The sequence below is a fragment of the Heterocephalus glaber genome, unplaced genomic scaffold (genome assembly GCF_053883595.1).
Source record: "Heterocephalus glaber isolate CG9 unplaced genomic scaffold, H.glaber_assembly_v1.0 deba00001550, whole genome shotgun sequence".
NCBI lineage: Eukaryota > Metazoa > Chordata > Mammalia > Rodentia > Bathyergidae > Heterocephalus > Heterocephalus glaber.
Genome location: NW_028258343.1, coordinates 12656128 through 12798720, shown reverse-complemented (window position 1 = coordinate 12798720; position 142593 = coordinate 12656128). Strand labels below are relative to the sequence as shown.

Sequence of the window (142593 nt, the reverse complement as noted above, 5' to 3'; positions counted from 1 at the left end):
TGGGCAGAATATTGCTCTTCCACCTGGGTTGGGTTGGGCTCCAAGAGGAGGCAATAATCTCCCTAACTACTTTGCCATCAGGAGTGTAGGTCAAGGTTGATTTTCTTTTAAAATTCTTTTTTCCTTTTTTTCTTTTTAAATTTATTAGTACATGTTTGCAGTACATAACGATTACATTCATTTGGGGGAGTTGGTACACGTACATAACACATCTTTTAATTCTTTTTTGTCACCCCCCCCACCATGATATTTCAAGTTCTAGACTTGTGTTTGTCAAGAGTAGGTTTTGTTTAGTTTTTGCCTGTACCTTTCAACAAATCACTCCTGGCTTCAGATTGCTCCATATTCAGTAAGACTTCCTTCTGTATATACACTTTGCATGTTTCAAAAAAGAAGTTCTCAGGCGGCTCACAAAATGCAAAATAGAAAAACAAATGAGAGGCAATCTGATGAAAAATACGGATAAGAAGTCTACAAATCTGTACTACTTTCTCTGAATTAGAGGCTCCACACAACCTACTCCCACTTCTTATTCACTGTCCTCAAGTTCTATTACTGATTGTGTTTTCTTGCACTTGATTTCTATTCCCATAACCTTCCCAAAGTGTGTGTGTTGTTGTTTTTTTTGGTACCGGGGATGGAACTCAGGACCTTGCGCTTGCGAGGCAGGCGCCAGAACCACTGAGCTAAATCCCTGGCCCATCCTTCCCAAAGTTACCAGCATGCATCTGAACTCTCTTCTCCTGGGGATTCAAACACTTGGCCATGCCTGGAAAACAACTTGCATGGACATGCATCTGCCCACTAGGGGATTCAGGGAGTTACCTAGGACAGGATTTGCCCCAAGGAGAAAAGGGGTCAAGGTCCACAGTGACAACTGGCGAACCTCAGAGGAGAATGTTGCTGAAATATTGGAACCAGTTGAGAAATAAAAGGGCCCCTGACACCTTCAAAGTACCAAAGCATGGAGAATATGAAATGGCAGCTGCCAGGCGCCTGGGCTCCCTCTGGACCCCCTGGGCAGATGCCAGGGGCAGCAACATCCATGAAGCAGCCTTAGCACTGGGTTTCTCCAGGCCGAAAGAGCTTGTCTGCTGCTACTTACTTCAGCCATGCAGAAAGGAAGGCTAGAGAGAGAGGGAAAGGAACAAAATGGTGGACTCCAGTCCAAGAGGAGTGTGGTGCCACATGAAGTGCACTCTCTGCTACACTGAGCAGCCTTTTGCTCTCTTGGGCAGAGCCTGGACATTTAGACTATTACAGTGCTAGAAGGCGAATCTGACTGGTGAGCTTTCTTTTATTCCTAGTTTGGGGGAGCTTGGAACCAACCCATCCCTATTATCTGCTTCCTGAGATTCCTTATATAAATCCCCAATTCACAGCCACCAGGACATTTTCTATCTCCTTATGAAAATGAAATGATGCCAGCCCTTCTTAGCAGGCATTTGCTGCTCTGGCTTCACCTTCCATCACACTGGTCTTCCTCCGGGGGACCTCTAATGCATTAAACACTGGCAGGACCCTCAATGGAGAGCACTGCTTCCCTCCCATCAGGGTGTCTTTCCGCCACCGTGCTGGCTGGGCTGCACTGCCTGCATTTGCCTTTTCTTCTCTTTGTCCTTTGAAGGATTTTCTGGTCTTCCTTCCACACTTCACATCAGATGGTACCAGCCCTCCACGGTGGTGCCCCAGTGCCGAGAATGTTCATTCTGACCAATGAGTGGTGCCCAGGACACTTCAGTGCACTTGTGTCTTGTCTGCCTGTTTCCCTCCAGTAGCTTCTTTAGCTCAGCAACTGCATGGCAATCCTTGTCTTCCACCCACGGCCTAGAATATGGCCGGACACCTGACAGGCGCTTAATAAATATTTGTTGGAAGACCAAATAAATGGCATCCTGATCCTCCCGGATGCTCCTCTTCACAGAACTGGCGTGCAGAGGAAAGCTTGAGCCGCAGATATGACCTAGTGCTCTGCTGTGCTTTGGTATTGAGGCAAAATAGAAAAGATCACACATGGCTACGCAAAAGAGCAAGTCTTAAACTGTTTTTCATTATTTCATTGAGTGAGACCTTTGAGTGTGAACTTATTTCTTTTGTTGTGACTGGCATCGCTTCTAAAATCTCGGAGCGCTCAAGAAACATTAATACTAATGTATTCATCTTCAGATTAGATCGACAAACCGAACATTATTAGCAGAATTCTTACTCAAGACACCCATTCTCTTTGACTTCACCCAGAAATCTGAGACAAAACAGAAAATGAATGTTGTCTATGTGCACTTTGTAAGCTGTTTGAGTTCCCGGGATCAAAACTAACCCTATGGCTTCAACTGCAGGCAGGACTGAGGTACCCTGTTTGGAAACCAGGAATCCTTTCACTCCTTGCCTTAAATTCCTAAGGGGAGCAGGAAGGGGGCTAGGAACATGGCTCAAGGGTTCAGTGTCTACTTAGCACAGAGACACCCTGGGTTGGATCCCCAGAGCTGCCCCAAAAAGTGGAGGGAGGGAAGGAGGAAGCAGGGAAAGAGCACAGGCCCATGAACAACTCAGGGTACATGGCAGAGAGAAGAAGGCGATCAATGGGAAGAACTTCCAGAATTATTTTTGTAACTGTTTTTGTAAAATGAAACTGACTTATTTAAAGGAAAAAAGCCAGGAAGTGCAGAAAAGTATGAATAAGAAAGTGAACTAAAAAAAAATTTCACCTGAAAATCCACTATCCCAAAATAACCCTTGCATGCATTCCCGGAACATCATTCCAGAAGCTAGTTCCACTGAAGTGTTGGAGGAATAGCTGTTGGGCGGGAATTTGTAAAGAAACAAGTGAATTACTTTTCTAAGACTCCACTTGAGATAAACAGAGTGACTCTAAACATGCTGGTCACAATCACATCTTTCAGGCTTCTTTTCTTATTACGTGTCCTTGGGACATGTGAATAGACAAAAGAAATTTAAAAAAAAATACTAGAGATTCAGTGTGACTGTAAGTTCAAGACATTTCTCTGAATTACTCATTCCTAAAGTGAATCATTTTCTCATACTTTTCAATGAGGGATTTTAAATGTCACATTTATTTTGATTCCAGCTTGCAATCAGCCAGTGTGACTACATCCAAGCGGAGTTTTCTACCTCCAGTCCTCTATTGTTCAGGGTTATTTATATTTCTACAGTAGTCAACTGTCAGAGGCTCGGACAAGGAATGAGAGAATGAAGCCAAGGCAGAGTCTATAGCTTGCCATGAGGTAGAGATGGTCTCAAATAGGTGATTTCTCCTTGAGAGTATCACAATTTTTCTGCCTACTTGTCCCTAAGGTGTAAGAGAAATATTAATATTTATAAAGTTCCTGTCTTCTAGGGAGCTCAAAGAAAAATATTTATGTAAGTGTTCTCAGCAGTTCTGCAGCATTCAAATAGGGAAGCTGCAGCATTTTCTCACTTTAGTCCGTGAACTAAGCCACTTGTGTGGAGTTCACACTGAGTCAGTGCAGAAAAGCCAAAAATAGAACTTTGGTTCCTCTTTCTACCTTTCTTTCAAGCTACTTACTTTCTCTGACTATCACCTCATTTCTAATAAAAAGTAATAATTTTTAAAGCCACCATGACATCAGTAAGAAACATTTTTTTGGCTAGGCTAGGATTTTTTGAGTGAGCAAGATGCTGTGATCTATTAAAGAATGCTATTCTCCCCATTTTAATAGTGGATGCAACTATTAATGACAGTGGTGTGGATGGAGAGAGTGAGGGTATAGGGTCTTTGCTTTTATTATCAGAAAACTGTGATGCTCTTAATTGGTTCTTGAGGTTATTTTGAAACTGAATGCCATTTGGCACCGAAAATTACACTTAGGCCTTCTTTTAAGCAATCACTGCAAGCAAACCACTTTGTCCAAAACCCACACTTCAGTATTATCCGTAAACTACTCTCTGAGGTAAAACCGAGTCCACTGAAAAAAAGTCTGTGAAAGAAAAGAGCAAGTTCATCGCTAATGACATCTGCCGGGATTTTCCTTTACAGGCAAGCATGATGTGTATCTGTAATGTGATAGGGAAGAAACTGATTTAGGCTATGTACTCAGCCTGTGCTACTTGAAAGCTGTGCTCTGAAAAGTTGCCTGGGGGCTTGGCGAGAGTGATGCGCCTTGGAATCTAGCTCCTTATCAGAGTGATATTTAGCATAAAAAAAATCCATGTCCTCACATCTTGGAAAATCTCACTTCTAAGGGGAGCAGGCAACTGATGCTGGTAGTGACAGTAGGAGGAGAAATGAGGGGTGGAGAAATGTGCCCAGGCAGTCATAGGCCCATCAGCCTTCCACAGAATCTGACAGACTCTTTCCTTGATACCCATACCTTGCATAGAAGCTGGTGAGTCCTGAAGTGATCATTCAGTGAGACAAATTTTAAAATCAGTACTAGCAGTAAGGTCAGTTACTTCACACAGAGCAATGCCTGACTTCTCCACTCCTTTCCCTCAAAGGAAATTCCCTTGGGTGTCTCAAGTTTGTTATGGACATTGGTTTTGTCAAGTTTGAGCAGATACGTCGCAAGAAAGAGTAGCAAGCAAGAGAACATGTGAAAGTGGGCTTTTCTCCCCAAAGATCACGCTTCTAATCAGGTGATGGATCTGGCACTTAAATATTTCAGCGCTGTTATACTTCTAAGTCCATGCTTAGTCGGAATCAGCAACCAGTATCAATCCAAACTGAACACAAATTTACCTTCATATGGAGAATGAGAAGTTTCATTACAACTCTGTTCCAAAATTCCCCATGTGTTTTGGAAAATTTAAAGATATCTGTACAATAATGACAGAATATAAAACTAAAAATATAAATTTTAACATTTAGTTGCTAAAACCTTAATTGAAGTCATTACAGTCATTTCCAGGAATAATAAACAATGAGCACAATTTCCCTTAATAAAGGGAAAAAAACTAATAAACAACTGTTTTCATATGAAAATTGATAAACATAAGATGTACTCTGGGAATGAGAAGTAAGGCTATTTCCTATGCTGAGCGATTTTATGTCCTCTCATCTCTAAATCTAAGCTCTAGTCTTAATTCTTTGGAAATTTCCACATTTCAAGATCCAGATTAAATAATTAGCTTTATGAAAATACAATTTGGTTTTCAAAAAGAAACTTTTCCCTTATGTATCTAATTGAATAAAGACTAAATTTGAAACCAAATAATTAAATTGAGCATCACCTTTGTTATGGACCAGATAAGAACTTTTCTTGCTTAGTGTTTGCCCAGAAGGGCTCTATCTAAACCCCAGACTCTAACAGGATTGGCCTTAGGAGCACAATCATCGATGCTAACGACAGCACAGGGCAAAATCAGCAGGAAAACTCCCAAGGAGTCCTCGGCTGAGAAGAAAAGGCCCTGTGCCTCCCTAGTCCTTCTCCCTCTGACATGTTTATGAAAATTAATACTCGGTAAAAACCAATCCACCAGTGAGCTTGAGATGCCAGAAGAATAGAGTAAAAACTGTCAAGAAGATGTGGAGGAGACGGGCATTATTAGGGTTAGGAGTAAAACCGTCAGCACCATGGGCTACTGATACAGTACCCAAATTTCTCACTTAAACTTCACAGAAACTTTAGAGGCCAGTATTGTTCTTCTCCTCACTTGGAGGAAACTAAGGAAGAAACTGTCTTTCAAATTCTATCAGAGCAAAGGCAACAGAATCATATCTTACTTGTGAAAGAAAAAAATTTTTTATAACATTAAATAACTCACCAATACCATAAACTACTACATATTTTTAAAAGTCTTTCTATCGCTTCTTATCAAATAGTTCTACTGGTAGTACTTTTGTTAGATACAAGTAAATAAACAACAGAGGGTCAATTTACTGTAGATGCTTGGAGCTTTTCTTGACACAAGTTTCTAAAACCTCATGTGGTGACTGAGTTCCCAGAGTAGTGGCGATGTATCAAAATGGATTCTATGGCAATGGAATGTATCAAATTGTAATGCTGCAAAGGTCATTGTGGGGGTGCAGTTCAGAAAGAGGAAATGAGTTTGAAAGTTTGTCATCACTTTATTCTGTCTCTCCCTACCTGCTACACGTGTGCACTTGTACACACAGGCGTGCGCACGCACACACACACGCTCAAGTAGTAAATGTTCAGTTACTCTTGCTAGGGGGGCATGGCAATTTTCAAGTCCAATTTTCTCCTTTTTTCAAATGTTAGGAGATGGAGAGCTAGCTACACTGAAATTTTAAACTTTGTTCAACACAAAATGAGGGAGGATGTCTTGTAACAAACAACTTAAAAATAAGTAATCTAGCTCTTTTTCCGGTTTATAATCAGTGCTTAGAATTCACAGCAGCAAAAAGTTATGATGGAGGAAATTGCCATGATCATATTTTTAAATTGTGGGGTCTATCTTGTGACCCCTAGTGACATCGGAGAGTAAAGGCATTTAGATAATTCAGATCTTGACTGCAGATAGAGCATTTATCCATCAGTGAGTACAAAATATTTTGAAAACCTAATTTTAAAAAGAAAACTTGTCTTCTTTGTTTTTTTAAAAAAACTGATCGTAATTTTTTATTATTAATATTTATGTTGCAAAACTGTTATATCAGAAAAGATCAAACAAAGCAGTCAAAAGATAACCATCATTTGGATATAAAGATTATCCCTATGTCTCCAATACTGTACAAAAGCTTTCTTGATTAGCAGAAATAATGTTTTAATTTGAAAAACTATACTACTGTGAAGTAATTTCATCCATGTAGAGAATATTTAGGAGCCTAAATATTCAAGGACAGGGGCTTGACCTGACTTGGGGGAATGTTTTGATTTGCTTGCCTCAAAGAGAAAGCCAAATGACCAGCCCCAAAAGACCATCCCTTCAACCTTTTGCTAAAAAGTGAAAGTTAGTTCCACCTTTCAGAACCCCCTAGATCAATCCAGTTCCTAGGGAAACAACTAGTAATATAGACTAGTAAGGTTGACTCTAACTGTCCACCTCACGGTGAGCAAGAGAAAATAAATGGTGGGTGAGCAGGTGACTCGAAGACAACAAAACTAGACAAACTGACTAATCACATGGGAATCATTCATGAAGCGTATTCATTGTTGATTCTGCATTATCTGATGGAGAAAATGACTCCTTTAATATAAAGACATCTGAAACCACAGAAATAAGCAGCAGACTGAATGTCTCTGGACCAATCAGAGGGATGGGATGTGTAAAAATGGAAGAGACAACGGTGACAAAGGAATTCAAGAGTCCTACAGAATTCTGTGAATCTGGCTGCCTCAGCTCACATGAACTTCATCTCCCTCCGGGATCGGTATCCCATTTTGAGGTAATTCTTCTTCAGCAGTGCCCTCTACCCCAACTTGGCTAGTGGCATGTCATCATAAAGCTTGCGAATCAGGGGGGCAGGGGCTTGAGTTGTTCCAACAAAAAACAGAACTTACCTTAATTAGGTCACCCAATCAGCTCTGCCCAACCATCACCAATAGAGGAGCAGGAAGACAAGTTGGTACAAAGTGATGACCGTAGGGGTGGAGTGTATAGAAAGGAGCTAGCCTGAAAGGGAAAATTCAAGGTTAAAGTAACAATTCTATCTCATGTGTGATTATCTACATGGATGTATTATGTGACACGTTATATGAAGTATAAGCCCTATTCCAATACATTAATGTATTCTATTATATATTTATGTAAGAGAAAGGCTACATTTGTGTGGAATCTTTTTTGTTGTTTTGATCAGAAGATCTCCATCTAGAGGATAAATTTCGGGTCGGGGAGCTCCTGAATATTAAAATCAGAAACTCTAACAAAGCTGTGATTATTATGGAATGAATACTATAAAATTAAGAGATTACTAAATGTTTAATCAAAGAAAACATTCACAGTAAATATTCTCCGATGGAAAAGATTTTCTAACTAGCCTTTTGTGGACAGTTACCAAGTTTTACAAATCTCCATATTTTTGAATAGCCAAATTTCACCTAGCTAGAGAACTTCTAAATAAGCAAACATGAATTTGAGTGTATTGTAAACAAAACCTTTTAAAGAAATCATCTTTTTTATACATCTCTGTTAAAAAAAACCCATTCCTTAATTCATTGGAATTAATCCTTTTATATGCTTTGGTTGTTTGAAATTCATGGAATTTCCATTAGATATTCCTTTATTCACAAATACATTTGAGAATCTGTTGCGTACTTACAGGGTTCCAGAAATTGGTGGTATAGTGCTGAACAAAACTCATTTTGTCCCCTTCTGGACCTTGCATTCTAGTGATTTAAATGACTCAGTTAGCATTAGAGGAAGAAGCAAAATATAGGTAGTCACAGACCTGACAGGATTTCCCCTCTTTTGAATGGGATCTAGAATACACCTTTTTTTTTTTCCACATAAAGTCATTTTTGAAATATTACCACTTTTTTTTTTTTGGTACCAGGGATTGAACTCGGGTCCTTGCGCTTGCACAGCAGGCAGTGAAACCACTGAACTAAATCCCTGGCCCTACCATTTTCTTATTTTGATTTCCACCAAAAGAAAGTACAACATGAGGGCCTCCATTCCCCTAAATAAAAAAGTGTTGAAGTGTTTTCTCCATGTGGTAAGAATTATCGGAACATAGACAGTAACTAAAACAAAGCAAAAATTTGGGGAAGAGTATTTACATAAGAGAGAACTGCATCAAGATAGTCTTTGTGGGGCCAAGAAACAAAGTTTAAACCAGCATGAAGAAATAATGTACCCAAGCACTAAAAAAGCACACGGAGCTGAGCCATGCTGAGCAGGTCTTGACCACAGCACTCACTGGGTCTGAAGTGCTGGTGTGTTTTGTTACGTGCTTCCGCAAAGCAGAGCTGTTTAACCCTCCCACCTTCATTTATTTGGAAGCAAAGGCAGTCGAATGCATGCTTGGGTCTGTATGAGACACACGGAATCCTTTGCTTTACTGCACGGATACGGATATTCTGAGCCTCCCCCGTTGCCTGTACTCCAGTGGATACACGTGTTCACAATCTTTCAGTCTCACTCTTCTAGCTTCTCTTCCCAGCCTCATTTCCCCCGCAGCCTAACATCACTCTACAGCCCATGAACCAAGAAAGTCAAAATGCTTCTAGAATTCTGTGATATATTTTATAACTGCATATCTTGGGGTAGGTGTATTTGCCTAGGACATATACATGCATGTAAAGCACTGCTCTAATATCTATTTAACCTCTTTTTGCAAAAGTTAAAACTCAGTCACTGAGTTTGCATTTTAAAACAGAATACAATTTTTAGGAGTAGAGCAGAAAGAAACTTTTCTTTCGATATGCGTATTTTCATTGGTTATTTATGTAAAAGCTTCTGAAAATCTTTAAGAATATGATAAAAAAACATTTCTTCTCTTACAATCATAGTCTGTCTACTCAACAAATGAAAATGTTTGATTTGAAGCAGAGTCAGATGTTAATGAATCATTTCACTGCTTTCAAGGGCAGGCGTATTTTCCTTTACAACAAATATAAGATGTCATTGGAACTATTTTCCAATAGAACCTATTTTAAATGTATGCTGGTGAAATTTTAAAAATGCAGCTTGGAGGATGGTGATGACAATGACTGATTATTGTCATTTAGGGTATTTCTGCTCCTTCTTCTGGTCTCCCCTCCTCTGGTCTTCTCTTTCTTCTTTTTTTTTTTTTTTCTTGGTTCCGGGGATTGAACTTGGGACCTTGCGCTTGTGAGGCAGGTGGCAGAACCACTGAGCTAAATCCCCGGCCCCAATTCTCTTTCGTTTTTAGTTTCCCCAGGTGCAGTCTACCTGTAGGTAACAAGATAGGGGCTCAATTTCAATTTTTAAAAACGGGAAAGCCTGAACTCTAGCACAGGGGACTGCCTGGAATCAAATCTCAGCTCTGCCATTTATAGCTCTGCCAAGTTAGTTGCTTAACTTAGTCGACTTCTGTGTCTCATTTTTATCACTTATAAAATGAAGATAAAATTAATAAATGTGTCATAAGGCTGTTAGAATTAAATGAACTCATATTTGTAAAGTTCTTAGAGCCTGGCCCTATATAAGTACATGGTAAATAAAATAAATATGCCAGCCTAAAGACAAAACTCTGCCACAGTCCTAGAAATAATTTCTTTAGAGCAAAATCTGGAAAGTTAGGGGCGCCATCTAACTTTCTGTTTACCTCCATATTGCTCCTTTTCTTACATAACGATTAGAGTCTATTCCAAACAGTTGAAATGATTCCTTTAATAAATAAAATTCCTATAGTAAATACAAATTCTTTTTGTAAATAAAAGTTGCAGAAGATGCCCATTGTTTCCAATCCGTAGGTCATAACAGAAAGGCAAGATTTCTTCCGAAATTAGACCATAGTGAGAAATAGAGTAAAGAAATGAATATGCCAGAAATGACTAAAAGTGAAATACAGGCAAGCAGAAGAAAACATTTACAAACCCAGTGATTAAGAGCATACAAAGAGTTCTGTTAACCTTGGCTTAAGGGTCCACTCCTGCTTGACATTAGCCATAAATACAGAGGTGACGTGTTCCAGGGCAAATAACATCAAAGGCTAAGGGAAAGGGTGATGATGCAGAGGAGTCCACCCAGTCTCCCTGGAAGAGCAGGGTTTAACACCATTTTCCAGCACACTAACCAAACCAGCAGCTTTAATGCTAAGTGTAAAATTTTTACTAACTCTGACACAAAAGCCTGCAAAAGGCATTGTAAACAGTTGCTCCTGTGGACAAAGGAGCCCAATAAAATTAGAAGCGGACTTTATCCTAGTGTCTCTGCGGTGGTGACTGCTTAGGACCTTTGCATTTGACTTGGATGAATAAAGCCCCTCGTACTTACAGATCCCCTGAAGGGTCTGACATCACTCACAAAGCACTCACCCTTTAAGAGTCTCATCACATTGACCTCTGACCAAATAGAAAGATCTGGTTCCTGAGGGAGCTCTGAGCTAGCTATTCATTAGTAAGGAAGTTGAAGCACAAGTCTGGGGCCCAGGAAATCATTTGGATTTAGTAATTAGTTCTTGGAATTTAAAATGTGACTGTGTATTTTTTTCTCCATAATTGCTAAGTTTTAATAAATCACTATTCAATATCTACTCTCCTAAAACTAAATAGAAGTAGTAAAGATGTTAAAATGCACAGTCAGGTAAAAGTCCAAGAAGTATTTTTCTTTACATTTATCAAGAAAATAGCAGTCTTTTTGTTTTTGAGATCAGAATTGTAATTTCTCTATATGGTAGGAGAAATATAGCTATGCTAAGAATGTGATGGCATTTTTGGGTTAAGTAGCTCTCCTTACCAAAAACTAACCACTATCCATCTTCACCCAGAATGTGCCTATTTCTAAGTATAGCTATTTCCAGTAAATTAATTTAGATTTCAAAAACTTCCTGATGCATAACAAGAAATAAGGAATACTATAGCACACTTTTGAAGAAAGGATATGGATTAGATTTGGATTAGATCTGCCTGGACTAGATTTGCCCCAACCCCACTAACACAAGTTTTCAGAGCCCACAACCACAAAAGAAAAGTGAGTGAACAATGAGAAACAGCAGCAAGCTTTGGGGAACTACAGTGCAACTGGATGAATGATAACTAACTTGCCAAACCTCAGGAAACGAAATCCTAACCTCTCAGTAGGCAAAATTCAGGAGAAAGGATTTAAGTCACAGAATCTCCCGGTGATACAGCAGCACAGGCACCTCTCGGAGAGAAGGTGATGAAGTGGGGAGGACCCTGGAGATAGGAAGTGTCGGAAACAGAAACCAGGCAACAAATCCCCCTCACTCCACTCCAGCACTCCCACAGACCCTCTCTATTTTAGTCGAAAACTGAAGAATTCTGCAGAAAAGGTAATCAAGCAACTCTAATTGGAGGAGAAAGAGATCAGGCCACAAGGGTAGGAGGCCTATAAGCAAAGAAGGGCAGTAAGTGAGGTGCTGAGTGTCCACTCCCAGCCCCTCCTTCCAGCTCCTAGCGCTGTGGGAGCTGACAGCCCTCCAGACAGCAGGTAGAAGATCACTCACTGGAGAATCTGCTCCGCCTACAGATGGCGATGTTGGGCTCCTTGGTGAAACTGCCCCGCCAGATCCCCCGGCAGGAAGAGAAGTGATGGGTCCCACCAGGCCCTTAAGCATCCAGTTTCACCCCCCAGCTTTCAGAATAAAGGAACTGAAAAAACCACAAGGTAATTGGGGAAATCGTCTACTCTTCTAAAATGAGAATCAGAGACCAAAACAACAAAAAAGTAAGAAAAGGAAAACAAGTGATAAAAAAAAGGAATTTGGAGACCTGGAAACTACCTTGAGAAAACAAAATACAACAAAACTCTCTCAATAATATGCTCAGAGAGCTAAGAAATAATACAGCATCTATAAAATAAGACTGGGATGCTACAAGAAATGATCCAATAATAAAAGGAGTCTTGGAGACTAAAAATGAAATATTGTCAGTGAAAAACACAAAGAGATAGGAAGGCATTGCTAGGAAAAAAAAGGTCTCTAGAGAGTAAATCCAAAATCAGAAAATGAGATGCAAAATAACTAATGTTAATAGTACCAAAGTACTCAAGTAGTTCCTATCCAAATAATATTAGTTCCAGAAAAAAAGAAAGCAAGAAAGCTGAGTACCTTAATTGGGAAGGAGAGGAGAGGAACAAATAGTTCAAGAAAATATCCCAGAGTTGTGGAATAGAGTTACTGGGCTCAGGATGAAAATAAAACAAAAAACCATAATCATGAAATCACTGCACATGGATGAAAAATAATCTGAAAAATTTCCAGAGAAAGGAAGCATAAACAAGTGAGAACCAGTCTGGCTTGGACTTCTTAATAGCTCACTGGAAAATTTATACACAGCTACATTAGCAATTAAGGAAGGATGAAGGTAAAAATATAGAATTTCAGATTTTCAAAATCTCAAAAACATATTCCCTATGAATCTATTCATAGGAATATGCCAGAATAAGAAAGAGGATGATTACAAAGCCATAAATTGGGATCTCAGACAAGAAAGAAATAAAGGGAGAGCTTCCCATAGCTTGACGGAGGGAGCTCCAAAGGTGACAGCTCAGTACAAGAAAGAAACCAGTCCACACTAGCACAGAGCAGATGGCTCAAGGACAACATCCAAGACACTGAAATGGACAGAGTACCTGATGTGTCCGTAGCACTTTACACATCTGGGAGGGCTGAAGGATAGACATATGCCAGATACATAGAAAACTAAGCAAACAATACAGTTAGGGCAAAATTTAAGAATTTTAGCTCTTAAATTTGGTCTATGATATATTTTCATTACTTTTCTCTGTGGTATCAGATAAGGCTCTAAATTCCTCTTTTTATTTGAGAAAACCATTTGTTCCAGCATTGGTTTTTGGAAGGGCTATCCGTTCTCCCCAAAGAATTGCCTTGGTACTTTTGCTGAAAAGTCACTTGACTACAAATGTAAGGGCGCATATCAAGACTTTATATTCTACTTCATTGATCTGCAGACCTATTCTTAGCCAATACTACACTGTCTTGGTGGTTGTGGTTTTGTTTTTAAAATTTGATTTGCAATCTGAAGCCAGGAATTCAAAGTTTCTCAACATCTCCTTCTTCAAAATTTTTTCCCCACAATAAAAGACATATTATCATTAATTCCCCTCAAGATATTTTCTCTCATTTTTAGCACACTTATGCCATCATTCATGTCACTTTCTGAAACAGCTCCAAAAGTCCTACCAACTAAAGAAGGTGTGATAAAAATATAGTGAATGCTGCTGTTGAGTGGCTTCCCTGATGGAAAGATGTGCTCATAAAATACCCTTACAGTGTGTCCTCACCTTATTCACACTATAAGGCACTGTATGACTTCTGGTTATTTCCCCAAGTGACTTTGAAAGGTAAGCATTTTGAATTGACTGAGGACATCCAAGGCATCCACAACAGCACAACTAAAGACACTCATGAAAGAGGACATCCAGAGCTGCTTCAGAAGGTGGGAAGAACAATGGGACAAGTGTGTTGTAAGTGATGGGGAGGATTTTAAAGGGGATTAACGGTACTGTGTCTTTGGCTGTATTTTTTTTAAACATTCGTCCTATATTTCAGTTACATCTCATGTGCTTTAGACCCAGGGAATGGAGACTGGTAAATCACAGTGCTTGTTTAGCACTGAAGTTTTTAGCTGTGATTTCTTTTTCCTTATTTCTTGAGTGTACAAGTGTATTTATGTAGCAGTGTTGCATCTAGTTTCAATGATCATTACGTATCCACATCTTCCTGTAGTGCCCTTCACACTGAATCATGGTTTACCCATATGACCATTTGGATAATGTGGAAAAAACAGTTTGCCTTCCAAAGTTAGGTCATTTTTACAGGTTTAGTCTCTGCCACTGTCATGGATCACGTGCTCTAAGAGAAGCCAGCTTTTGTTTTACGGACATTCGCACAGCCTGTAGAGAGGTGCACATGGGGGTGAATTCAGATTTCCACCAATAATTACCACCTCTCTAGCCCTGTGAGTGAACCACCTTGGAAGTAGACCCTAGCTATGCTGCTCCTGAATTCCTGACTCACAATAACTAAGGAATAGAACTAATGTTTTTTGTTGTTTTAAGTCACTAACTTTGAGGAAATTTGTTTTACAACAATGGCAATCTAATACAGGTGGCATTTATTGCATTATATCTAGCATTTAAAGAGGCTTCTCAATGCTTCACAGTTTTTAGTCCATCATATTCTCAGAAACAGAATCATTGAGTGTGAAGGACACACATCTGATGTCCTCTTACCTCAAGGTTTTTTCATTGGCACTACAGTCCCTTCCCTGGCCACCCTACCTAGAATTTCAGTCTGCTGTTTTATACTTTCTATCCTCCTTTCTGACTTTATTCCTCCCTTACTATTTATCACTATTGAACACACTAATAATTTTATTTTTAATTGTTGTTATGGTTTATATCTAGATGTCCTCCCAAAGCCTCTTGTACTTACTTGGTTTGGGGTGGGGAGTGACTGGATCATGGGTGTGTGACCCTGGATTAGTCCCCTAATTGGTTTAGCATAGTTCTGGGTGTGGGTAATAGACTTACTAAAGAGAGAAGCCTCACCTCTGGTGTGGGTAGAACCAACCAGTAGGCTTCCAGCCTGGATGGAATGAAAAGAGACAGAAGAAGGAAGTCCCAGTGACTCCTGCCTCCGATGCCATGGACTGTTTCTCCTCTGTCATGCACCTCTGCTATACTGACTTGCCATGGAGCCAAGTGACTATGGAGTGAACCCTCTAAAAACTGTGAGCTGAAATAAACCTTTCCTCATTTAACTTGTGAATATTGGGTATTTTGTCCCATCGACAAGAAAGCAACTAGGGCAATTGTCTATATTGCAGGTAGAACATACATGTTATAAATGCAAAGATTTGGGTTTTATTATTTTCTGCTATGTCCTACAGCAAATGAACATTGTGTGGCAAATAGTAGCGACCAATAAATATGTGGAGAATGAGTGGGACCGGGGATTTAGCTCAGGGGTGCCACCGCCTGCCTTGCAAGCTCAAGGTCCTGAGTTTGATCCCCAGAACCAAAAAAAAAAAAAGAGTAAAAGATCAGGTGAAATTTTAGCACGAGCCTCAGTCAGATTACCATGGTAAAACCCTGTCCTATGATACCCTGATATAATCCCAATTCTTTCATGATTCCCCAAAACATCAAAGGGAGGCCCAGCTGTCCAGATTCAGGGTGGGGTGTACCATGCTTTCACCAATTCTTTTCTATTTCTTTGATGCCTACAGCACTTATTAGGCTCCTAATAATTGAAAACTTTGGGTTATTTAAATTCCATTAGTTTCCAATTTTTCTAGAACAGGATTTTCTTTGGTTCAAGTTTGATATCTCCTTTGCTTCTTTTTTGGTACCGGGGATCAAACTCGGGACCTTGCATTTGAGAGGCAGGTGGCAGCACCACTGAGCTAAATTCCCAGCCCTCTCCTTTGCTTCTTAAGTCTTGTTTAGATACAACAATTGCTCCACATTAAATCTAACCTTTTTCAGATCTCTGAAATGGGAAAAGTGGTTCAATTTCACAACTTCACCTATTTATCTGAGCTCAGCTTCTTTTCTCACCTTACTTAATTTTTAAACTTAGACAATATAAACTTTGTTCTTCATAATATTCAATTTTAAAAATCAGACATCCATACAAAGTACGGTTGGAAAACTTCAGGAAGGAAAATGAATACAAAAACTTTCAACAATTTTATTCTTCTTTGCATACTGAGCCAAAATAGCCTTTTTATCTTAGTTTAATTGTCACAAAAGGCATATGTTTGATTGTTCTTCACTAAAGAAAAGGAAAAGTTGTGTTTGTTATTATAAATACTAAAGTAGAGAAGAATGCTGGTTTCCAAATAACAAGAATGTGACCTGATTAAACTTATTCCTTCTGTAAGAGGAGACTCTTACAGATTTTTGTGGGCCTGCAGAACACTGATCAAAGGATGGGAATTTATTGTACTATAAGGAATACAAAGGAACAGTTGTTTTAACTTAAGCAATATTGTCCTTAGAAATATTACTAGTGAATATATAGTTACAAACAATATGGAAGGGAAATTATTTCTGGTTCTTAGAGCATATGGGTGTTTTAAATATGCCAGGAGACCATCATTTGGCTGACTAAAGTCAGATCTCCACAAGGCAAATGAACCAAGTCAATTAGACAGAAAATGTTCATTGTTTTGAGGCTAATTCAGCTGTCATGGTGACGGAGCTCTGCAACTGACTCAAAAAGCAAATGAAATCAACAGTCTACCAACCAAATAAGATGTTCTTTTAGTTCTTGAGGAGTTTTATCATGATCATACTGAAATTTAAGAAGAAAATATGGACCAATTTCCCATAGTGTATTCTGAGGAGGCTACTATCATCATTACTGTCGAGTTAAGTGGAAGTTACTAATACATTTTTATGATTCATAATTACATATAAAATATCCTAAATTCTCCTTTCTTTGAGATAGACCTAATGTTGTTTTATTGAGACCAACTCTACCTGAATTTAGACTGTTCCCTGCAGAAATGTTTCCAGCTGTGCATACAGGAGCAAACAGAAAGGTGCATATGAATGTGCTTGGGATGGGGCCACGCAGATGGACACAGCAGCCCTGAGAGGGAGCCATTTGATGCCTATCTTTTCAGCACACGGTACAGTGTTTGCTGAGTTTGTGAAAATCCCGTGTGTATATGTAATCTTCCTGGAGAAAAATTCCAATGCACCTGCCCCCTGTATGCTATTCCAGTGGGTATTCAGGCTATTGTCTTCTGGAAAATCTAAACTAGATTAATTAATATGAGCTAATGCAAAAAATATACTTATAGATTCCAGGATAATCACTGTTAGTTTTGGGTTGTAGGGCTACAGGCACTGAGAAGACAAACTGACAGGTCTCAGTGGAGGGTGAGGAAGGGAAGATTATGTTAATCATTAGAGAATCCCTAAACTTGAGACTTCAGGGAGGAAGATAAACTTGGGCTATTTCTTTCACTCTCCTCTCTCTCTGTCTCTCTTTTTCTCTGTCTCTGTCTCTCTCTCTCTCCCTCTCTCTCTCTCTTTCTCTCTCTCTCTCATCTACATCATTAGAGATAGCAAAGTTTTGGAAGGGGTAGAGGACTATAATGAAAAGAGAAAGACTGGGAGACAGGACCAAGGACATGGGTAGAATCCCAGCTCTTACATGGAAATACTTGAGTATTTAGGTCTCTGAGCTCTTGCTTCCACCAAACAAAAGCCTGGGAGGAGCTCAGGGTATGTTTTCTTAGGATGTCTTTTGAAGTGCAGGATAGAATTGATTTCCCACCCCAAAGGTGGAAGTCTCTTATGCCTTTTCCTATTTGTATCCAATAAACATTGACTCCTAGCTCTGTCTCCATTGCAAAAAGGATATTCCTGGAATATGAGTACCTGAGACAGCTCATTAATTACACTTACTCAACCGCTCTTTCAAAACTGAAAATGATAAATATGCATCAACTGGCTACATATTACTCACTCAACAAATACTGGGTAGGGGGTAAAAAATAAAAGGTGGAGGGTAGAAATATAAGAACAACACTGAGTCTCTCTCTGACAAACACATTGTTACAAATTTTTAAATTTCAAAATAAGTCTAGTAAAACATCTATATCCATAATGTATTGTTTTATACAAGATTTAACACCATATTTCATATGAGAACTTTAATAGATTAACTGAGTAAAATATGTTATATGTTTTATTTCTTTGAATATTTTGGATATAAATCCATGATTTGTTACTTCATAACTTGTCTCCTAATTATGGACCTATGAACTATTCACCATTTTGTTAGCTTTTAAAATCATTGTTAACTGAGGGAAATGTTTTGAGTTTCAGTAAAATGTAAATGAGAGTTGTGATCATTGCCTGTAAGACAGATGGCTTCATTTATAGTGTTTACAGTAACTGAATTTTAAGAAATATATATATAACTGACAGGAAGTAATATGAACTCAGAATACAGTTTACTTAAGTGCTGGTCAATCTCTTTCAATTCATTGAAAAATAACAGAGAATTTTGTAAATGTAAACAATATTGATTTTCAAAGGTCAAAAGTTGCCTTCTCAATCATCTTACTCAGACAAATGGTGAATTGATCACCACTGTACGTAATTACTTTAAACAAAGTCTGAGGCTACAAACAGAAAATGTCTCATTTCTTACTCTTCTGTTAAAGTTAAATGTTAAGAAGTTTAGAAAATAAAACTGACATTTACACACCTTCTGTTATAGTCTAGATATCCCATATCTCTTTCCTCTATCACTTAAAACATGTTTAAAACATGTTTTGCATTATTTAGATGTCATGTGCTTGGTGCCGCATGTTGTGTTGTGGTTTGGACCTTGAATGCCCTCTTGAAAATCTCATGTACTCAGAAGTGGGGCTTTTGGGAAGTGATTGCTCATGAGGGTGCTATGCTCATTAGTGGTTTCATCCACTAATAAGTTCCATAGCTGAGTCCACTGTTGGGAGGTGGGCCTGGTAGAAGTGGGTCCCTGGGGGCGAAGCCTGGAAGGGTTTATCTCCATCCCTGGCTCCTTCCTTCTCTCTGTTCTCTGGCCATGAGGAAAGTAAGCAGTTTTCCTCACTCAGGCCCTTCTGCTATACCATTCTGGCAGAGTTTGGACTGAACCCTATGCCAACTGTGATCCAAATAAATCTTTCCTCCTTTAAGCTCTGGGGGTTGTGTGTTTTGTCGCAGCAGCAAGAAAGTGACAATGGGTAACTGCAACTGCAAAGACATTTAATGAAGGGTTTTTTTCCCTATAGATAAACAAATAAGCATGCCTTTCAACGTTTCAAACTCCATCTGAGGGGATAAATCATGGTATTATATTTGAAAGTGAAATGTGTATGAATTCTGTGTCAGGCTTACTTCATTCATCCTGCATGAGCTTGATTCTTTAAGTATAAACGTGTTTAAGAATTATAATACCACACAATACCAGAAACAAGTTTCCTGATCTACTGATGCTGAGATAACAAATGAATCTTTATAAGCATAGTTAAGTGTATCCACAGTCATGTCCCTCCACAGGACCCAAAAAGTATACTATAAGAAATTAAAACAAAGGAGCCCCAGTATGACAAACAGCCCATTCAACTGACATGACCAGGCAGGTCTTTAGACTGAAAGAGGTCATTCTACTCAATGACAATTTCCATTGAACTGACAACCTGTTTAATCTCTGGGAGATCCTCTATTGATGCTCAGAAGAGGGACTAACTCTTGTCTCTGACAAACACACTGGTGTCTTTTCTCAAGTGGGAAAACTTGTTCCACAGAAGAAATGCCTACTTGGAAGTCAATGGAGCCAAGTACTCTATTCAGATCAAAGGTGTCTGATAAATCTTTTGTGTGACTCTTTTTTTTTTTTTTTTTTTTGGCACCGGGGATTGAACTTGGGACCTTGCGCTTGTGAGGCAGGTGCCAGAACCACTGAGCTAAATCCCTGGCCCTAGATCTTTTAAAAAGTTGTTCCAACATCATGAGCAGAGACATGATAGATTCATGTGCCCCAAGAAGACTTAAAAACTACCAAGAGCCAGCAAACAATGGCAATGTCACAGGACAATGCATGTTCTTAAAATGTATAGATCGAGGACTTCAAGTCATTAGATCCAAGTGAATCCCTCTCTTCCTCTGTAGGACAGGGCAATTGGAGTAGTTTAATCTCAAGCACATAGACTACAAAGGATTCCCAGGAATACAGTTTAAGGAAAAGACAAAAATCTCAATCTCATTTCAGTTATCAAGTTAGAAGCTTCTCTAAATATATTAATAGATGGAGATAAGGAAATTCAATCTCTAACTGGTTTCTTGAGTCTTGATTTGACTTTTAGTGGAAGTAGGCAAAAGTTGTGCCCATATTGTATGCCAGGGTTTGTATTTGGGTTTGGAATTTGTACTCATCAGAATACTCTCATTACGCAAATATGTTCTTCCATGCTCAGGTAAGTGGGGTTTTCTTGCTTTTTATTTTCAACGCCTCATAATGCAGAGGATAAATGTAGAAAATCAGTAATAAGATTTTCTATCTTTTTTGCTTTGTTTTAAACAGAAAAGCTAATTAATGATAAGTTTTCTTGGAGATATTGAACATAAGACCAATTTGGATTAATGAAATATAATTGACATTGTCTTCCAAATCAATATAACTGTGGTACAGAAGGAAGGCTTTCTTTGCTGTAGGTTATACAAGTCTTTCTAATATTTTTGATAAATTAAATTTAAAACAGAAGATAACTTTGACATGTAATATGTTTGTTCTTGGGTCTCAAGACTGGAGACCAGAGTCATGTCAGGAAAGAAATGTGAATTAGACAATGGTGACACTTTGGCAAGAAGGTACTGGAGAATACTACTGATCCTCTCAGCCCCCAATGCCTCCTCCAATGGTGTGTGGGCTGAGGGCAAGAGTGGAGAGTATTAGAGAGACAGATGAGGTGAGGTCAAGTTGCTAAACCGAAGAAGAGTGTTTCTTAACAGAATTAGAAAAAACCAAACCAAAACAAAAAAACGTCACACTCTGCTGGGACACATGTGGAAAAGCAGAAGTTCAAAACCCAGAAGTTCTAGGGATCCTAGTGAGCATGGGCTTCAGAGATCAACGCTGAGATGCAGGACTGGGGATGCAGGACCGGGGGGTAGGAGCGGCCCTGCAGTGATGCAGAGCTGGCAAGAAGAGAATGGGGTAGTCTGTGGCACTTCAAGGGGTGGTTAAGATTCAACTCCTTGGCCACAAACTCACAGATTTCTGGTGCTGTAGGTTAGCCCAGGCTCAGGAACCTACATTTTAGTCTACATTTAATCAACACAATTTTTAAATTTGTTCCAATTTAGGTTCCATTAACTTCAAGAAATTCTAGCTGAAGGAATCAAAATGGCTTTGGTGTGTTGGCCACAACACATGGGGTTGGATTTTTTTTTCATGAAGGGGAATAAGTTTCTGTCCTAGTCCCTCTGCTTGGTCAATTTCTGTGTCTTTGGAGAGGTAAGCGGGTCTATTTTTGTTGTTGTTGGTACCAGGGATCAAACTCAGGACCTTGCACTTGCCAGGCAGGCACAGCGCCGCTGAGCTAAATCCCAGGCCCCTGAGTGGGTCTACATACTGCAGAAGTTGTAACCCTAACACCATGGGCTCTTATTTAGCTCTGACCTTTTCTCACTATCCAGGCGATGACCGTGGGACAGGAACTCAAGGCAATGCAACAAGGTGGGACAAAGAACAGGAGTTGGAGAACAATCTTGTCATGTAGATCTGTTCCTCTTTCCTGGACCTATAAGTACATAATATCAATATAAGTTTGTGTGTTTTTTACTTACAGTATGCCATCAACATCATTCCATACTTCTGTAAAATTTTTATATTTAGTATAATATAGAATCAAGTAGACATTCAACAATTTAAATAATGATTCTACATGGGCATAACTTCTAAGTTTTTCTCGTTACATTGCATTTAACTTATTTGGTGATATAGCATCTTTTCTTACTACATCAGATAAATTCATACGAGTTTCAAGATATAGGTTGAGATGATGGTCAAATGTCATATGTGTTTTTAGTTTTATTCCTAAACTGTGATAGTTGTTTTCTAAAAAATGCAGCACAATCTTTTTGTCAAGATGATTCTATTTGCAGTCAAAGAAAGAGTGTCACAAAATCTTCGGAAGATAGGTCGTATAATTGTAAGTCGAGGAACTTATTTTCAAAGCATCTGTGGCAATAGAACAGATTTCTCAAGAAATACTACAAGTATCTGGGATGGGGTGGAGAGAAGCTAATATCACTCCATCTGGACCCACACACATTTTATTAATTCACTCAATGTTAGAGATTTTTTATGCCTTTTGGGAGAGAGAGAGAAAAAGAACAAATAGTAATGGCTAGATTGGCTGCACGTGTCCATTACATTTGATTACTGCATCTTTGCCAACATGTTATGTGCATTTGTAAAAACAAGGGTCTTGTAACAAAGCTCTGAGGCATCCACATTCATGGTGAAGGACTATACTTACCAAGCTCCTTGTTCATGGACGGACCTTCCAACAATACCTGGAATATTAAATGTAAAACCTCCCACTTGGCATTCCTGTAATTAAGGGATTTCCCTTGTTTTGTAGGACTGATTTCTAGAGTTATCCAACAGACTGCTGTTATAGAAGGAAAAGTTTTTGGCCCAAGAAGACATGCAAAAAGAGATAATAGAAAATTAACAGAGCTAAAGAAGTTTTGCATATCTACTGATTTATCTTAATGATGAGGTGATTTTTTTTAAATTAAATTCTTTTATTGGTACATTGTAGGTATACAACACAATTACATTTCTCACTGGGAATTGTACCTTTACATAATGCATCTTGGTTCTTATTTTTTCCCCATTCCTAGCCCTCCCTTCACACCCTCCACCCTTCCCTATTTACAAAGACTTTATTTCCATTTTTTCCATTTCTCATCATTTTTCCTTTCCCTTCTTTCCTTTCCCATGCCCCTCCCACTACCCCTACCCCTTTGGACCTTTTATTCCTATTTTACATTATCGATTATTCATTCTAATCATTGGTACATTTTAGGTATACAATATGATGACATTCATCATTGGAAATGTGCACCTTTACATAGTCTCTCTTGGTTCTTATTTTTCACCCTTGCCCAGCCCTCCCTTCAACCCCTCCAGTCCTCCCTATTTACAAAGATTTTGTTCCTATTTTTCCATTTTCTCATATTAATCCCATTCCCTTCTATCCTTTCCCCTAGCCCTCCCACTTCCTTCTCCTTTGCCCCTTTTCTACCTATTTCACATGACCTATTATACATTTAGTCCTTATTTACACTTTCAGTTTCTCACACCAGAGAAACTATTCGGTATTTACACATGTGTGTCCTATTTATTTCACTTAAGAGTATCACCTCAATGTGCATCCACTTAGCTATAAATGTCTCTAATTTCTGATTTTTTATGGCTGAGTAGTACTCCACTTTATAAAAAAAACACATTTTCTTTATCCAGTCTCCAGTTGATGGGCATTTGGGCTGTTTCCAAGTTTTAGCTATTACAAACTGTGCTGCTATGAACATGGGCGCACATATATCACTGTGGTATGATTCTTTTAATTCTTTGGAGAAGATCCCCAGCAGTGGAATAGCGGGGTCAAATGGGACTTCCAGTCCTAGTTCTTGGAGGTATCTCCATACTGATTTCCACAGTGGTTGCACCAGTCTACACTCCCACCAGCAGTGGAGCAGGGTTCTCCTTTCCCCACAGCCCCGCCAGCATTTGTTATTGGTTGATTTCATGATAGCAGCCATTCTTTCTGGAGTGAAGTGGAATCTCAGTGTTGTTTTCATTTGCATCTCTCAAATGACCAGTGATGTTGAACATTTTTTCGTGTATTTATTTGCTATTTCTACTTCTCTGTCTGAGAGATGTCTGTTCATTTCAGATGCCCATTTTTGGATTGGGTCTTTAAATTTGGGAGGTCTGATCTTTTTAAGTTCTTTATAGATTCGAGATAGTAGGCCTTTGCCTGAGGAAGAGCAGGTGAAGATTTTTTCCCACATTGTGGGTTGTCTCTTCACACTGCTGGTGGTTTCTCTTGCTGTGCAGAAGCCTTTTAATAAGAAGAGATCCCACTTGTTGATTGTTTGTGCTAGTTCACGGGCAACTGAGGTTTTGTTCAAAATCTTTTTGTTAAAATCTTTTCCTACACCGATGTCTTCAAGGGTTCTACCTAACCTCTGTTCCAACTGATTCAGAGTTTCTATTTTAAAATTTATATCTTTAATCCATTTTAATTTTAGTTTACTGCATGGTGAGAGATATAACTCTAGTTTTAGTCTTTGGCAAGTTGAAACCCAATTTTTCTAGGATCATTTATTAAAGAGGCTATCTTTCCTCCAGTGAGGGTGTTTGGCTCCTTTATCGAAGATGAGATGGCTGAGTGTGTCTGGCATTGTTTCTGCATCTTCTAATCTGTTCCACTGGTCCCCAAGTCTGTTTCTTTGCCAGTACCATGCTGTTTTTTATCACAGTAGCTTTGCAGTATAATTGCAGGTTGGGGATTGTGATACCCCCTGCCATGTCTCTGTTACCTAGAATTGCTTTTGCTATTCTAGGTCTCTTCTTGTTCCAAATGAATTTTTGGATTGTTTTTTCAAGGTCTATGAAGTATGCTCCTGGGATCTCAATTGGAATTGCATTAAATCTATATAGCAGTTTTGGGAGTATAGCCATTTTCACTATATTAACCCTTCCTACCCAGGAGCAGGGGATGTCTGTCCATTTTCTGATATCATCTTCAATCTCTCTCTTCAGAGTGCTATAGTTTTCAGAGAAGAGATCTTTGATTTCTTTCGTTAGGTTGATTCCTAGGTATTTCAGTTTTTTGGATGCTATTGTGAAAGGAATTATTTGCCCTATTTCTCTCTCAGTAAGTCTGTCATTGGTGTAGAGGAAAGCTATTGATTTTTGTGTGTTGACTTTGTAACCAGCTACTTGACTGAATTTGGTGATTAAGTCTAGAAGACTTTTGGTGGAGTTCTTGGGGTCTTCTATATAGAGTATGTCATCTGCAAATAATGACAATTTGACTTCTTCATTTCCTATCTTTCTTCCTTTTATTTCTTTCTCTTGTCTAATTGCCATGGCTAATGTTTCCAGAACTATATTGAACAAGAGTGGTGATAGTGGACATCCTTGTCTTGTTCCTGATTTTAGTGTGAAGGATTTCAGTTTTTGACCACTTAGTATGATATTGGCTGTTGGCTTTTCATAGATGGCTTCTATCAGTTTGAGGTAGAGACCATCTATTCCAATTTCTTGTAGGGTTTTTTTTTTTATCATAAATGCATGTTGGATTTTGTCAAATGTTTTTTCTGCATCTATGGAGATAATCATATGGTTTTTGTCCTTGGCTCTATTGATATAGTGTATTACATTGATTGATTTGCGTATGTTGAATCATCCCTGCAACCCTGGGATGAATCCCACTTGGTCAGGGTGTATGATCTTCTTGATGATCTTCTGCATTCTGTTTGCCATTATCTTATTAAGGATTTTTGTATCTATGTTCATTAGTGAGATTGGCCTATAGTTCTCTTTTTCAGTTGGGTCTTTCTCTGCTTTGGGGATCAAGGTGATGCTTGCTTCCAGGAAGGAATTTGGGAGTATTGCTTCCCTTTCAATTTCATTGAAGAGTTTAAACAGTAGTGGCAGCAGTTCCTCTCTAAATGTCTTATAGAATTCAGCAGTGAAGCCATCAGGGCCCGGGCTTTTCTTAGTTGATAAATTTTTAATTACATTTTCAATTTCCTTGTTTGATATTGGGTTGTTTAGAATTTTTAGGTCTTCTTCATTCAACTTTGGTAATTCATATGTATCTAGGAATCTGTCCATTTCTTCTGTGTTGTCCATTTTATTGGCATATAGGTTCTGGAAGTAGGTATTGATCATCCTCTGGATTTCTGCTGGGTCTGTTGTCATTTCACCCTTTTCATTCCTAATTGCATGGATTTGGGCCTTTTCTTTCCTTTTTCTGACAAGGTTGGCTAAAGGTTTGTCAATTTTGTTGATTCTTTTGAAGAACCAACTCTTGGCTTCATTGATTTTTTGTATCGTTCTCTTAGTCTCCATTGCATTGATTTCTCCTCTGATCTTTATAATTTCCTCCCTTGTATGAGCTTTGGGGTTGTCCTGCTCTTCTTTTTCTAGAAGCTTGAGGTTCAGCATCAGGTTGTTTAATTGGGCTCGTTCTGTTTTCCTAATATGCATATTCACTGCTATGAATTTCCCTTGTAAGACTGCTTTCATTGTGTCCCATAGATTCCAATATGTTGTATTGCCGTTGTCATTTAATTGAAGGAACTGTCTGATTTCTTCTTTAATTTCCTCTGTGACCCATTGGTTATTCATAAGTGTGTTGTTCAATTTCCACATGTTTATGAAATTTTCTGAGTTTCTTTTGCTATGGATCTCCAATTTCATCGCACTATGGCCTGATAATATGCAGGGGATAACTTCAATTCCTTTGCACGTAGTTAAACATGTCCTATGTGTGAGTATGTGGTCTATTTTGGAGAATGACCCATGTGCAGCTGAGAAGAATATGTATTCTGATTTTGTGGGGTGGAAGACTCTGTAAACATCTGTTAAGTTCATTTGTTCAAGAGTTCGATTGAGTTCTAGTATTTCATTACTTATTTTTAGTCTAGTTGATCTATCTATTTGTGAAAGTGGGGTGTTGAGGTCCCCCACTACAATTTTATTAGTGTATATATGACTTTTCATGTCTGTTAGTATTTGTTTTATATAGTTGGGCTCACTAGTGTTTGGTGCATAGATATTTATGATTGTCATCTCTTCCTCTTGGATTCTTCCCTTTACAAGGAGGTAGTGTCCTTCTTCATCTCTCTTAATCAGTGTTGCTTTGAAATCTACTTGATCTGCCAAGAGGATAGCTACTCCTGCTTTTTTTCGGGTTCCTCTTGCATGGAGTATTGTTTTCCACCCTTTAACTTTCAGTCTATGAGTTTCCTTTTGAATTAAGTGTATTTCTTGTATGCAGCATATTGTTGGATTTTGCTTCTTGACCCATTCTGCCAGTCTATTTCTTTTGATTAGTGAATTGAAACCATTAACATTGGTGGTTATAACTGAAACATATTGACTTGTCATTGCCTTGAGTTTTTCTTTTTGTTGGGTTGTCTCCCTTTACATTTAATTTCTTGTCATGCCAGATGAAGCCAGCAGTCATTCTGCTTTGCTTCCTGGGGTTGTGATCCTCAATGTCTGTTCCCAGGATATTGTGTAAAATTCTCTGGAGTGCTGGTTTGGTATTCACGAAGTTCCTAAGGTGCTCTTTGTCATGAAAGTATCTTTCTCCATCAATTTTGAAAGATAGTTTTGCAGGGTGCATCAATCTGTGTTTGAGGCTGTTTTCTTTTAGGGCTTGGAATATGTCACTCCAAGCTCTTCTTGCCTTCATGGTTTGTGTTGAGAAGTCTGCTGTGATTCTGATGGGCTTTCCTCTGTATGTGATTTGTTTCTTTTCTCTAACTGCTTGTAGAACTTTGTTTTTATGTTGAGTTTCTGGAATCTTAACAATTATATGCCTATGTGTAGATTTTTTTTTGATCAAGGCTATTTGGAGTCCTATATGCCTCACTTATCTGTATGTCAAGCTCTTTTCTCCTGCTAGGGAAGTTTTCTGCCATTATTTCTGTGAAGAGATTTTTTATGTCATCTCCACTCTCTCCTGTTTTTTCATTGAGCCCAATCAGTCTTATGTTATTCTTCTTTGCATCATCTAGCAGGTGCTGGATTGATTTCTCATGTTCCCTTATAATTTTGAAGCAATTTTTCTTTTCCTGGTCACTAATTGCAATCTTATCTTTTATATCTAAAATTCTGTCCTCACATTGGCTCATTCTGCTGTGAAGACTTTCAATGGAGTTTTTCATGTCCTAGAAATCTATTTGCATCTGTTGTATGGATTCCATTTGTTTCTTATGTTGGGATTCCATCATGTTCCTGAGCTCCTCTCTAGATTTATTAATCATGTCTTGCACTAGGGGCACAATTTCTCCTGTTATCTGAGAAATTATTTCTGATTTCATTTTTTCCAGATCCCCTTTTATTGCCAGTTCACTGGGTCCAGGTGGTTGAGTATCAGAGTATTCCATCTCATTTCCCTTTGGGGTTGCTGTAGGTGATCTGGAAGTCTGGTTTTGAGACTAATTTACATGTTTTCTCATTTCGACTGGGGCAGGAGGTTGTTAGCACCTGCACGGGTCACCTCCTCTGAGCTTGGAGAGGTGGGACAGGGGCCGGGAGCAGTGGTGGAGATGGTGGCCCAAAAGCCCTTTCCTGTGGGCTGGGAGCAGCGGGAGGGATGGTGGCCGGGAAGCCCCTTCCTCTGGACCAGGAGCAGTGGGATGGTGGCTCAGAAGCCCCTACCTCTGGGCTGGGAGCGGTGGGAGGGATGGTGGCCTGGAAGCCCCTTCCTCTGGGCCAGGAGCAGCGGGTCAGCAGGTGGCCCAAAAGCCCTTTCCTCTGGGCTGGGAGCAGCGGGAGGGATGGTGATTGGGAAGCCCCTACCTCTGGGCCGGGAGCAGCGGGACTCAGTACCTTGGTCTGGTGGTCTGGTGTCCTCTGCGTCTTTGTAGTGTGGAACCAGGTGGCTGTCTGTCTGCAGCGGGGTGATTCAGCATCTTCCGAGTGAACAGGGACTCAGGTAGGGCGTGGATGAGGTGATTTGTACAGCAAAATTAAGGGGATCAGGCTCATTCAAGATTATCAAGGCTAGAATAGCCACTGGGGGAAAAGGGGAGTTGGTTTGGAGGGACATTTGACAAATAAGACAAAAGAGATATTTCAAATATGAATGACTTGGACCATTTCTGTTGTATAAAAGAACACCAGAGACTGGGTATTTTATAAAAACAGACATTTACATCTTATAGCTCTGGAGGCTGGGCCAGCCCAAGATCAAGTGCTGGGAGGCTCATTGTCTAGACAGGGCCTGATCTCTTCTTCCAAAATATCACTGTGCTGCTGCCTGCTCTCAAGGAGAACAACACCGTGTCCTCAAAGGGCTGAAGGCCAGGAGGGCATAAGAACACTCCCTTCAACCTGGGCCCCTTATCGGGGTGCTAATCCTGTTTACGAGGGCTCTGCCTCCCAAAGCTGCCTCTCAAAGGGCACATCTCTTAATACTTTTTCATTAAGGATAAAGTTCCAACCTGAACTTTGGAGGGAACACCTTCATTGAAATCATAACAATGGAGATACGGCTCATAGTAAAGCCTGGAAATGCCAGATAAGTGGTGAAGTGGGACTGATTTTTGTGAAATACAGTAATAATCACTAGAATGAACAGTATTTGTAATAATTATGAAGGTATGTGGCAGAATGGATATGGATATGTATGCCTGTAGAGAAAACAATTCTTGAAGGACATAAACTAAACTCTTAATGTTTATTGGGAGTGGGATAACTAGACATCTTAAATTTTCTACTTCCTTTTAAAATGAGAATGGACTCTCTTTACAAACATGAAAATCAGTGAAGATATATTCATGGTCATGATTAGATGTGTAGGTATACAATGGTCACCAAGGGGTAATTTGCTTGATGGTGTTATATAGAAGGTGTCTTAGTCAATTTTTCATTGCTGGGACAAAATACCTGACAACTTAAAGGAGGAGGGCTTTACTTTGGCTCCTGGTTTCAGTCCAGCCTGCTCCAAGGCAGAAACAGAATGGTAGAGAGGCCTGGATGAGAAATTGCTCAACCCATGGCAGCAGGAAGCACAGAGAACCGAGGACAAGAATACACACTTTGAGGTGACATCCCCAGTGACCCACCTTTAACCAGGCCCCACCCCCTAATGGAACATTCAGCAATGAACTCAACAGTGGACTAATCCAGCAATGAGTATAGCATCCCCAGAGCCAATCACCTTCCACACACAAGAATTTGGGGAGCCAATTTAGATCTAACCTACAACAAAAGGTATAATCTTTGATCGTCTCACTCCCTTTACTGGCCTGTCAACAGGAGCTAGAAAGCATCATCCTTCATTCCTGCCAAGTTGTAGGAGACAACTTGTCAGGAACAGAGTAACAGCCAAAGTGGTGTCAGGGGTGGTCAGAGGCAGACTGGTAGATTTACTAGGGTGTTGAAGCTTAGTTTTTAGGCCTTTCTCTTGCACTAGTCTATCCTAAGACTTGGTGTGTTCTCTGGGTAGCCAGAGAAGAAGCATTAGTCCTAGATGTGTAGAGACAAAAAGTACTACTGGCCTGTCTGGGGATTATTCCGTACAACCTTGGGGTCCCCAATAGCTCTGACTTTTCTCCATATGCCTTTTATCAAACTGAAGAAGTTATGTTTCCTCCTCGTTTGTTGAAAGTTCTATTATGAATTAATGTTAGAGTTTGTCAAATGTATTTCTGGATCATGTGTGGGTTTGCTTATTGTATTAAAATGGTATATTACATTACTCTTGAAATATCAAATCAACCTTCCATTCTAACATTACATTGGCTACACCTAATCTTTCTGCATTTTTTAGTAGAATTATTCTTTGTATGCAAGTATAGAGCTAGATAAATTGGGTTTCTCCAAAATTGAGATAAGAGCCGTGTTATTATATTTATAGGTATATCTCAGAGTGTAGATAGAAAAATACTGTATTGCCAAAGTGAAAAAGGTATTCCTCCCAAGATGGCATGATGATAGCAAATCTTTTGTAGATATCACCTCTAGAAGTATTTGGCAATGAGTCTGCAACTTCTCTGCAGATCCAATAGAAATACAGATGAAGTCAGGTGGTATCTTTGGGTTAAATAAATCCTTTGAGTCTTAGATGCTCTATCTGTAAATCCCTCTGTAAAATAAAGCAGTGATACAATTTTCCTGAAAGGGCGATTGGAAAGACTGCCAATAAATATAAATGCCAATAAATGTAAAGACCACTTGCATCTGGCTTTGCACAGCTCAACAGTAGTAATTGGTAAGTCAGGCTTTTTGTTCTTCTCAGTTTGACTAAACCTTAAACAAGTGTCTTTCTTTTTTTTTGCTTAAATTCTTTTATTGGTACATTTTAGGTATACAATACATTTACATTTATCATTGGGTGCATGTACCTGTACATGATGTATCTTGGTTTTTATTTTTTCCCCATTCCCTGTCCTCCCTTCAGCTCCTCCACCCTTCCCTATTTACAGAGACTTTATTTCCATTTTTTCCTTTTCTCTTAATTTTTCCTTTCCCCTACCCTTACCCTTTTGGACCTTTTCTTCCTATTTCAAATTATCAATTATTCATTTTAATCATTTTAATCCTTATTTACACTTTCAATTTCTCACACTAGAGAACCTACTCGGTATTTACCCATGCGTGTCCTGTTTATTTCACTTAAGAGTATGGCCTCAATATGCATCCATTTAGCTATAAATGTCTCTAGTTTCTCATTCTTTATGGCTGAGTAGTACTCCATTTTATAAAAAAAAAAAAATTTTCTTTATCCAGTTTCCAGTTGATGGGCATTTGGGCTGTTTCCAAGCTTTAGCTATTACAAACTGTACCACTATAAACATGGGTGCACATATATCGCTGTGGTATGGTTCTTTTAATTCTTTGGGGAAGATACCCAGTAGGGGAATAGCTGGGTCAAATGGGACTTCCAGCCCTAGTTCTTTGAGGAATCTCCACACCGATTTCCACAGTGGTTGCACCAGTCTACACTCCCACCAAGAATGGAGAAGGGTTCCTTTCTCCCCACAACCCCGCCAGCATTTGTCGTTGGTTGATTTCTTGATAGCAGCCACTCTTTAAACCTTAAACAAGTGTCTTCTTGACTGTAGGTTCATTCCTTACATCATTTAACTTTGCAAATTTGCAACTGTAAAGTCTTTTTCTATCCCTTTGAAAAGTAAATTAAGTGATGTAAATTAAAGAACAATGCTTTCCAAATAATTTTATAATAAAAAGCAATTATGCTATGAAATTTAGATAATTTGAAAATAGTCTTGAGGAAACAAAAATTAGATAAAAATAGTAAAGCATAAGGCAAGGAATGATTATTTTTTGTTCCCCTACTGAGGGTAATATTTATATTTACTTTAAGATCTTGATATGACAAATGTTTTCCAGTTAACCGTTCATCTAAGAAAATTCAATTTATTTGTCCTGTTTCTGAGAACTCCAGCAGGCTGTAAAATAAAAAAAAATAATGAACACATCATACTAGAATCATTAAGCACGAGCTGTTGGTCTTTTAATTTGCTCTTTTAAAAAGCTTTTAAAAATCATAAAGCGCTCTGAAGATAAGGAAAGAACAGACCTTCAAGCACTCTTTTTTCAGTCATAAGTGATGCTTCAACTTTGCCCTCCTCCTCTGAGGCACATTCCAACCAAGTCTTAGAAATTAAACCCTAACCCAACAAGAGGCATAACCTGGTCTTTGGAACTGCAGCAAATCAATGACTCTTTTTCACTTATCCATCTAAGTGTTTTCTCCAGTTAGGTAAATAAAACATTCTACAAGGTGAATTAAGATCTGCTGTTATGGCTTCCAACTTAAACGTCCCCCAGAAGTTGACCTGTTCAGGCTTGGGCCCCAGTTCATGGCACTATTTGGAGATGGGCACTTTTAGGTGGTGTGGATGCATTGGAGGAAGCAGGTCACTGGGCACATGCCCTGGAAGGGCATAGTCGGACCCTGGCCCACTTCTCTTTTTGCTTTTTACTTCTGGCCACTTTGGTGTGAGTGTATTTGCTTCACCATTCCCACGGTTTTACTCTCCACCATGTTTGGCCTCACTTCAAGCCCAAAGTATCACTCCCAAGTGATCATGTACTGCCTCTAAAACTGTGAGCCAAAAATGAATCTTTTCTCCTTTAAGTTGATTTATCTTAGGTATTTTGTCACAGCAATGGAAAACTGACTAAAACACCTGCATTATTTTTCTAAAACCCATATTACTTTGTCATTGTGTATGAGAACAATGTATTTAGGATTGAAGAGTGGTCCTTATTAAACCTATTCAAGAAAAAAACAAGTCTAAAGGACCCCAAATCAAAGCATACTGTTTGCATAAGTGATCAAAGTTCTCTCTAACATTCTTCCTCTCCATGTACATTTTGGAAAATTACAGAAAGATTAGTAGACACTTGTAATGCAATCAATGCTGAATTAGGCTTACTTAGTCAACATGCTAAGTAAGCATTGAGGGCACCCGCAAAACAGACAAATCAGAAATGACTAAGAAAAGCTTAACTTTGATGGATTTATTCAGCATTTTGAAATACGCAAACAGAAAAAAAGCCATTTCAGTATTCATGTGAGTTTCACAACATTTTGAAAAAATTTTGTTTTGAATTATACATGGGGTCATTTTCACAATCTTTTCAGCATTCAGGACTTCTAAAATTCGCAATCCAGCCCTGGACACAAAAACTCTAAACACAGAGGGTAAAGGCATCTTAGATGAAAGCTAGTACCCTTACAACTATTTATATTGCAAAAGCTTTGCCCTTCTGCAAGAACATGCAGTTCCCCAAACACTAACCTCTCTTTACAAGGTTGTGCTTATTAGCTGGGATTTGTAGCTCAATGGCAACACTGTTCATCCTTGGTTCAATTCAGATTGTAATTTCTTTTTAAACTACCTGACCCTTATAATCATATGGTGAGTAGGTCTGATCATTCATCTTCACAAGGCCAAGTACTTGGTCTGAACACAGAGTCGTTTGTGTTTCTAAAGCCACTCAGCATCACGATGATCAGGATGAAAAAAGCTGAAGATTGAAAGAAACCCTTTATACAATGTTTTCATTGTCTTACTCGTTTTCTGGGACTAAAATTTCTGATTGGGGAAACAAAAGTCTTCCTAGAAACCAGGATGAGATTTTAAGAGATAATCTTTGTTTCTAATTAATGGTGGAAGCATCGACTACTCGAGTGTTTCCAGTGTTAGACTTTGCTGAATAAGATTTGCTTTTTCTCAGGGCCCAACACTTACCGAGCGCACAGCAAATGCTTATGGAATGAATGAATGACTCTTCCCACTACTGTGTTTTTGGCCCGAAGCTGTAAATATTTCACTGGTGTCTGCGTTCACTTCTATGGGATCACATGCCATACGTTGCCCTAACTGGATTACAGGTTGAAGGAAAGTCATAAACTGATTGCTTTCTGTCCATCTGTGAACCAATCCCTGAGGCAAAAGTAGTATGACTGACTTGACTGATTTATGTAAAAAGCAGTGCCCATCACCTCTGAGATAAGGAGGGAATCAATTTCATCTCTAAAGCATAGGTCTGCTAATCAAGAGAAGAGAGATACTATTCTAAAGAGAAGACAAGGGAATGTCTATTGGTCATGAATTCTTATTTTGAAAAAAAAAATCTGCTTGCCTTTATTTGACCTTCATTCTTGAAAGACAATGTCACTGAACTCTCTGTTGACAGTTGCTCTTTGTACTTTGAAGAAGGCATTCTGGTGGCGTTTGGCTTCCATTTTTCTTGACACTGAAAAGTCTCTGGTCAGTTTGTAATTTCTTTATAGAATATTTAATTATTCTGGCTGCTTTAAGATCTCTTTGCCTTTACTCTGAAGATTCATAACAATGGGTTGGTTACCTTTTATGTTTCTTGTTTGATGTATATTTTGTTTCTTGTGCATTTGTGTTTTTGGCTAATTCTGGATATTTCTCAACAATCATCTCCCTCCAAATTTTCTATTCTCTACTTTTGGGACTCTATTTAATCCATATAAGAACTTCTCATTCTATCCTTTAGGTCTCAATCTTTTGTTCATAATTTTTTATCTCCTTGTTTGTCTTTGTTGCACTAATGTTCCTTCCTGTCAAATAGTTAACAATTCCTTTAATTGTGATAAATCTGTTCTCAAACCAGAATTAAATATTTAATGACATTTCACATTTCATTAAGTTCTCTTTGGTTCTTTTAAATTTCTGCCTTTTAAATTATATACTTTATTACGTATTCATTTTCATTACTATATTATTCCTTTAAGCATTTTTATAATATTTTATTTCTATTAAGTACAGCACAACATTTAAACTTGAGTATTTAAATCTGCTGTTCCTCAGTTAAAGTGGCTTATTCTCCTGTGTGTTTGATTATTTAATCTACAAGCAGTAACTAGGGAAACTTTCCTTCAGAGGATTTTCATTCGCTTCTTGGAGCAGCCATCAGAGCCCACTGACTTGGCACTACTTTCATACTTTAAAGGATACTTGGTTCTAGCCAGGAGTCTTCAGTTTAGCTTCTTTACCTTGCCTGGTGTTCATGGCTTAGTCTGTCTTTTTTTGTTTCCTTACTACTTTGGTTTTAGCTCTATCATTTGTAACAGCTCTTAGCAATGATCTTGCTTTCTAATGAGCCAGAAAATCAACTAAGTATGTGTTTTATTTTATCCAAGAATTAATTGTATTCAGCAGGATTATTGAACATTTTAGCCAACCATACTGCCAGAAGCAGAAACCATCTATTTATTTTTTTAGCCAATTTTGGAAATTTGTAGTTTTCATGAGTTACTGTAATGTTTTTAATGTATTGATATTGTTTGTTTAGCCTTATTTTTTACATCTTTGCTGTATTTATGTCTTTATTCATATTTTCATTCATAATATGTCTCTTACTTTTCTTCCTAATTAGCTTTACCAAATTATGTACCTTTATTTAAAATAAGCCAACTTTTGTTTAAATTGATCCTCTCTACTGTAGCATTGTTTTATATTCTGGAGTCATAAACATTTTCTGTAAAGGGCCATAAACTTTTGAGATGAAAACTGCAGCAAACAAAATGAAAACATTCAACTGATGGCTTCGATAGCAGAATAGAAGGTAACAAACCCACACACGAAATCAGTCAAACTGAAGATTAAAAACAATAGGAATTACCCAATCTAAATAACAGACAGAAAATAAGCAGAACAAAGACAGCCAAAAACTTACCAGATATATTTCAGCAGGTGAAGTCAGTTTGTGGTACAACCACACCATGTAACAGTACTCAAACCAAAAAGGAAATACTGATGGATTTAATACAACTGGGATGAGTTGCCAAAGAGTTATGTGAATGACAAAGTCAAGCCCAAAGGCTACCTACAATTATGATTCCAATTATACAATATTGCTGAAATGAAAATAAAGTAAAAACCTAGACGAGATGATGGTTGCCAAAGATTAAGGAAGGAGTGGGGGGAGGAATGAAGTTGATATGAGTATAAAAGGCAATGTGAGGGATCTCTGCACTGGAAAATATTCTGTATGGAACTGTTCTCCACTGGATACATCAATGTCAATACCCTGGTTGTATGACAGTGTACTATAGTTTTCCAAAATATTCATTTTGGAGGAAAGTGGGTGAAAAAGTATAGAAGAGAGATCTCTGTATTATTTGTTACAACTGTATGTAAACCTACTTACTCAAATTAAAAATGTTAGCATTAAACACATTTTACACATTAGAGAAAAATGAATTGTATTTCAAATGTCAGTGCCCTTTCAAAGTATAGTATTGGTGATTTCCAAGACGGAACTAATATAAACAATATGACAAAAGTTATCTTAATAATTTTTGTATATGTTCCATTGCAAAATATGAAGTAACTATTAAAACCATAGTAACCTATAGGGAGGTTAAAACATTAAATTTGCCACTGGAAAGAGGTCAGATGTGGTTAGGCATACTGAAAACACCTTGAAATGAACGCAAAGGACCACAGCACCTAGGTTTGGAAAAAAATGCAATAAAATGTAATATATTCTCCAATAAAATTTGGCTTTGTGTTTTCAGAATCATTTGTAACAGAAAGATCAGTTTTGATCTGACAGCTTTTCACCAGCAAATCTTTAGTGATAGAAATTAAAAAATCAAGATTGCATCTTACTCAAGTTAAACTAATCTCTAATTTCTGGAAAATTACTTTTCTTTTTTCTTGTCTGGGTTACGTATTTCAGAACTACCATTAAACTGGTCGTATGAAATTTCCAGTATTAAAAAGTGAAACTAGATATCAGTAAGTCTTAGTTGAAGATAATTTCTATTTACTCATTAATGCTAATAGGTTTTGGAGTTAGCAACTACTATCTAACAGTACTTACAGTAAACACTTACAAATTTGTACTTTGGGTTGGCCAAAGTGAGGATTATTGCCCTTTCAAGTTTATTTAAAGACTGAGTGCAGTTCTAGAAGACTCCCTCCAAAACAAGCAGAGGTGTTATGCACGTAACAACTGCACAGGAAATCTGGTTTTGCCATCCACCACTTATATTTTAGGTGAAATGCCATCATTACACAAAACCTACAGGAATCCCTCTCAGAGTAATTATGTGACCAACCTCTTAAAAACCTGCCAGAAGAAAGAGTGTCTATAAAAACCTATTTAGTGTGACAGTTATTTAGTTCTATTTCTGTATTTAAATTCAGATTACTGGGAGAAAAATAAAATATTATTACTTTTCATGTTCACCAAATGAATCCAAAACAAACGTTTAAAATTGGCATGTTGATGCAGAATTTGAATTGTGAGAAATTAGCATAAGCCATCAAGTAGGCTTTCTTCTATAGCGCTTTTTCACTAAAAATATTTGCCAAGAAATAGGGCAAGGGTAAACTTAAAACATTTTAGGGTATATTTGAAAAGTGCTCTTAATGTGTTGGGTTCATTCTGATGAAATAGTAAAGTCAAACTCTTCTTTGCTCTTTCCCTTCCTTCTAACGGTCGGCCCTCTCTTGGGGGCCCAAGACACTCCAGCTCTGAACCCAACTACTGCCACCAGAACTGTTCCTTCTGGAGACTAACTATACACAGACCGTCACACAATTAGTTGGTTCTGTTTAGAAAACCATTGAACTCTACTTGAGACAAGAAAATAAAATTTAATTACTTAAGGGAAAATGGATAAACAAAAGCCTGGTCCTTAAAAGTATATGGTGCCAGGGCTGGGGATTTAGCTCAGTGGTTCTGGTGCCTGCCTCACAAGTGCAAGGTCCGAGTTCAATCCCCGGTACCAAAAAAGAAAAAGAAAAGTATATGGTGCCGATTGCAAGTTTTCCCAAGGGTGATAAATTCATCTTCATACATTCTTATTTGTATCTTCTTTCCCACACACCATTTTCTTTCTTTTTATAAAGCCAAGTGCCAAAATATAAGCTCCTTGAGGTTAAGGACTACATTCTTTGGGTTCGCTGTTTTGTGGTTTTGCAGTAATGGAGATTGAACTTGGAGTCTTTGTACTGAGTTACATTCCTAGTCTTTTTTTTTCAGTTTTTATTTGGACACTTGTTAAGTTGTCCAGATAAGACTGGAACTTGTGGTCCTTCTGCCTCAGCCTCCAAGCGCTGAGATTACAGGCATGTGCCACCATACTTGGCTGGTTAACTCTTAAACTCCATGTCCATGTGTGGAGCAGCCATGAAAAAACTAGCCCAAAATAAGTGCCAAATCAAGCATTTTTTAAGCAACTACTATGAGAGGGAAAGAAGGGTGGGTGGGTGGGGGCTGGTGAAAATTGCTAGGTGCTGGGCCCTGAATCTTGATAAATATAGATCTTGTGGCTGAAAACTTGACTCACTCGCCAACAGAACTGTGCTTCAAAGTTGTTTTTTTAAATAAAAGGACCTCTTAATTGAAGAAAATTGTTTCATGTGGTTTGTCCTCTGTACACGAGTGCTTCATCATTGCACTAGTCTGTCACCTCAATATCACCACCCTCTTCTTTTGCAGTTCTTCTGCACTACCGGAAAAGCAGAAACTCCATTTTCTAAAATCTGCTTTGCTTTCCGTTTCTAAGTTAAAGTTGGCCAACGAGAGGCATTTCCATGAGATCTGGAAGGCTAAGGACGAGAGAGGCCCTCCTTCCTCAAGGCTGTTGCAGGTCAAGCAGTGCACATGGGCTTCATAGCGGCTTCCAAATTTCTTGCAAGTCACCTACTTTGGAGCTATTAGCGGCAGACAGCTGGTGACAGCTCCTTGAGAGTGCCACCTCAGTGCTGCAGGCAGAGCGTGCTTCTGGAACTCTGAACACTCAGCGGCTCCTGGGCCAGCGCCTGGCACTCTCTCACTTCTGCACGGCAGTGCCGCTCTCTCCCACATTTCTCACACAAGCGGCTTCTAATTCCCCAATTAAAACTTGTACATTTACAATTCATGGAGTGGTTCCTGTTTTCCTGATTGGAATGTAAAAATATTTAAGAGCCAGACATAGTAACAAATGTGTGTAACTCCAGCACTTGGGGAAGTTTAGGCAGAATTGCCCAGCCTGGGCAATTTAGCGACTTAGTGAGACCCTGCTTCTAACTAACTAAAGATACTCGGGGATGCCACTCAGGGCAAAGGCCCTGGGTTCAATCTCCAGTAGGGTAAAATAAATAAATAAAAAAAAGCACTGAGGGGGAAAACACATTTTCTACCTCTCTGGTTAAGATAGAGAATGAGATGCTACTTCATGGAGTCTACTGACTTTTGGAGAATACAACTGAAGGAAATTAACCCTGTGTGTTTAGCATTTAGGCAGTTTCCTTCCTATCTTCTTTGCCACCGTATTCTGAGGACACATATTCCTACATACGTGGGGAAAATGATCTTCAGTGACTGATGAGCTATATTAGGGGAGCTAAGCAGAGATACCACAAATGTTGTCGAACTGGGACACTGTCACGCGTCTGGGTTGCTGCTGCTGTCAATTCAGTAAGTGTATTTTCTCCCCAGGAGGATAAGCTGCTATCACGGGCAGAAGAGGACTGGAATTTACAGGTTAGCTTTTGTTTTTATTAACTGAAATTGTGAAAACATATAATACTTTTTTTATTCGGGAAAGGAAGATGCCTGATGTTCTTTACCAGTAATGAGGAATTTTCATTAAAATGAACTGAAATGTCGGTCACCTCCCACCTTCCCCAATCAACTTGCTTCATTCAACTTTGAAATTGTAGTTATATTGCAGCAATCTGCCCATGTAAGAAATACATTCAGTTTTGGTTTTCATGAAATAAATGCTGAATAAATCACCCTTGTACTTGTTCTTAGCTATTAAGGTGGACAATGATTATTTTCTTTACACAGGTTTTATTTTTATTATGACATTAATTTCTCCACATTAACAAATAAAAATTACACCAACTACAAAAACTACTGTGCCTATCCCCTGCTAAGCCACAGACCTTTTTCATGGAATAGGAAGCCTTCAAAGTCACTTTTATTTTCATTATAGATTTGTCTAAAAAGACTAGTGTTCAAACACAACATCTTGCACACAAGATTTTACCATTTTTAACAAAAGCAGTGAAGACACTGAATGGTCCAGTGGCAGGCTGCTCCAGGCACAGTGTTGCTGGTCCCCAGTGCAGACGGTGACACACACGCCGTGTTGGTGGGCCCAACTCCAGAGGCTGCGTCCATGGTCTGTCTGTGGCGAGGCTCCATCTGTGTCCGTACACATACTTATTTTATAGAGCATCCCAGGCCGAATGAAGAATGTCACCCTCTATCAAAATGGCACCAGTTATTTTTTTTACTGTCCATCAAGGTGCAAAGCTGAAACACTTTCAAAATATTTAATAACCAGCACAACAGCCAGATAATCTCACTTGTCCTAGCTAATCTTCATCTGTGTTGTTCAAGGACCTCTTTTGAGCATAATGAAGTAAACATGTGATGGGAAAGTTCTTCAATTTGAATCAAACAAATTCAGACACACTGTCCAGTCATGAAAAATCTACATTTTATCTCCCATAGTGAGAACTGCATGTTTCAAAGCAATTCTAAAAATGACCTAAAGGAAAACTTCAGTATTTAAAAAAATTTGGCTATTCTTTTTCATTCAAAACTATTCATTTTGTGTTCCAAATATTTTGTGTGCATTTTTGTCTCGAAATTAATGCTGCTCAAAAGAATGCAAACCATTAAAGTTCCTCTTTAAGTCATCAATTGGTATCCCAGTTAATTTATAAATGTTTGTATTTCCAATAAAGGCACTTAAATGCCAAAGGTATTCTTTCCAGTGCTTTTGTTGTTAGCGGGAATTCACTGTGAAATAAACAGAACTAAATGCACTCGGCCTGTATGAGACTAAACATTTTATGAAGTAGAGCTGTGGGGGAAAAACTGAACTGATTTGTGGATACCACTGGTACCTGGTATGAAGCCAGAAGATGCCAGCAAGTTGCATTAAAAACTCACAAGGAAAGACTATGTCTGAGCAGGCCTGCTGGGCCAGGCGGTATTTGTATGAATTCTCTGCGCACCGCCCCTTCTGTTTTCTACAGCTGCCTTGCTCTGGCAACACAGTTTCGACTCACAAAAAATGTTTTTTAATGTCCATTTTGGAAAAAAAAAAGTTTTGTTGGCAAACAAAGCAGTTTCTACTTGTTAATGACAAAACTGTTAAAGATTCCCAAAATAAAGACTTTGAGCAGCCTGGTGATTCAAATGGATGCACAATGTACAACCATAGTGCACACAGCGACATTTAGCTCAGCACTGAAAAGGTGAAGTGAGCACTGGTGCCAGGACCCCCTCGTTCTCAGGAAACAGACCTATCCAGACACCTTTTAAAGCTTCTTTACTTTGGGTGCAAGGATACAATTTATTTACTTAATATTTCATTTGTTCCCATTTGAAGTCTCAGAGCTTCAACCATGCCTTCACTACCAAACTGCTGTATAAGAACATTATAAAATACAAACTACAAACTAAGATAATTCCCTTTACAGTATTCAGATTAGTGCATTAAAACAACTGTGATTTAAAAAGGCAAGTGAGTTAATTGGCAAACATCCAGTTTCTTTTCTAATGAAGGATGGTACAGAATGGCATCAAATGTAAACAATACATTTTAAGTATTAGGTGCTCAAAAACAATAATTGTGGGAAAGTTACTTCCTAAAAGTAAATCTGACCAAAGATACATACGTAGTCATTATTTTTTAAGCATAAGGGAAAGTCAATAATGGCCCACAAAACCAGATGGTACTGTTAAGATAGTTCAGTGGAATAGCAAGTTGGACTCTAGAATCCAAACAGAATAGAAATCAGTATGGAGTTTTTATATTCTTCCTCCAAATTACATTAAAACATTTATAGTATCTACACTTCTCCTAGTAAATATCAGACTTCAATGGCCCATACATAAGAACAATCTAGCCTTACTATTTTTACTCGGCAATCGACTACAAATGCTTAATATATACACATCAGAAGCACATGATATGCCCAGAAATTATTCATTGATTTTATTCAGAGAAAACAAGGGTCTTAAAAGAAATGCAACAATAAAAATGAAACAGATAATTTGTGCTACTGTGAGCTGAAAAATAAATACAGACAGATATGCTAATTTTTTAAATTACTGAAAATATTTTTTCTGCTGGCCCTAATCAAAATTAGATTTTAACTGACATAACATAAATCTGGTGCACGTTATACGGTGACAGAGAGATGTGCACAGAACAAGCATATCTTTAAGTTTACTAATTTCCAAAGTCAAACAAGTAAATAAATTCTAGATGAAAGGCATGTGCAATGTGGGCAGAAACCCTACAGTTATTAAATTAAAAAGCTTGACAGTTATGTTAGCAATGATACTTAGAAAAACTTTCAGTATTAGAAAATACCAAATTTAATCCAAAGGAACCCCAGATAATAATAACAACATGATTACAGGCATCTTTCTACATAACCTAGACAACGGAGTGCAGCGGTGTGGTCCTCTGTAACTTTAGCCTTTTAGTCCCCATATGATGAGAACGACAATCACAACAGCAATGACAAGGACAAAAATGATGATGCAGAGGGTTTTCCTGGATTTGCGCTGCAGATGCAGAAACAAAACACATGTTTACAGATTTAGTGAGGTGTCTCCATAGCAAATGAACAGAATCTGGTTCATCTCAAGAGCAAAATCAGTAATAGTTTATTGCCCTCAAATTTTTGGCTGTACTTATTGCTTCTCAAAAATCTCTACCACATATGGGGTACTATTCTTTCAAAAAATATTCTTGAAGTAATGCTGTAATTCAGTGGCCAATTTTAAAATATCGTTGGTAAGTTTTCTGGGGGTGTAGTTATGCTTCAGAGAAAAGACAAAGAAAAATAAACTTTATTGACTTAACAGACCGAGGTTACCTATGAGTGAAAAAAAGAACAGCTAAAAAGTTGATATATTTTTAAACATTTATCCAAAAGTTGCTCTTAAAAATGAGTCCTTTTAAAGGATCAGCAAGTAAAAATATTTGGCATCATTTACTGAAGTAAAATAGTTTAAAAATCATTCCTATTTTCTGGAAGCTGTTCAAGAATATCAACATACAATAAAAAACCAAAGAGTTAACAAATTTATAAAGCTATCATTCAAAACATAAAGGTTGCGTTTTGTTCCATTCTTCATTTCTTTAGTGGCTTGTGTATCTCACACCAACATGCAGGAATCCTTTTTCTTACAAAATAGAAAAATGTGTGAATTTACTTTGTGTCAAAAAGAAGTACTATACATTTTACAAAAAGATAGATGTATGACTCCGAAATTACCCTGAAAAATATGAATACTTTTAGTATTCCACATATTAATATTAATTTTAATTAATATTTAGTTAATATTGATTTTAATTAATATTTAGTTAATATTAATTTTAATTTTTCAAGTGGAAATTCCTCAAGTATTAAACACAATTTTGGGGGTTCAATATCAGCATGCACACATATTTCTCCCACAATCCACATGATTGCCAGAGAATGATGTATCATCCCTTTCTCAGGCACCGTGGGCACCCCACCATGATGTATCTGTAGCTCAGGGAGCACTTTCCCTAGGGTGAGGTAATGAAGTCTTTGGGTGCTACAGTAATAGCAGTATTGTTTTAATCACCTTTATTTGTACTCTCAATTCACCAAACTATTCAGAAACATCATGATTTTCAGGGCATAAATTTAATAGCAATCTTTCAAGTAGAATCACTTGGAAGGGTGCTTCCTTTCTTAGCACTTGTGTGGCCTTGTACTCATCTCTCAGGGCCTGTAGAAGTAAGTCTGGAGGCAGCTCCAGACCTACTTGGGAAGGTAGGTACCTTTTCCCCAGGGACAAGCCTAAAGGCTTGTCCTTCCACAAGGAAGAAGAAAAATCCAAAAGCAAAACAAAAAACCTGTAAACCCAATCACTGGTGAATCCTCTTACACACTAAGTTTTAGCAATTATATGCTAACAGTCCATACGTCTCTTGGCATTTATAGATTATCATGTATGTGCACAAATACATTGTGTGTGTTTTCAGCTATTCATGAGAGACATCTACAGTCCACGACATGGCAATAAAAATCCTGCTAAGCTGCATCTCTGACTTATATGCATGAAGCTGGGAAACGGGAGTCATTCTGTCAGTGAACATGTACCACTGAATATGCAGTGATGTGTCTGGTGAAAAAACAGCAGTGACATGAAAGGCAACCTCACGGGTTAACGAGAAAAGTGAAAAGCAACTGAAGATGTCAACTGCAGATGTTGACAGTATCTTAGCTTAGAAAAACGTAATGAGGTAGAGAAAACAATAATTATGAATGACAAGAAAAAAATTAAGCTTTAAAAGGAAAATCAAATGCTATGAGCCTGGTTTTATTCCAGTTGAACATCAAAGGTCTAAAATATTGTACGATACACGTTCATGTCCCTAATATCTGTATAGTGTTGGAAACACAACTTGTATTTGACATTATATAAGGACTCATTATTTCACACAAGTCACTTAAGAAACAGTCATTTCTGAAGAAGAGTCTGCAGAATGCTGACAGACTATCCATTAATGACACTCCAAGTTAATATCGTTTCCACAGGACCTGAAGAGATCTTTCTAGAACAAGGATCTCTGCCCCTTTAGTTAATAGTGGCATTGACAAAAGAAAGAAAAGATAAAAATGAAGGGTAAAAGATGGAGGGAAAAGGCTATCAAAGAGGATTCTGGGTTGGAATGTCACAAGGACATCCGGCCACCATCAGAAAAGCCTGGAATCGTCCACTGCAACCCTCAGGTCTCTTAACACTATCACACGCACTGACCTTCCAACCCGTGGGCCGCTAACTGCTTCATCCCAGAGAATTTCCCAGCTAAAATCACTTTTAAACTGGCTGCATATTTCTAACCTCTCCCTCTTCCATGAGACTGTAAAATTACCACCTGCAGCCACTTTAAACCTGACAATAGCCCAGCCAGTCTCACAACTCACACACACTGTAGGTTCAAACGCTTAAGTTTCAAGAAAACGTGTTACAGTTAACATTACCTGGTAATTTGCGGCCCTGGACAGCTGCTGATTTGCCTGCTGAACGTGGACTTCTGCACTTTCTACGTTGGCTTCTATGCTGTCTTTAAAATAAAACACACACACACACACACACACACACACACACAAACTGGTTAACACAGACTGATGCTCCAGGAACAAATGGCTAAATGTCATTCAAGATGGGACCACTGTGCTCACTATTCAAAGATTAATAATACTGCATCACAAAGGTGAATGTTTGAAGGTGGCTGTAATTCTTTATACTACTTCTCAGGAAATCCAAGCAACACAACTCAACTCCAGTTCTACCCCAAACAGTATCATCACCCTACAAATAGCAAATCGGGGTCAGCGCGAGAGCTTGTCTCCATCTCAACACAGTTTGTTTTAAATCAAGATCAGTGAGCATGAAGGGAGGTCAATCCCCTTCTTCCCATTACCCAGAATTCCCATCACATGACAACAAATGGTACCTTGAGATTCTTCAAAAAATATCATCCCTCTAGAGGGAAATAAAAAATGATCCAAATGCTAAAACTTGGATGGATATGTTTATAGCTAGTATTTCCCAATTTATTATTCCTTTGTCTTTGTAAACTCAATCTACTTTAAAACCATTAGAGTGTAATACCTATGTTCAACCAGTTTGCATTCTATGAAGGCCTAAGCCTCTGTTCAGTTCTAAGCATGTGATAACTTGGTAACTGTAGGGTAAAGGTGGAGACCGAAGACTGGCGCTTGTTCTGCAGCCATCAGCAAGCCCCCTCGGTACTGAAGCCCAGGCCCCACCATGGACGCACACAGCTTCTCCGGTGGCTGCTTTCCTTGCCATTCTCCTCTAACCTGGAGGTGGGGTAGGGGTCACTCTGTAGCATGAAAGACTTGTGTCTCTTCCTCCTCCCTCCCAACTCTCAGTTTTAAAGTTCATTCTATCAAATTCATCCTCCCCTCCAGGTTGCAGACATTCCTGGATCTCACGGTTGGTCTTTAATTCCTTGAGTATCTTAGCTCCAACTCACTGATGCTATGGTCAGCACTTCTCCTGTGATACATACTGGATTCCATTATCCCCTGGCTGAACTTTCTCACACTCTGGTCTCTACTCCTCCATCACATTTTCTTCAGACTCTCCATTACCCCAGCCGCTCTTGTCTATGGTCACAACCCAATGCCTGCAGCTGCTCCCTGATCACACTTCCAAGAGTCTCACTCTCTGATCACCATCTGCTATCATCACAGCTCAGTCTTTCTAATACCTGGTCTCCAACGATGATCCTATCACATTTTTACTTTGCCTCGCACACTCTGATTCTCCCTTCCTTCTTTTCCTAGACTCTGTGGGCGATCATTTAACATCACTGTCTTGATGCATCTTCAGTTCCCTTGCCCCTGTAGTTACATTTACATGACAAAAATCCATGCAGCTGAACACAGACGTGAAAAGAATAATCTTATACTGACTTATTTCACTTCAACACCTGATTGCTAAGAGCAAGTCTACCTCATTTCCCTAAAGAATGCAAGATTGTCATACTCTCCTCCTTTCCCCTCCAACTTCTTATTCCTCCTGTTCAGTCAGAAACTTTGACTTTGAGCTCACTGAGACCACAGGAATAATCAGAAGACATTTCTCCCTCTCCCATGACCTGATCTACCAAGCATTGCAGGGTCTGAGTGTTCTGGCCTCTGTCCTGCTATTAGGAACTGCACACACACCTAGCAAGAGCCTACTCTCCATCTGCACACTTTATCCCATTCCTTATCGTGTAACTCAAGAACTTCAGTCTAGTTGTCATCTCCTCTCTCTCATCATCAAAACTTACTGGCTTATATCCTCTCTAAAACTTCTCCAGGTACAGATTTCCCCACCTAACAAAAACGACTTAATACACCAGGTCAAAACCTAGTGCCACTCTTGAATTAACTATTTCTCTCACACTCACACAAAGCCTGGCAGTAAATCTTTTGGCTCCACATTTTTTAAATATGCAGAATTCCATCACTTCTCACGACCTCTGGGCTTCCACTGTGATCCAAGCCAACACAACTGCTCATCTAGATTACCCTTTCCAGTGCTCTCCTTGATTTTGGTCTTGTTGCTTTACAGTGTGTCCTAAACCCAGCAGCCAAGGGAGTATTCAAAACCAATGCCAGTTCATAACACTCTGTTCAAATTCTACTGTGATTTCACATTTGTCAATAATAAAAGTTCTTGCAGTGACTCAGGCTCCTATATGATACCATCCCCTGTAACCTCGTACAGGACTACCACCTTCCTCATGCTTGTATCACTCAACGAAAGTGCCGGGTGTGCTTCTCCCACAAGGCCTTTATACTGCTGGTCCTCTACGTGGAACATCTTATCTTCTTTGCTTTTGTGCTTCTAGGAAGGTATCACCAAAATCCCACCTTGTCAGTAACACCTGGCCTTTACTCCATGTAAAGCAGTAATGTTCTCTACTCCCAGCAGTCCCTCTGGCCTTATTTTCCACATAGCACTTATTATTATTTACATACTTTTATTTTTTTAAAACTGTCTCTTTCCCCCAATTATAAGAGACACGAAAGCAGAGTCTTTCATCTGTTAATTAGAGTTGAATCCTCAATGTCTAGATTTTATGCCTGGACATACTTAGCACTCAATAAACATTTGCTGGACATGTGAATGAACTGGTTTTTCAAAAAACATCTTACTCTGTGATCTATGGGGGCTACATATGGGGGTGAAAATGAACAAGTAACAGTTATTTTAAACTAAAGATGCAAGGATTTCAATTTAATCAAATTCAGAATACATACTGAATGTATTTCAGACATATAAATGAACAACTATATCCTTCATATTTTAAAATGGTAAAAATAATCAAAATCTTGATCAATGCTGAGTTACATCTTAATTGAAGGACTATTATATTTAAACTTACAAGGACGTTTCATAACTTTTTTGTTTTTTTGTTGTGTTTCTTTTTGGTTTTTTTTGGTACTGGGGATCGAACTCGGGTCCTTGTGCTTGCGCAGCAGGTGGCGAAACCACTGAGCTAAATCCCCGGCCCCCATAACTCTTTTTTTAAAAAAACAATTCCTTAAAAGATTCCTAGCATCTCAATTAACCTACCAAAATTTTATTAGCATAAACAATCAGGTAAATGGCTACCTACTCCATAACCCAAAGGCGAGATAGTATGCTCAATTACAAATACCACAAGTTTCCTTAAAAAGCCTTCGTGGAGGGGAACAGGGGTTGAAGAGAGGGTAGGGGAATGGGCAAAAAGAATTAAGATATAACATGAACAGGTACAGATTCTCTATGATGAATGTTATCATTATATATATCTCAAATGTACCGATTTTTAAAAAAAACAAGTCCTTAGCATGATAAAAATTAAATTGGGAGAAGACTGAAAGTGAAGGCCTTAGAGATTCGCTGGAATGATGGTACTTTACGTCTTTCATAGCCTCGGCAGCAGTAGGTTGATTTGGGACTTCTGAAATGAACGAAGCTGGTTGTTTTAACCACTAACATTAAAAACAAGGTCTGTCTTAGATAACGCCAGTGAGGACTCTTTACTGCACAGACTATGGCTTTGATTCCAGAGGAACGCAGAGACAGAAAGGAAGCAGCTACTCTTGCTCAGGAAAACTACAGCAGGTAAACCACATGTAACTTCCTCCTGCCCCAAGAAATCTAATTTAGTGGACTTACCTATCACATCTCCTTGTTCATGAATCATCGTTCCTAAATGTTTAAATATTTCATTAATATCCATAATATCAGCCTAAGACAAAAAGACATGTATTATTATATATTATTAGAAATTTAGTCCCCACACAACAAAAGGGGAAAATTAAAAAAACCCCAACCCACGCCTGCCTGGCAAGTGCAAGGTCCTGAGTTCAATCCCCAGTAGGGCAAAAAAACCACAAAACCAAAAAACAAACAAAAAAACCCCAAACTGTCTCTCGTATGATGCATTTAGATTTAATATGCAAATTTTGGAACTATCAGGAAAAGAATTCACTATAAGCAATCCTGACTAAAGAGATTTTGAACAATAGCCATCAGTTCTCTAAAATAAGTATATGCTATTAAAAATACAGGTGAGGCAGGATGGAAATGATCAAGCAGTATAGAAGAGTCATGGATTTCTGATTTAAACAAATCCTTTTGGTCTCTCTGAGTGTGTCTGCTACAATCTACTAGTTTTGTTACCGAAAGAATATTTGCTTACAAGAGTATAAATATTCTAATGACTTATTTCTAGCAAAAATTCATATATTGATAATTTAAAATGGTAAAGCATAAGGTACAAATTTAAAGTTTCACATTATTAAATTTGAATTTGCAATGCATTAGTGAATTTATAATTTTCACTACTGGATAAAGAATTTATAACTTTACTGAGTAAGGAAGTTATAAATTTACTTTTCTTCAATATACAACTATTATTTTGTCCAATTAAAAAGTAACATTGAAACATTCTATTCATGTGGGTGGGACAATCTACATATTTGTCACAGGCCTTCATTTCCCCATCTGTAAAGTGGCCATGATAATGACAAAGTTAAGAAGTCACAGAGCTTCTATGACGGCTGAGGTAATTAATAAAGAATCTATCCCTTGGGGCCTGGCACTTGGAAGGCTCCCAGTGCACTGCAGGCATTGTTAGCTATTATTAGCCCACTTTCTAAGAGCAAGGCAGTTTCCACAAAAACTATGAGTTAACAAATCCTTTAGGTCTCTCTGATATTATAAACATACTAAAAAGAAATAAAATACCTTTAAAGCCATTTACAAAGTCTTACTCATGCAGGCATGATGTGCGTGTACTATATGACATGGGAAGCAACCCAGTCTCTGGACAGACACTGATCTCCAGACTGATATTTTCTAATACTAAAGCGACTTAACAGAATTACAAAAAAAAAAAAACAGCTCAGGCAGGGAAAACATATTCTTTTATCCTAACACAGACACTAAAGATATTATTATTGTTCCAATTTATACATTAGAAATGCCGATAAACTCATAGTTTTCTTTCTTTCCCATCATTATCCAAGCTTGCGAGCATAAATACACTAAGATAGCAGCAGCCCCATTCTACAGGAGAGGCTTACTTCAAGCTGCCTGATAGAAGACTCTCTCTCGTGAATAAGGCGGAGGTCATCTTCTGTAATCTCATCATCCTGCACTTGCACTTGAGACTGTGTTTGGCTAAAAAAGGGAAAGAATATTGAGAAAAAAGCTGATATTCAAAACAATGGGAATTAATCCATATTTAAGAAATTCTAAATAGGATATACTGTTCTTCAAACTTAAGAGAATTGCTCACTTTAAAAAATGTGAAGAATTCAAAATTTACTCATTTTTATTCTCACATTATTTTATCTTATATAGGTTTAAATTATTATTTATTGAAAATTATATTTGGCAAGTGAGTTTCTTCTTAGCCGACTTAACTCTCACAAGGAAATAATCCATATTAAAAATTAAGTCAATAAATATTTGGATAATTTATTTTACATATCTTATAATAAAGTTAAACATTTTTCAAATTTATTACTTTTAAATTTATAAGTAATATAGGATATTTATGCTATGATATACTGAAAGCTTTATTTCTACTCCAGAAGCTATAATATCTAAAACTTGAAAAATTATTTTTGGCAAAGCGTAGTGGTGCATGCCTCTCAACACCAGCACTCAGGAGGCTGACAAGGAACTATTGCAAGTTCAAGGCCAAAGCTGCTTCTATACGGAGTCCCAGGCCAGCCTGGACTACAAAGCAAGACACTTCTCAAAACCAAACAGAACAACAGCAAAATACTATCTTCTGATAGATGAAATATTTATATTTCTCACCTTTCCCAGGATACAAGATTCCTTTCCTTTGAGTTGTCCTCAGGAAAACCGCCCTGAATAATTTAGTAACAGGATGGTTTAAGAGAGAGCAAAGAAAGCAAGGATAAGTAAAAATAAACAACATTCACATTTTACCTTAAAATGATCTAAATTTATTTATTTATTTGGGATGTACACATATGTGTGTATCTATGTTGTATGTGTAGACAAGAAGAGAAACTCTTGTTCTAATTTTCTAGGCTAACTGCTTCAAGTAATAATAAAATTATAGGGCCGGGGATTTAGCTCAGTGGCACTGCGTCTGCCTCGTAAGCACAAGGTCCTGAGTTTGATTCCCGGTACCAAAAAATAATAATAATAATAAAATTATTTTCTGAGTCGACAAGGAATGAATTCATTAAGTATTGTCAAGGGCCAAATAATAAATATTTTTATTTGGTTAAAATGTAATGTAGTTGTGGAACTTCTACATTAAAGAGTAAGAAAAGAACTTATGATGGTTTCTGAGGGAATTTAACATTAGATTATGTCAAAATTCCACTTTCAATCATCCTCTTATTTTCTCCAGGCCCATATTCAATACTCCTATCATATACACCGTGTACTCTGCTCAGCCCCACCGCATCTCCTCCACATCCAGCAGGAGGCGCTGTGTGCCTACAGTGGAGCCCCTTAGCGCCCACTCACTGTGAAAAACCAAGGTGATTTCACTGAGTTTTTGACAGGTTTCTATATTATACCTGTTGGTTCATGACATAGGCAAAATAACAATATATAAACCATTATCCATCTTAAAAATTGAGCAGAAAAGCCTGAAAATAAACATTCAAATACAGATTTCCGAAATATTCACATATCTATGGTTTAAAAAATCACGAGAGTAGATTTCTCTGGGACTCTGAGAGACTCTCAAGTTTGCTTTTACAGTGCTGTTGAAAGTACTTACAGACACTCTGGAACTGGCTCTTACTCGAGCAACAAATTCTTTCTCTCTCTCAGCAGCTTGCCTCTGGACCTTCTGAAAGTTCGTCAGTGCTGTTGTGAATTCGGCCACTAAGCGATCCTTCTGTATTTTCCTTTGTCGCTAGAGGAAAGCGGGGAGGAGTCTACTAGAATCAAGCTGGCTGGCTCTTTAATTCTAAAACTTTTACTAAATCCCCAATGTATTGATTCACTCTCAGTAACATTCTATGTGCTCAAACATTGTGTGCATGTACCTTGAGGCAAAGGGCTCATCTGGCTGGGTTTCTCCCCTCAAATTTCTGAAGCTTCTAGAAACTGGTTCATGATTATGAAGTTATTTTAAAGTAGTTCTTTTTGGGGGAAAGTAAAACCTTATACTCTTAGCTAAGTCATAACTTACTTCCATTACATAGTACACAAACAAATATATGTCCCTAGGCAGCTTTCCATGTTGAATGAGTGAGTGTGTGTGTTGTACGGAACCAGACCTGGAAAGCCAGGAAGCAATTACTAAGGAAGCATTTTCTGAGCACACACTTAATTGCACTTAATCAGAGGTGAAGGCAACTGCATGGAAATAAGTTTTGCTTTATTGAACCACAAGATACTACCTAAGTAAAATAGGATTTTTGTGTTCCTCAACTTCCTTTTCTAGCATCAGAGTTCAGTGCATCTGATTTCTTTCACATTCAATACGTCACCACGTGTCTTAAAGCTTGATACCTGGTCACTGGGGGTGGTGGGCAGAGATCCAAACTCTTTAATGTACTTATCTGTTTCTTTGGCAAGTTGGTTAGTATACTGCTGCTTCTGCTGCCTAAAGAGAGAAAACACACATTACAGTCAAACAACTGATAATTTTCTTTATGCTACAACTTTGTCATGTGCACCTCCCTGATGAACAGCCTCAGAAAAATTACTTTTTAGTTTTAAAGTATAAACCATAAAACTGCTTATATTATAAACTGGCTCTAAATTTCCTGTATCAAAACCTGATTTTCATACGCTATTTTTTTTTTTTTTTTGGTACCCGGGGATTGAACTTGGGTCCTTGCGCTTGCAAGGCAGGCGGCAGAGCCACTGAGCTAAATCCCCGGCCCTTCATATGCTATTTTTGATAAATATTATATAAAAAATTTTTCATTCAGACAGGGTAAATAAGCTTATAAATATATCAGTAGCCATCCAGAAAAGAGGATAACTGAAGTCAGTAGGGGATTTAATTGAGAGATGTTGGCTGTCTGGACTTTGAAGTCTGAGATACTGGAGATGTGGGGGCCTTTTATCTGTGTCCCACACTGAGGAGGTCAGTTGAGCAAGTAAGCTTTGTTGTCTTCCACTTGGCCCAGTTCCTCGGTCTTGGGCACATATGTCTTATTTCTTTATACGGACATTTATATCTTATGCATACTTTAAAACACAGAAGAAGTAATCATAGTACAAACTTACCATTATTTAAGCATGAGGCAGAAAAAATTAATAGCATTTCCTTGTAAGGGGATGTAAATTACATCCATACCTACATCTTATTAATATAAAAAGCAAAAAATATTTTTAACTTAAAAAATCTAATGCTGAAAAAAGTAAGCTTGCATCAAGCTGATGCTTTATAAATTACAACAGTGCCTCTCATGTATATCAGCTCTCTCGTTTTAATCATGTACTGGCCACACTAAAGAGATACTATACAAGAACATGCTTAAGTATCTCTATGGAACTACTAACAAAGACATATAAGCTATTTATACCTTTATTTACCAAACATCTTATCTTTGATGTACTTATTTAAATCTTTGGAAATGGTACTACAGTCAAAGTTCTAAAGGAGACCATAAAGTTCATGAATTGCTATTATATATTTCTTCTTTGCAATTTTCCTTCAATATACAGAAAAGTATAGTTACTGTTTTAACAGCATATTGATTTACTAGAATATGTACTGTACCATTTCATTATACCTGTTTTTTAACAAAAGCTAATGCTTTTTGAAATTCAAAGATGTGGGATTTAGGAGGATAGTTTATAGAGCTGGATACAGACCTAAACCTAATAAAAATCTGATACTGAAGAGAAGCATGAGTCCAATTTTTAAAAAGCTGTAAAACAACCAATTTAAAAAGCACAAGAAAGGCCAACTCAAGAAGTTTGTTTTGATAGAGTAAGCTAAAAACATCTGCTTACTTTGGGCAGGGTAAAAACTACATAAACACATGGTACAAATGTCTAGATGAGGTAGTTTAAAAATCTTACTAATTTTCCATTGTTTTCTCTACTAAGCACATACTACTACTAAAGCACCATAACAGTAACTTTTCTTTTTGTTGTTGTTAAGTACTTACAGCTGTTGCCTCAATTCAGGTGAATCCTGCGGTGTTCCAAGTTGATTCAGTGTCCTTTGTATTTCCACAGCTATAATAATAGAAATTAATGTGTAATTTTTACAAATGTTAGGGCTGTAGAGATAATTAAGTTAGAAACAACTAGGTAATTAGGCAGTTAAAAAAGAAAAACAAAGGGATAAGGATAAACAACACTAATTGAAAAAAACAAATGGTTTATTTAAATCTAGTAAAAAAATGGGTTATCAAAAAAATTATGTGAAACACTGTCATCTTCCTTATTTCATCAGGGTAGCAAATAAAAATAATGGCATAAAGAATTTTACCTAACTCTATTGCCATAAAATTTGAGAGGACATTAAGACAAATTATATATTTCATTATAATATAAAGTGAAACATTTCTAGTTAGTATATGTGGAAAATTTTAAAAATCATTTTCAATTATCTACAAAATAGTTGATCATTGAAAGCAAGATCATTAAAGGATGCTAAAACCAGAGACCATTCACATAACTTCAAATTATTACCACACAGATGACATTTAGGAGATGACTATATCACAGATGTATCTGTTGTTTAAAAAATGATCAAATTTAGCACTAACAATGAGACAAACTAATATGAATCTTCTCATAGGATGGGACGAGAAAAGTCATAATAGGGCTTATGTATTTTTTCCTTATTTAAATGTTTGGCCTGAATTAATTATGAGGAAAAGAAATCAGACTAATCTAGACCGGAATAATCTACAAGATAACCGGCCTGAACTTTTAAAAATACCAATATCACAAAAGAAAAAAAAATTCAACAAAGAGGGAGTGCTTCATTTTTCACTTTTTGTATTACTGAAGATCTAACTCAGGGTCTCGAGCATGCTAGGCAAGGGTTCCACCACTAAGACACAAGCCCAGCTCCAGGGCAGCTTTGCAAATTAAAGAACTGAAGCACTCAAAATGTTAAAACATCCAAAAGGTCCAGTGTGATTTTTTTTTTGTACTGGAGTCTGAATTTGGAAAAAGTATAAAATATGTTGGGGACAACTAGAGAAATGTGAATATATAAAAAAATGTATTAAACAAAAGTTGAAAAATGTCTGTAATTGTTGTACCCAGTGGGGTCACTGTACTATGTAATTTTACTTTTGTGTAGATTTCGAATATTTAAAGAATTTAAATCAAGAGTTCTCAATTCACGTTAAACTCGAAATCCAGCTGTCTATGTCCACTGCAGTGGACCCAAAGGAAGGCCTATAGTTTTACGCATGTATGGACATAAAATGCCAAGTAGAAATAAGAATGTAACCCATCTCAAAGAACTTGCACATTTCCAAGAACTAAAGAAGAGTATTCTCTTTATTTAGCTCAGTGGTGCCGGTGCCTGCCTCACAAGCACAGATCCCAAGTTCAATCCCCAGTACCAAAAAAACCCCCAGGTTTATTTATGTATCTTAAATGCCTTTTAGGTAGTCATTATTTATGGAATCAAGAGAATGATAAAATATTCCAAACCACAAGACCACTTTTGTCCACTGAGGATGAAGTAATAAACACTGCTTTTAAGTGAAAGCTAAAAAATACAAATACTGAAGAATCATACTGAAACAGTTAGTTTTGAAAAAATTTCTTCTTGCTGTTTTGAGGGTCAATTTTGCTTCTGTAGGATGGAGAGATTTTGTTTGTTGTTTTTTGGGGTTTTTTTTGCTATTGGGGATTGAACTCAGGTCCTTGCGCTTGTGCAGCAGGCAGCGAAACCACTAATCCCTGGCCCTGTTTGTTGCTTTTAATGATGGCTGTTCACAATTAGTTAAAAATTTTCTTTTTCAATCTCAATAGATTTCCCTGGACTGCCTTACAGAGGCTTAAAGCTTTTTTTTTTTTAAGAGAGCATGTTGATAATATGAAACATAGTGTGGCCCTCTGTAGAATAAAGGCAGGTGTTTATTTCAACTCTAAAGGATTTTTTTTTAAAGAAAGCCACATTATATGATGAAAACAGATTAATAAATGACAAGGAAAGCTGACTAGCCAGGGATGTAGCTCAGTGGCACAGAGCCTACCTGGCAAGCTTTAGGTCCTGAGTTCAATTACTGGTACCAAAAAAAAAACCAAAAAAAAAAACTGACTAAACATTTTTGGGGAAAAACAGAACCCTACCTCACATCATATAGCAAAATAAATTTGTAGTAAATTATTTATTTAAATATTAAAATTGAGGATTACTAATGGTGGAATACAGACTGATAGCAAAACTCGCTCTCTGGGAAGTGAAAGGAACAGACCTGGAAAACAAGTCAGCAAACAGCAAAAGGAGAGCTCCGGGAATCAAGAAAGAACTGACAGGAAATCTAGAAACCATAAGAAACTACAAAAATGGAAGACAAAGATGACCACTACATACTGGAAAAGGGAATGAATGATTCAACAGGAAGAGCTAAGAATTGTAAAAATCTATGCACTGGATATTGGTACACACAACCTCATGAAACAAAATCTACTAGACTTAAGACAGATACCAAAACAATCAGGGTGGGGAAATTCAAAACCCTTCTTTTACCATTAGGTCAATGAGACAAAAAGTCAACAAAGAAATATTAAAGTTAAATCATATCCTTGAACAAATGAACTTAACAGATATCTACAGAATGTTTCTCCTCCAACAGCAAAGGAATATACATTTTTCTCAATAGCACAAGGAACTTTTTTCAAAATAGACCATGTGTTAGGTAGTTGAATAAAGATAGAAATCAATAGCAAAAGAAGCCACAGAAACTATGCAAATACACAGAGATTTAAACAATACATTATTGAACAATCAATGGATTCCTGATTCAGAAGAAACCAAAGAAGAAAAGTTCCTAGAATCAAATGATAATGGAAGCACAATATACCAATACCTATGGGATACAATGAAAGCAGTTCTAAGAGGGAAGGTTGTAGCTGTAAATGCACAGATAAAAAGGATAGATCAATCTCAAATAAATAACCTACTGATGTATTTCCAGGTCCTAGACAGACAAAAACAATGCAAATCTGAAACTAATACAGGAAAGGAAATTATACAGATTAGAGAATGAAATTCAGACTAAAAGAAAACAATACAAAGGATCAATGAATTACAGAGTTGGTTCTCTGAACCAACTGAAGGATGGGAAGGGAATCTGTGGATGAGGGAAGATGGGAGGGCGGTAGAGAAGGGTAACTAAAAAAGGATCAAGATGCACTGTGTATGTATACAAATTCCCCCAAAATGAATGTGTATCACAAATATATACTAATAAAAAATGAGAAAAACTTGAAAACAAATGACTACATGGAAATATAAACACATACTTTATTATGTGATCTAATATATAATCTTAGAGTGAAGGATAAAATATTAGCTAAGCATAATACAAAACTAAAATCACAGAGGGAAAAACTGGTCAATTTGGCTTCATACGTTGTTTAATGTTATATGCAAAGCATGTACATATATTACAAATATAAATATATATTGAATATACACATGGAAGAACATGACGAGGAAAGAAATTAATATCCATAAAATTTAAAAATCTCCTATAAATTGGTAATATAAACAACTCAATAAAAAGTGCCAAAGGTTATAATCTTAAAATTTACAAGAGTAAGGGGCAGGGGATTTAGCTCAGTGGTTCTACCGCCTGCCTCGCAAGTGCAAGGTCCTGAGTTTGATTCCTGGTACCAAAAAAAAAAAAAAAAATTTACAAGAGTAAATAAACATATGAGAATTTCAATTTCATTAGTAATCAGCTTTTCACATATGAGACTGGTAAAAAGTAATGAAAAGTAAATGGGTGTGGCTGTTATTACAATCAAATGTTTAAAAACAAAGGTAGAGACTACATAATTTATAAGACAGAGGCAATATTCATAACATAGGAAGAACTAGGATAACTGAAAATGTCAGAAACTCCAGTAGAAAACAGGCCAAGCACAGGAACTTTAACAATATTCATGAATAAATTGCCAGCCAAAAAAAGACTAAAGGCTTATCTTGGAAAGAATAAATAATTATAATTTGTAAACATGGCCTAAAATTATCCAGCCTTTAGGAATTAAGGAGAACTGCTTCTGCCATGGCCAGTGGTGTCTAAGTCCACCACATGGTAGCGTCCTTATCTTTTGGGCAGGTACACTCAGCACACCCTACCCAGATGGTGACTCCAATTGTAGTGCTTCTCAGCACATGATCATTTTACTAGGTCAGGTCATCACAATCTCTGGGACCTTATAGACTTAAAGTGGCAAATACTTTTTGTTCTGTCATTTAAAAAATAGAGAAAATGAGAAGGGATTTGCTATCAACTGGGTGAGGCAGTCATGAGACTTCACAGGTATATATCACTCATTCTCTGCAGTGTAATTCAGTTTCAAGGATATTAACCATCTCTTAGAGATGCTTATGATGCATTTGAATTAGCATAACTTCAATATTAAAGAAAACATTCATGAAACATTAAAATTAGGAAGTAATTTTCAAATTATAAAAGTATTTATTTGGGCCGGGGATTTAGCTCAGTGGTTCCACCGCCTGTTTTGTGAGCACAAGGCCCCGTGTTCGATCCCCCGTACCAAAAAAAAATTTATTTAATCCTATTTCTATGTAGTAAACAGTTTCTTAAAGAAAAAGTTATCTAATATATAGAACTAGGATTAAATCAAAACGACGAACCTCTACAAGAATACACTGAACATGCTATTTTCACACTGCCCACAATTTTGACCTATTCACACCACACTTTACTTCCAGAAAGGTGACTTTAAAGATTGGATTACATTTTCCAAATCAGAAAGAAAACACTAATTCTAACAAATCAAAAAAAAAAGAAAAAGACTGCATTATTGTTTCATCAAAAGCAAAACAGTACCACTTGTGCCACTTCTGGAAACCCATTCTGCTCCACGTGGGTCTGCTGCCATCTAGTGGATTAGCACTTAAGAAAACGCCATGTTCCATTCTGTGGGAGAAGGGCGGGGAGAGGTGGGGCTCTGCAAGGTCACCACTGTGAGAACTCACTGGGAGCTAGGGAGTCCAGGATGCTGACAGGTGAGGGGGCAGGCTGCATGGCACCACAGCACCACAGTTCAAACAACTGTCTCTATACAGCCACAGGAAACACAGCTACCTTTTCTTTTATGAGAAAATACTGTTCCTCACAGAAAAAACATGGTTAGTAAAACCCTCAGATGGGTGATGTTGAGATTCCAGCTCAATCTCACCCTTATCACTCTGAGGAAGAAGAGTGTGATGCTGACCAGCAAGTAGATGGAGGTCAGATTACCTCATCTGGGAAACTTTCTCTCACTTCTTCCTGTGATCCACTGAAGATCTTCCAGCTGTTATTCTTCAACAGACAGATACAGAGAAACCACCTACTTCTCAGCTGGCATGAACTTTAACTGAGAACACAGGGAAGCAGCTGTACTGGATATAGTAAGAGCTCAGTAAACAAGGTCTAATGTACAAAGTAGTTTCTGTCTTTCTCTTGAAAGTCAGAAACGAACAACTATACTTATTAATATATTTTACTATCGTGCACCACGCTTGAGAGGACTATAATAATCCATGATGCCTATGAGAACTGTACAGCTAATGATCAAATAGTATCAACTAGCACAAGAGAGTTATATGCCATAATTAGGAGGGAAGAGTCAGTTATGTCTTGATAATTACATGTATCTAGCGGTTGCCTACAAGTGATATAATAGAAAAAGCACTAAAAAACTCTAAATGTTAAAAGAAACAAACTGTTTTAAACTCAAATCTTTTCTCATCAAACTCTCATAGTGTTCAAGGCCAGCTTGAGCTTTACAGTGAGTTCAAAGCCAGCCTAAACTGCACAGTGAGACCCTTTCTCAAAAAAAACCCCACACCAAAACCAACAAAAAATAACCTAAAATGATATATGAGAAACATTTTGGAAATGGCATAGATGTCCATCAGAATACAAGATGCTATATTACTCATGTTAGAAAGGTTCATTATAAAGCACAAGGTACTAAAGAAAATATATCATTTAAAAATATCTTTATCAGTTGAAAATATGTCAATTACCAATATAAAATGTTTTTAAAAATAAAGGTAGCCTATCTATTCCACTTACCAAGAAAAAATAAGAAAGGTGTATCATATTTCTAAAAAGCAGATCACAAGTGAAAAACTTCCTGAAGAACTGAAAGATGGCTACTAAAGTAACTGCGGCTGTCTTCAAGGTGCTCTCTACCTCCTCTCTGTCTTGTGACCGGAACAGGAAGGAGCCTATCCCCATGGGCTGCAAAAGCATGCTGCAAACTGAGGAGCCAGATCTAACCTTCTACAGGATGAGTCAGTCAGGCTGGCTCACTGGGGGCTCTGCCTCCAGGGCCAAAGTCCTTGCTACGCTGTTCTTGCTGCTAGTACAGAGCTTCTGCAGCCACAGTCTGCTTCTGCAAGGCAATCTCAAAATTACAATATGCTTAAGGTTCCCACTGGTTTTTCTTCCCAGAAACCTCAGGGGTAGGAAGGAATACAGGTCAACAAAGAAATTTAGGGCAGTGTGACACTAGGGTAGATTATTTAACAAAAGGTTAAATCTGAAGACATGGCTCTTAACAATAAAGTACAAAACGAGTCATCCAAAAACTGTGTATAAACAATAATTTAGATTTTTAGATGGCCAGTACATTACAAGCTATGTCTCTGAGCAAAGAAGTTCAATGCCCGTGCTTTATCACATGGACCCGCTCAGTTTACCTACTCTGATATGCAGACTTGCAGTAGAAGAAACAGGGCCTTTGGAGAATGTGACTGTTTAAGAAGCAAACAGATAACGGGGCACGGTGATACACACCCCTGTGTGATCCCAGCACTTTGGGAAGGTGAGACAGGAGGATCACAAGTCTGAGCCCAGCTTGGACAACTTAGCAAGAACCTGTTTCAAAATCAACAACAGAAAAATGGCTGGGAATGTAGCTCAGTAAAAAGGCCCTGGGTTCAATTCCCAGTGCCATCAAAAAACCAGAAAAAAAAAAAAAAAGCAAACAGGCAAGGCAGTGGTGAAGTCCTGCACCTTGCAGGACTTTCTAATGCTTCCATTTGTCCATGACCTCCACAGTCCCCACCACCACCACCACCACCACCACCACGGGGGACTGAAGCCAGGGCCTCTGCATTGAGCTACATCCCCACCTCTTTTTTATTCTGACACAAGGTATCACTAAGTCACTACATTGTCTAGGCTGGACTTGTAATCCTCCTGCTGCAGCTGAAATCGCAGGCACGCCCTACCTACTGTGCCAGGTTTATGGGCTTCCTTCTTCTCACCCACCAGATGACCCAACAATTCTGCTCATAAAGAAGCTGAGGGTTAGCCACGTCTCCCTCCTTGTCACCAGGGTATAAGGCAGGCTGAGCCCTAATTTCTGGTCAGTTCTCATTGCCAACATGCTACTACCCAGTTGGTTCTAAAGTGGATTTCTGCTTCCTGGAGGAACATAGCAGAAGCTTGTTCTCCTCTTCAACCAATATGAACAGATGCAGAAAAGGAGAGAAAAACTGTAAAGATCGCATTTTCATAAAAATTAATGGGGGAGGCAGAGCTCCAAATTGTCACCAGCAAATATTCATTACAGGGTGAACACCCCTAATCTGAAAGTGCTCCGAAATCCAAAACTTTTTGAGTGCCAACAAGATGCCCAAAGTAAAAAAATTCCGTACCATGAAACTTTTGTTTCATGTACAAAATTACTAAAAGTATTGTATAAAATTACCTGAGGGTTATGTGCATAAGGTATACTATATGAAATGTAATGAATTTATGTGTAGACTTGGGCCCCATCCCAACCAAAGTTGCACTATATATAAACAAATACTTCAAAATACAAACTCTGAAATGGGAACACTTGTGGTCCCGCGCCCTTTAGATAAGGAACACTCAATGTGTACCAGACAGAGATGACCCAGCCTGAGTGGAAGGGAACAAGCAGTCTGCCAGGGTAGGTGAGGAAGGAAGCTGACAGGCTGCTGACCAGACCTTTCCCTAAACGGCCTGGAAAGAAGTGCTTGTGCATGCTGGGACGTGTGAGGTGCCCCAGGACTGAAGCGGAAGCCCTCATGGCAAAAGCTAGGTTCTGGGCAGCACAGGAGGAGGAGGAGAGACAGTCCCTGGGACAGTGGAGGAGAAAAAGGAGTCCCTGAGCAGAGAACCAGGGCACTCTCTTTCCTGTGAAGGACTCTCTTGCCAGGAAAATCAGGCTCATTCCACAGAACAGCAAAGGGTAGACAGCTGTGGAAAACAGTGAAACTCCGTACAAAAGATATGGAGCAGGAAAAAAAATGTTGCTACAAAGTGGACAAAGTAGAAATTATAACTCAAAACAACCACAAAAAATTTATTTAAAAAAAACTCAATGAGGCAACTGCAGTTTTAAAGGGAGATTACAAAAAGAGCTCCTAGAGGACATGGCTATAAACCATAACAGTTATTTTCCAGGCAAGGATTGTTGAATAAAGTGGGCAATACCACACAACTAAAATCACAATATGTATGTGGCCCACTCTGTCCTGCTTTCCACCCAGGCCCAGCAGCAAGGCAGTGCTCAGTGTTCACAAATAAGCAGGGCTCCCTTGGCCTTTAGTTGAAGACCTACACACTCCAAATAGGAGAATAATAGCCCACAAGTTAGAAACAGATGCTGATGATGTCTATGGGCATCCTCTTTGACTGCATATGAAATCTGGACCAAACCCTCCCAGAGAAGTAGGTCCGTCCCATTCAGTACCACTCACATGTTACTGCATCAATGGTATCTTTAAACAGTGATTATGATAACACTAGGACAAAAAGAAAACTGGGAAAAATAAATGTCCCAAGACTTACAGAATACTATTTTGTATGATACCTGGGTTCTTTCAAAGCAATTAATAAAATAACTGACAACTGCTTTAAGATAAATCCTGCATGGAAGAGGTACAAAAAAGGCAATTACTCTTTAATCAAAAATAATCCTCAGGAATTGGTAAAAACAACACAAAGATCAAAGAGTGATGAGGACAAGAATGGTTAAAATCTTTCAGGAAACCAAAATTAACTGCCTCAGCCTAACTTCTGTTATCTGACTCCCTCAGAAGCACTGAGCCAAACAAAACAGGCAAGTGGAAGACTCACAGGGCAAGTGAATGGCCATTACACAAGGAACCACTACTGGATTTTAGTAAAAGAGAAGATACCCTCCAATACAGTTACTGAGCACAGATTATAAAAATGGTGAAAAAAGCTAATAAAAATTAAGACAATTTTTAAATAACTGTAGTGTACAAATACACATCAGCATCACACATTTTTATGCACACAGAACTCAGAGGATTAACACGTGGAGACAGCATAGATGGCGAGCTCTCCAATTTTGAAACACATATTCTTAGGGTAAAATGTCCATTAGTGAAGGATTGATTAAATGATGAGTGGCGCATCCATATAATGAAAAATATGTAGTCAACACAGAGGAGAAAAAAAGCATGCAGAAAAACCCACACAAACAAAACCAATGACAAAAAACCCCACAGATAATATGACCTCGCTGTCATAAAAAACACTGTCATTCTTTATGAAACATTAAAACTTTTTTCTCAAACACATATTTTAGTAAGAACACAGGAAAAAAGTAAACAGTAATAGTACTTTAGTTTACTGAGACAAAAGCATTATAAAGATAGGTTAATGGGAAAAAGAATGACTAGAGGAAACAAAACAGTAGGTCAGGCAAGACACTTCCAAGGAAGTGACTTTTGTACTGAGGCCTGAGCACTAAGAGTCAGTTACAGGCCGACCTAGAAGACGTGTGTAGCACAGACAGAACAAGTGCAAAGGCACTGAGGTAAGAGTGAATCAGTTTACTCGAGAAGCGGAAGGAAGGTCTATGTGGCTGGAGTGCGGTGGTGGCAAGGAGGAATGGCAGGGTGCACAGGTGGGGAAGGAGCAGATCCCAGAGGGTACTGTAGGGCTTGGTAGGTTCCACACTGATCCTAATGTGCCACGGAAGTCATGGCTCGATTTTCAGCTGTAGGATCACAGGATCTGATCTACAATTTTAAACTTGTCTTGGTTACTATGTGGAGGACACCAGGGCTAGGCAGGAACAACAATCTGCAGGATGCAGAAATTGAAATAGCAGCAGCCTGGCCCTGGGTGGTGACAGTGGAGATGCAGAGAAATGGACAGATCTGGAATTCAGAGTCTACAGGATGTGTACTGAGACTGAATATATGGAGGGAGGGCACCCCCGCCAGGGTGTGGGGTTTGAATCAAGAGTAGGAAAGTTTGGGCCAGGAATTTAGCTCAGTGGCACCATGTCTGCCTCGCAGGTGCAAGGTCCTGTGTTCGATTCCTGGTACTGCAAAGGAAGGGAGGGAGGGAGGGAGGGAGGAAGGGAGGGAGGAAGGAAGGAAGGAAGAAGGAAGGAAAGAAAGAAAAGAAAAGAAAAGAACAGTAAAAGTTCTTATTCAAGGCAGAAGCACGGAGATGGTTCAAAATAGGAGCAATCAGAGATAAAATTTCCTGAAGCTCCATAGAGCCATCTCTTACAGATTTACTTCACAAAATGAGTTCAGTCAGGTTCAATCATCAATAGCACTCGTGCTCAGTCATGTAGGGAAAGTCACTGGAGAGAAAAGTGGTCACTTTCTGTTAAAATCCACTTGGATAGGATACTAATTGTAACCATGTCTGTACTTTATTATATTACACCTTAGGCACAAGAAAATTACAACACTGAAATCAAAACAACTAAGTTTTTCTCCTCAAATATTTTCAGATGTGTGACTTCAGAAACAGATATAACAGACAACATTTTAGGAGGGGAGGGGCAAGTTTTCAACTCTTCTTTTCTGCTATATACTGCTTACTCATCCCACCAATGAGAAACCAGCCTGCACTGCTGACTATGGTCCAGTAAATTCACTAATGTCTCAGGCCTGGAGCTTAAAAAAAAAAAAAGGAAGAAAGAAAGAAAAGAGAAAAAGAAAAAGAAAAGAAAAGAAAAGCTTACCTGGGCACCAAAGAGGGAAGTAGATCATACTAGCTTTCTTTTTTGTGCAGTCATGGGTTAAGATGCAAAAATAAAAACCCCTTATACCAGACCATAATTAAAAGAACTGTTCATTCTTAAGCACAACAAAAGGGACCACACTTTATAGACTTTTGATTTCATCTCAAAATCCCAAGAACATACAAGGATAGGGGCCATGTACTGAATCTTCTCAATAGACTAGCTAAGTACACACACAGTGTGCCGAGTTACTTAACAACACAGAAAAACCTACAGTATATTTTTGAACTCTAGAAAGTCTGTTTTGAATGAATATCTTTAATCTATAGGACACAAATTATAAAAAGAAAATCCACTATCACCTGCCTCACAAGCACAAGGTCCCGAGTTTGATCCCTGATACAAAAAAAAAAGAAAGAATCCAACAAAAATATTTTTCAGTCACTTCTTAACATTTGTAACATAGGGTTAAGTCCACATTTTATGCCTCCTTAGAAAGCTCTACCTTCCCAAATTTTCTGGAAAACATACACACAGAGAAGCATATGTGATAAATTATAAATACCATAGTAGAAACATCTGCATTTCTGAATTCTAACGTGAAGACTGTATATTACCAATGGATCTGTTCAGTTTATTTCCCCAGGGCTAACCTTTAGCCTTCCTCCATTTCCTTTGTTCAGATTATTCATTTAAAAAGTACTTACTCAAACGCCAGGATTCTCATTAGCACTAGTGTAAGACTTTATTATATCTACATATACATGGAATATTTTATCTCAAAAGTCTATGTTTCATGGTCATCTGTTCTCATTTTTACTTCTCAATCTCCTTTAATTCATAATTTTGTTAATTCTGACATGACTTGCACCAGAAATTTTTGTGTCCACACTCTCCCATCTCCTAATACTTAGAAGAGTACATAAATCTTGATGTAACTCTAGCTAGTCTTGTGAATGGCTGTTTCCATTATGGGATCTTATGAATATGTATTATGGATACAGATATGACAACTGGCTTCTTAATAACAAAGAAGAATAATACTGCATATTTTTGAAGAGCTTTCAGAATTCTTGCCTATTAAAATTGGAAGAGACTATAATCCAGCCCACCAAATATATACACAAGAAAATAATGTTCTGAATAATTAAGAGCTCCCTCTATTTGGATCTGATTTCAGGAAATGTACGTGAATGCCATATAGCTTCTGTGATTAGAAATTTTCCTACTGTCCAATGAATTTCCTATCTTAAGTACAGTCTCAAAAACTTGAGTCTAAATAGGGAACTGCACAGTGAGCCACAATGAAATAAATCTATAACTAAAGTGGGCAAAAATTAAAAGACTGTAAATGTTGGCAAGGACATTAAGCATTATCAACTCTGATACACTGACTGGTTGGAGCAAAACCTGGTACAACCTCTTCAGCAAGCTGTTTTGTCATATCTACTACAGCTGACCATACACATAACTTACAACCCAGCAACCCAAATCCCAGATAAATACACAGAACTGAACAACATGTAAGAATATTCAGAGAAGCACTGTTTATAATAGCAAAAAGCAAATACAAAACAAAAAATGGAAATACTACAAATATCCACCAATAATAGAATTGTGGAATGGTTGAATATGGAATACTGTTAAGTGAAAATAAATGACCCACAGCTACACAGATAATCCTGCAAACACAAGAGAATGAAGCCCAACACAAAATAAAATACACTTCAGAAGCCAGGGAAATTGTACAAAGATGTTGAAAGCCAAGAGACTGATTATCTTTGAAGGGCAAAGAAGGAGCATAAACATGAGAAGGGTTTCAGGAGGTTCATGATGTTCTATTTCTTGATGTGTGATGTTTTGGTGCATAATTCACTGATTATCCATATTTTGGGAAATAATTAATACATACATATTTCTATTTTTAAAAAGCCTTATAAAGCCCTAATTTCTATTTTAGATTTTGATACATTTTTTCTTTTAAACACATGAGTTCTCTCTGTGTTTCCTAAAGATATTTTTCTCTATTGTTTGTATTCTGGCCAAGGATGAATGTTACATGTGAAAATATCCTTCTCTGGTTTACTCACAAGAGAGGCTCAGACATTTCAACCCCCGAAGGTTTGCTCAGCCTTATGCCATACATCACTGGTAGGAGTTTGTCTCAAAGAAAATAGAGATGGTTGATAAGAGACGGGAAATGGGTGTACATCTCACTTCCGAGTATTGCTAATAAAAATGTTACTTTGGAGCATCTCAACTCAAAGCTTGAGAAATGAATCTAAGCATTTCTTAGACGCATGGGATAACAGTTTTATCTGCATGCCGCAGTCCCCCGGGGATGGGTGCCTGGAGCAGCTGGGTTACAAATGACTAGATGCCACGCGAGGCCTGTGATGGAGGGAGCATAACGTCTACTCCACAGGCACAGGATGGAGCACTGGTAGCACAAATGCCTTATCGATTCCATGACAGAGTTAGCAGTCTCACAGGATAAAAATATTTGATTAAACATTTTAATGCTTCACAGAGGAATCCATGATAAAGTTCTAGTATGCTATACAGTATCTATTTAACTTACTTAAAAGCTATATTATTTTAATACAAATATCTATAATATGTAATTATAATTTTTATTTAATTATAATCATTTATCTATGATATATACCTATTACATACAGTATACATGTAAGCATTTACAATATTTGAAGATTTGTTTAATATAAATTATAAATTAATATAAATTAATTTCTGTTTTAAATTCTTACTAATGAAGCAAATTCATAACACTATAGATTATCTTTAACAAAAAGTGGTTTAGCAACAAACCAAAAAACATTTAACTTTAAAAATATTTTCTCATTTATTCTCTCCTTTGTAAAACAGAACTGCTAAAATGTAATACTGGTAAAGAAAAACAATTTCTAATATTATTATCTTTTATTCTTGGATTTTTCTAAGATCTAAAAGCTTTCCATTTTTTTGTGAGATAAACTAGACCACACAACATAATACTTTATAATCAGTCATTTATCTGATCAAGACTAATAGGAAAATTAACTTTTCCCACTGCAGCTTTCAGGAAGCCGTTAGCTGTGACTAAACAGACACCCACATCCTACCTACCTTCCAGCACCCCCTCTGTAGATTCTGTTGTGAAATTAGATAACTGGTACTCACACAAATTCAAAAGATGCAAATGTTAGTGACGAGAAGAACTTAAGTGTGTACAAACTACTTCTTATTCCATCCCATGTACCTAGTATTATTAGCATCACCAGATGGGGGAAAAGTGAAGTGAAATTTCACACTTCCGCCTTTCACATTCATGCTGCTTTCTGCAGAACCCTTGCCAGGAAGGTATACTGGTTTCACTAAATTCGAAACCCCAAATCTCAAATGTGTACTCAGCTTGCTCTACTTCCTCTCGTATGTTCATTCTCTCAATGGTCCAAACCATAAGCAGTGCAGCCAATGTCTTCTTTCTATAAACTTCTAACTAGTGCCCATCCTGTTCTCTATCTGATGACTTTGCTTCATATTTCACATAAAAACAGACCCACTCAGAGAGAGACTTTCTGCCTTTGCCACCGTATTTCTATCTTGATCAGAGACAGCAATGCGTATTCCAGTGGACAAAAGGCAAACCACTCACTAGCAGTTTGTTCCCAATTTCCTCTAATCCACTTGAGCATGGTGGTACAAGCCAATTCTCAACAGACTTCTGTAACAACCAACTTAATACCCCTACCATATCCCTCAAGTGTATTTTCTAAGTCGCAGCCAAAGCAATCTTTTCTAAGTTCAGATCTGATTGTGGCCCCTCCCTGCTTAAAAGCTTCCTATGATTTCCACTGCTGCCTCTCACTCTGAAATTTAAAGTCCACACACAGCCTACTCAGCCCTGGGTGACTCACGCAGCTTCTTCCTGGGCTTCCTCCCCAGAGCTGGGTACTCGGACCGCTTTAGTGTTTTAACACTACCCGTCCCCTTTGTCCGGAACGCTCTTTCTCTGCTCTACTCACCAGCAGGCCTCCTCGGGCGTTTTCAGGGCCCACTGCCCCACGGGAAGCTACCATCCATTTGTTTTCATGTCACTCTCACCCTTTTTTTCCATATGAAATTGTGTTGTTTGCTAATTTTTTAAAATACCATCTATTGCTCCCAATTCCATTATAAAGAATGTGAGAGCAGAACCTCATAGATTTTGTTTACTGCTAGATTCCTATTGTCTGAAATGTTGTAAAGCAAGTAATAAATGCTCAAAGAATTACTTGTTCAATGAATCAAGACAATCTAAAAGTTAAAAGTCACTTAGTCTGAACCATCATTCCAATGTTTAAAACTCGTAATAACAGTCCTGAGATGTTCTGACCACTATTCCTGATCACTTAGCAACAGCGCTCTCACTCCTGAGGGAAACAATGCTATTCCTTAACCTGGCCTGTTCAAACCCTTCCTCCTTCTCAAGGGGAGGTCTGTCTGTAGCTTCTAATGTGTGGAGGCCCCTACAGTCCCGCAGAACATGCAGCTTCTGCATCACACATGACAGTGCTTCATTGATCTGAAGACGGTGACTGCACCTTCTCTTGGCTCAATGGCCCCAGTCTGAAGAGCTCTACACGTGGGGTAGTTAAGGGATCCTCCTGTGCATTCCAAGACCTCCCTCAATCACAGTGTTGTCTTATACTTAGTTACCAACCAGGCAATGAACATCCAACTCTGGCCCAATTTGCTACTTCTTGTCTGGTTGGATCAAAGGATCTCTCTTTTAGCAGCATGATTTGATCTAAGGCACTCTTATCTCTGTCCAGTTCAAGCTCACACACAATCTCCAAACATGTGCCTTTTATGCTACCTCCTGCTGACCACTTCCAAAAGCTTACTACAATACAATCATTTCTCATCCTCTTCTTAAAACTCCCCATACCATTCAGCATTCCCTCCCTTAACTATTCTTGGAGGAAGGCTTTTGGCTCCCTTTCTTGCACAAGGTTTTGATTTTCTCCATGTGTAAATTAAAATTGTAAGCTCTCTTAATTTTCACAAAAGTACCTACAATCACCTGAGGCAGACCTGCGATGTTTCTAACCAGCAACAAGGGAACCATGAAAACTAGAGGCTCTTCTGTGACCATCACCAGAATAGATCTGAAGCTGAAGCAGAACAGACCTCAGACAAACCAGAATAGTCTTTGGTGGACCATCCCTACATGGCCCGCTAGAAATGCCATGATACTTAATACTATTCACTTCCTTGCTGCTCTAAGACAGGGCAAAGAAAACATGAATTGCCCCATACCAAAATATGGGGTAAATTAAATGGCTGTATACAGTGACACATTTCCGGAACAATTAGTTTTTATACCTTTTCCCTCCAAAACAAACTGGCATCTCATGTAAACCATTCAGATAGGTAAAAACTGCTGGGAGCTTCATGATTAGGAAAATATAGTATGGTGTTCTGAAAACATTCTGTATCTCAACAGTACATTAACATTTTGGTAAAGAGAGTCGCCCTAAGGCTGCAAGCTAAAGAATAAAACTGTATTATATCCTCAGATTTCTGGCAATGTCCTGATGGCTAAACACTGACGGCACAATGCCTAGGATAATCTATGGTACGTGATTAGTTGTGATTTAGGCATCAAAACAAAATAAAAAATATGTAGGCTCAAATCTGCCACAGGGACATTTCTTTAATTTGTACATATATTCTGAGGAGTAACAATTTCTAATAAAATGTCACACTGGATCATCAGTTTACTGACATGTTGTTTCTGACAAGTGTAGCAAGGGATAATCTGTGGGGAATCCAAGTAATCGTCTTCTATAGCGTCTGTCTTAATAGATGAAGATGTCTCCTCTTGCTATGGTTCAAATGTAATTTGTCCCTACCACAAAAACTCACGTAAGGCTTGGTCCCCAGAGTGGTGATGTTGGGGTGTCTCTAACAGGTGGGTAGATCATTCAGAGAGATTAATGTTTTCTTGATCACTCAGGACTGGATTGGTCATTATGACAACACACAGTTGTCAAGTGTGTTTGGCTTCTTCAGCTCACTCTCTCCTGCATCCTCTCTTGCTGTGTGATCTCTTCTGCCATGATGCTCTCACCAGGAGCTGGGCATGTGCTGGTGGTGCTAGGCTTGGACCTCCAAGACTGTGAGGTAAATCACGTGTTTCCTTTATAACCTCAGCCTCAGGTATTCCGTAACAGCAACACAAAAAGGACTGAAATACCTGCTTTGTGCACCTCTGCTCCTTAACTACATGACATGCATTTGCATTTACAAAAGTAACCTCATCAGAATCCCGTAAGATATTTTAATAAACGTATGTCTCTTGAGCTCTTCATAGTGCTCCCCAGTTCCAAACCTATGGGATTGAGTCAACAAGTCTCTAATTTCATAGAGAACCAGAAGTCTTAGAGCAAATACAGGTATCTACTGTATTTACTGTATTATCCTTTTAAATCTTTATTTCATTACTGAAATAATGTATTACATGCCTCACTCTGGTACTTTACAGAAAAATACACAGTCATCTCTATTATAATTATCTCATTCATTCTAGAGTTTTGGTCTTTGAAAATCTTTTTTTAGAGAAATGCTCCTCCCTCCCTCAACTGCCAGAGCTATCTGTTCATGAATGTCCACCAAGTAATATTTGCCTTGAAAGCTATGATGAAGTTGATCTGAAACTCAACTTACAACTCTGCGTGATCTTCTGGATGTTGGAAGAGATGCGCTGGGCCAGTTGGGCAGGGTCCCCACCAATCCCTGGAGTGTAAGACATGGCTGGCTTGCCGACTCGCCAATTTCATCAGATGCTGGTAGGTTATGCAGGTTTCCAGGCAGTCACCTGAGAAACACAGAAGTCACATAATTGTTTTTAAAGTTGCTGGTTTATATTTTCTGAATTAGAGGGTTACTCACTCCTCTGCAAAACTCTTCAGCCATCAGCAAAACTCTTATTTCTATAAAAACAAAACTGGTTCCTTGAGGATAGAGTTGTGTTAAATACGCTTAACAATCAAAATAAGATTCAAGTTGCATATTTCCTTTGAAAACTTCTTTGATCTCCCTAAGGCAGATTATTAAGTCCCATTTCTATGAGTAGTTTTAATTGTTTATATATTTTCTTCCTAACAAAACTGTGAGCAACTATAAGGCAAGGCTCACATGCTATTTATCATTCTCCAACATTTAAAATAACTCAACATAAAACAGTTAAATATTAACGGAACACAGAGATCAGCCTATTCCCAGAAATTTCATTGTATCTAATATAACACACAAGAGGAGCTCAGGGTCCCTAATTTTCATGGGAAAGGTTAAATTTCAGATAACAGAGCCAAGAGAAACAGCATCCTATAAAACACCCATCAGAGTTTCTTCACAGAGCAAGGAGAACAGTGACTCTTCTCTTCCAGCAGCCAACATCTTAGGACAAAAGGCAAAGCTGGGGTACTGCTACAAGAGGTAAGAGATAAGCACTGCCTTCTTCAATCCACATCACACCACTCAGGGTTTGAGAAGAAGACTGTAAAAGGATGCTTCACCATACAGGGCTGTACACTGCAAAGAACCTCAATTAATCTTAGTCATCTCTACAATGAGCACGAGAATATTGCAGCGTTGTCAGCAATCTATTTGTAAGCCTGCTCTCTATTAAGATCCTGCCCCATGTCCACTACTAAATGAAGCACTGGGAAGATACAAGACAAAATAGAAAACTATTGTTCAAATCAAGGTTGTCAGGCCAGGGATGTAGCTCAGTGGCACTGCACTTGTCTGGCAAGTACAAGGTCCTGAGTTCAATTCCCAGCACTGGAAGAAAAAAAGCAAGCTTGTCATTTAGGAGAAAGGATAAAGTTAATAGTGTAAGCCAACAAAAAATAATACAAATCAATAAAAGTCATGCGCTAGGCAAAAGTGACAGGGACTACAAAAAATGAAAAATCACTATTGCCCCTGTCTAGAAAGCATTTATGAAACAAAAACTTAAGCTCTGGATACTTGGGGATGACTATTATGGAGAACAAAGGCCAGAACACGGACACTTAGGCAGACAGACCTAGAATACGTGAAAAGAACACACACTTTTACCAAAGTAGGGAGATTCTCAGCTGGCTCTGGATCAGATGATGCATGGCTGCGATAAGTGGGAAGCCACACCGAAAGGAAAGGAGAGTAGTAATGACCTAATATTTCGCAAATATCTGTGAAATGAGAAGTAATTCATGTTGACTGTCTAATTTTCACAATCTCTCCAACAGAGTAGGTACCATTATTACTGTTTTAATGATGGACTGTGACTTAAGATTTAAGTAAAAGGTTCAAGGTAACACAACCCACCCATTAGTGGAGGTGGGATTCAGCTCCAGGGTTCAGATTCCAAAGCTATTCATGCTTGCTACCAGGCAAAATACATGCCACAAGAGGCGGGCTCCTGGACCGGAGTTTAGTTTCAATATGTTGCAAAGAAATCACTGGAGATTTCTAATAGGGGACAGGAGGCCAAGAAAGACACCAAAGTCCAGAAATGCTTAAATAGTATGTATACACAATAACCTACACATATGCTCCATATTCTTCCATCTCTAATCCCTTATAATGCCTAACGCAATATATATGCTATGTAAATAGTTATACTTATTGCTTAGGGAATAATGATAAGTAAAAAGAGCATATACTTTTTTTCTTTGGTACTGGGGATCAAACTCGGGTCCTTGTGCTTGCGCAGCAGGAGGCGAAACAAATGAGCTAAATCCCCGGCCCCAGCATATACTTTTTATACAGATGCAATTAAAAAAATATCTTCCACAAGTAGTTGGTTAAAAGTACAGATGTAGAACCTGGAAATATGTAGGGCCAACTGCATATGTCTTTTTCCTAAGGGACTGTGCTGGCAGGAAGTACAACAGCTGAACTGCCACGACTAGACCAGTATTGGTTCCACCCCTGGAACTCAGGCCACCGAAAGTCCTGGGAGCTTCGAGATGCTATTCATTCCTCTTCCTTATTCCACAGGTTCAGTTTATCTCTTTGAAACCAAACTCTAGGTTATAGTCCCCAAATCGAAATCATTAAAGGGCAAATTCAAACCTCAACTCAGACAGCTGAATTTTTGCAGCAGTGTGGCAGGAACAAACATCCTTCCAGGAAGCCTTGGACCTGGACCTGGAGCCACCTGAAGAGCTGCGGCCCTGACAGAACAAAATCACATCTGGAGATTCAATCAGACCAACACGATTTTGAACAACCTACAAACCATCAGTTGGATCTGTCAACTCAATAAAGAGTCTTACTAAGGTGTAATTCACATAGCACACAATTCATCCATTTAAAGTATTTAATCCAATGGTTTTTAAATACAATAACAACGTTGCGTTTAATCAACACCAAATCACTTCTAGGACATTTTTATTTCTCTAAACAAGAAGCTCATACTCATTACTAGTCATTCCTCATTTCTCCTCAACCTCACCAGCCATAGGCAAATATAATCTTCATGTCTTTATAAGTTTGCCTATTCTGAACATTTTGCGTGAATGGAATCATATAATATGTGCTCCTTGTGACTGGCTTCACATATGTTTCTTTTCACGGGTCATTCTACATTGTAGTATTCCTCAGTACTTCATTCTTTTTTATTGCCAAATAATATTCTACTCTCTGGGTAGACAATTTATTCTGGGCTCAATGACATCTTCCCTCTTTTCCCTCTGTTAACTAGATCTGGCTTATAGCCAACACAAACACACTATGAATGAGAAAATAGTCTTTCTTATTAAGTATTCTCTTGGTGGGAAGGGCTCCCCACACTTTAACCATGGACAGGAATGAGTCTCACATCCAGGTCTCCAAGCCACACTCTTCACTCTCTCTTTAGTTTCTGCATGTCTTTGAAGCTATGAGAACTCACCAACTGCCTGTTCAGCTGCCAGTAAAACTGGCAACTACAAATCTCTTCTTTGGGCAAAACATTTAGCATCTGAGTCTCTGCCCAAGGACTAAGTGCTTTTCCACCTTGCACAGCAAAGGCACGATGTTCTCTTGCACCTGCAGGGCCTGCGTCAGAGCTGCACAACACATCAGCACCTGTGGCTCCTCTCTCCCTGCAGAGAGCATCCCCAGAGTCCTGCCAATTCAGGCCCGGAACTGTGGCCCTGGAGCTCATGCATGTCTGGCCCAAGTCTTCTCACTGTCTTCTTCAAGCGAACCTTCTTCCTTTCCAAAGAACCAACCAATTAGACACAAACATAACCACTTTTCTTTATACTTTTACTCAAAAAACTAAATCTGAAAAAGTTCCTGCTAGTGAGATAACGGAGCTTCATTCATCCCAAGAGCTGCTACTCTTCAACTGTCTGGAATTTCTTAGACACAGGTACAAGGCAACCATCTCAGTTCAGTCCTGAGTGAAGAGGGAAAAGCAATTTGCTAAAGGACCATTTCCTGTCATTGTACCTTTTACATTTCCTTTCTCAGTTAATTCTTACAAGGCTATGAAGTAGGTACAATTATTATTGTGATTTTTCACATGAAGAAATTAAGACATAATGAGAATAAGTAACCTGTTTAAGATGAGCAAAACAGCTAAAATTTGAAACTAAGTTTTAGGGCTTAGATTTTCTTAAACACTAAGCTACACTGCCTTCTGTATAACCAAACTAAGGACAAGAGATCTCACTTAACCAGAAAAGCCAAATTTACCACCTTTCTGCAGACCCCATAAGAAATTTTTCTATCTTGATTTCTAAAATGAGGAAACAGGTTTAGGATAACTACCATGAGCGATGAAAGTAATGCACTGAACAGGATCTTCCTTTTCTGAATTATTCTGTTAATAAATGATATCTAAAAGGCAACAATGGTTCGTTCTTTAGATGAGATATGAGAATAATAAAGGGCCCAAATGGCTAACTTTTACTGAAAACAAAACAAAACAAAACCACACACAAATGCACAGATAAATAGCTAACTCAAAGCTGATTTTAAAAATTTATGATTTTTGCATGTAGGATAAATTAATGTTACATTTTTTCAAATGTTTACTTTCTATACTATCTCCAGGAAGTAATCCAAGCTGCTATACACCAAAATACTTTTGTTGAAAGCCCATTCAGCATTCCTAATGTCACTGCTCAAAATAGCAATTACATAATTCATCATCTATACCTGCAGTGTCTGATGGAGCAGCTGCTAACTACATGGAATATAAAATAAAAATTAGGTTAAATGCAAGTCACACTAATCACTTTCCAAGTGTTCAACAATTTTATGTGTTCAGCGTCAATGGCTGGCATGTAGTCTGTTTCCACCACTGCACAAAGTCCTGTTGGTGCTCAATTCAACATCTTTCTGTGAAGACACAGAAACACCACCAAGAGATAAAAGGCAAGGGAATCGAAGCGCAACACTCACAATGAGAGTTTCTTCTTCAAGACTGCTTCTAAAGAACAATAAAGAATGAAAAGAGAATTTCAATACAGAATCTCCACTGTCAAACACTACTCTCCAGCTACTACTGGATATATTTTAGCATCCTTAAGACTTCCAGTAAACATAAACCTCATGTTTTATAAATCTAGCTCGGCCAAAGAGGTTTCACTTTCAGTCAGGAGCACAAGCATAAAATACTGGAGTTACTTGGCTATCTGTAGAATTGGTGTTGAATAAATGTTGGTAGAATGACTGAATAAATGTTCTACTTCCTGAGAAGACACACCCAGCCTGAGAGTAAATAATACCATTCCATAACACCGAATTCCAGTGCCTTCTTTCAGATCTGACTGATCCAGGCAAACCTCGGCCTTAGATCTTTCTGGGTATGATCACCCACCTCCAGAAGGCTCTTCCCATAATCTCCATGGGACAGGCTTTTTCTCCCAGCAAGGTGCCACCGCATGCTGAAGACGCCTGATCCCAAAAGGAAAGTCACCACACCTCCATTTTCTGCTACTCTAACTTATGCTTCCCAACAAACAGCACTATTGAAAATGACCTAATTAGCATATTTGTCACCTGCACCTCCCTCAGAAAGGCAAACAGGAGAGTCCATCCAGTGCCTAGCAGAGGTAGATACTCAGGGAAGGTCAGGGTGCTTGGTCCACAACATGAGTGCTCTCTACCCAAAAGACATCAAGGGCATCCTTTAGCTCAGCTACTCCAGCAGCTGAACTACTACACTACAGCATTTGGCTTTAGTTCAAAGCACCAAGGATCTTCATTTTCACTCTTGCACACATTAAACTTTCAAATTACATGGTACCATGGCGAACTTTACTCAGACTTACTACAGATGTTTTATATACTTTACTTTTCCACCACCAGCACTGGGATAAAGTCTGGGACCACAACCAAAATGAGGACAAACTTGGTTAATAAGAAGCAGCTTAAGTAACATATCTGAAGGAAAATGACAGAGATGTTAATGAGTTACTATGGTACCACATTAACTGTGACAGACACTTTCAAACTACAGCTTATTTCTTAACAAGTCACAAGTCTGAGGCCAACTTCTCCAAGAGGCCTGCAAAGCAAAGGTTCATCCACGGCACAAGACACAACATTTTTATCAGTCAGGGCTGGTGTGTGGCTCAGAGCACACCCAGGCCTAAGAAACGTCCACCTCCCACATTACCAAACAGCACAGCCTTTTATAATTACTTCCTTTCCTTCAAGGTTCTGGGCAAGTTTGAAGTTACATGTAATTAGGCAGAATCTAGTGATCTGAAGTGATTAAAACTCAAGGTATGTCCAGAAGATCCAAGCAATGTAAAAATCTGAGGGACCGAGAGATGCAGGGAAGGGACAGCAGGGTGGGGAGGGAAAGGGAAGTAACAAGAATGAAGATGTGTTGTGGACATCTACTGAAGCCCAATGATGAATGTATCATTAGGTACTGCAAACATATTCTACTAAAAATAAAAAACAGATGAAAATAAATTTAAAAAATAAGACATGCCTGCACACAAGCACAGAGAGAGAGAGGCACAGAGAGAGACAGCGAGAGAAATATATCGCATTCTCGCAGAACGGCACTCCCCTTTTAATCTGAATTTAAAGTCAGTAACCTAGAAAACAAAGGGGAAGTGGGAGTTCTAAAAATATTTTATGCATTTTGAAGGTCTTTGTGTAAAGCAACTAAGGATGTGTACGAAGAAGGTCAAAGAAAGTTGGCGTGTCCAAGCCTGCAAGCCCGAGAGAAACCCAGCCACCGGGAGCCTCGGGTCGGCGGCCACGTCCTCCGCACGACGAGCGCGGTGAGCTTTCTCCATGCAGGCGTGGAAAAGAGGAAGAGGTCGGAGGGCGGCGCGGACGGGACCAGAGCGTCCGGCGGGCTGGGGACCCGGCGACCCCGGCCCCGCGGGACGCACATGGGGACCAGGCGACCCCGGCCGCGGGCCCCGACCGCGCAGGCGCGCACAGCACCGGGTGGGTGGGGGGGCGTGGGCCTGGAGCCGCGCGGGCCGCCGCCTCGCCTCAGCCCGCAGCAGCGCGCAGGGCGGTGGCTCCCGGGCCCCGCGCATAAACGGGGAGCGACAGCGTCTCCGGAGCGCCCAGTCAGCGACGCTCCCCTCTCCGGGATCCTCTTACCCCTACCTCCTCGGTTTCCTCCTCCGTCTGCGGTCACAGACACCCACAGGCCGCTCAGCCCTGGGAGGCAATTCTCAGCTGACAGGCGGCGGCGCGATGACGCCCAGTGCGCATGCCCTGGACACAGCCCAGGGAAGGAGGCGGGCCTCTCTCCCCTCCATTGGTCCATAGGGCTGAGTGACAGCTATACTGTCCCGCCCCTCTGGTGACGCGCTAAGTAATGGAATTACCAGCAAAATTGTACAGGAGCTGTTCTTTGAAGCTTCGCGAACCGAATGGTTCGTGGCGAATGCCTGCGCGCAAAGAGAAGAGGAACTGCAGGGTAGTTATCTTCTTTATTCGATGAAGCCACCCTCTCTGGGCTTTTGTCTTCACCCCGCCTTATCAGTCATGCCTATACTGTTTCTTAGACTATACAGCCACATTTGAAAATGCAAACACAAAGACTCAACCCTAGCAGGAGCCATGAAGGAATATGAAGTCACTTCCAGGTCCTTTGGTAGACAAGTTTTTGTAGCACGTGCGAGCCATTTGAAGCATCCTTGAAACGCAAGGTAGTTTATACAGGGTTTGAAAATGAGCAGAGAACAGAGAATGTTCCAATAACCATTCAAACATAATGTAATGGTTAGACGAAAAGTGTCAATTGCTTCCGGTGATAGAAATACCTCACCAAATTAATTAGAAAATAAAGTGGCTTGTGTAAGACCAAGGGCCTTACCAAACGCTCCGAGGAGCTGACTGCAGCGACGAACACCTGGGAAGGAACACACCGGACAAGTTGGAAAATAAAACAGACCTTTATTAGTCTGGCCAGACGGCACTCCCAAAGCAAAATAGCTAAGAGAGGCAACTGGCTCAGAGTCCGAGGCTGTTTTATAGGGGGTTGAGGGGGAGGTTAACATGTAGATTTACGAAAAAAAGGAACAAAGGTTAGTGGTCCACTGTCACGTACTGATGGTCAGCAGACACATTGATGGATTGTTCTACAGGTAGTGGGCCCGGGGAACATTCGTTCTCCAGACAAACAAGGGGTTGAGTAATTTTACTTAGGAACTTTGTTTCGTTACAGATTCTATTATCCCAGAACTAACAAGCACATTTTAACCATTAATTTACAAGTACAATAGAGGCTAGGGGAATAATTGATTTTGGAATCATGCAGTCCCACAGCTTGGCCTTTGCCTATGTTAAGGCAACATTATTTTCTTAAAGGAGCATCAAGACATCATATCAGAAGTCCAGATGCATTTAAGTGGCAAAAAATACTAGAATATTTTGAATTGATACTACATGTGCAAACCGTGGATTGTTCAGTAATGTGCATGCATGCGTTCATAACTAAGGTCAGGGTTATACTCTACCTCTCCTGGAGTGAGAATGGAGAGAAGTGGTTGTTTGGGTCCAGCCGAGGACACACACCCTTCTAAAACAGTGTGACTCAAGTAGAGCCGTGGTGGACTTTTTGTTTGATTTTTTTGCTTTTGCACTACTGTGGGGTCAAATCTACGGCCTCCCCGTTCTAGGGAAGCATTGTATCGCTGAGGTACATCCCCAGCCCCTATGGTGTATTTTTAGGAATATTGGCTCAATATAGTCAAATTATCTGCTTTTTTTTTGGTTCTGTTTTGAGACAGGGTCTTGCTGTGTAGTCCAGGCTGGCCTCGAACTCACTATGTAGTTGAGGATGGCCTTCAAGTCCTAGTGATCCTCCTGCCTCAGCCTCCCAACTGCTGGGATTACAGGCATGTGCCACCACATCTGGCTTGCTTTTTTTCATGATATACTGGAATTTCATATTTTCATGTGAAAACTCTCCTTTTAAAAATATTCTTATATTTTAAAAAGTCTGTCATCAGACATAATATAAAGTTCACTTTGTAACAGGTAGAGTGTTGACCATTAAAGCTGGAGAGCTCCTGGCCAAAAATCTAGTTCAGTCTCTCACTTCACCGATTAAAGAAACTGAAATGCCAAAAATGGCTCAAAGTCAGAAAGATAATTGTAAGGAGAAGCATTAGTCCAAATATCCTAATTAGAATCTACAGTACATCCCTGTCATATCATTCATTCGGAAAATTTTATTGGGAGCCTGGTGTGTGCCGGGTACTGTGCCACACACTGCAGGAATCAAAGCGAGTGAGATGCAGTATTTCTCATCAAGGAGTGCAAGGAGCAGTATCCTTTTCAGGACACAGTAAGATGTGCCACAATAAAGGTTTGTATAAAGCACAGTGGAAGATGTGGAAGACCAGAGAGAAGGGTATCTTCTCCGGAGGCAGGAAAGATTCCGAAGAGGAAGTATAAACAGAATGTTGAAAGATACATCAGAGTTCTCTGGAAGGCAAAATGGGAAAGGATATTCCAGACAACATCAAAAGTGCGGAAGGCAAATAGGGTTCTTATAATGAAAAGTCTCTGCATCACGTGAAATGACTCGCTAATAGTGGTTGAAGCATTAAAGGATTTTAAGCAAAGGTATATGGTACCAATAATTCCATAACATGAAAAAAAGAAAACCACTGGGGAAGCGGGGGAAATGAAAGGCAAATAACACTGAGAATGAAGGCAGAAAGAAAGACCATTTAAGAGTGCATTGTGTTAATAGCATCCCTCAATAATGCCAATATCAAAGATTTTGAAGGACTGCGCTAAGGTAAATACAGTGGAGAGCACAAGGCAAAGCAACTGGATATGGAGAAAGAATGAAAGAGAAGATTCCTAATGGTGTAACTTAAACTGAACTGGACAAGACAAACCCCTCTGAGATCTCAGATTACTAATAAATCACTTGCAGTTTGAGAATAAATGTGGTAAAGTGAAGGAGCAAAATGATAATTTAGCACTGGACATGTTCTTTTTGAGATACTGGGGAATCTTAAATGTCCATGTTTGAGACATCAATATACTCCCAGTACTTCAAAATATGAGCTGAAATTCAAGATATAGGCCTGGTTGAAGCTATGGGAAGAGTTGAGCTAACTCTAAGTATGGAATGTTGTGGATTTTTTGTGCTTAAACACTGGACAGAGGAAAAAAATCCTGGAAAGAAGAAATCAGAGGAATAGGAAATAAATAAACCAGGAAAAGGTGAAGTACAAATTTTTTTTTAAAATTCAAAAAGAGTAAATGGTCCATGATGTCACTTGTCACAGAAAGTTTAATTTAAGGAGTGGAAGTCGTACATTGGATGTGAGAATTAGGAAGTGGCTGCTGAACTCAGGAAGAAGCTTTTCAGCAATTCAAGGAACTGTCATACAAGGAACTTACATTTGTGCGAGGTCTAGTGCACTTTCCAAACATGCTTTTGTGTTAACTTTACTAGAACCACAGGCAGTGGGAAGAGAAGGTCAGATGCCTTATCAAAGACCCTGAGGCCAGGTGTCCTTTTCAGGTTGTCCTGCTAGTTACTGATTATATCAGGACCAAATCTGGCTGTGCTAATCCTGCTCCTAGACTTGTTCTAATTTGTTGTATTTAAAAATGTTATAAATGGATTATTTCCCAGTCTTTTGAAGACTTAAGAATAGGATTTCACAACTTATATTTAAGAGTGTGTGTGTCTGTGTGTCTGTGTGATGGTTTAATTCTAAAAGGATTCCCCAAAGTTTCATGTGTTTGGAAGGTGACTAGAACACGTGGTACTGTACTCATCAGTGCATTCACCCATTGAAGAATTCAGTAGCTTGGGCCAGGGATTTAGCTCAGTGGTTCCGCCGCCCGCCTTGCAAGCGGGAGGATCCGAGTTCGATCCCCGGTACCAAAAAAAAAAAAATTCAGTAGCTGAGTGTGCTGTTAGGAAATGGGGCCTGGTTGGAGGTGGGGCACTTGGGCTGTCACCCGGAGAGGTATATTCTTGTCCCAGGCTCCTCTCGTCTCTCTTTGCTTCTATGATATGAGCAGATTTCCTCTATCATAACCCTCTGTCATGTATGGCTTTTGCTTTAGAGCCAAGAGAGATAAATGTCCAACTCTACTCAACTTCTTCATCCTGACCAGCTGTTACTGAGCTGTTTGAAATGTGAACCTGAAACCAGCATTCAGGCTTCATGGCGTCCATATGATTGCAGCATGGCCCAAAACACACTGCTTAGTGATCAGAGAGCTCCAGTGGGGCAGGAGTGGGAATTGTGTAGGTGGGGATAGGAATCTAGGAATTGGTCTAGGGAAAAATCTTTGAGAAACATATTTGTGAAAATTCACAGATCACATTTACAAATTAAAGGTTCTGAGAAGTAGTTCAGTTAAGAAACAAGTATTATTGTAGGCAGCTAAGTTAGATAGAAATAAATATACAGTCAGAGAAGGAAAGTCAGCACAAAAATAAAGACATCAGAATCGTGGCTTGAGGAGCATCTGAAGAAGGCCAGGCCTCAAGATGAAGATGCAATGGCCAGGCCCATGTGCTTCCCTAAGAGATAAACAGCAACTTGAAGTTGTACTGTAATTAGCACCACCTGGTCCAGTAAGTCCAGACTGATAGGCATCAGTCACCCAGGTGAATGAACTGAACATCTGGCCATCTGCATTTGTTCATTCCAAGTACACTTGCTATGTGACTCATTTCTTTATTGGGTCAGTCTTATCTAAGCAGCTATATGTTGATTGTAGTTGGACCCACTTTGTTCCCACGTTGTGACTTTGCTGTATAAATTACCCTTGATGAAGGGCCTCAGTGGCCATCCCATTCAGGACTACTCTTGGAAATCAGGAGCTATTCTTTGATCCTTATTTCCAATAAAACGCTTCTAACTTCTTCCTTTGGTTCCTGACTTCCTTCCTCAATGTTGTGGGACCACGAACTTGGCACATTTGACATTTAACAGGATGAGAATTATAGTTCTCCTATATCAGTGTAACTTTCTTTTGCTCAGTATTTTTGAATGTGTTTGGCTGTGGAAGTTATTTTACACTTAATATCTATGAAGACTGTCCATATACATTATGGAGAATACTGCTATCAAAATCAAGTCTAAATGCCTTATCATGGCAAAGGAGGGTGACCAGATGTCCACTTTGCCTATGACAGTCCCTTGTTGTTCCAGCAGCCTGTATCTAAGCACCTCATTCTTTCTCAAAAGTACTGCAGTTCAGATGATACAATACAGGGTCACTGTATGGGTAAGATCCACATAGGCCAAATCCTGACTTACTCTGCATCAAAATTATGATTTGGAGCATGCTGGCTTAAAGAACTTCTGCAGCTCTGCCTGATCTCACCTCCCACCCCAGAGCAATTTAACTACACACCATGGGTTTTATTGTTTCTGCACTTTGCTCATGTAGTTGTCTTTAATTATTATATATTCTCTATTCTTCCTCATTGTTAAGTAAGCATTTTAGTTTGGAATAACTTTAAACTTACAGAAGAGTTGTAAAGATAGTAGAATTCCCATACACCTCATTCAGATTCTGCTAATGTTAGCATCTTATATAAGCATGGTGCATTTATCAAAACTGAGAAATTAACATTGCTACAGTAGTATCAACTAACCTGAAGACTTGATTCAAATTTTATCATTCTTCCATTATGTCCCTTTTTGCTCTGGATTCCAATATAGGATACCATGTTGTATTTATACAGCACATTTCCTTTGTCTTTGCCCATCCATAAAAGTTTTCCAGTCTTTTCTTATTTTTCATGACCTTAACACCTTTTAAGTGTATTGGTCAGATATTTTACAGAATGTTCTTCAACTTAGGTTTTACTTGATTAGATTAGATTACAGATGTTTGGGAAGAATACCACAGAGATAAAATGTTTTTATATCCTGTCATGCAGAACATGATATCAACACCATCTATTCTTGATGTTAGCCTGGACCTTTGATCAAGGTGGTATCTGTGCATTTTCTCCGAAGCAAACTTACTCCTTTTCCATTTTCATACTACATTCATTAGAAAATCACCAAGTTCAGTCTACAGTCAAGGGAAGCACAATCAAGGGTAGAGAGAAACATTAAAAATTGATGGGCATGGGCCAGGAATTTAGCTCAGTGGTTTCACTGCCTGCTGCACAAGTGCAAGGACACGAGTTCAATCCCCGGTACAAAAAAAAAAAAAAAAAAAAAAAATTAATGGGCAGGCTGGGGATGTAGCTCAGTGGTAGGGTGCTTACCTAGTGTGTGCAGGATTCTGAATTCAATTCCCAGCACTGTGAAGCAAAACAAGCCAAATATATGGGTATATGTTGAAACCTCCACCGTAGTTAATCAATATTTGGGGAGAAAAATATTTTGAGTCTATGAACATATTTTTTTCTCCTCAATGTTTTGTTTTTTTGGGTTTTTTTGGTATGGGGGATTGAACTCAGGATCTTGCGCTTGTGAGGCAGGTGGTGGTACCGCTGAGCTAAATCCCTGGCCCTCTCCTAAACTTTTTGACCACTAATTTAAGAATTCATCAGAACATTTTGAGCAGTATTTATCAGTGCTGTTGTGTCCTAAAGGTATTCTTTAAAAAAAATTCCCTTCAATGCTTTTGTAAGGAGGATTTGTCATTTCTTCTATATTTATTTTTCTATTATTTTTTACCAGTGTTGAATTGTGGATATTTACTTTATTCTTTAGATTATGATTTTCCTCTCAAATATTCCATCACTCAAATTTTTTTCATATTGGCCCCATATCCTTTTTGTAAATCCCCTTTTAACTCTTTTCTTGGTAAAAGATGCTCCATGTTTAACTTCCAACCTTATTTTTCCTGTTCCAGTTCCAGAATCATTCATTTTATTATAGAGCTCTTATTCCTTTCATTTAAAAACAGTATTTAGAAACCAAGATCTGGACTCTAGACTTCTGTTGTTTCTTGGCTGTGACTGCTTCTATGCCCTTCCAGGGAATAAAGCTAGGAAATAAATGTTTATCTATAAATGCATGCATATGCACATATCTATATTTGGTTCCATTTGGGGGAATTATGAATAAAACCTATAAATATTTGAATATAGGATTTGGTAAAAAAAATAAGTTTTCTGTATGTTGAGTAAACATCTAGAAGTGAGGTTGTTGGGTTTCATAAGTATGTATTTAACTTCTGTTGCAGGATTGTTTTCACAGTGGCTATATCACTTTGTATTCCTACCAGTAATGAATGAAGATCACTGTTGCTCTCGAAAATTCTTATTTTTAATACTATCAAATTAGAACAATCTATTCTCTATCAGTGGTATTCCCATCTCATTGTAGTTTTAACTTCATTTCCATAATGATGTTGAGCATCTTTATTATGTTTATTTGAAATCCATACATCTCTTTTAGTGAATTGTCTACTACAATCTTTTACCTATTTTTTATTGGATTGCCTTCTTCTTGTTGAGTGTTAAGGATTCTTTCATATTGTGGTGCTTTATCAAATATATCACTTGCAAATATTTTCTCCCAGTTTGTATGTAGCTTGTATTTTCATTCTTGTAACAATCTTTCACAGAGAAAAACATTTTTTTTTTGATAAATTCTTTTTTTTTTTGGTCCCAGGGATCGAACTCAGGTCCTTGCACTTGCGCAGCAGGCGGCAAAACCACTGAGCTAAATCTCTGGCCTATTTTGATAAATTCTAATTTATCAAATTTTTCTTTTGTGGATCATGTTTAAACTCATCACCCAACCCAAAAGTACACATATTTTGGGTAATTGGCACAAATACATAATTAATTAATTCTTAATAAGTAATTAATTCCATTTACTTCCCCTCTCCCTCCTTCAATCCCTCCATCTTTAGACCCCCTTCCCATTTGCAAAAGATCTAGCTCTCTGTTTCCTATTATCTATCTTTTATTTTGTTCTTTAAATTATTTATACCTTGGATTTCTCATATAAGAGAAACCATGCAATATTTAAGCTTGTGCATGATTTATTTCATTTAACACTGTAGTTTCAAGGTGCATTCATTTTCCTACAAATAACTCTAATGTATCTTTTTTTATGGTGGAGTAGTCGTCCATCGTGTATAAAATACCACATTTTTTATTCAATGATCTGTTGATGAGCATAGATAGATTGCTTCCAGGATTTAGCTATTATGAATTGTGCTGCTATGAACATGAGTATGCTTATATCACTGTAAATGATGCCTTTAACGCTTTGGGGAACATACCTAGAAATGGAATAGCTGGGTCAAATGTAACTTCTATTTTTAGTGTTTTAAGGAATCATTTTAGATTTAAGTTCTCAGTTCATTTTGAGTTTATTTTTTGTGTAAGTTTCAACCATGTGTCAAAGTTTTTATTAATTTATTTATTTTCATGTGACTGTCTAATTATCCCATCATCTTTGCTGAAGATTGTCCTTTCTCCATTCAATTGTCTTTGCACTCTTGTCAAAAATCAGTTGACTCTGAGTCTATTTCCACGTTTTGTATTCTGTTTCATTGATCTATGGGTTTTATATTTTCTCTAACAACAGGCTGTCTTGATTTCCAAAGCTCTAGATTAAGTTTTTTTAATTTATTAGTACACATTTGAAGTACATAATGATTACATTCCTTGTGTGGAGTGGTACATGTACATAACACATCTTAGTTATTTTTTTCATCCCTTTTTCCTTCCCTTCCATCTCATTAGGTCCCCTCCCCTGTTGAGAAAGATCTATATCCTACATCTATCATTCTTTCTTTTTTTGGGGGGGATGTCTTTATTTGTACTTTGGGTTTTTCATATAAAATAAACCATGTGATATTTAAACTTGTGTGTTTGATTTATTTCACTTAGTATTATGGTCTCAAGGTGCATCCATTTTCCTACAAATGACTCAAGTTTATCACTTTTTATGGTAAAGTAGTACTCATACTAGAATATATAAAGTACTTAAAAAGTTAGACCCCCTAAAATAAAGGACTCCATCAAAAAATTGGCAAAGGAAATGAATAGGCATTTAGTTCTAAGAAGTACAAATGACCAATAAATACATGAAGACATACTCAACATCACTGGCCATTAGAGAAATGCAAATTAAAACAACACTGAGATTCCATCTTATTCTAGAAAGAATGGTCATCACCAAGAAATCAAATAATAAATTCTGGGGAGTATGCATGGGGAAAAAGGAACTCTTCTACACTGTTGGTGGAAATATAAATTAAAACAACTATTATGGAAATCAGTGTGGGGATCCCCCCCTCCCCACTGCAAATTGAAACTAGAGTAATTTTTGACATTAGATAAGAGTTTTAATATTGGAGAAAGGCCAAAGTTTCTTGGCCTTTCTCCATTGAGTTTAGAGGCAGCTAGTTTGTATTTACACAATCTTGCTGAAATTTTGACTGGGATTACATTGAGTTTATCTCACTGGGAGAACTGACACCTTAACAAGATTGAGTCTTTGAATCCATGAACACAATATGTCTCTATATTTACATACTTTTATTTTTAAATTTTAATTTTATTGGTACAATTTAGGTATACATAATGATCACATTCATCATAGGGAATTTGTACCTGTACATTATGTATCTTGATTCCTCTTTTTTTCCCATTCTCCTTCCCTCCCTTCAACTCCTCCTCCCTACCTTATTTACAAAAGCCCCATTTCCATTTTTTCCTTCTTTTTTCATTTTTTTCTTTTGCCTTCTTTCATTTCCCTTTCCCACCTCTCTTGTTTCCCCTTCCTTTTGAACAATTTTTTCTTCTTTCACATTTGGTGAATGAAAAAAAAAAGATGTGGGTTTTCTATACAATGGAATTATTAGCCATAAGAAATGATAAACTTGAGACATTTATAGCTAAATGCATGTACCTTGAAGCTATACTCTTAAGTGAAATAAATTGGACACATAGGTGCAAAGTGTAAATATCTCATTGTCTCTTTGGAGTAACATGTATTTTCTTTTTTATTCAGTGTTTTGTGATTTTCAATATGCCGATCTTGCAAATATTTCCTGAGCCATTTGTAATTTATTCATTTAACGTGATACTATCAAAAATGTATTTTTTAAAATTTGAAGTTCCTATTCATTGCTGCTATCAGGAATATGATTGACTTTTGTATATTCATTTTGTATCTCATGACCTTAGTAAACTACATTATTAGTTTGAGGATCATTTTTGGATAATGCTTTGACATTTTCTCTATATGTGCAATAATATAATCTGTGGATAGAGATAATATTATTTCTTTTCTTATCTATATGCATTTTATTGCTTTTTCTTGCCCTGTCTGTATAGCTGAAACTTTCAGTATGATGTTTAATAGTAATAGTGAGAGAGAACTTCTTAGGAGAAAAGCATTCAAGTTTCTCACCATTAAATAAGATGACAACTGTAGGTTTTTAAAGACTCACTTTTATTTAGCTGGCTGAGAATTTTTGTCATTAGTTGACGCTGAATTTCTTTTCACCTTGGAGAAAGGTTTATCAATGCTACCAATGTTTTGAAAAAGCTTTTGGTTTCATTGATTTTTCTCTAGTATTTTCTTGTTTTAAATTACATGTATTTCTTCTCTACTTTATCATTTCCTTTCTTCTACTTGCTTTGAGCTTAATTTGCTGCTTCTCTTATCTAGTTTCTTTTATCTAGTTTCTTAAGATGGAAGCTTAAGTTACTGATGGGAGATCCTTTTTTCTAATATAAGCATTTATTGCTATACATTTCTGTCTGAACTTTCCTTTAGCTATGTCATATACATTTTCATATGTTATGTTTTCACTTTCATTTAGCACATAATATTTTAAAAACAACACTTGAAGTGTCCTCTTTGATCCAAAGACTTTTTTAGAAAACGTTTTTTTTCTGATACTAGGGATTGAACGCAGGGCCTTCACATTTGGCTACATCTCTGTCCCCTTTTGAAAACACTTTGAGAGTCTTTTCAAGTAGCTAAGTTTCCCAGACTGGGCTTGCACTTTAGATCTTCCTGCCCCAGCCTTCTGGAGTTCTGGAATTACAGCCTCGTGACACCATGCTGGCTTTGAAATGTGTTTTTACATTTCAGGGTTTTTTTTTGGGGGGGGTGCTTTGGGTATTTTTCTTTTATTAACTAATTTTCTAGTCTAATTTCTGTAATTTCTAGCTTCTAATGAACAGGATTCTATGATTTCTATTCTTTTAAAAATCTGTTAAGTTTTGTTCAATAGCCCAGAATATGAACTATAAATATTTTATGTGCACTAGAAAAGAATGAGTAATGCTGCAATTTGGTGGAGTATTTAAGCCATGCCGTTTAGTTCAAGATGGTCAATAGCTGTGGGGACCTTACTTATTTTCTGTCTACTTGTTTCATTAATTGCTAGGAAAAGAGCATTGACATTTCCAACTCTGAATTTGTCCACTTTTCCTTCTCAACAAGAATTTGCCTCATGTGTTTTGAAGCTCTGTTATTATGTGAACACACACTTAGTATTGTTACATTTTCCTGGTGAATCGACAGCCTTTTAATTATGTAATGTCCCTCTTTACCCATAATCATCTTTATTCTGAGATCTCCTTTGAAGGGATCATAGCTACTTTAGTTTTCATTTAATTAAGGTTTACATAGGTACATCTTTCTTCACTTTTAGGCTTACCCTATATTTACATTTAATGTTGAGTGCTTTGCACTCAGCATACAGTTGTATCTTGATTTTATTATTCTATCTTACAATCTTTATCTTTTAACTGCATGTATAGATCATGTACTTTTTTTGTTTTGTTTTGTTTTTTGTTTTGGTACTGGGGATTGAACTCAGGACCTTGCACTTGCTGAACTAAATCCCTGGCCCTAGATCATGTACTTTTAAAGTTATTGGTATGTTTAAATTAAGATATATCATATTCAAGTTGGGATGGTGGTGCATACCTATAATCTCAGCTACTTGGAAAGCTAAAGCAGGAGAATCATGAGTTTGAGATCAGCTTTGGCAACATAGTGAGACCTAGTCTAAAAAAAAAGAGAAGAATAAAGTTGTACAATCTTGCCCATTATTGTCTATTCAATTTGTTCATTATTTTGCCTCATTTGCTTTTTTCCTGAGCTTAAGAATTTTAAACTTATTATATTTTACCCTCACTATAGACTATATGAACTTCTTTAAAAATGATATATACCTGTTTGTAAAATTAATCTACATCTACTCTCATGTTACATGTTTGTAAGGACAGCATGTTCTCAAGTCTTTCCTCTCTTTTTTGTGCTATTATTGTCATATATTTCATTTTCACATATACAATAAAGACATTTTACATTTTTATTTTGTTAGTTACTTATCTTTAAAGTAATTTAAAATATGAGGAAATACATTTACTTTATATTTATATCTTCTATTTCTGAATCACTTCAATTCTAAGAAAGTGGAAGTCTCCAGTTGTAACTGGAGTTCTTCATTCTTTCCAGCTCTACCAGGATTTGCCACCTAGGTTTGAAGCTCTTTGGTGAAGAGAATGCATTTAGGAAGTTGAAGTCCTCTGAGGGATCCCATCCCTTCATCAGGACAGACTGACATCAGCCTGTGGACTGATGGGAGAAGCCATGCTGTGCTGTAAACTGGACTCCAGAGCTTCCTTCCCTGTGGGGTCTGACCAAAGCTAGGCTCCAGTTGAGACAACATTCTTAGCTTTTTTCTCAGCATCCAACTTTCCTTATTCCCCTTTTCCTGTGAACATTCTTCTTAATTCTTTTGTTTCTCACCCCAGTTTCTATTCTAGAAAGATGAACTAAGATAACACACCAGAAAAACTAGCAAAACCTCAAAATAGACAATTTTCACAAATCTTAGTCCAAGTTTTCTAAAAAACTAAGCCTAAGGCAAACTTTCTATATACTAAGATTTTACAGTAACCTTAGAACAGCAAAAGCAAGGTAAAAGCGTGAAGCCAGAAAGGAGGAAGAGCAAATACACAGTGGTGTACTCCAAGAAGACCTGGCTTAGTCTTTTGGGACCATGACTTGTAGCATCATGTAGGCAAGCTTTATTGAGTCACTGTATTTTAGGACAGAATTTGGAAGGGTATGAGGGAAAGGAGATAAGAGAAAGGTATGTACTTTTGCCTCTTTTTCTTAACTTGATTCCCAGGAATTAAAGTACACTTATGGGGTATTAAGGCCTCCTACACTTCTGAAAAATTTAAAAAAAATGAATAAATACTCCCAAGCCAGGCGTGGTGATGCATGACTGTAATCCCAGCACTCAGGATGCTGAAGCAGGGAGATCACTGTGAGTACGAAGCCAGCCTGGGCTACATAATGAGTTCAAGGTCAGCCTGAGCTACGTAGTGAGATCCTGTCTCAAAAAACCAAATAAATAAACATTCCTTAATATTTCTTATCTAATCAATCTGTTTCAATCATTGAGTTTAGGATGACAGAAAAATGCCCATTCACATCTAAATCTCTAAGTGAGCTGTGTTAGCCAGGCTTTCTGGAAAGTCATAGAAGAAAGAGAAAACTGTCCATTGAGGTGGGAAGTGGGAGAGAAGCTGTAGCACCTGGGAATCTGATTGACTTGGAAGGGTGTGCTGGCTCTGTGGTGGCTCGCAGTAAGTGCACGGATGAAGGCCTGGTGGAAACCCAGCCTCAGGGTAGGGGAGGCCAAGACACCCAAACATGCTAATAAGGCTGTGTCTGGTGATGACTCTTTCTGACTGAAGTCCTAGAGGCATCTGGGATTAAGCGTATCTGTGGCATTTTCTCAGTTACACAGGAAGGACCTAACATAGTCAATAGCTACATTTGAAAACAGAAGTACATCAATAAAATTAAAATAAAAATAAAGCAAGCTGTTTTGACTTGTGAAATATGAAACAGAGCTGGACTAGTAAGGAGACACTTCATTGAAAAGTTACCCCAGTGAGGGAAAAGATTAGTACAAGAGGGAAAACACTTCGATCATAAATTTGTGAACGTCCCATTGGCTAGGGTGACGGATTCTCCTTGGGTAGAGAGGTGTAAACAAGATTAGAGGGCCAGGGATTTAGCTCAGTGGTTCTGGTGCCTGCCTCACAAGTGCAAGGTCCGGAGTTCGATCCCCGGTACCAAAAAAACCAAAAAAACCAAAAAACCCCAGCAAGATTAGAAAAAGCTGGGTGTGGAGCAGTGGGATGAAGGACGACAAGATCAGAGAGTAGATCAGAGAAGCCGTTCCGAGGCCAGCTGGTTTTCAAAAAGAGTTAGAAGGGGCTGAGCCTCAGCTGCCTCCCGCTGAGGATGGACCGAAATTCAGGGGCCCAGGGAAAGAGGGAGTCTCAACTGGAGTTTGAGTCGTAAGTGTTGGTTCTTACTGATAAGCAGATACCAGCAGTTCACCTAATTACTTTTCAGCAAAGAAAGTGAGTTTGGAGAGTCTGTGTCTGTCCTTATGATGTGAGTCGTTCTGAGTCATAGAAGGAAGGGTGGTTCTTTGCTATTTTCATTGTCAAGCATACAAAACATGGAGGGGTTTCTTTAGCCATCGCTATTTTCCAGGATCAGAGGCTCAAGTGAAATACAGCGTGGCCAGAACTTGGAAATGGCTGTGGGAGAAAGAGTGATGATCTAAGTGCTGACAAAGGGTAGACGTGTGGGCAGTGGCACTGTCTTAGAGTAGGGCAGCTCCGTAACTTCAGCCTTTCTGAAGCTTGTAAACGTAATGGACTCACTCTCGAGCCCATCAGCCCCACATGTAGAAATCTATCCTGTGGGAACCCTTGGACGACTGTGCTGAAACAACACATCACAGTATTGTTGAGATAGCCAACATCTGGGAACAGCAACAACATCTGCCAAGGGGACTTGTTAAGGACATTTGCACACATCTAACAACAGAACATCATATGCCCACTAACAGAGAGCAGAACATAGTACGATGGTTAAGTGTTCTCTGAGTCAACATGCCTGGGTCCAACCCCTAGGACTAGCACTTACAGACATATGATCTTTGGCAATTCACTTACCATCTCTGTCCCTCTTTTTTCTTGCCAGGAAAATGCATACACTTCTCAGGCTCAATGGAAGCATTGTAAGAATGAACACATGTAAGTGTGTTGTACCTGGAACAATGTGATATAAATATAGTCACATAGCTCATGTTGTTAGATTTTTATTATTGACATCCAAAGATGTCTGTCATGTGTTAAATATGAAGTTCCAGTTACAAAACAAAATATGTGTTATGGTATAATTTTTGAAAAAAATATAAAGGAAGAGAAAAACAGTAGCTGGAAGAATATGCATATAAACTTTGTAAATTTTTACTATACCTATAGTTTTTCTTTTAATGTAGTACATGGGGAACCAAATAAGACCACCTCCTATTTGAGAAGAAATAAAAGATATTCAGAGGATCAGGGTGTGGGTAGAGTGGGAATACCAGAGCTCAGGTTATTGCTGGCCATGGGGTAACAACACTCTACTCGCTGAAGCTGAAGAGACAAGCATTTCCACAGATTCAACTTGTGGTCAGATTACTCTAGACTTAGTTCTTAAGGGCATAAATATTTTTAAAAGTTGAAAGGCTTCCTACAATAGTTAATCAGCTAATCTACAATGTTAAGATCAGGAGATAACTAACTGAGCCTTGGCCATAAATTATCCTAGCTATGATCCAATTAACATTCTCCTCAAAACTCGCTAAGCCACTCTCCTTCTGTGGGTGATCTCTCTAGAGGGGACCTGGAACCCCCAAAGCACTGACTTTGAAAGAAAGAAAAGGAGACAGCCTGGGGGATGAACAGCAGTTTAATTTCTCTGGCACTATTCGACAATCACAAAGGAAAGAAGCAAGGCTTTTATACATGTAGGAAAGCAGCTTAGTTATTCTGGCTATTGTCTTTCTGATTTTAACCTCTGATGATAACCAGTGACTTTAAGTGACTCATAAAAGCTACAGGTGAATTCACAAGTCCCCTGTTTCCATTCACCAATCCCGTACATCAAAGAGCACACCGCAGCCCTCTTCTTATCAGGTAGTATCAAGAGAGCAGGACGACTTTAGCCAAAATCAAGCCCACCCACCACAAACATCACAGATGTGCATAGTGAGTCTTATCTCTCTCATCACCTGTAGAGTCATTGTAGAGTCATTGGGTCTCGGTCCTCTGATCCCAGAAACTGGTAAATAAGAAAACAAGGAAAACCTGTTTTTGTCCCGTGAGACTTTTACAACGTCTCAAAGTTTTCTGGCATTCTTTTAACAGACTTGTGGAATTTCCCAGAAACGACTTAATTTTCTTAGTTAACAAACTTCTTGTGATCAATTCTTACAACTAGATAGCTGAATTCTACAATTTCCCACATCCTTCCAAATTTTTTTTTCTTTTTAAAAGTCACTGATATCCTTTCCATGTCTCTTGAGAAGTCATTGAACTGAGGATGATTAAGAAAAGAAGCAACTAAAATTTCCATGCCTTCGAATAGACTGTGAGAAGGTGTTAAGATGCCAACACGGTTCAGATCCTAGTTCTGCCAGGTAGTAGTCTCTGCACTTGAGCAAATTACTGAAAAGTCTGTGTACCTCAGTGTACACACGTGAAGTAGAGATTATGATAATACATCACGGAGTTGTGACAATTCAGTGAGTTAAATGTAAAATGTTTGTTAAGAGTACCTACTGCCAGGCAGGTACTCAATATATATTAACTCTCATGGACAAGACAGAGCTGTCTGCACACATGGTGGTGTTGCTTCCGGAAGGACCCCAGAAAGGTGTTTATGATTCTAGGCTACAAAGGCAGAAGAATCACGGAGATATGGAGGTGGCAGTGGTGGAGAATCATTTTCTCTGGTTCCCTCTCTCCCTCTCTTTGTCTTTCTATCCCTTTTTTCCTCGCCAATCCATTTCTATCTGTGAATATGACCTCCTCTCGTCTTACATTACCTCATTTTATTATTTGGAACTTACATTGGTTTAAATGATCTTCTATAGTCAATGGCAAGATTAAACTAAAAAAGCGTTATAGATTTGTGTTTTGCTGATGACCGTGAAATTAACAAAGACATATGATGAGCACTTAGGATTATAACCTGTTTTAGTTGGAAGAATTGCAAAGATATTGTGTATGGATCACATATATAGATAAGACCATCAAATATGAGGTTAGCACTCTTTAGAGTTGGTGACTGGCACCTGGGGTCAGCTGTTTTACCTACTATAAACCCACCATCAGGACTATAAGCTGTGAACATCTTATCAAATAAAAGGGAAAGGAACCTGAAACAGCCAAACCCTAATAAATACACGTGTAAATGCCTTGTGCTCATAGACTCTGAGATTACGTACAGGGTCACACAGATGAGAAACCTGAATGCCACTTGTCCTAATCAATTCAGTCTAACCTTGCCTGGAACACTTGAACACTTGACGGGTCTTCAACCAGCTTGGCCAGAGGCCCTCTCCTCTTCCTCCTGGGTGTGCTCTGCCTCTTTCTAGAACGCTTATCTCACGGTGCTGTGATTGTTTACTTTTCCTCTCCCAAAGCAGACTATGACCTTATTCAGGCCTGGGACTTTTGGCGTTATCTACATTCTTGGCACAGGGGTTGATGCCTGGAGGAGAAAGTACTTGGCAAGTGTTAGTGGAATGAGCATATCTGACTTTTCTAAATTTAGAGCTCTTCCTCTTGCGACATTGCTGCTTCTGGAGCTGTATTTCTCCAACAGTGGTCTGTGGGGTGTTTAGGACTCTCGGGGGTGCTTTATCTGAACATCACATTCAGATTTCACTTCAGATCTGAGGATGAGGATTTCTGGGTAAGAGGATCAGGAAATCTTAGGCACTTCATGTGATTCTAACGAAGACAACCAATTCAAAACTTCCTTTGAGTGATTTTTATGAAAGGTGGCTTGGAAAGGAGAGAGTAGTCAGCCAGTCAGCTGCATGGCTTCAAAGTGTTTGAAGGTGTGGGTTCATTTTTAGACAGACACTTCCCTGTTTGATTTTGGAGTTCTGTTTGATCAGGCCAGTATTGTTCATATTGGCCACTAAGGGGCAGCAGAGTACAGAAAAGCAAGAGTCCTAAATGGAGTGGAGGAGGGGTTACCTTTCAAATAGTCCTGTAACAAACGTTAAGAAATCATGAGTAGGATGTTCCAATCCCCTTCCTACTTTTACCTACTGGTGTAAGGATCTTATTTTTGAGCATCATAATTTGTATTGTTTTTAAGTAAACTATTTCTATATTATGGGTGAATTTCCCTCAAAACCAACATGTTTGGATACATGGTTTTTATTTTGTTCTCTCTTCTTTTTTAATCAAGGAAATTATTCTAACTAAAAATATCTTCTAACATTGATAAGCCAAGAAGTAGAAACTCTAAGTTGTTGAACATATTATACCATTTGAACTATGTGACGGAGGATTTTGTGTCAATAAGATTTTGCTCAAGAAAATCTAATGATAGAAATTTCAGAATGATTATTATATCTAACTTGTTCATGTCTCATAAAATAAGTCCAGAATCTCAGACAACATTTTTTTAGGCCATTGTGTAGAATTTTAAAATCATTAATTAATTTTCATGTGATCTTAGAAAAGCAACTTCATTATTTTGTGTAACAAGTAGTAGGTGCCTGAAACACAATTCGTAAGAAGTTACCCTTCCCTTAACATTGGTTCCTTGGGTGGTTAATGACGCCAAATAACACTCAAGTTCCACATGTCTCAAATGAAAATGCTAACCCTTCCCACTACCTACCTTAACTATCTTCTCCATCAAGTTTTCTAAGCCAGGATGTGGACGCTGTCCTGGAATTGTCATTATTCTCACCCACAGCATCAAGTCCACTCTCAGGTTGCTTTAGGAAGAGATTTAACTCATTAGAAAGGTGTAGAGAAGAACTCAGAATCTAAAGGAAAGCAGGAGATTACATCCAGAGAGGAATCAAGTAAAGTTTCACCACTGAGTCATCTACTTAGAAAGCTGCCAGGGGAACTTTCCATCTTCTCTCCACTCTGTCACCATGGCCATGGGGGACTGTCACCGCAGCTGCTGTGAAGAGTGTCTGACTTATGCTGTGTGCACTGCACCTGCAGGTGCTTCACGGCATCTGTAAGCACACCTCACCTGTTGCAGAAGGAAGGTACAGAAAGAGGATCTTGACGTCTCCTGTCTTAGAAAGAATATTTGGATATTGAGCAATCAAATTAACATGTCTCCTACAATCCACAGTTTCTCCTTTCATATTTACACTGAAATGCTTTTTTTCTCTTCACATAATAACTCCTCATATAACCCAAAACATAGTATGCAAACAAGTGACAACTCACACCAATCAGTTATTGCTTCTACCTCCAACTACCTGATTTCTAGGTGGCACCTACTCCTCCACTAGTCCTGTTAAAATCTTCTTTAGATATTCATAACTTTTAAGCTAAATTATACAAATAAATACCACTAGTACACCCTATAGAAAGTAGTGAGATAGAAAAAGATGAAAGAAATGGAAAAAGTAACTAATATATAAATTTAAAAATTAAGAAATTGGGAAAATTACATTAAACGGACAATCCTCTATTTTATGATTGGCTATGGGCTTACAGTTTACATTTATTTTTCTTTCCCCTTACCTAGTCCATTCTCCTTTTGCATTCAGTCAGCATCTCAGCTGTCAAGTTTCTTTACTTGGTAAGGGTGCTTCATTCCTGAGAAACTGGAGGCTTCCACAATCCCACCTTTATTGGGTTGTGAAGTTATTCCTTGTAACATTTAACATCCTCTTAACATTCATAGGTTCTGGTCATGAATTCTAATTGGGCCACAGTAGCAATCCAGGATTGTTGTTTCATCAGCAAATATCTTAAGCCCTTTTTATGTCCATTTGGCCAATGGCATTAGGAACCTCAGATGGCCCCATGGGAATCTCAGCTTCAAATTCAGTGAAATTATTGGCCAGATTCACTACAATTAATATGGAAATATTCCTTTATTGGCTGACAAATCTCTAAAGTGGCAAAGACCTCATTTACTATTATGAGAATAAATTTTTTTCAAGTGGGTTTGTAGGAGAAATACCACTCATATTTCTACTCTTGACTTTAAGACTTAGCTCTTGGCTCAGAGGCTCATAATGTGATGATAAGGTAAATAGCATTGCACGCTGCTAGGTGGGAGAGTGCATACCATATTACTCAGGACAACACCCTACCCACTGAAGTTGTTTGCAACTAGCACTGGAAGTCTTTGCTAGAAACCCCAAAGCCTACCATCAGCGTATTATTTCACTTCTTACAACATAATTTCTTTCTTGATCAGAAACAAAGTTGTGTAAGTACTGTGATGTAAATCGGATATTCAGTGGGCTACTGATGGTGGTGCTGAGGGAACATAGCAAGCAACAAAGTCAGTTCTAAGTTCCTATAATTATCAATTCCACAATAGCACGTTCTGTCTCCCCCAGGTGGATGGAGTTCACTGTACCTTGCTTAGAGATGTGTGGCAGGGCCTGTTGCTGTCCAATTATGGATCCAGGAGAACCTGCTTAGTTTCCCTCTCTGCTGCTATGGCCACATGGTTCATTAAACCACTGACTGAGCACTGGTTTGGGTGGGAAGTGAGATTAACTGACATCTTTAAGTGGATCATCTTGCAACTCTGCTGTTAATCAGTTTCTCTTCAGGTATGTCTTTTTGATAATGTTCACACAGAACATAGTTATCTTCTTGAGATCACTCTAAGAGGTCTGTCCATATACCGTTTCCTGAAACTTCCTAGCCACAAAGCCTTCCATTGTGATCCTTCCAAGACTGATCATCCAGCCAAATCAATACAGGTCATGAGTACAAATTCGTTCCCCCCCCAAAATCAATTATTCTAGGTGAAGTGTGCAGATAATTCCTTCTTTTTATCAAGTAATTAGAAATACCACAAAGGCAGTACAATATAAGTGTGGAAGGATGACAGAGCAAAAACATTGTGCCTCACTTTGTGGCAGACACAAATTGAAGTGGCTTATTCTTAAGAGTCAGGGATTGCATTTTGACATGTCCCAGATTGCAGCATTCCCCATGATTTTCGTTAAGTGGCACACTCTTATATTTTCTTTACTTTTTTTTTTTTTGGTGTTTTGAGACAGGGTCTTGCTATGCAGCCGAGGCTGGCTTCAAACTCACAGTGATCTTCCTGCCTCAGCCTCCCAAGTGCTGGGATTACAGGCATGTGCCACCATATCCAACTAATATTCTTATATTTTCAAGTTTACCTTCAGCCTTTGAGATATATACATATATATGTATCTATATGTATCTATATATGTATCTATATATGTATATATATATCAAGGTGAGTGGGGTACCTCCTACTTCCTGTTTAACATATTCTTTTAACATAGGTCATGAGTGTATTTTTCCAGCCTCATGTCCTTTGGGACAACAGGTAAGCTATTTCTGATAATCTGTGACAAGCCAAATTCTCAAATAATTTGAGGAGATTACACATCAGGAAGACAGTCAATCCTGAAAAGTAAGATCATGGGATAGAGCTGAGTACAGATCTTGACTGTGTGATCCTAGATAGTTGTGGCAATTAATAAAAGGAAGGAAAATAAACAAGATGAGCAAACAGGACAACTGATCTAAGAATACACTCAAATAACATAGAAAACAAAAAATATTTAAGCAATTCTTATTAGTATTATAGAAAGATTTAAATATGAATTACATACACAAAACAAAAGTTGCCTGAAATGATAAAAGAAAACTGAGGAAACAAGGAAAATTGCTTGGAAGTTCAGTACGTGATTCCTATGCTTCTGCTGATTACAGAGCAAGATCCAGTAAGTGTGACTTCTGCACACCACACAAAGAAATTATAAATTTTGGATATAACCAAAAGATTGCTACCCCAAACACTGGAGACTGAAAACAAGTAAGAATGGGTAGGATACACTGGAAGAAAAATAGTTCCTATTTTCATGGTTTTGAGGAGAACTTCCAGCATCACCAAAAGTCTGAAAAAGGGGCTTAGAGGAGCTGCTTATTATCATATCTCAGCAATGCGGGCTGGTGGTACTCGTGTGTTTGTGTTCTTGCTAAGCAATTACATCTGTGGAGAATCTTCTATTTTATTAATTAAACTCCATTTAAAAAGTTTTTCTCTGGGTGGAAATGTAACAGATAATACCAAGTCCCGTATTTTTATTATTGTAAACCAGTATTCTTAGATTACCTCACATTTTCTTTGTGTGTGTATTAAAGGATCATGCAGACGACGCTAATAGGAGAGGGATATTTTCGGCTGCCATGGCTCTTAGGTGGTCTCAGAGAGAGGGCTGGAGTGGGGTGGGGTGGTCATAAAGATTGGCAGAAATAAATATATGGCATAGGCACAGGTGCAAGAGATAGCCCTGCCTCTCCCTTCTCTGCTCTCCCCTCTCTCCTCACTCACCTCTTTTTTTCTTGTCTTTTCCTTTACACTTTGATGACTGGAAGGGTTTGGATACAATAAGTGATCATTTGTTTAAAATATACAATTAGTTTTCTGGTCAGAAAGCAGAGAACCAGTACATCTTTGGAGCATACTGGTCTTCACTTCTGAGGGGAAACCAGCAGAAGAGCAGTTATAGCCACTCAAATGTACTGTACTTTTATGTTCAGTTTTTGTGCTCAGGCAAATCATAAAGTTACAAAATGTGAATGTAGATATTATGTGCTATGCTTTGGCAGGATAAATTATAGCACTATATTGAAAAGAGGATCTTGAGGGTTTTTGCCTTTGGACTTGTCATGGCCAGGAGAGGAGAGTTTTGCCCAGCACAGAATCCGAATTTCTGCTGTGGGAAAGTTTTGCTTTGGTGAGGTGGTGGGCATTTGAGGGAGGCTTGTACAAGATGATGAATGGAAGAGGATGAGATACTAAAGAGTCAGCTTTTGAATTGCTTTTTGTAAAAAAGGGCTTTTATTTGGAAATAATTTTAAAGCTACAGAAATTTGCAGAAAGTCATAAAAGCATACTTCAGTTTTATTTACTGATATTCACCTAGTAAAATTTTATTCTATTTGCTTTAACACTTATTCTCCCTCTCCGTCTTTATCTTTATGTGTGTGTTTTTTTTCGGAATCATCTTAGAATGAATTGAGCCCTGAACATTTCCATGACCTAACAGAGACAGAAACCTTTCCCCACTACCATCCCTAGACCAGTGTGGTCCACTGGCCTGGTATTGTGCTCCATTTTAGTGTCACATATTTTTTTAGTTGTCTTGCCTTTATTCTGGGACAATTCTCTATTCTTTTACAACACTGACATTTTTGAAGAATATTACCTCACTCTACCCTTCCTTTACCTTTAATACATAAGATGTATTATGTGGGCTTGTCTGGTTTCTTCACGACTGGATTTGGGTTAGCATTCCTCACCGTGAGCACACACACATACAAGATACTCTACCTCTCAGGCACGCTATCTTTATTTCCCTTATCATTGTAAAGTATTAATATGCAAGAGGTGGCCATAGTAGTGCTCATTACTATTCCAGTGTCTTTGCTTCTAGGAAAGGGTATGTTCTGAGGCATTCAATGACATTGAAGACTGCTATTTTCTGCTTGAATACAGAGATCTGAGGAAAGAGGTCACTGTCTTTTGCACAACAGCATCATTTCTTGGGTGCTAAGAAAATATGATTTCTAAGTCTTGGGAAGACAGAGACCTTTCAAAGGTACTTAACCTCTCAGGCAGGGCATTGCCTATGGTGGCCTTGGTGAGACCCCTGCAGGCATCTGGGGGAAAAAGCAAATGATGTGGTGGACCTTACCAGAGGCCTGGGACAGAGAAGGAGAATACAGGAGGAGCATCAATGTGGTTTTATTGGGAACACTGATTTGGAATACAATAAATGCACTCACCTGGGGAACCCTAGAATAATGTTTTTCATCAAACCAGCGAGGGCTCATGAACAAAAAGGAAATCGAAGTTAAAATGAATTTATTTAAAACTCACAGATGAGGGAAGCCTGGAAATACCAGGATATGTGTGTGTGTGTGTGTGTGTGTGTGTGTGTGTGTGTGTGTGTTGTATGCTATGCTTTAGCAGGGTAAATTGTAGCTTTATAATGAAGTCAAAATTTTGACACATTGATATCTCACAGACTAGGGAATCCTATTACCCAGAAAGTATGGACATAGAGATAAATGACACCCCCCATGTGTGTACATGTAACTTTTCCTAAGATCCTGCACTTTTAACAGAGCCCAGTTGTATTACATGCAGTACATGGTAATGAAAGTAGCCCAGTCTTTAGCTTGAAGATTAAGATTTAGATGAAAGGTTGCATTTATTTATAGTCAAACAAATCAACAATTTGTTTTTCACTTGTTAAGTGAACTCTATAAACTTCTCTTAGACTGCATACTTGGTACGAGAACAAACTCAGACATGTAGAGAAATCAACTGGTCTCTATTTGAATCTTGGATGACAGCACAAATTCACACTACCAGGGATGTGGCTAGCTTACCACGCTAGCTGTTGCCTCCTCCTCGATGGTAGGTTTAAAACTGTATTGCCTCTTTAAGGATTGAGAGGTGAGTTATTACTTATTTTAAGAAATTCTCTTTGGGTTTAGATAGTTAAAGTTGGCTATTAGCCTGAAGAATACTTTTATATGAATTATATTAGCATCAATTTGATAAGAATAGTTCTTCAAATCATTTTAAATGATTTACCTGAATCACAAATAAGTAAAAAGGAAACAAACACAAATTCTGAAAATGTAAGCAACAAAAGGAATGTATTCCCAAAGCATATTTAAAGTTCTTATGAGTCAGTCCTTCCTTAGTCTTCACACTTGATACTTCAGAGATTTAGAGATTTTAATTTGAAGGAGATGTAATTTATTTTTTGCTTCTTGAAAAAATGGACTCTAGTTTGTCACTACAGCTGAAGTGGCCACTCAGGGACATATCTTTGTAAATAAAACTCAGCCTTTGAAAGTCCAATTGTTCAACTGAAGTGGTTACAGATGAGACTTTCAAAAGGTAAAGTGATGCACAAAATGGCTTTTCTAAAGATTAGCAAAATACGTCCTATTATATATACATTGGACTATATGCATTGCCAGCCATTTATTTAGCCATATATTTGACTGTATTTTGAATGACTCTCTGCAATGAATTTCTACTCTAAATGCATTTAAAACTTGGAAAGAATTTTTGAAGAGCTTAAAAGGTTATAGATCATATGCTAAAATTTGCTGTAGAAGTTATTCTCATTTTAACTAGAGATTCTTTCCTCTCCCAGAAGGCTTTGAAATTGCCATCTCTTTTTTGTTTTAAATTGCTGAAGTCGGGAATTCGGAAACTTTAAAATAACTCAAACAAGAAGGCAATGGTGAGCAATTTCTCCCAAGCTGATGCTTTGGAGCTCTGCTATGAGAATGTGAATGGATCCTGCGTTGAAACCTCTTATTCCCCAGGCCCACGAGCAATCCTGTATACAGTCCTTGGTTTGGGGGCCATACTAGTAGTGTTTGGAAACTTACTTGTCATTGTTGCGATTCTTCACTTCAAGCAGCTGCACACACCTACAAACTTTCTGGTCACATCCCTGGCCTGTGCTGACTTCCTGGTGGGAGTCACTGTGATGCCCTTCAGCACGGTGAGAGGTCGGTGGAGAGCTGCTGGTACTTTGGGGAGAGTTACTGTAAATTCCATACATGTTTTGACATATTCTTCTGTTTCGCCTCTTTATTTCATTTATGCTGCATCTCTATTGATAGGTACATTGCTGTAACAGACCCTCTGTCCTATCCAACCAAGTTCACTGTATCGGTTTCAGGAATATGCATCATTCTCTCTTGGCTCTTTTTGGTCACATATAGCTTTTCTATCCTTTACACCGGGGCCAATGAAGAAGGGATTGAGGAATTAGTAGTTGCTCTGACCTGTGTGGGAGGTTGTCAGGCTCCCCTGAATCAATATTGGGTTCTGCTTTGTTTTCTTCTGTTCTTTCTACCCACTGTTGCCATGGTGTTTGTATATGGTAAGATATTTTTGGTGGCTAAGCATCAGGCTAGGAGGATAGAAAGTACGGCCAGCCAAACTCAGTCCTCCTTGGAAAGTTACAAAGAAAGAGTGGCAAAAAAGAGAGAGAAAAGCCGCTAAAACCTTGGGGATTGCTGTGGCAGCATTTCTAGTCTCTTGGCTACCATACATTATTGATGCAGTAATTGATTCTTATACGAATTTCATAACTCCGCCTTCTGTGCATGAGATATTAGTGTGGTGTGTTTATTATAATTCAGCTATGAACCCCTTGATATAGGCCTTTTTTTACCCATGGTTTCAAAAGGCAATAAAGCTTATTGTGAGTGGCAAAGTCTTAAGGAGTGATTTGTCAGCAACAAATTTATTTTTGGAAGAAGTAGATATAGATTAAAAAGATAACCACAGGGACTTCAAAAGTGCAGTTCAAAATGCTTAGTTTATAATAAAACTGTAAAGTTTTTTTAAAGAAAGTAAAACCATCAGCGCCGTCTACTGCAGAGGTCTGACATCTTCTTAACATGTTGCAGAGAAACATTTCTGGAAACAACATGTAACTGAAAGGAAACTACTGTGTTTTTACCACTTTACAGTATCATCATCTTGAGTATTTTCTCTTTCAAATAGAAATTCACTCCCTCTGTAATGCTGCTCTTGAGTCAGCCATTCCGTGCGGTTGCCACTTGCATGTTTCCAAAATCATCTTCTTTTTCATGTGTTCTCTTTAAACTGCCTGTAGTACCAGAATGAACAGTAAGGACCTTTCTATCTGGAGTGGCGACATCATCTGTATTGTTAATTTTGCTAGGTAGATGGCTTCATATTGCTGAAGTTGACGGAGAAATCCAGCATTAAGATTAATACAAAATCTTCTTTCTTGCTCATAAGCAAATGCATCTCTGTACTTCATCCCAGAGGTTCCCATAATTATGCAATAACAGAGGCAACACTTCTGGAGGTCCCTGCATTTCCATGGACAAGAACTTTCCTTCCAGTTTGTAAGCTCACATCAATAAATTCCTTAGTCATAGGGAACACCGGATTAGCTGCAATATCCAAGACTAAATAGCTAAATAGTTGTTGAAAATTTGGTTTAATAAAGTTTGCTTCAATATTTTGTCGTATGCAAATTCTATGAGTTATTCCATGTTTCTGTAGTATAGGTAGCTTGTTTTTCATAGCAGAAGAATAAGGGCCTAAGCACCATCCAGGTAAAATTTCCTGCATCTGTCAGAGCTCTCCTAGGGCAGGTCCACTCCTCGGCTAGTCCTTTCACTGAGGGAGCAAGGGGAGCTCCAGCTTCACGTCCTCCAGGGCCCGGGCCTCGAGCGGGCGGAGAGGGCGGGGAGCTCCGGCGGGGCGGGGCGCGGCGCTCGGAGGGCGGAGGGCTCCCAACTGACACTCGCAGGCCAGGGCGCCCCAGCGACTCTGGTGGCGGCGGAGGCGGCAACCGGGAAGTGGAGGTTTGGAGGGCTCCTGCTCGGCCGCCAGGCTGCAGCCGCTGCCCTCCCCCCCCTCCCTCCCCCTCCCTCCCCCTCCCTCCCCCTCCCTCCCCCTTCCCTAGTCTCCGCGCCCCTGGGGCACCCAGAGTCCGGCACGGACACCAGCCTTACCGAAAGTATTTTTTAAACAAATGGATGATCAGTTCTTCTTTCTTCTCACCCATCAAATAATGATCTATTAGTTTTCTACACTTAAAAAAGTCTATCTCTCATTTGTTTTTCTGAAATACAAACATTTTAATAATGAGTAGTCAAGAAAAAGCTAGTTTTAAAAGCCTGTTGAGAAGATTTGGTTAATGTAATTTTATATTTGGGCCGGGGATTTAGCTCAGTGGTTCCGGCACCTACCTCGCAAGCGCAAGGTCCCGCCCGAGTTTGATCCCTGGTACCAAAAAAAAAAAAAAAAAATCTTTCTATATATTTAATGAGAAAAAGTGTTAGAGCATGTAAACTTTCTTAATAATGAATCTTTCTTATTTGAAGTTGGAATACATGAAACAATTATCTCAGAGGTTTATGTGCCTGGCAAGTTTATCTTTGAAAACAGTCTCTTTATCTGCAACGACTGTCTGTAAAATAAAGGCCCACAGCAAATATGCAAGATCAAACTGTTAAGGTTAAATCCCATCTCACCACGTACTAGCTTTCACTTGGTTAAATCACTGATCCTGGGTGTCTCATTTACTTGTAAAATGGAGATGATAAAGGAATATTCTCATTAAGGTTTTAAAGTAATAATGACCATCATGTAAAATGGGTTGTAAATTTTGAAACAAAAGATTTAATAAAAATGTTACTATATTTCTTTGTAGTTTATTGATGTACACGGGGCAAAGAATTTTATAAGGATGTTTTATTTAAGACACTTTCAAAACATGCCTTTAGAGATTGATTTTCCAAATTCATGCAGTCAATCCTGCTAAGCAAGAGGACCACTTGAGTATCATACACAGTGTTGGAAAATATATTGAATGTGATTAAAAATTGGAACTCTAGAGGAGCTGCAGTGTTGTGAGAAGAGCCACTTGACACATTCAGAAGTTGGTGAGAGTTCAAAAGCAAACCCTTCACAGTCAAGTAAAAATTTAAAGTCTCCAGGAGAGACAGCAAAAATCCAAATAAGTAGATTAAATATAGCTACAAAAATAAAAGCATTTTCCTATAAAGATCTTCCAGTAGATTCCTATTATGTGATTTTTCAGAATTGGCATTTTGTTTCTCTTACTGGTAATACAGCAGACCCTTGATTTATGAACTCAATTCCTTCAAGAGGGCTGATTGTAAGTCAAGTTAGTCAGGCTCTCAACACAGCCTTCAAAGTCTCTCTCCTGTAAAATTTTAGGCCACATTTTCTTCTAGGCAGATCTCAGTGTCCTTAGAGACAATGACCCAGGATTTCTCGATTAACCCCACACAGGAAAGGATGTTGTAATGTTCCTTCCAGAACTCTTGAAGGGTTAAATCTGTATGTGAGACCATGTGGATGCACAAGTGGCCAGCATTGAGGTCATAACTCAAGACTTTGTTCATAAGTTAAAACTAAAATTCCAGACATAACCCAAGTTGTTCATATGTCAGGCTGGTCTTAACTCAAGGGTCCACTGTATATGAAAAAGACTTCAGGCAAAAACATTCTGGTGCTAGTAATTGGAACTAAAGCTGGTTTTACCCTAATGATAGGGAGCCTGATATTTTTTGTCCAGTTTGCCACAGTTAGGTTGACCGCTGGAGTACAAGCAGGGTGACAACATGAGACTATATTTATTGGTTGTTATCATGCCATTAATGTATTCATTGCCTTCTAATTTTCTAAGCCCAATCCTCTATTTATGAAAATTAGTTCTGTCAAAAAAGGTTTCTACTCTCCTATTTACTTATACACGCTTGAAGACTCACCAGAAAACTTTCCCACTCAAAAATAAAGTCCAATTTAGCTCTGTGTTGAGCCCTTCAAATCATAACGCAGCATGTGAGTGAGAAGACAGTGAACAGAAATGATTAGCAGGGCTTGCCTGGCACCATATCGATAAGGGCAGCCTCACAAGATTTCAGTAATTTAGGGCCATCTTCTGGTTTTTACTAGACTGGCAGGGGTGTGGCAGGATGGGGGAGAAATGAGTAGCAGGAAGTTCAACCATGTAATGTTCATTGTTTCTCTGCCCCTGAGGCAGCATTCCTGACACTTTTCAAGTCCTCAGTAATAAAATTGAAAATGTGTCACCCATGGTATTCTCAAAATTATTTTCCTGAAAGAAAATTATATATATAAATCATTTCTAACCCGTAGCCATTTCTGAGATAGGTGCTTACTCACTATTATGCTCGTCATATGTTAGAAAAAAATTAAAATCTTATTTGGAAATCAGTGAGAGAAAAATACTACAACAATATCAATCAGTGACTCCACAGAAAAACACAAGAAAAAAGAATAATAACGTGTATACACAACGACTTTAGCACCATTTAGCTTCATTGTACAAAATACTATAAATACAAATTTAAAAATGACTTTTTTCAGTAAACAACATTAGAGAAGGGATAATGTAAAATTATAGCATACATTGTCTATACATTTAAAAATACAGCCATAGGATTATGGGGCCTGCAGCATTCTAGGGAAGTGAAATTCAATAATTCTTCTTTCCCCAGGTTTCACATTCTGCAATTTCACTTACCTGCTGTGAACTTCAGTCAGAAAATATGAAATGAAGGATTCCAGAGAAAAATTCATAATTTTAAGTTGAGTATGTGGTGTACATGCCACCTGCCTGCTACTTAGCAGCCATCATGTTTATAAGATGTACTGTTGTGGTCTCACAATGCTTGTGTTCAAGTAAGCATTATTTTACTTAATAATAGCTCCAAGGCTCAAGAGTAGTGATGCTGGCAATTCACATATGCCAAACAGAAGCCATGGAGTGCTTCTTTTAAGCCAAAAGGTGAAAATTATACAGTTTAATAAGGAAAGAAAAAAATCACATGCTAAGCAAGGTAAGATCTATGGTAAGAGCAAATCTTCTGTAAAATTGTAAAGAAGGAAAACAGAAATTTGTGGTACTTTGCTGTTGCACTTCAGATTCCAAAAGTTACAGCCACAGTGAGTGAGAAGTGCTTAGTCAATCACCTTACTTTATCTCATCCTATGGGCACTGCATAATCTCACATTATTGCAAGAAAAAGAAAAGGTGAACACAGTAAAATAAGGTATTTTGAAACAGAAAGAGACCATATTCACATAAATTTTATTAAACTATAGAGCTATAATTATTGCAGCTTATTATTAGTCATTGTTATTAATTTATAAATTAAACTCATAAGTTTTTGTGTACAGAAAATAACACAAGAGAAATAGGGTTCAGTTTCAGGCATCAACTGGGTGTCTTGGGGTGTATCCTTTGAAACTAAGAGGGGACTATTTGACACTGTTTTTAAGTAACAAAAACTGCTGAGATAAGCTGCAGAAGTGAATTACACACTATGATAGATAATTAAAGTCAACTGCAGACTGTAGAGTGATCATCATGCCAATCTTTTTGTGGCAGACTATTCCCCTTACAAAATTTCTGGGCAGTGTCTGTATTTACTACATGACCCAAGGCTGAACTACTAGTCCTACAACATTGTGAGTGAGCACTCCAATATTCTTCCCAGTTATTAACCAGGAGCAGCTTATCTGCTGTCCCCAAATCTCCTGTGAGGTGCAAGAATTGAAGGAAGAGGGAAGAATAGTCAGAGAAGGGTAGCAAATAAATGGATCCTTGGGTAGTGTCATCACAACTGGATGTGTCTGAGAGGGGCTGACTTGTGTCACCCAAAATTGGTATGTTAAAGTCCTAACCCACAGAGCAACAACCTTGAAAGAAATAATTACATTTAAATGAGGTATCTGGGGTGTGCACTAATGCAGCATGACTGATATCAGTGTATGAAGGTAAGACAAGGATATAGACACATAGAGGAAGAGAATGTGAGCATGCAGTTAAAAACAGCCATCTGCAAGCCAAGGAGAGATTCTTTCAAAAGAAACCAACACAGTAACACTCACATCTTGGATTTCTAGCCTCTAAAACTGTGAGGCAATTCTGTAGTTTGATCACCCAGTTTGTGGTACTTTGTTATGGCAGTACAGTATTGGAGGAGAGAAAGGGAAAAAATATACCCTTTGAAGATAAATGACAATTGCATACAAAAGAGAAGATCATTGGAGATTTCATTACCCCCCCAAAAAAGAGATTCAGAATTCAGCAAATTAGAAGAAATTAGTGGGTGTGTCAAGGATGTATACAAAATGTACAGGCAAGTGACATATATAAACAACATCACTATTTATTATTTAATGCAATACGTATCTTCACAATGGTTTAACAGTTTACTCTCCTAAAGCTGTCTAATTTGAAAAATAATATACCTCCTCAATTTTGAGTTGCATTTATTTCTTACTTAATTTCACTATAAATACTTAATTCTGAAAATATTGTTAATTTTCTCAACTTGTACTTACACTTACTCTGAACCAAAACTTGTGGCTGATGAATGTCCCTTTAAAAATTCTCTGCTTAAAATGAGTTGTATGGCTTTCCTAAACCAAGGAAAAAATAAAGCATAAATCAAAGGATTCATCGCTGAGTTATAATACGCACACCAACAGCAAATCTCATAGATATAGGCAGGGGTAATAAAGCCCATATAAGAATCAATTACTGACTCTATCGTATATGGTAACCATGAGATTAAAAATGCCACCACTGTGATACCCAGGGTTTTAGCTGCTTTTCTCTCTCTTTTGGCCACCCTGGTTTTGTAAGAGCCTAAGGATGATCCTTTTTTGCCTCTAGCATTTTCAATCTTTTTAGCCTGCATTCTGGCTACCAGAAAAATATTACTGTATACAATTATTATAACACAGATAGGTATGACAAGTAACAGAAAATCTACTAAAACCCAGCCTTGATTTATAATGGGCTGACAACCTCCAATGCAGTTGAGCGCACTGGATAATTCCTCCAGCCCATCGTCATTGACACCTGTGTAGAGCATGGCACCAAAGTACATAATGGGCAAGATCCAGGAGACACCGATGCAAATGCCTGACACAGACACCGTGAACTTGGTGGGGTAGACCAGGGGGTCAGTAACAGCCATGTACCTGTCCACGGAGATGAAGCACAGGTGCAAGAGAGAAGAGTAGCAGAAGGCCACATCACAGCATGTGTGGAAAGTGCAGAAACTCCTCCCGAAGTACCAGCAGCTCTCCACCGACCTGACCATGCTGAAGGGCATCACAGCGACTCCCACCAAGAAGTCAGCGCAGGCCAGAGAGGTGAGGAGGAAATTGGTTGGTGAGTGCAGCTGCTTGAAATGGAGGATGGAAGTCACGACCAGGAGGTTTCCTAACACAGCCAGTACAGCCCCTAAGCCAAACACCACATAGAGAAGCAGCCGGGGCCCAGGTGAGTAGGGGGTTTTCACGCAGGAGCCGTTCACATTCGGGAAGCAGAGCTGCAGAACTGGAGGTGGGGACCGGTTGTTTTTCATGGTACTGCTTATATGTGCGGAAGTTCTGCCCTTGATTTTCAAAACTGAGTAGGATTCTAATCCTACACATTAACCAGTAGTGTGACAGAAGGAATTCTCAAATATTATCCCTAATATAATATTTCCATTTTATGATAAATTCCAAAAGTTTAAAGAAAAAGTCCAACAAGCGTAGCATTTTGCAGACGTATTGTGACAGATCTCAAGTAACAAATACCTTATCTCTTAATTGGATACAATACCCTCTTACACAGAAATAACATCTTATAGTTTACTTTTACCTCTAGAATTTCTCTGAGCAGCTCACTGATGTGGGACGCGATCATGCATTTGGCATCCTGTAGTTTTATATCTAGGAATATGTGGCCTGCAGTACTGCCTAAAGTATGGAGTTCACTCAGATCAACAGATGTCACCCATGGCAAAGTCCCTCGATAGATTCCCTGTAGTGCAAGGTGTGAACATGTAAGATTATTTTCAATGGTGATTATTAGGAAAGTCATTGGACAAATAATTCTCAATTCTATATTACATTTAATTACCCTTGTTATTTCAGGCCAAAGATTTCTTTATCCTACCTGTACAGACTAGAATCACTCTTATGTTCCCAACAATGCATGACTTACGGACTTTATTGAATTTTTATTATGAAGAGACACCATAATCTGACACACAGATTATAAATCAGACGCACAAGTTTAAATATCACATTGTTTCTCTTGTATGAGAAACCCAAAGGGTAAATCAGGAGCACAACAGAGGATAGATATTTGGAAGTAGGAAGAACATGATCAAATGGAAAGGGGAACAGGGAGGGGGGGAGAGGGAAGGAAAGGAAGGGAAAAGGAAAAAGAGAACCAAAGGGAAAAAAATGGAAACAAAGCTTGCGTAAATGGGGAGGGCAATAAGGATTGAAGGGAGGGGAGGGGAATGGGGAAAAAAGAATTAAGATACATTATGTACAGGTAGAAATTCCCTATGATGAATGTGATCAATATGTATGACAAATATGCACTAATAAAAATAAAGTTAAAAAAGATCCAATAGGGTGCAAGCTTTAAAGGTCAACTTGGTTGCTTCTATCTTGTTAAGAAACATATCTGCGTCTGGAGTGGATACCACAAGCAGAAAAGATAAAATTCAGTGGGGGGTAAACATGAGATTGATGAACTATGTTGCAAAAAAGCATTAAAAAATTGCATAGAGACAGCACATTGATGAGGACCCCTGTTCTCTCAGGACATTGTCACTAGGAGCACACCTAAAACCTGTCTCCATCCCTGAGACAAATGAACAATGAACCCTTTGAATACACAATTATTTGTGATTCTTGGGAGTTGGTCCTTCTACCTCTAATGTTAAAGAAACATTGAAAAAGAATTGTGGGGGGCAGGGGATTTAGCTCAGTGGTGCCGCCACCTGCCTCGCAAGCACAAGGACCCGAGTTCCATCCCTGGCACCAAAAAAGAACAACAAAAAACCCCAAAAACAGTGTTGGAAGAATTATGAGGAGGAAGTAGGAAGATGGGAAAGATTCTTTGGGAGCATTCCCAACCTTGGAATGATAGAGCAATGCAGAACAAGGAAAAGCATCTTCAGGCTTACTGAAGACTAGTTCACCTCCAGCAGTGGAAAGGTAAAACATCAGAGAGATTTGTGAACTTGCTTTGCACATTATAAGGAGTGAAAGGTGTCTTTATTAGTCTATCTGGCCATCTGATAGCTAACCAATAAAATTAACACTTAACCAAAAATTCTTTTATATTTCTCCTAATATCTTCTGAAGGTCTGATTTTGTAAAATGATGTCAATTGCTTGTTTAGGCAAAAGCTTATGCCAAGCTCTGTCAACTTCAACACTATTGACATTGGGTTCTAATAACTCTTGCAAATAGGGAGCTATTTTATAGGTTTTGTGTCAGTAAAATTCCCCATTTGTGCCAGCCAAAAATGTTTCCAGATACTGACAAATGATCTCACGGTGTAAAACCAACACTCATTGAGATCATTGTTTTAAGCATTGAAAAATTACTCAGTGATTCCTGAAATTTTGATAGAGAAATAATTTTATACCTTCCTCCCATCATTCTGAGATTTATTCCTTGATTTACCTACTTAAAATATACTTAGTACATGTCTTTAATGGGTAATTAAGTAATTAATAAGATACATGATCCATTTCTCCATGAAGCTTGAGATCTTAGGAGTGTAATGTGGAGGTTAAGATGGAGTTTCAACTGTATTGGCTTTGGGATCTGTCCTGGGGATTGGTGAAGCACACTTCTAGATATGCATGGGTGGGTCAAGGAGGTGTGGTCTTGTGTCTATATCTGGTCCTTACCTCTTTTGCATGGGCTCTCTTCCTCTGCCCTGCTTCCCAGCTGCCATGATTGAAGCAGCTTTGTTCTACCACACATGCCTACCATATTTATTCCTTGGAGCTAACTGATTGCAGATTGAAATTATGAGCTAATTTAAACTCTTCTCCTTTAACTTGTGGATGTTGAGTCTTGTGTCTCACAAAAAAGAAAGCTAATACAGAAAATTTGTACCAGAGAAATCCTAAATGTGTCATTGCTGTGACTACCTGGCCATGGTTTAGAGGCCTTTGGAACTGCTTGCAGGAGGAGTTTGGAAAGGTTTAGAGATGCTGGCTAGAGAACAATTAGAATGCTATAGTGACCTGACAGGAGATTCTGGTCAGAGCTCAGAGTAACAAAATATCAGTAGGAATGCAGACAGTAAAGTCCAGGGATAGGAGGTATCATTGGGGTAAAAGGACTCCAATGGGAGATGAATAAAAGCCCATGTGTGTTGTGCTCTGGCAGAAAATGTGCCTATATTTTCCCCATGTCCTGAGACTTTGCAGAAGACTGAGATAAAGGGGATTGGATTGATTAATTTGGCAGAGGAAATTATATGACAGACTAATATTTAGGCTGTGGCATGAGTACTAACTCATCAGTACTGGCTGCTTCTAGCCAGATTTAAAGTGATAATCAGGGCCAAAAGGCAGAACAAAAAATTTGAAAAAACTTAAATTTTGGCTTCACTTGGTGTAAAGTTGTGGCCAAAGGAGGTGTGGCTGCTGAAGAGATCAGTGTCAATGAAAAGACTCCAAGTACTTTGTACAGGGACAAGGAAAAGATGCCTTGAAAGCGTCTCATAAGTCAGACTCCACCCATTGCAGGTTCAAGGGTGCAAAGGTTTCAACATTTCTTTGAGAAGAGCATCCTTAGGCCTGTCAAGAAGGACCTCTAGGAAATTGATTCCTAGAGATTCATTTCACCATACCCAGAGATCCAGGCACTCAAAGACCACTGTAGCCATGGTCCAAGGGTGCCTGTTACTGCTTCTGTTGACAGCAGAACTTGGTGTATTCCATGTGACCCTGGTCTTACTGGGATACAGAATGGAAAACTTGTGCAGTCCAGGTGACTACTTGGATTTCAAAGGAAGGCTTTGACAAGAGTTGTTGAGAGAGTAGTGGATGAAGCTGTGGGAATGGAGACAGTGCTGCAGTGGAGGGTCCAGGAAATTAGAGATACCATGAATATGGAACATCACTGAGGAAAGCTACAGGCCTTGAATGGAACCAGTGCAAGAGAGAGGCAATATGGGCTGCAACCAGCAAGACCATAGAGGCTTGTTTAAACTATGAGGTAAAAGCACGCAAGCTGTGTGAGAATCGAATGGTTAAACAAGTTTAGATTAGTGAAGCCTATTGTCTGGCCATGTCCTTCCCCTTTCCCCAAGAAAAACTGCCTAGCCTTGAGATAGCTCCTGGCCCAAACTGCTATTCTCCTGCTTTTTCCTCTTACACTGATATTTTAAATAAAAGCCAGAGAGTTCTTGGCTTGATGGCTTTTTCTTCTCTCAGAGTCTCCCTGATGGCTGGGCACTCTTGGTGGAGAAATAGCCCCTCTGGGTCTCTCAGTGTCTAAACTAAGTCTTGTCTCTGCTTAATCGTTTTTCATCTTCATTGTGACACTTTCTTATTTCTCATTTCCTTCCCTTTTCCTGCTTCTATTACATAAGAAGAAAGAAAAATTAAAGGGCAAAAGAGCCAAATAATTCTATACAAATTAGTTCTGCAATGGCCTCCACCCTTCACTTGGTGCACGTGGCCTCTGTGTACTAAAACCCAAATCATGTGCTCCATACACCACCAACCTGACTCCTTCAGTAATCTGTGCAGGAGCACCCCATGCACCAGGATCCTGGAGCTTGTGATTATTCTGGTTTGAACTCTTCAAACATCTTCCTCATCTCCCATGGAAGGTGTCAGAGACACTTGGTGGACCTTTAGGTGGGGCATCTGCAGAAAGGGCTGAGCCTGACAGCCTTCCACCTGTTCTCTAGGCCACCCGGAATAGCACCTTTGCCCACTGCATAATCACAGCATCTGCTTCCTTCCCCTTCTCCCATCAGTCCACTCTTGCTCTCTCCAGTCTCCCCACTTCTACCTCCATCTGCCCAAGATGAGCACAGGGCAGGTCCCCAAGACTACTGAATAAGGAAAGTGAAACAGGGAAACAGATTTGGATCTTTCTACCATTACTTCCTCCAATGGAATGGTCCCCAGATGCAAAAGCCCACGTGGTTTCCCCTCATGGACAGACTAATCAGGAGTGGGAAGCAGGCAGCTGGAGTGGCTCACCCACATCATGGTCCGTGTGGTGAGCAGGCTTCCCCGGGGAGTGACCCCCACCTCATCACCGAGTCTTCATCCCTACGGCTGTCGCAGAGCATTGCCGCCCAGGCCCCTTCACTGTGGGACATGAAAAGCACTTTTGTCCCACGATCACTGTGCTCTTCTTTCTATTGCTGCTCCATTCTGGAGGGGGTGGGGCTGCATGAAGCACAGGAGAAGGGGGAAGGAGTGGAAAACTGGACGGAACCCTTCCCTCCTCCATGTCCCATGTCCGAGGTCTGGATGGCATCAGAGCAAGAAAGATGAGAGGAGAGATGACTTCAAAGTCTTAATCACAATTAGAGGGGACTTTGAATGGGCTTTAAATCTGGAAGTTGAGGGGAACGCTTTGAGATCTGCTTGGATTATTATAAAAATGGAGAAAGGATTAATGGAGTAAGTTTCCTTGCTGGAGTAAAGATAATAGGAGAGCCATTTTATGTTTTTTATGTGCTGGACTTAAAATATCCCATAACTGGGGACACATTCAATGGACCACAGTTCCTAACTAGATGGAGGGAAAGATGGCCCTGATGACTAGAGTCTTATTCTTTAGGGTTTATTTTCTTGACTATTTGAAAAATTCCCATCAGGCCACATGGAGATCTCATTCAGTGTTAGAAAGCCCATAATTGAAGTACCGTGTAATAATCTCTATTCATCCTTAAATTTCCCCTATATAAGCTTACATGACCAAAAATCAATTTATTCTTGAAGTTTTCCTCAAAATGTGATCACTTAATTTCTGGGTCAATATTCAGATTTAATATCCAACACTAAAAAGTAGTGTGGCTCCTTTGTCAAAGATGAGGTGGCTGAGTGTGTCTGGAGTTGTTTCTGGAGCCTAACAGAACATTCTTGTAAGGGGGTGGGGCCTAACAGAACATTCCATTAAGGGGGCAGAGCCTAACACAACATTCTTGAAAGGGGGCAGAGCTTAACAGAACATTCCTGATAGGTCACTCAGTTCAAACAGCTGCAAAACATTTTGATCCTTTGGGCACGAGCACTGCCCAGCAGCACAAAGTGTTTACATTCCTGGAACAAAACATTCTGAGGAAAATAAAATGGAGTCAAGGCAAGTAAAAGGCAAGGGCTATCTTATTGTGTATTTTTGCTCTAACACCAGACCTACATAATGAGACCTTGCCCCCCAAAAAAGTAATTTCACATGGAACCTTATTAACATATACAACTAATACATGTTAATACTTTTTTAAAAATGTGTTTTCAAAGTGTCGGGGAATTTAGCTCAGTGGTTCAGCCACCTGCTTGCAAACGCAAGGACTTGAATTTCCAGGAAGAAATTTGGGAATATTGCTTCCCTTTCAATTTCATTGAAGAGTTTAAACAGTAGTGGCAGTAGTTCCTCTCTAAATGTCTTGTACAATTCAGCAGTGAAGCCATCAGGGCCTGGGCTTTTCTTAGTTGATAAGTTTTTAATTACATTTTCAATTTCATTGGTTGATATTGGGTTGTTCAGAATTTTTAGGTCTTCTTCATTCAACTTTGGTAATTCATATGTATCTAGGAATCTGTACATTTCTTCTGTGTTGTCCATCTTATTGGTGTATAGGTTCTGGAAGTAGGTATTGATGATCCTCTGGATTTCTGCTGGGTCTGTTGTAATTTCACCCTTTTCATTCCTAATTGCATGGATTTGGGCCTTTTCTTTCCTTTTTCTGACAAGGTTGGCTAAAGGTTTGTCAATTTTGTTGATTCTTTTGAAGAACCAACTCTTGGCTTCATTGATTTTTTTGTATCGTTCTTTTAGTCTCCATTGCATTGATTTCTCCTCTGATCTTTATAATTTCCTCCCTTGTATGAGCTTTGGGTTTGTCCTGCTCTTCTTTTTCTAGAAGCTTGAGGTTCAGCATAAGGTTGTTTAATTGGGCTCATTCTGTTTTCCTAATATGCATATTCACTGCTATGAATTTCCCTCGTAAGACTGCTTTCATTGTGTCCCATAGATTCCTATATGTTGTATTGTCATTGTCATTTAATTGAAGGAACTGTCTGATTTCTTCTTTAATTTCCTCTGTGACCCATTGGTTATTCAGAAGTGTGTTGTTCAATTTCCACATGTTTATGAAATGTTTTGAGTTTCTTTTGCTATGGATCTCCAATTTCATCACACTATGGTCTGATAATATACAGGGGATAACTTCAATTCCTTTGCACTTACTTAAACATGTTCTATGTGTGAGTATGTGGTCTATTTTGGAGACTGACCCAGCTGAGAAGAATGTGTATTCTGATTTTGTGGGGTGGAAGACTCTGTAAACATCTGTTAAGTTCATTTGTTCAAGAGTTCGATTGAGTTCCAGTATTTCATTCCTTATTTTTAGTCTAGTTGATCTATCTATTTGTGACAGTGGGGTGTTGAGGTCCCCCAATACAATTGTATTAGTGCATGTGTGACTTTTCATGTCCATTAGTATTTGTTTTATATAGTTGGGCACACTAGTGTTTGGTGCTTAGATATTTATGATTGTCATCTCTTCCTCTTGGATTGTTTTCTTTACAAGGATGTAGTGTCCTTCTTCATCTCTCTTAATCAGTGTTGCTTTGAAATCTACTTGATCTGCAACGAGGATAGCTACTCCTCCTTTTTTTTTTTTGGTTCCCATCGCATGGAGTATTGTTTTCCACCCTTTAACTTTCAGTCTATGAGTTTCATTTTGAATTAAGTGTGTTTCTTGTATTCAGCATATTGTTGGATTTTTCTTCTTGACCCATTCTGCCAGTCTATTTTTTTTGACTGGTGAATTGAGACCATTAACATTGATGGTTATAACTGAAACGTATTGACTTGTCATTGCCATGAGTTTTTCTTTTTGTTGGGTTGTCTCCCTTTACATTTAATTTCTTGCCATGCCAGATGAAGCCAACAGTCATTCTGCTTTGCTTCCTGGGGTTGTGATCCTCAATGTCTGTTCCTAGGATATTGTGTAAAATTCTTTGGAGTGCTGGTTTGGTATTCACGAAGTTCCTAAGGTCCTCTTTGTCATGAAAGTATCTTTCTCCATCCATTTTGAAAGATAGTTTTGCAGGGTACATCAATCTGTGTTTGAGGCTGTTTTCTTTTAGGGCTTGGAATATGTCACTCCAAGCTCTTCTTGCCTTCATGGTTTGTGTTGAGAAGTCTGCTGTGATTCTGATGGGCTTTCCTTTGTATGTGATTTGTTTCTTTTCTCTAACTGCTTGTAGAACTTTGTTTTTATGTTGAGTTTCTACAATCTTAAAAATTATATGCCTATGTGTATATTTTTTTGACCAAGGCTATTTGGAGTCCTATATGCCTCACTTATCTGTATGTCAAGCTCTTTTCCCCTGCTAGGGAAGTTTTCTGCCATTATGTCTGTGAAGAGACTTTTTTATGTCATCTCCACTCTCTCCTGTTTTTTCATTGAGCCCAATCAGTCTTATGTTATTCTTCTTTGCATCATCTAGCAGCTGCTGGATTGATTTCTCATGTTCCCTTATAATTTTGAAGCAATTTTTCTTTTCCTGGTCGCTAATTGCAATCTTATCTTCTATATCTGAAATTCTGTCCTCACATTGGCTCATTCTGCTGTGTAGACTTTCAGTGGAGTTTTTCACGTCCTGGAAATCTATTTGCATCTGTTTTATGGATTCCACTTGTTTCTTATGTTGGGATTCCATCATGTTCCTGAGCTCCTCTCTAGATTTATTAATCATGTCTTGCACTAGGGGCACAATTTCTCCTGTTATCTGAGAAATTATTTCTGATTTCATTTTTTCCAGATCCCCTTTTGTTGTCAGTTCAATGGGTCCAGGTGGTTGAGTATCAGAGTGTTCCATCTCATTTCCCTTTGGGGTTGCTGTAGGTGATCTGGAAGTCTGGTTTTGAGACTTATTTACGTGTTTTCTCATTTCAACTGGGGCGCGGGCCTCTTAGCGCCTGCGCTGATTACCTCCTCTGAGCTGGGTGAGGTGGGACAGGGGCTGGGAGCAGCGGTAGGGATGGTGACCCAAAAGCCCTTTCCTGTGGGCTGGGAGCAGCGGGAGGGATGTTGGTGGGAAGCCCCTTCCTCTGGACCAGGAGCAGTGGAATGATGGCTCAGAAGCCCCTACCTCTGGGCTGGGAGCAGCGGGACTCAGTACCTTGGTCTGGTGTTCTCTGCGTCTTTGTAGTGTGGAACCAGGTGGCTACCTGTCTGCAGCGGGGTGATTCGGTGTCTTCAGTGTGACTCAGGACCTCGGCAGGGCATGCACAGACCTGCCTGTCTGCATCGGGCCGATTCGGCCTGTTCTGTGAGACTCAGTACCTCGGCGGGGCGTGCACAGACCTTCCTGTGTGCAGTGAGCTGATTCCGCGTATTCCGTGAGTCTGGGGACCTCGGTAGGGCGTGCACAGACCTGCCTGTCTGCAGCGGGCTGATTCGGGCTGATTCTGTGCGAACCAGGACCTCATTAACTCATCTCTTATGCTAATTTAACAAAGGTACTGACTGCCCCAAACAGTGTTCCCTCAGGGAAGTATGGAGTTTAATTATTGCAAACCTCTAAAGCCCCTAAGATTGAATCCCATAGTGCAGAGCGAGGCAAGTAAGCAACTTTTAAATAACTATTGTGTTCATGCCAAAGTCCAAAATATGCCCTTCTAATGTGCTGTCCATGGATGTTTTTATAAAATAGAATTGGAAATAATATGTGTAATTGTAAATCTTTAAGAATTTCAAGGCCACAGTGTTCAATCTGATTAATTTTTGGAGATTGTCTTTTCATTTTGTGAGAATTGTTTATTAATATTCTCACATCAAGGGTCACTAAGACTCTTTCAGGTAAACGGTTCATGCCTTCCTACTCTGATTTGTGTTAAAGAACTAAAGTGCAGTTGAGCAGTAATACCTAGACTCTTTCAAGTTTAGTCTTAATAATTCCAATTTGGAAAAGTGAGAGAATAAATGTATTTTCCTCATGGACTTAAAGAAAAGAGAATTTGGAATGGAAGTAATATCTTCTACATTTTGTTTCTTGGGTTTTGTTGTTGTTGTTTAAATGAGAATAACTGGAAAGTTTTTTAAAATATAGAAGAATTTTCAGAACGAGGATATTCTAGTATATGACACTATTTTACCATTGACAAATTTCTTTGTCCCCTTAGAAGCTAGATGAGAACTCATCTTAGTCTTTTTTTTTTTTTTCTGACAGTTTGCCCAGGTTGCCCTGGTTGGGTGAAAAGGTTCCTCCCAACTCAGCCTCCCCAGTGCAGGGAAGAGAGTACTGTGCACCCACCTGGCTTCTATCTTTGCCTTTGATAAGATTTTTCTGACATATAACTTCTGGACATTTTCTGTAAGAAAATTTATTAAATTAGAATTTCCTACTTTTAATATTTTATACTATAGAATGTAAAATTACTTTCACTTTGGTCTTAAGAACATGCTCATTGCCTTGAAGTAACACAATATGCTGTGTTTTAATAATTTCCAGTCTTACAGAGCAAAAAATATAATATGTCAAATATAATGATGGAATTGCAAAGACAATAAATATATGTTCATAGTCATACCAGTAATTTTTTCATTCCTCTATTTATTTGTAAATTGTCCACTTGAATATTAGAAACATTTTCTTTTTATCTTGAATTTTCAAGAGCACTTTAAAGATCAGTTTTTCATTGTCTGAATTTAGGATGTACAAAATGATGCTTTAATATACATATACAAAGTATAGTGATTCTTAAAGTTGTTTCACATACACATCACCTTCCTTGTTAATGCCTCCTTTTTCAGGGATTAGAGTATCTGCACCTTATTGTTATTTTTAAAATGATAATAGTACTTTGAATGATGCAGCAAATACTTTCTCGTGTTTTGTTGTATTTTAACACTGTTAGTGAGGTTGCATTAGATCTGCATACATTCAAATGCAATGTAGAAGTGCAAAGGAAACTATACTAAATAACAGAGATAATGCTGATGAATATGTGAGGTAAAGGAAAATTCTGGGATTCATAGTCACTGGAATTGATCCTGTCAGTAAACTAAAGAAATCGTAATCAGAAGCCAGGAAGCAAACTAATTAAAATCGGCTTCATTCACTTGGAGTCTCCTTGGAGGCCTCAACTTATTGTCCAGAATCCTATTGGAGTAAGTTTTGCCCGTGTCAGTTTCCTGGACTCCCCCGGCCTCATTTCTGGTTCCTCACAGACCCTGACACTGAAACCTTTCTGCACTCCCAGCCCTTTGGGTTGGCACCAAGCCCTGGTGTCTGTTTCCTGCCCTGCCACCTGGCACTTCTGAATTTTCTTGTTTCCCTGAGTACCACAAGGCTTGGGTTGTGTGCTGGTCCATTTTGTGACACTTGCACACTCTCTTCCTTTTCTTGAATGGAATGTCCCTCTTGTCCTCTTCTTCCACACTCAAAGCCCATGGACCAGCGCCCACACAGGGGCTCTGTAACAACTTCCTCTTCCAGGAGAAGAAACACAACCAGAAGAGATTTTCCTGTCCAGTCTCTCCTACTTCTGACTACAGGAATAGCAACTGGGAAATGAAGTGAATAATGAGCAGGTGGTTTACTGAGAACAGATCTGGACAAAGGGAAAGGCTGGTTCCAGAAGCCGTGTGCATAGAAAACCTAGTGAAGAGTGAGGGAGTTTGCAAGTTCCCATTTCCAGTGTAGCTCCTGTCCTGAACAATCGGCAAGTGCTGCTGTGCTGCCTGGTGGTGTTCTGTGTCTTAGCTCACCTTTGCCTTCAGGGCCCAGCATGTAGGAAGCCATGTCAGGGTGGCTCGCTAGGTTGTGCAGCTCTCTGATCCTGATGACAGAAGCTGCCGGGCTCAGACTGGACGTTCTCATACTCTTCCTCTTTCTTGCTTTCTGTCCCTGCACATTTTTGGCTGTGCACAGTGCAATTTGAAATATGTTATCCACATGTAATCCCTCAAAATTATTTTCTTTGATGAAAATACTGTATAAAATGCATTTTCCTTTGCTATTACTGACACAATACTTATACAAAATTATGCTCAAGTTTGTTAGAAAAGAACTAAAAGCCTCATTAGAAACCAGTAGTGCTTGTGTAAGTTCAATTAGTGAATCCACAGGTAAACATAAGAAATAGGATATGCACCAATACTCTGTATAATTTAGTTTCATTGAATAGAATACTCTATATAAGTCCCAAAATGATTTTAGTAAGTCAACAGTATAAAATATTTCAGAAGGAAAAATGGAAAATTATACCATGTATTTTTTATACTCTTTTAAAAAATTGTCCGGGTTTAGCTTACTACCTTTTAGAACTATAGCTCTACCCCTGACATAAAAACAGAGATTACAGGCATTTATTGTCCTATAATTGTTAGTGTATTTAAAGTGTAAGTGTACTTGGTGATTCTGAATTATATTATGAATATTACCTAAGACAATTTACTACTATATTCATTAAAAATTCTATATGTGAGACATCTGTTTCCAGTAATGATGAAATAGTTTCCATAGATCAATTCTCCCAGTGAGAAAGTCTAGGAGGTCTGGAAAATGTATTTTTAAAAATCTTTAAAATATTAGACACTTATAAAAATATTCAAGAATTATTCATGATGGAGGAAAAAAGGACATTTGGAGAGGTGAATTTGAAATTTAGGGTGACTTTATTTTACACAATTTGCCAATTCCAGATGAAACACATGAATGGATGAGGAGTCAGGCAGAGCTTTGACAACCTCCTTAGGTTAACAGGAAACAGTTAGAGTTTGGATCCTAAGGAGAAAGATGACCCGAGGCCACACCGACCACCAGTGCTTGTGGTTATTAGGCCCTGCAGCCCTAGGATTCCCTTCACATCAGAGGACAGCTTCTCTTCACATTGTCTCAGTTCTATGAGGATGATCAGAATGATCCCATATTGCTACTTCCCCAATCTATATGCCATACGCAAATGCAATCTGTCTCTGAGGACGATCATATCATCTCAGTCCTCCAATTATGAAACTAATTTTTCATAAAGCATGTATCCAACTCAATAAAATAACCAGGAACAAAAAGACTCAAGATACCTGTGTGGAAACCACAGAAATAATAAAACAAATAATAATAAAAATATAGAAAACTCATGATGTACAATGATGGATTTGAATAAATTTCAGGATTTAAAATAACCATACTAAGCATATTGAAGGTAATATTCAAATTTGGAAATGTCAATAGAGAAGTGTGAATCATTTGGAGATTGAAGTTCTAGATCTGAAAATTATTGCTCTCTGCTTCTCAACCACACAGACATTGGTTATACAAAAGTCAGAACGTACAAAAATATTTTCTGCATGCTGCCTGGCCCTGGTTCTTGACTTCCATAGTTAAAAATCGATGCCAAAACTCAAGTATGGTGGGACAAACCTGTAAGCCCAGTACTCTGAGAGGCTGACACAGGAGGATCCTGAGTTTGAGCCCCATCAGAGCAACTGAGGGTGTAGAGATCAAGTCTAAAAACAATAAGTTTAAAAAACAAAAGGGTTAGAGATGTAGCTCAGTGAGCTCAGCATGAAGGACCTGGCTTCAGTCCCAAGGCTGAAACACACCCACCCTCCCCCCATAAACACAGTGTGCCCCCTGAACTTCAGAGGATCTTCATTTGCCCTGGTAAGAGTGAACACCACACCATTGAGTGTGGAAGTGCCCGGAGAAGCTGAGTCTTTGCACCTGGGCTGCAGACAGTGGAAACCACAGCACCAGGGGATTGGACAGCTGTAGAGGTGGCTCTGTCATGGTGAGTTGTTCAGTGTGAGATCAAGGGAATCTGAGGACATGTGACAAATGCCCTAATAAGAAGCCCAGGGGATAAAGAAGAACCCAGAATTAAAATTAGAAAGTGTTGAATGGGGACAAAACTATGACAAAATAAAGTGTAGCAAATATTGGGGGATACAGAGAGGAAGTGATTGACTTAGGCTATGATGACAGAATTCACATCAAACTATCCACCCTTGAAAGCAAAGATGAGAACTCAGGCACATAAAACAGTATTTACAGCACTGGAGAGCAACCCCAAGAGCCTAGAATTGTTGGGCCAATTTTACAGAGAAGGGAAATATGTTAAGATGAATTGAACCTTCTGCAAGGATTGTGTGTATCTGTGTGTGTGTTTGTGTGTATGTGTGTGCGTGTGCATGTGTGTGCGTGTGTGTGAATGGAAACTGAACCCAGGGCCTCACTCATACCAGGCAAGAGCTCTATCACTAAGCTACATTCTAGTCCTGGGAAAATTCCTGCATTCACTGCAGCATTTATCCCTGCTCTGAGAGACTAAGCGGAACGTGGTGGCCAAATGCTGTCATCAGATTCTGGTAGCTGTGTGTTGGGCAGGAAGGCGTGGCTTTTATTTTAGGAAGCAAAGCTGCCTGTGTTGGAAGGCCAAGTCCCAGAGAAATAAGAACTGTGGAGAAGTGAGTGCTGGATACTATGTGGCTCCTGACCTTAAAATGTTTCCTCAATGCTAAACTGCTCAGTGGCAGAGAAACAAAGAATGCAATTGCTCAGAAGCTGAGCAGTGCTTAGCAGCCTCACACAGCTGAGAGGCAAGAATTGGGAGTTCAGGGTCAGTAACAAGGGACAGGCTGAGGTAAACATGCCCGGATTTCAATGGATGCATCAGAATCAGGGAAAAGTGGGAAGGAGCCCAGCCATCGCACACTATGCAGTCTGAACAAAACACATTACAGTGACTGATCTGCTCATAGTCGCCCAGGCTGCTGCAATCTCAGTCTTCTCTGGGAGAAAAAACCTCCATAATTGCATACTTAATTAGTGGCACATAGCAAAAATAACCAGTCATTTCTAGGACCAAATAATTGAACAAGAAGTGGAAAGACCGATCCCTATATGATCTTGACACTGGAACTGACAGATATGTACCTTTAAAAAGAAATGTGCACAGAAAACTGAAATCTATAAGGAATAAAGAGCTCAATTACAGCCTCGTAGCAGATTAAAAACTGAAAGAGGATTAATGAACTAAAATAGCTAAGTAGAAAATACCCAAAGAACTGCTCTGAGAAAAAAGATACTGGTAAGTACAGAAATAGCAAGTTTCAGGCAAAGCAATAAAAAAAGGTCTAAGTATGTACAAGATGAATCCCCAAAGTATAGAGTAGAATGTGTAGAGCAGAAGTAACAATGAAGAACCAGTTTGACTGATTATTTTCCAACACTGATGAAAAGCATCAGTGAGACAGAGACCCTTGATAGAGGAGCTGTTACTTGATGGAAGGTTCAATGGAGCGTCTGTCCAGGTTTCTGGGCTCTACCAGAATTGGATAAGACCAACAGAAAGGCAGTGAATATGTTCATTTATTGGAGGTGAAAACGAATATGCTCTGCAAACTGAGATTTAGCTGGAGAAATATCCCACAGCAGACCAGAAAGTAGAGGGAAAGGCTTCTTTTATATCCAAAATTCCTGAGTTAGCTTCCCTTCATGTAAATGAGGCACTGGGGCTTTTGTCCTATCAAAACTCATTTGGCCTGGTGCCGGATTTAAACTGCCCTATGGAAAGACTTGCTTGGCTTCCCACCAGATGTAAATAAAGGACCAGGAACAGTTCCTCTTGGTTGGTTGTGACCACATGGAAATGAAGCATTGTGAAGAGAATCTTCGGACTGGTCCTGTGAATATTGCCAGATTCAAATGAATAATTGAATATAGCGCTTCTATGATTGGTCCACAGGACTCAGACAGAGCATGACATCATTATGGATCCTGTGTTCTATGCATGTCCTCTCTTTTGTAGGAAATATCTTGTTGAAGCGGTGGTCTGTTTCTTCTTAGTAAAGGAGAAAATGAGTTCTCTCCAGGAGGTTTTCCCAGGATGGGCCATGGGGTTGCATGATGGTGGTCTTAGGTTGAGAGGGGGAAGTCTCTCATGCTGCTGCTGTCTCAAAGATGGGCAGTCTACTGGCTGCTATATTTTGATGATGTTTGCATTAAAACTAAGGTCATCTCTTTTGATTTGCACACTAAAATTCTGTCTTCTGATTGATAGGAGCTACATATGTAGAATTCTTACCATGTTTTAGGAAACAAATATCTGTACAACTGATTGATCAAAAAACTCTAAGATAAGAACAATGATTGGGATTCTAAGAATATTGGTGTGAAATACCAATATCTGTGTCCCTTGAAGTCATACTGATTTTAGAAATATCAAGTGATTGTGATGAAACACAATTTGAATGAGAAGTGCAGAATATTTTCGGTTTCCTGGAAAGACAGAATAGTTAGCAGGAGGCTGAAGAGTGATGGAAAGATGAAAAGTTGGAGCTAAAATTGGAAAGAAAAGTTTGACAGTAAAATCTCCAGTTCTTGGCTGAGCACACTGAAAATGAAAGGGCTGGGAAAGTAGATTTCTCTAAAACAAAATTTCTCTATAGGGAAGGTTTTTCCTCTCCATTCCCATTCAAGGCCAATGCTGAGCAAGGTTTAAATGCAACTCCTGTTAGTTTCTGGGCATAGACACAGGTGGAGAGAGCCCCTCTGTAAGCTCAGCTCAGCCTTTTCCTCCTCTTTGGTCAGCTGAAGTGTGAGCTAGAGGGATGCTGCCACAGTGGTGGTGGCAACATGAGCTCTGGGCTCCTGCAGAATCTTTGCACCCTGTAGCTTTGCTTTGTTTGGTCTCATAAGTAGCATTTCCATTGGAGGATCCAACAAGACCTAATTTATAATGGGGAGTTTCACACCTATAACCACCTGATGTCATATGATCAAATATTTTATTACTACCCTGGCTCAGTAGCACAACAATGGACATATTTCCAGAAACTGCTTCAACCTCCACTGAAAAATAGTATGGCTTTGCTCCAGAACCCTTGAGGACAGCTCTACATTTTACCCATGGAGCCTACATCACGTGTTTAATGCATTCTTTTCTGCAACTAATATTTCCACCACCATAAGGGCCCTAATTTGTATGGCCCTTGTACTGTAGCCTCATCCCAGTAAAGGGTTCTATCCTATTCCAGGCCTCACACAAAGCTGGAAGATGTTTTTACATGGACTAGAGTGGTATCTTAATGTGTGGAATATGTTGCCTCTAAATCCTGAAATTGTCTTTCAGGTATCTGCTTCCTTCGTTGCTCTAAGAGACATAAGTTGTAGTCATTTTGTCCTTTATTTTTAAAGAGACATCTTTGACTACTCTAGTGAAGTAGGGGCCCCGTGCATCTTCAGAAGGCCTTGCTCCAAACTGCTATCAAACATGCATCTCAGCAAGGTCTGCTGTGTGCTAGGTACCAATCGCTCATCCTATCTGATTATCATATCATCACTGTGATGAGTCCATATGATGGAAAACATGATACACACAAGTCCAGACCCCTTTCTTACCCAGATCCTTTTCTTAAAGAGAGATCTGAATAGAACTGAGCAGTATTTCTGAGTCTTCCACAAAGGCACAATAAATTATAAAACTATCGTTTTGTGGATGGTGATATACCATATCAATGTATACAAAAGATGTAGGTTGAGAGCACATAAAACAATAAAATGTTGGTAACAAAACATAAAATGTTGGTACAAAACTGTTTGAGCATTAGACAGTTATAGAAAGCAGCTTCCCAATTGTACAATTTAAGCTTAATTGTCAATTTGATTGGCTTGGAAGCCACCCATTAGAGCACATTTTTGTGTGTTTCTGTGTTGGTCATGGAGACATGACCTTGGGGTCCATATCTGGTCACTTGCCTCTTTCTCTCTGGTGCTGTTCCCCTGACCTGTTTCCTGGTCCACATGAACTAAGCAGTTTTGTTCTGCTATAGTCTTCTCCAGTAATGCTGATACTCTGGATCCAGGAAACCCTGGACCAAATACCCTGAAACTCTGAGCCAAATCAAACCCTCCCTTTTTTCAAGTTGTGGGTGTCATTTTTGGTGTCATAGTGATGGGAAAGAAACTAATACAGACAATTTGTACCAGGAAGCCTTGTAGATTTGGGATAGTGAAGCCCTAGAATATTGTTGGCAGAAAATGAAGGGCGATTCTGGTCAGAGCTAAGAAGACCAGAATGCTGATAGGAATGCAGGCAGTAAAGGCCAGGTTCAAGAAATTTCTGTCAGGAATATGGAGTTGATTGGGAAAAGGACCAGAATTCATGCGTCTTACAATATAGCAAAAATTTCTTTACCTGTGGTGAGACTTTGCAGGAAACTCCATTGAAGAGTAGTGGACTAATTGATCTGGTGGTGGAAGTTTCAAGGCAGCCCAACATTGAGGGCTGGCATGATTCCTGCTATCTATTTTAGCCAGATTCGTAGTGAGAATTAGTCAAAAAGTATAGCAGAAAAATTTCAAACATAAATTTTGGTTTTACAAGAATCATTTATAAAATTGGGACCAATGGAGGTGTGGTTGCTGAACAAACACTTATCAGAAGAAAAATGGCCAATAAATATATGAAAAAATGTTCCATATTTCTGGCCTTTTGAAACATTCTAATTAAAATAACACTGAGGTTCCATATACTTCAGAGACAATGGCTATCATCAAGAAGTCAAATAATAAATTCTGATGAGGTTGTGGGGAGAAAGAAATCCTTGGTGGGAAATGTAAACTAGTATAACATCTATGAAAGTCACCATGGAGATTCTTCAAAAAACTAACACTACCATTGTATTTGATGCGACTATTCTCCTCTAGGTATCTTACCAAAAGTTTAAAAAATCATATTACAGAGATACATGCATAACTATGTTTACAGTAGCCCAGTTCATAATAACTAAATCTTGGAAGCTACCTGCATGTCCATTAGCAGATGAATGAATAAAGAAATTGTGGTATTTCTACTCTATTCTGCCATAAAAAAGATAACTTGACTCATAGGAAAATGGATGCAACTTGAGACTCTAATATTAAGTGAAATAAATCAGACACACTGTGCAAATATCACTTTCTCTTATATGAGAAACACAAAATACAAATAAAGAGCAAAATCAAAGATAGATAATAGGAAGTAGGGAGATAGATGTTTTTCAAATGGGAAGGGAGTAAGGAAGTAAAGGAGTGGGGATGGAATGGAGGGAAAGAGAATGAAAAAAGGATTGAGATGTGCTCTATACAAGTACCAACTTCTCACAGGGAGTATAAACATGATGTAATCCAAACGTGTACTAATAAAAAATAAACACTGAAAAAATCTTATTTTGAATAGATCCAGTATATACATGAGAAAGCAAAGCCACAAGAAACACCTCTAACCCTCTAACTCCTCCGAAGCTGATCTCATGGACACAAAATTAAAAGAAGCTATAGGCAAAGAATTCAAAAATCAAATGGCCAAAACTTTTGAAGAGATAAAGAAGGAACATATAAGCAAATGCATAAAATATTTAACAAGCTGAAAGAGGACTTAATTAATAAAGACCATTTCTAAAAGATTACAAAGTATTAAAGAAATAAAGCAGAGAAAGACATAAAAATGTTTGAATATTTTTTTCATTGGTCCATGTTTGCAGTACATAATGTTTACATTCCTTGTGTGGAGTTGGTACATGGATGTTACATAATTTGATTCCCTTTTTCATCCTCTTTCCCTTTCCTCTTTTCCCCTCCCTTCATTTCTTGATCTCCTTTATTTGAGAAAGATCTATCTCCCCACTTCCTACCATCTAGCTTTTATTTTGCTCTTTATTATAATTTGGATTTCTATATAATTTATTAAAAGTCAAGGGTAGCACACTCGACTAATGTGATAACAAGGTAACAGAAATGGAAGACAAAATGAACGTAATAGAACACAAACTTAATGATGTCCTAAAAAAAGAGACAACATACAAATTGGATGCAACAGCTACCAGATAACTCAAGAAAAGACTAACTACCCACAGAATCAATGAAATAATAGAAAAATTAGAAGATGACTCAAAAGGCATAAAAATTATTTACTGAAATCATTGAAAAGTTTCCAAATCCAGGGAAAGGATGCACTATTCAAGTACAAGCACATATAGTCATGAACAGAAAAGAACCACTCCATGACACATCATAATAAAAAATTTTATCAAAAGGAGAGAGAGAGAGAGTACTAAAAGCTGTTAGAGGAAAAATAGCAAGTAACCTATAAAGGCAAAGCCATCAGGATAACTGTGGGTGTCTCAGCACAATCTTTAAAGACCAGCACAAATCTAAAGAACCTGGAGAAAACATTTTCAAGATCAAAAAGAAAATAATTTTCATCCCTGATTCCTTTATTTTGTAAAATGTGCATTCAAAATAATGGAGAAATAAAGATGTTTTATGACAAAAAATAAGTTAGAAAGAAATACATGACCACTAATGCTGCATTACAGAAAATACTTAATGGAATGCTACACAGAGTCGGGGAGGCCACCAAACCAAAGAGCCCAAAAGAAAGTAGACACGTACCTGGGGGAGCTGTTAAACAAAAGGAAAAAAGGAGAAAGAATCAGCACTGGAAAAATGTTGCAATAGCAGAATTCAACCAATACCTTACAGTAATAATTCTCAATGTCAGTGGTCTCAACTCAGCAATTAAAAGAAATAGACTGGCAGACTGGATCATAAACAAAATGAAACACACATTGCCTACCAGAGAATATCTCAAAAAGAACTACATAGACTGAAAAATGAAAGCATGGAAAATGATTCTCTAATCAACCAGACCCCCAAACAAGCAGGAGTGTCTATCTTATTTTCAGACACAGATGATTTCAAGCTAAAACTGATCAGAAAAGTCAAGTATTGTCACTCTATAACTGATAAAGGAAATAATTAAATAGGAAGAGATAACAATTATAAATATCTATTCACTGAATGTCAGTGCACCCAATTTCAGAAAACAAAAGATCCTGGACTTCACAGGACAGATGGATACTAATACTCCCCTCTCTCAATTAGGTCAACCAGAAGAAAAAATCAACAAAAAAATGCTAGAGTCAAGCCACACCACTGAACAAAGACTTAACAGATATCTACAGAATGTTTTATCCAACAACAGAATACAGATTTTTATCAACAGCACATGGAATCTTTTTCCAAATAGATCTTCCACCATAAAGCATGATTAAATAAATACAAAAGAATTGAAATAATCACATGCATTGACTGGATCATAGTGGAATGAAGCTAGAAATATAAAGCAAAAGAAGCCACAGAAAATATGCAAAGTATTAAATAATACATTATTGAAAAATCAGTGGATCACAGGAGAAACCAAGGAAGAAATTTTAAAAAGTTCCTAGAACCAAATGACAATAGAAAAATGATATATCAACACCTATGAGACATAATAAAAGAACTTCTCAGAGGGAAGGTTATAGATGTAAAAGTGCACATGAGCAATCCCAAATAAATAACATCATGATGCATCTCAAGATCCTAGAAAGACAAGAAAAGCACAAATCTGAAACTAATACAAGGGAAGAATCAGAAAGATTGAAGTGAAAATTATTGAAATTGAAATACAAAGGATCAGTGAATTAAAAGTTTGTTCTTTGACACAATGGGAAAGGGATCAGGCAAAGGGGAAGATGGGAGGGAGAGAGGGAAAAGGAGGAGAAAAGGATCAAGATGTGATATATGTGTGAAACAACTCCCACGATGAATGCATCTACTGTATATCACAAAGGATACCAAGCAGATAAATTTTTAAAAAACACAAACAAATGATAAAAGGGAACAAGAGCTTATCTGAAGGAGTTTTAAGAACAGCAAGAGATTCGTTAATAAATATTTCTTACAAACATGAAAAAGATGATATATAATAATCCAAGCAAACAATGCACTTTCAAATTCTGAACAAAGGTTTGTTAAGACACATATTACTTTCATCTCAATTGTTTGAAAGCATCAAATGCCATCAGCAAATTAGAAGGGCACATATTTGGCGTTACCATAAGCACAGTAGTTATTTAAAGTGTCTCACTTGCCTCACCTCGCATTATGGGATTCAATCCTAGCAGCATTAGATATTTGGATTCATTAAGCTACTTTCCTGAGGGAAAAGACTGTTCAGAACATTAGCCTAGCTTGGTTTAATTGGGATAAGAACCCTAATAAAAGGTGGCAACCCGACATGCATCAGAAAACAGATTATTCCTTTTGAAACCAAACACTGCTCACATATGAAACAGTAGGTAAGAAAGAAAAATTTTAAAATAAAAATAAACAGCATTTTATGCAATAATGAAAGTTGACTACCTGTGTAGTAGGAAGAAAATACTTTTATCAGATGTGGACATTAATTGGTTTCTAAGTATTGGATGAAGGTATAAAGAAAAGAGAAAAAGTTATTAGCTTGATCGCAATTAAGGAGTATTTTATATTTTCTGAGGATTTTTGAAGACAGGAATTACACACTTGACTGTTGAAGATGACTCCATTACCAGGTACAGAGAGAAACATGAGCGGTGACCCGGCCCCTCCTGCAGCTGTCCAGCTGTGCTATGAGAACTGGAACGGATCCTGTGTCAAAGCTCCATACTCCCCAGGACCCCGCCTGGTTCTGTACCTGGTGTTTGGCTCTGGGGCTGTGCTGGCTGTCTTTGGAAACCTGCTGGTGATGACTTCAATCCTGCACTTCAAGCAGCTCCACTCCCCAGCCAATTTTCTGGTCGCCTCTCTGGCCTGTGCTGACTTCTTGGTGGGGACGACTGTGATGCCCTTCAGCATGGTCAGGTCTGTGGAGAGCTGCTGGTACTTTGGGGATGCTTATTGTAAATTCCACTCTTCTTTCGAAGGCTCCTTCTGTTACTGCTCTATCTTCCACCTGTGCTTTATCTCCATTGATAGATACATCGCTGTCACTGACCCTCTGGTCTATCCAAGTAAGTTCACGGTTTCCTTGTCTGGCAAATGTGTTGCTTTCTCCTGGCTGCTTGCTGTTATCTTCAGCTTTTCCCTTCTTTACACAGGAGCAAATGAAGCTGGGCTGGAGGAACTAGTGAGTGCTCTCACCTGTGTGGGAGGCTGTCAGGTTGCAGTGAATCAAAACTGGGTCTTGATTGATTTTCTATTATTTTTCATCCCTGCACTTGTGATGATAACTGTTTACTCCAAGATTTTCCTCATAGCTAAGCAGCAGGCTAGGAAAATTGAAAGTCTGAGCAATAAGACTGCAAAATCATCAGACAGCTACAAAGGCAGGGTGGCCAAGAGGGAGAGAAAAGCTGCAACAACCCTGGGAATCGCAGTGATAGCATTTCTGATTTCATGGTTGCCATACTTCTTGGATTCCATCATCGATGCCTTTCTGGGTTTCATCACACCCACATATGTGTATGAGATATTAGTTTGGATTGCTTACTACAACTCAGCAATGAATCCCTTGATTTATGCTTTCTTTTACCCTTGGTTTCGAAAAGCCATCAAACTAATTGTTACAGGCCAAGTGTTCAGAGAGAATTCCTCAGTGATAAACTTGTTTCCTGAATAGGTTTTTGTTTTTAATGAGGGTCTGAAATGCATTTCATAGTTCGCACACTATTCAGAGACACATGAGCATCCATGTTCATGAGTCCTAAGGTAAAATTCTTGAATATGGTTCATCTTTGATCCTGGCCAAATCCAGGTTCCATTCAAGTGCAACATGTTTTGGTAAATATAACATTAAACCCAATTTACTGAGAACAGCATCACCTTGGCACCAAGTCAGCCATTTATCACTGTGATCTTGGGCTACACAGGTTTCTGTGAGCTTCTTAAATGTCAGGGCAATAACCCTTTCCTTATTGTATCCCTGAGCATATTTAACAGGAAATAGATATAAGACCTCCTGTAGCATATTTTAAGTTGCGATGCTTGGCTTTGATTACTTTATGTAAGTTTAATTCCTACATATATATCCTCTGTCTTGTAGCATTTCCTTAATATAATATAAATGTACTAAAATAACTTGGAAAACTGATAACTCTGTTCAGAGGAGCCACAGGGACAGTCTGCATTGCTGGTGGTGGATTTGTGTATTGAAAAATATATTAGGGTCAGGATTAATAAATCAGGAGTATATCTATTGATTAACATCAACTCCATTGTTTCCAAAGGAAGAGAAAACTGGTGTCATGAATGAAATATTCACATGCTCAGTGAGCTTTATGGTACTGCACTGGTAAAAAAATTATATCACATTCAGAAACTTTACAAGTTATTGTATGTTCAAATTAGAAACTATAAGATCCTTACAATTTAACTACATTTCTATATTAATTTATTATTCAATTTTTGAATTGTTCCAAATTTTACAGAATTTTTCAAAGATATACATGAAAGTATAAATCTACATTATTTTCAAAGAGAGAAAGAATACTGAGATAAAATATATAATACCAAGAGAATAACAGGGGTGGAAAAATGCATTTCAATAATGGGGGTCGAAAACAACTGAGTTATGTAATTTGTGACATACTTTACTCTACAGGTAATTAGACAGGAACTGCTTTTGGTGTTCAGATTAGAGGGCCGCGTGTCCTGTGAATAACATGAATTAGCTGCTGGGTTCTATTCTGGATTAGTTTCTGTTTCTTTTTTTATTCAAATATTATTTTAATAGTTTTTTTTCTTATGAATCAGTTCCAAATATACTAGAATTCAATCATCATGGTCTTAAACTTTGTATCTTGCAGTCAAATATACAGGTTATGTATAGTACAAACATTTCCTTGTATCAATGGATTAGTTTCTCTTAGTCACCAAATTTTATCCATTCATTTATTTTTGGTTCTTTTTACCTGTTTTATTAATTTTTATTTTTATTGTTACATGTTCATAGTATGTATTGATTACATTCCTCTTGGGAAGTTGGTATATGTACGTAACAGGCTTTATTTCTTTCTTTTTGAACCTCTTCTGCACCCCTTCCTCCTCCCTCCATCTCTTTGCAAAAGGTCTATCTCCCTATTTTCTATTGTCCATCTTTCATTTTGCTCTTTATTAATTGTTGGGTTATATAAGAGAAACCATGCGATATTTAGGCTTGTTACACGCACCACATTCTAAATTTCAAATCATCATATCTTTGGGGAAGGAAAACATTCAAAAATGTTCTTGATATTTTGTCTAATTTCTATGCAGTCGCACATCAATAATATTTATTATTAGCACATGATTTCTTCTATCATGAAACAATTTCTTTCAATTGCTAAACCATTCCTCAGATATTGTATTATTCTGATTTTACTGTGTTTTTGAGAAACTCTGTCTCTTTATGTGATTTACAGGTGATTAAATGCACCCCAGATGGATGAGTGTCATTTACTCACAATTCTTTTGTTCCCAGGTTGAATAGCATCTGTTTATATTGATTCTAGTGGTTTCAATAACAGTAACTGTTTCTAAATAAAATTAATGTTAAAAAACTGCACATATGCATGCTTTCAGTATGTTCCATGCTCTTTGGTGTGTATTAGTTTTCCTGGCATAATTATATTATCTCTCCAAGAAGACTTGTGAAATATAAAATACATTTTTCTAATTCAATTCTTTTACTATAGAAGTGATAGGACTGAGAGATCGAGTCCAGATTGTTGTCTATACACAGCAAAGGATTGCGAGAATACACTCAAAGGTAAAAAAAAATCAACATTAAAAAAGCAGCTACATATATGGAAACTAACAAGCTGGATGTGCTCAGTGGGTGCAGTTTTGCACCAACAGAAACAACAGGAGACTCAAACAGGGAAGCACATGTGTCATGACAGCAGGTGAATAAGAAGAAAGGGATACATCCAGCGTTAGCATTTAAAAAGTGTGCACCCCACCCCAGGTGCCTCTGAGTGGATCTCTCTGGACATGACTTCCAGAAAGGACTGACAGGATGCTGAGTCATCTCAGGGCTTCTAGTACCCCTGATTCTCCCACAGTTCACTCTGCTTTAATCACATGCATGACACACACTTGCTATTTGTGAATCTTTCAGGAAGTTTGAGTGAGGAAAAAGTTACTATAGTTCAAGCTGTAGGGTCTAACACACGTGTTCTAGGCTGTAATTTTAGATATTTCCTGGTTATTTGATATTCTTCTTTCTGCCTCTGGCCCAAATTTAGGTGGATGCAGGAGGGGTGGACCCAGAGCCCCAGTTACGGTACCTGTACTAGAAGGAGTTCATAATACTTGCATTCTCACATTAATAATAGATTTTGAATTCTGTCAAAAATCTCTCACGAAGTTAAATCATTTCTCTCTAAACTTTCAGGAACAGTAAACTTATGAGAAGTAACTGTGCCCTAAGCTGTACTTAAGCAACCTTTCTGGCTCTTGCCCTTGGAGGCTTTTAAAAATTTCCTTTTACACTTAGCTGAATGCAGCGTCTTGAGTATTTTATCATTTACCACTGTGCTCGGGATAGGTACATTTTATTTGAAGCTGTAGATCTGTCTAATTTCAGAAAAACCATTCTGCTGGATTTCTCTAAATACACTCAACACTCTTTTCTCTAATTGCCATTTCTGGGACTTAGAATTTTTCTGGAGCTCTGTTGGAAAGCTCTTTCCTCTCTGGTTACTTTCTATGTGTGTTGGGTGCTTTCTTTGTCTGCTTGGTTTCTGAAATCAACTTGATCTCCTCTATTTTCAGATATGTGCTTAGGGATGTTTCAGTGGAATTTCAGAAATAATATAATAAATCTATGTGACTAATAGTCGACTTTCAGAAGATATGTATCTATTCAGCCATCGCAAATGTTAAAATACTTAAATGCTCATTAGTTATGGGAAAATATCTTATAACATAGGTCCTTGTGCAACATGGCTTCTTTCTTCATACTTCTCTTACTGCTTTAGGATGCAGAATCTGGCAGAACAAGACAATTCAAAGGAAGGCATCTCAAGGCCTTGCTTTAGCTCTCAGGATACTGTACATTTTGATTGCCCATTGTCCACATCTTGTACTATTGTTTTGTGGTGTTTGAATGCAGAAACTGAATACTGATCTAGAAATCACGTGATCACAGCTTGCATTGAACTTCATTAACAATAAATTTTCTCATTGATAGTGTAGTAAAAAAAAGAGAAATTTAAGAAGACTATATCTCATATTACTAAAATATTGTTTATTATTTACTTTCTATTAAATGAGATATCTCAAAATGTATGATAGTACAGTGTAAAGTAGTCTTCAAATTATTACCAAAATGTTGAGGAACTCAATTCTAGTGTCATGAAATACATTGTTTGCTCTAGTTGTACTGTGAAGCCTGACCTATTAGATATTCCATTGATATGGGACAGGCTAAATTCCCTATGTCACAAACACAATGCAGCAGAATCATTTTCTTTTCCTTCATGCATATCTGCTCTGTTGACTCTCCCTTTCACACCTTTAATGACCCTTTGGGATATTTTACAACCTTCCCTTCAATTCCTACAAATTTCTAGCTTTAATGCCTCCTTCAAAATCCATTCTAATTAAGATTAAAACTTAGAAATATTCCACAGTTTAGTGCTACATCTTTCCCGCCCATGTTATCCAGGCCTAGGTCCTGGGCCCTCCACAAGGGAGGGGTACACTCTTGGTTTTTCCTCTTCTCTCCACTTTCCTTTGATTCTGGCAGCCCCACAGCATCCAGAATGGAACAGAAATGTAATAAAGAGAATATCGACAGTGGGGAAAGGTATTTATCATGAGTAGTAGCGTTCTCACCTTGATGAGCAATGTCCACAGTGTGGCAGCCACACAAACCTAGGCTCTGTGAGGAGAGTCATGTGTGACTCTTTGTGGGAAGCCTGCCCCCTGCACAGGCCCTTGATGTGAGTGAGCCCCTCCAGGCCACTCCTTTGCACTCCTGTCTCTCTCTTTCCATGGGACAAAACAGTATGGGCCTTTGTATTTGAGGTGATATTGCTCAGGGGATTACACCTGTGAAGAAGGTATGGATGACTCAAATTTTACTCCCTAATTAAGCCTCCTTACAGAGTAATATATCTCTGTACATCTGAAGCAGAGAAAAGGTAATACTGGAGAGTGCTGGGGAAGGAGAGTGGATTGTCCATGGGAAGGGCACAAAGCATCACTGATCCACAGGCCAAAGATACATGAGAGCCCTGTGGCCTAGAACAGAGGTAGAAGGCAAGACTTCTCCCTCCCACAGGCTCCCCAGTGAGGGTCCTCCAAGATTTCCTCTTGCATCACACATCCTTTGGAGAGGATGTTGGAAAAAATCAAAACAGCACGGAGCAGTCACAGGCTTCAGGCAACTAGAGCATGTGGATGCTGAGTACAGAGGTTGCTGTATAGGACTGTCCTCATTAACACTGACTTGATTGTGATGCTAACTACTGCAAGGCCAAGACCACCAAGGGAAGACAACAGGAAGACCAAATTTGGCTTCAAAGTAGCTCTTCGTTTACCTTCTACCTCTTCTTCTCCCTATGGAGTAGAAACAGAAAAGGAGGGTAGAATATGAAGTAAGGCACCATACATTTCCCTTTCCCTAAATCAAGATTTTTAAGCCTATGCCTGGCTACTGGAGGTAATGTGGAAATCATAGATATTCATAAAGATAAAGGTTGAAGTTGTAAATAGACATTGAACAAAATTGAGACTTGCAACTCTCAGTGTGACTGGACATATGAATTATGGCTCAGAGGCAACAAATACATGAAAATAAATTTGATATAGAATATTTGTAGGATTAGTATAAACAAAATTTCATGTTCCTGATCATCTAATACTAAGTATTTTATAGGCTGTTAACTATATTTCTAAAGAACAATTTACCAGTGCAAATGAACTAATTAGTGAATGAGGTGCGAACAGACTCACTTATTCACTGTAAGAATCCAGTAGAATTGCTTGGACTATTTATCTGTCATGTTGATTGAGTGTGATAAATGTCCACTGCTCTGTGTTTACATTAACACCCTGCCCTTCACTCTGACTTTGGCTCCCTAAGCCACTTATTCAGAGACAAGTTATACAACATTTCTCTCCCTTTTCTCTCATTAAGCATCTTCTAAGCCTGGGGACTGCTTAGAGCACAGGGCATCATTAGCACATCTTTCTCTTATGTTGGTCATGATGAGGAATATTTCCCATGCTCAGTCCCTGGGGAGATGGTAGGGTTAGTGGGGTCTTACTTTATGAATATCTTTGAGTCACTTCCTCCTACAAAGTAAAGGTCAGTTGTGGAAATGACTCAAACAACTTTATCTGATGTAAGAACAAGAGTTTACTGGTAAATCCTATATCAGGCATCAGAATCATAAACTGCTGCAATTAGGACTTCAACACAAGCATCATCTTCTCCTCTAAGTGCTTATGAGAATTTCATTTTTATTGTATATTTGTTTGTTTGCTTTTAATCCTGGGGATTGAACTCAGGACCTTGGGCTTGCTAGGGAGGTGGTGGCACCACTGAGCTAAATCTCTGGCCAGAGAATTTGAATCCGTAGATCCTCTTCTCCACACACTCATCTCAAGTTTGTTTTCCTGCCAACATCTCAAGCATCATGAGAACACAGATCACGTTATCCTCAATACATTATATTCAATTACAGGCAGCAACTAGACATGATTTGAATACATCAGTTAATTAATAAATCTGAGACTGAGGGTGGGGTATATACAGTTTTGCAAAGTCCTGTTTATATGTACAACAAGGGGAATTTGCTATGTAAATTGATTCTATAATTCCAGTGTTTGTGGTAGAAATAATACATTAAAATTTATATTATATTTCACATATCTCAATTCTAAACTGAGTATTGAATATAGCTTTGTTTCCTTGTTTTAATTTAAGGAAAACATCTTTAATATATTCATGTTGATGTGTATACATTTTTATATGATTTTTATACACAGTGAGTTAAACAATAGCAGCTTTGGCATATTTGGAAACTCTGACTTAGAATGATTAACATATCCTGAATGGCACATCTTACTGTTTTTCAAGTATTTTAGTCTTGTTTTGCAGCAGGACTTCACAATTCTCCAACTCTTCCTTTCCTCAGTAGTAATTGCATGCTCTATTCAGAGATTGTGGAAGCTGCCAAGGGTATTTCCCAACATGCATTTCCCCTTCCTGTACTCAGCAAGAATTAACTCTTGTTCCTTAATGGAGTAAAAGTGAGCAATAAAGAGCTTTAGCAACAGAAGTTTGGGAGTTCATTGAGGAAAGAGTGGATAGAAGCTATTTCTGTAGAAGGGCAATCTAATCTCAGACTGTGGCAACTCTAATAGCACAGAGCCTTGGGAGGTGACCTCAGAGCTTTTTGTCTAGAAGTCGGAGCAATTCCACAGTCTTCTCAGATGCCTGGTGCTGTAGACACCTGACCTCCAGGCTGACTGAGTCCTGGATCCAGGGTCCTGACCATGACCTGGGGAGGGAACTGGTTGAGAGTGGAAATAGCATCTCTTCCAGTATCAATGCCAATTTCAGAAATATAAGAGAGTTGAGAAGGAGAGTGTTTGAAAGATTTCTGGACAGTGATTTTTGTTACATAAAGAGAAATGCAGAGATTGGCAAAGGAAATGTAAAAACAAGAGTAAAGTGAGGTGTTTTGGGCTAGTTTTTGCTGGAAAAAGAGAAAATCAGGGAGAATATTTTTCAGATCCCAGTCTTTGACATTATATTTCTTTTACAACTGGCTCTTTCTGTAGCTATGAAAAGGAGGCTGAGCCCAGCACATCAGCACCAGCCACAGGGAGCAGAGTCCTGTGGCTGAGGCATGAGCATCCTGGGAGGAAGCTAACTTCTCAGTAAGCCTGGAAGGAGCACCTCCCTTTCTTGCAGAGGGAGAGGGGCTGTTAAGTTTCTCCTTGAGTTATAGAAATGCACTGCATTGTATTAGACACTAAAAAAGAGCTCTCACTGCTACCAGTAAGAGGGCCCAGGACATCCTCCAAGAAT

General features: G+C 38.6%; 4 protein-coding genes and 1 pseudogene across 6 annotated transcripts; 2 read left to right on the top strand and 3 right to left on the bottom strand.

Annotated features, from left to right (window-relative positions):
- Nucleotides 1–40151: 40151 nt before the first annotated feature.
- On the bottom strand, nucleotides 40152–79316 carry Stx7 (syntaxin 7). Of its 3 annotated transcripts, none has more exons than XM_013072706.3 (10): nucleotides 79196–79316; nucleotides 72296–72446; nucleotides 54538–54607; nucleotides 52922–53015; nucleotides 52182–52319; nucleotides 51236–51288; nucleotides 50491–50587; nucleotides 49079–49151; nucleotides 45373–45455; nucleotides 40152–42913 (listed from the first exon to the last, which is right to left on the bottom strand). In XM_013072706.3, exons 2-10 carry the CDS (start codon nucleotides 72378–72380, stop codon nucleotides 42821–42823), a joined length of 786 nt encoding a protein of 261 aa, XP_012928160.1. In that variant the 5' UTR covers nucleotides 72381–72446; nucleotides 79196–79316; the 3' UTR covers nucleotides 40152–42820. The 3 variants fall into 3 exon arrangements, with proteins under 3 accessions (XP_012928160.1, XP_087046234.1, XP_087046235.1); XM_087190108.1 differs by having other exon boundaries at nucleotides 79190–79311; XM_087190109.1 differs by lacking the exon at nucleotides 45373–45455.
- A 25050-nt stretch (nucleotides 79317–104366) lies between these two features.
- LOC101704790 (trace amine-associated receptor 9) lies at nucleotides 104367–105553 on the top strand. The gene is given in 3 exon segments (XM_004921089.3): nucleotides 104367–104659; nucleotides 104662–105138; nucleotides 105140–105553. Coding segments are annotated over 3 exon segments (1047 nt in total). The 5' UTR covers nucleotides 104367–104386; the 3' UTR covers nucleotides 105437–105553.
- Nucleotides 105554–105698: 145 nt separating this feature from the next.
- Nucleotides 105699–108873, bottom strand: LOC101705139 (serine/threonine/tyrosine-interacting protein pseudogene; annotated as a pseudogene).
- Nucleotides 108874–111047: 2174 nt separating this feature from the next.
- On the bottom strand, nucleotides 111048–112079 carry LOC101708289 (trace amine-associated receptor 6-like). Its single transcript, XM_087190296.1, has one exon. It carries the CDS (start codon nucleotides 112077–112079, stop codon nucleotides 111048–111050), a length of 1032 nt encoding a protein of 343 aa, XP_087046422.1.
- A 22075-nt stretch (nucleotides 112080–134154) lies between these two features.
- On the top strand, nucleotides 134155–135186 carry LOC101705510 (trace amine-associated receptor 7a-like). The gene has a single exon (XM_087190295.1). The coding sequence runs from the start codon at nucleotides 134155–134157 to the stop codon at nucleotides 135184–135186; it is 1032 nt and encodes a 343-aa protein (XP_087046421.1).
- The last annotated feature ends 7407 nt before the right edge of the window (nucleotides 135187–142593 follow it).

What these genes read in the sequence shown, in the direction of transcription:
- Stx7 (XM_013072706.3), bottom strand. Translation starts at nt 72,380, where the DNA reads ATGTCTTACACTCCAGGGATTGGTGGGGACCCTGCCCAACTGGCCCAG. An exon ending in CCTGAATTGAGGCAACAGCT is followed by an intron (nt 53,016 to 54,537) that starts GTAAGTACTTAA and finishes TTCTCTCTTTAG; the next exon opens with GCAGCAGAAGCAGCAGTATA. An exon ending in AATCTTGTATCCTGGGAAAG is followed by an intron (nt 50,588 to 51,235) that starts GTGAGAAATATA and finishes TCCCTTTTTTAG; the next exon opens with CCAAACACAGTCTCAAGTGC.
- LOC101708289 (XM_087190296.1), bottom strand. Translation starts at nt 112,079, where the DNA reads ATGAAAAACAACCGGTCCCCACCTCCAGTTCTGCAGCTCTGCTTCCCG.
- LOC101705510 (XM_087190295.1), top strand. Translation starts at nt 134,155, where the DNA reads ATGAGCGGTGACCCGGCCCCTCCTGCAGCTGTCCAGCTGTGCTATGAG.